Raw genomic sequence first — 144,179 nt, 5'->3', positions numbered from 1 at the left:
CAAGTGAGCCTTGGTGGGCAGGTGAGCACAGGTACTCACTCTGGCCTGCTCCTTTCCCAGCCTTTCTCTTACTGAGAGACACATGGAGAGCCGCTGGGTTGAGGACTCTCACAGGAGTCCTGAGAACCGTAACTGCCCTTTATCTGGCACATCAGAGTGGTTCTGGGTGCAATCACAGTTATAGCTTGTTTGTTTCTCACATGAGCCCTTTTATTCACATTTTACAGATGCTGACTTCTCTGTGCATGCTAAGTCACTTCAGTCACGTCCAGGTTCCTCTGTCCATGGGGAATCTCCAGGCACGAATATTGGAGTGGGTTGCCATGCCCTCCTCCTGGGGATCTTCCCATCCCAGGGGTCAAACCCAGGTCTCCCTCATTGCAGGCTGATTCTTTACCAGCTGAGCCACCAGGGAAGCCCCCAGCTGAGGGTAGTGATAGTATTTGCAGCCTCTTTGTTTTTTCCCTCACACTTATCTCACTGGCTCTGTTTGCAGTGTCAGCTCATGAGGGTCACTGGAAGGAGGAGCCCTGAGGGGCGGAGACCAGGTCTGGAATGAGGGGTGTAGAGCTCCTTTTTGTCTTAAAGTAAAGGTTTTTAACATGTGGGGCTCAGGAATGTACTTGGAAATGTTTCCAATTTATTTTTATTGCATAGCAGTGTCTAATGAAAGTGTGGCAAAAGACCCAGGAGCCTGCAACAAACAAACCACCTGCTTTCGTTTTCTGATGTTCCCTCATCCTCGTCCTTACACAAGCAGTCTTGTTGTCATCCAGTCGCTCCATCGTGTCCGACTCTTTGTGACCCCCATGGACTGCAGCATACCAGGCTTCTCTGTCCTTCACTCTCTCCTGGAGTTTGCTCAAGTTCATGTTCATTGAGTCAGTGATGCTGTCTAACCATCTCATCCTCTGTAATTGTAACTGAAGTGTAGATTTCAAAGTCTGTCTACAATGCTATATGTAGCCTGCTTTTTTTTTTTTTTTTTTTTAATGTATTTCTTTGGCTGCATTGAGTCTCATTTGTGGCACATGGGATCTTTAATTGCGGTATGTGGGATCTTAGTTTCCCAACCAGGGAGTGAACCTGGGCCTCCTGTGTTGGGAGTGTGGAGTCCTAGCCACTGTACCACTAGGGAAGTCCTGTAGCCTGCTTTTAAAATTTATCACTAGATCATACAAACTTCCATTCTTTGTAATTATCATTTTAAACAGCTTTATGATATTTCTTTGGGCTTCCTTGGGGTTTCACTGGTAAAGAATCCGCCTGCCAGTGCAGGAGATGAGGGTTTGTTTCCTGGATTGGGAAGATTCCCTGGAGAAGGAAACGGCAACCCACTCCAGTAGGCTTTCCTGGGAAATGTATTGGACAGAGGAGCCTGGGGGGCTGTGGTCCATGGAGTCACAGAAGAGTCGGATATGACTTAGCGACTAAACAGCAACAATGATACCTCTTTGGGTGAATGAATCATGTTTCCCTTACCAGTTCCTCCTTCTGGGGAGCATTGAGAGTGTTTCTAGCTTTTCACTATTATAGGCAATGTGATAATAATAGTTTTTCTTTTAAAAAGAGAAATTCTAGAAGTTTGCATTCCTGGATTAAAGAATTGAGAACTTTTTTTTTTTTCCATTGGCTTTCGGAAACTGTGAGCAAATGGTTTACAGGCTGCTTCCCTGGGTGTTGTTTTGTAACGGCCACGCTGACAGTGGGGGCTGGACAGGGTGTCTCAGGCCTGGAAGCCCGGCAGACCGGGCTGTGTCCGGTCTGATGGCCCAGGGCCAGGTCTCTCCCACTTCCGGTTTGCTGCTGCTGCAGTGGGGTGTGGCTTGCCCCCACCCACCTGTCCCCCTCCCAGACACCTGAGCAGAGCATTTAACACCCTGGAGCCTCACCCTTGCTCACGTGTTCCATAACAGAGATCCCAGAGTGGAGATTGCCACTGTTATTTATCTTCCAATTGAACTTCCTCGAGGTTGGCTTTGAAGGTTGATACCTTTTTTGTTTGTTTCTCTCATTTTCCCAGAATTTGTTCCAGTCGAAGAGTGACTCCTTGATTCCCAGGCCCTTTGAGGTCTGAGGAGTCCAGTAGGTGAAATTCTCTCTACCTCTAAGGAGAAACAGTACCTGCTCCCGCAGCGAGATCGAGCCCTCCATTGCTATGGATACCGAATCCACGTATTCTGGATATTCTTACTATTCAAGTCATTCGAAAAAATCTCACAGACAAGGGTATGTAAGCTCTTGCTTGTTCCACTTTTCCTCTGGGGGCGGAATTTGCAGGTTTCTCAGGCTTCCTGGACTCACTTTCCCAATCCCCCTGGGGGGCAGCCAGCACTGGAGTTTCAGTCCACTGGTGCATGAGAAGCTGAGCTTTCAGAACCTTTTAACATGTGTTGGGAGGAACTACACCGCCAATTTACATTTTATAGCCACCATTACCGTTGATGACCTTCACTTCTCACAATTGATTTTAAATTAAAGTTGCTCCCTTCAGTGGAAATGTTTTTCATTTCTAAGTACTTCTCCAAGATGACAGTTCTCCCAAAAGCTTTACCAAGAATCTAAGTGAAAGTTTTATTAAAAAAAAGAAAAAGTGTTAATTTGTCGCTTCTTACCCAGAGCTGCTGACTCATGGTCCATTAGGCCCTTGCTTGTGGGGTTTATCCACTGAAGTGGCAGGTTGGCAGGCTTGGCCTGGTGTCTCACGTACTTCTGTGTCTCTGACTCGTCTTCCCAGTGAACAGGCCTGGGTTTTGGACATCTGACCTGGGTAATGGGGGGGCCAGATTTCCCCTCCTCTGTACAGAATGAACAGGTCTGCACTGGTGTTCCTGGGGCCTGCCGTGTTACAGACCTGCAGAATGGTGAGGAAATGAGTGAATGAAGAGGTAGTGCCAGGCCAGTGAAGAGTGCGGTTGATGCAGTTGCAGTGCTGCCTGTTACTTAGAGCCCTCATCTGTCAAATGGGGAGAGCAGTACCCTCCTCACAGGCCTGTTGGGAGGATTAAATGGGATGATGCCTCTGGAGCATTTAACAGGGCACATCGTAGGCCACTCACCAGTGCCTGGATTTATGCTGTCAATGGCCCTGGCATTTCAGCACCACATTTGAAGGCCCCAGTTGACCCCAGTCCACAGACCCAGGGAAGAGCTGGGAATGGTGATTGTAGTGGTATTTCCCTGACTGAGCAGTTCCCCTTACAGGCAGCTAAGCGCAGAGCAGGATTTTGTTTTGTGAAACAGCAGTATGCCACATATATCTAATCGACTTATTTATTTGTGAGTCCGTATGGATCTACACACGCAGAAAGAGGTCTGGAAGGATAGTGTCCAAGCTGCCCCAAGTGGTCCTCCACAGGGAAGGATGGTGACCGATGGGCACTTAGATGCTTTATCTTTCTACACTTGTTCAATCTTTTAAAAGTAGATACATTTTGTGATTAAAAATACAAATAGAATAAAAATGTAAAAGACCTTTGAAGATTAATGACATGAGAAAATCTATATGAGGCCATGTTACTAAAAACCAAGATTCAAAACTTTGCACATTATAATAGGTATATATTCTTATGATATGGTGAATGGTAACAGTTTGTGTGTGTGTTTTAAACTTTCATTATTTTCTAAATTTCATGTATTGCTCTTACAATCATAACAATCTGGGGAAAAGAAGTAAATGAGCTTGTGCTGGAACCCAGGCAAGACTTTCTAGTCAGCACGGGAAACAGAAAGAAGTGCGGCTGAGTGAGGCCAGAGCCCAGATCCTGGGAAAGTCAGGAACCCTCTGGTGAGAAAAATTTAATCACCAATTTCAATCAGTGGGTAAACATATCAGATTCGTTCTAAAATACCAGAAACAGCTGTTTAAAAATATCCAATCTCTGAACTTAACCGGGAAAAGCAGTTCCCCTGTCAGTGTGCCAAGCTTCCCCGTCCTCCACTGTGAGGAGCGGAGTGGGAATCGGGGGTTCTCTGGGTGCTTGGAGATGGGTAAAGCAGGGACGTCTTGCAGGGTTCCGAGGACAAGCCATCTCTGGCCTCCTTCACCTGCACTCATGTCCCCTCCCAACACTCATTGCTGTGTGTTCCCTCACCCCTTGGGGCCCCCAGAAATTGATACTGTAGTGCTCTTGTGGTAACTTTAAGAGACTATAACTTTCCATGAAAACAGCATGCAGAACTCTGAGTACCTTCTTGGACCCCTGCAGAAAGCGCTAGGCGAGTGATAATACAAGCTGAGACCTTTAATACTTTAATCAGGGATGTTGCTGAATGCCTACTCAGGAGGGCTCTGGGTGAGAGATGACCACTGGAGATATATAGATGCGCTCCCTGGTGTCTTTAGAAAAACAGCAGCTGCTGAGATGACTCCCATGACAGGGCATAGTGACTGTGGGGTGGAGGTTGTAATCCGTAGATAGGTGTCAGGGGTCCTTTGTCTGGGTGTAAATGGTATTGAACAGTCATAGTAGCCCTCCAAAGGCGTGCCCTGGACCCAGCAGAGGGTAGTGTATCAGCGGGGAGTATCCCTGTGAAGGCTGCCTTGCTCAGCGATTTGAATGGCAGAGTAGGAAAGGAGAGGGACTGTGCTGTCTGGGAATCTTCGTAGAACTCTCAGAGAGGAATAATGAAGGGCAGCGAACTTGATATGCTTGATGACACTGAGATCATCTGTGGAGTACTGGCAGAGTTCCAAGCAGATGACAGATGACTTTTTCCAACAAAGAAGCTAGTGGTCTGGTTTTTTGATACCTGCCTTCTCCAGAGGGTATCCAGTTAACCTGCTGGGAAAATGACGCAGGCTCCAGCCGACCTCACCTAACCCTCGGGTTTAGAGCACCAGTTCCTTGAGCTCAGTGCAGCAGCTTCCAGTGCTGTTCACGACCACTCTGAGAGTGCCTGTTAAGATCCTGGGTCATGGTCGCCCATCCTCACAGCAGCCCTTAAACAGTGGGAGGGGGACCCCCGTTCAATAGGTGATAACACTGAGATGCAGAGAGAGAGCATTATTTGCCTGAAGTTATGAGGTTGGTTGGGACTCTCAGGTTTCAGGCCCCATTTCTTGCTCCTTTGCAAGCCATGCTTTTCTCCCTGGGCCATGCACAGTGGAGAGCAGCAGGAATAATTGGTAGGGAAAAAAGGCCTGGAGGGTCAGCCCTGGGCCTGATGTGTAAAATGCATTGTCCAAAAGAGGCTGCCAGAGCATAGGGGGAGTGGTCCTTTTGTTCCGAGGCCGCTTCAGAGTCAGTCTGTGCCGTGCCCAGCCCTCCCACCCGAGAGGAAGCAGACAGCCAGGCCCTGCAGTCGGTGGAGAGAAAGGACAGGTAGTGGGTGGTGGTAGAGAAGGAAAGGGAGGAGTAACCGGTGCGGCCGGCTTTCCCCCAAATAGAAATAGACAAACACCAGAAATAGAGCCCAATCATCTTCCCAGGAAATGCCGATCGTAAGTGGGAATGGTCTGGGGCTCAGTGGGGATTCTGACTGGAGTGAGAGAGACTTTACAGCACCCTCCCAGAGCTCAGCTCTAGGATCGCCTAAACACATGTGCACACGCACACACCTGCAGGTACAGACAGATGCCCGGCCTCCAACGTGTTATTGCTTGCCCCCCCAAACCTGACTTATCTTTACTCAGTACAGGCAGATGCTCCATGGAGACAGGCTCAGAGATAAAGATACAAGGATTCCTGTGGCTGACACACCTGCCCAGCAAAGGTGTGTAGATGATCAAGACAATTCAGGTGGAGCTGGAAAGACACCTGGTGCTCTTGTGTTTGAAAGACCCTTTCAGTGGTTTGGTAGCCTACCCCTTGTCTCCTGTTTCTTTTAGACATGGTGAACTGATGGTCTTCACCACTGTGTGGAGGGGGGGCTCTCCCATAGGTACTTGGCACGTCCTTGACATCACAGCAGTTAACACTCTGGGGATGAACGTTTGGGTACCAGTGCAGTGAGGCAGCCATACTGGGCTCATAGCTCTGCATTCTGGAAAGTGCTGTATGGCAGCATTTTTGCTGGACTTCTCTACGTAGTCCAGGCTCAGGCACCTTCCCAGAGCAGTCATTCAGGACCAGTGATTTTTACAAAAGCTGTGCAACAGGTCTTGCTCCCTCAACAAGGACCAGCATGATGCGCAGCCCACGTTGAGTTGATAGGGTCAGCTTTCCATTGGCCCCTTACTTGACAGCATATGGAAAGCTCTTGGTTCTGCACCCAGTGCAGAGTGTCCTGAGTCCCACTCCCAGCCTCATCCACTTAATGCTGTTTTATTGTAGAAGCCACACTGTACACTGTATAGCTAAGCATTGCACTCACACGGCTCCCATTATCAGGCCCTCGCCGTATACAGGGCATTTCACAAACAGGGCGATTTCCAAGTTATCCCACCTACCTCCTCCCTGAGCAGCATTTGGGTGGGAGAACCTTGAGCAGTTTCTTGCATCCTAATCAGCTGGGGGTGCTGATGAAAAGGGCAGATTCCTGTTGTCTCTCTGCTCCAGACTATTTCTCTGGGGGTGGGGCCAGCGAATCTGTACTTAATCTGCACCTCAGGTGGCTTGTCTGTACATTCAAATCTTGAAAAGCGCTGGTTTAGGGTTTCGGTTTTGGAGGATGAGAAACCTTCCGGGGGTTATCAGGTAGTAGTTGCTATCTGGTTTAGCTCTGCTGTTGCCAGGGGAATTGTAGAGATTGCCTCTCCTTTGGGAACTGTTGGGCCCTTTAAAAACCAGACTAGGCCCACTGGGGTCAGGTCGAGGGATGGCTGGCCCCCAGGAGGCTGTTTCCAACCCTGAGTGGTTCCCTGCCTGCTTCTGGCCCTAGTAGTGTTCAGGCTGCAGGAATTGGCACACAGTGAAAGAATTTTGATTGCCGGTGGAATTTGTGCTGTCACAGGATTTGACCTGTGGGCCCAGTGAATAGATCGATGGGTCAGGGGGGCACGTGACTTGGCAAATGGCAGGACAGTGATAGATGTGAGAGCAGTTGGGGAAAGTGGGGACAGAGGGAGGAGAGGAGGTGCCTCGGTCTGGCCTGGCTGAGGTGGGGCCCTGGGGAGCAGTGATTCCAGACTTAGTCTAAACAGCTCATTCTAAGACTGACCAGACACATGGGAAATCGCTCCCAAATCGCTTATTGTTTCTCACTGTGAGTCCTTTTGAAGTGGTTGTCTTTGGCAGGCCAGAGTGTTGGGCACACTGCTTTGTGTTCTCCAAGGTCAGGGTCCAGTCATGACTTCTAGAAGTAGCTTCAAAGGCAGATTCCGCAGTTCTGGTAGTTCAAGTTCAGGGTGTGAGAATGAGCATTAGGAATACTTAGGCTACAAAATCTTCCATTTGCTCTTCAAATGGTGCAGCATAGTGGGTCTGAATCAAGAGAGTGGGTCCACACCCTACTCTGCCCCTTATTCTAACTCTGGGGAGTCACTCAACCTCCATAAGCCTCAGTTTCCTCATATATAAGATGGGAACAATAATACCACATAGAGTTATTATTGGGATTGAACAAGTTTTATATAATAAAGCACTTGGTAAGGTACTCTTTGGGGTCTCTGGGTGGCGCAGTGGTAAAGAATCCACCTGCCGTTGCAGGAGACGCAGGAGACATGGGTCGATCCCTGGGTCGGGAAGATCCCCTGGAATAGGAAATGGCAACCCACTCCAGTATTCTTGCCTGGAGAATTCCATGGACAGAAGAGCCTGGTGGGTTACAGTCCATAGGGCCATAAGAGTTTGACATGACTGAGAAAGTGCTCTGCGCATTGGGGTGGGGAGCAGAGTGATTATCAGTGAGACACATCTCTGGATAAACAAACAAAATCTCTTAGCCATTTCCCTAGTTGCCCAGTTAAAATAAAACATCAGTGTTGATGAGAACACATCTCTTTCTGGACTCTTATTTAGCAGTAGATTGTAATGATAGATTTGGAGAAGGAAATGGCAACCCACTCCAGTGTTCTTGCCTGGAGAATCCCAGGGACGGGGGAGCCTGGTGGACTGCTGTCTATGGGGTCGCACAGAGTCGGACACGACTGAAGCAACTTAGCAGCAGCAGCAGCAGTAATGATAGATTATGCCTTAGGGATTAGAGATGCTGTCACTGAAAGCGTCTCTGGGACGGCTGGAGCCTCCCTCCCCTTCCAATGAATTAACCAGGGCTTATCCTAGGGAGGTATGGATAAGGCAGAAGTCTGACCACAGGAAGTCTGCATGTGATTCTGTTAGCTAAGTAGGTTAATAGGAGAAATACTGTGCAAGGTAAGAGGGGTTGATTGTATGTTAAAAGCTTCTTTTTCATCTTTCTCCAAGGAACGCGTACTCTGCTTCACCAAATCAAGTCACCATTCTTTGCCAAGTGCTGATGGTAACAGCAATAATTATAGCTTTTGTTAATATTATTGCTACTATGTATTATTTCACATCCCAATATCTATGTGGTGTGATTATTATCCCCATTTTATAGATGGTAAAACTGAGGTTTTCAGAGGTTTGTTGATTAAAACACACAGCATGGGGGCTATGAGTTCACTTTTATTTGGGGCTTCCTGAGAACTAACGCACAGAAGACAGCATCTCAGATAGCTCTGAGGAACTGCTCCAAAGAGGTGGTGGGGGCTGGGGGGTGAGCATGTATATGACTTGACGAAGGGGGTCCATGCAATTAAGCCCACATCTTGGTAGAAGGTTGCTGCTGGTCACGAGGAGCAAATGATCTCTTAATGATTTTAGTGCTTTTCTAAGTATGAAAAGATGTGAGAAATTGGGTTCATAAAACTTTCTCCTGAAAATATCTTGTCTGAAGTCCTGTTCTGCCAGTTTTCCCAGAGGATAGATGGTCTCATTCCTACTTTCTGCCCTGAACTCCCTTCAAGGTCTTCAAGGTCACCAACTGCCGGGGCTCGTGACTTGACGCTTTGAGCCACTCGTGAGACACTTTCCTTCGTTGGCAGGTTGAACTTGTGCAAGCTCGTGCATCACATAGGACAGAACCAAAATCTGACTGTGCGTCTCTGCAGTGTGTGTGCGATACTCCTGTTCTCCCCGGAAACCTTGGGGAGGACGACACCCGGGTAAAGAACGGGGGACTGACGTCAGGGCGACCTGTAGGACAGAAGTCGAGGGAGCTTGTTCTTGGTCACTGAGGGGCTCCTTTGGTGGGGCTCCTGGGTGGACCATTCACAGTTTGGCTTGGGGGTACCAGTCTTCATCGATGGTTAGTGCCCAGGTCATGACTTGCACAGTGGTTAATTCCTTTCGTAATTTCAGCATTGACCCACAGCAGAGTGCTTTCCTAGTCACCCTAGAAGACCACGCAGGAAGTTCATCTGGGGTAAAATGATGCAGCAGCCTGCTTTCCTTAGAGAAAAGGTGCATGCACACACACACACACACACACACACACACACACACACGCTTATGTGTGTACCTCTTGGTGTCATTTGTCCCGGCTTTTGTCTGTTTCTGTAGGTGCCTTGAGTCCATCTAGAACCTATGAGAATGACTTTTAGTTTTGAATTTGTAGGAAAGAGAAATAAGTGATTCTCTTGGTTTAGAATCTCCTTTCTTCTCTTGTCCAAAGGTGTAGGGTTGACAGTGTGTCCCAGATTTTTTGGGGCAGACCGAAGCTTAGGTATTTTGCTGTGTTGTCCCAATAAAATAATGTCCTAGAAAATAAGTTTAGGCAAATTATAATCAAATCAAATCAGTAATCTTACCGTGAAATGTGCCTTATCTACAGAAATTCTAAAATTCACAATATTAGACTTTGAAAAAATATGACCACTGTTGAGAGAGAAGGAGTGACAGTCTTTGTTTTGGGTCTTAGAGTGCCAGAAAGAAAATAGTTAAGTAGGGAATAAAGATCAACTTATTCCTCACAGTGGGGGTGGCAGTGGGTAGGGATTGGCACAGTGTGTGTGTGTGTGTGTGTGTGTGTGTGTGTGTGTGTGTGTGTGTATCTGCAGAATTTTCATAAATTCAAGATAAAATTCATAACATGTTTTGATGAGGGTTAATTAATGTGATATAAATGTGCTAGTTGATTATCTTTCGTGTTTTTTCAGGGAAAGAAATAGAGAGAGGCACAAGTCACCCCGGAATAAAGATGGCAGAGGGTCAGAAAAATCTGTCACCATTCAAGCTCCCACTGGAGAGCCCCTGTTGGCAAATGATTCTGCTCGGACAGAGGAAGCTCAGGTAAGGATCAAAGGCAGTCTGTAAGTACACTGCCGCTTGATCAGGCTTCTTTTCTGTAAATGTTTTCCTAAGTCTTGTTGCCACAGGTTCTCTTGGGTTTTTATCTTTATTTTTCTAGCATGTTAATTAGTTTATCTATGTCCCGTGGTTTCTTGTTGGTCTAAGAACAGCCTGTCCTGCTATTGGCCAGCTTGAGGATTATTCTGAAGTGTGATTGGTTGGCTTGCTTGGAATGGTGTTGAAAAGAAGCCAGCAAGGGCCGATGACAGGACGGAGATGGCAAAGTTGCAGGCTGTGGGCTCTGGAGACTCATTGCAAAGCAGAACAGTATAGAAGAGAAGGAAGCTCGCTCTCCAGAGCCCCTAAGTCATGTTGGGAAGAGGAGCAGAAAAGTTAGGACAGCCCAGATGGAGCCTCACCAACCCAGAGGCCACACACTTAGATGCCTGTTAGGGAAATAGAAGTGAGTGAAATAGGCCCTGGGTTACACAGAAGAGCAAGAATATATCAGGCTAGCTTGGGGATAAATAGCAATCTGTGTGGTACATCAACGTCAGGGCTGTAGCATGGAGTGATGGAGTCTGGCACCTGGAGAATGTTTCTTCTGTCAAACGAGTGGCAGCTTCTCAGCTGTGAATGCTTATTACTGTGCAAGAATGCAGGAATTCAGTGTTCCTGGGTCTTGCAATATTTAAGAAAAGCTGGAAATTAGGATTTAATGTGAAATCACCTAATTTTTAAGATTTTTTTTTCTGATGTGGACTATTTTTAAAGTTTTTTTTATTGAATTTGTCTTGATGCTGTTTCTGTTTTATGTTTTGGTTTTTCGGCCGCAAGGCATATGGGATCCTAGCTACCAAAACAGGGGTCAAAGCTGTACCTCTTGTGTTAGAACGCGAGGTCTTACCTACTGGACTGCCAGGGAAGTCCCCAAATCACCCACTTTTAAAGTATTGTCTATTTATTAATTTTTAAAAAGAAAACATTGTGTTCTTCTCTCTGGGTTCCAACTGTCTCACAGTCCTGCTGCTGCTGCTGCTGCTAAGTCGCTTCAGTCGTGTCCGATTCTGTGTGACCCCAGAGACGGCAGCCCACCAGGCTCCCCCATCCCTGGGATTCTCCAGGCAAGAACGCTGGAGTGGGTTGCCATTTCTTTCTCCAATGCATGAAAGTGAAAAGTCAAAGTGAAGTCGCTCAGTCGTGTCTGACTCTTAGCGACCCCATGGACTACAGCCTACCAGGCTCCTCTGTCCATGGGATTTTCCAGGCAAGAGTACTGGAGTGGGTTGCCATTGCCTTCTCTGGTCTCACAGTCCAGTTGATTTAAATAAACATCTGAGTTATACTCAGAAACATGTTTGCATACTCTCCTGAAGTATATGCATGACCAGCTTTGGCCCCAAATAAACGAATGGGTGCCTGCACAGCAAGATACAGATAAGCATATATCTGTACGTTCTTACAAGTACAGACAGATATGCATTGGTAAGCAGATATATGGACTGAAATTGGAATTCTTCAGAGCACACGAGATGCTGTTAGAAGCCAAAGCTGCAGTTGTGGTTGAATGTGACGTTTGTTCAGTGATAAGTAAATGACTTTAGTCCTGACTGTTGCACTTCCTGCCTTGGCTCTGGGACAGTCATAGGGATGGAGAGCCAGAGGGCCAGAGGAATGGTTGAATGGATTGGGCTAGTCTTAAGATTGGACCACCCTTAAGTGTTACAGGGGTCAGTTTCTTCTTGGATGAATTCACGGGTGCTGGTGGTCTACTGTGAAGGCAGTTCATTTGTCATGTCTACATCTTGTGGCTGACTCTAAAGTTACATTCAGGGAAAAGCACTGAAGTGGACATTTGGAGGCTGTACTTCTCAGCACCTATGTGACTTTGGGCATGTCCAACCGTTCTGGGCCTCATTTTCTTCACTGAAAATCTAGGGGATTGAGTTAGAGGGTCTGAGATCCTTTCTATTCTGAGAACCTCAAGCTTGGGAAGACCTTGGACATCTTCATTTTGGGGCACAAGTGTGCACACATTATTAAAATGGACAGGGGATTTAGTTAGCAACTCTTTGGCAGGAAAAAGGATGAGTAACCAAATCAGCAATATCAGCCAAATAACCACAACACTAGTGATAATTATTTCATTACTCATCATCAACTGAATATTAGGCCCAGTGCAAAACATGGGATCCAGTGTTTGCTGTCACTAAGAGTGTAACAAAATAACGTATTTGTACTAAACTGTTGGCTTCCCAGGTGGCTCAGTGGTAAAGAACTCACCTGCAATGCAGGAGATGCAGGTTTGATCCCTGGGTCAGGAATATCCCCTGGAGAAGGAAATGGCAACCCACTCTAGTATTCTTGCTGGAAAATCCCATGGACAGAGGAGCATGGTGGGCTACAGTCTATGGGGTCGCAACTAAACAACAACAGACTCACCTTAGCAAGTTGTCCGTCTTTGAATGTGTAGCCATTTCTGCCCATGCTTGTGATTTTTTTCTTTTTACAGAATTGAAGTAAATTTACCCAGAGATATGAACAGATCTTAAGTGTATAATTCAAGAAGTTGTAACAGCTGAATAAGTCCATATAACCCGCACTGCTATTAAAATGTATATTTCTATCACTCTAGAAAGTTCTCTTATGTTTTCCCAGTCAATCCCTGCCCCCAGCCCCCTCTAAGGCAAGCCTTGCTTTCATTCAATCACTATAGATTAGTTTTGCCTGTTTTAGAATTTAATGTAATTGGAATCATATTTTTTTGTTTTGGACCTTTTTTCACTCAGCATCATAACTTTGAGATTTATCCATGTTTTGCTATATTTCAGCAAGAGTGTTCTAGTGTATGCATATACCACAATTTGTTATCCATTCTTCTTCCTATGGATAGACATTTGAGTTGCATCATTTTGGGCTATTATGAAAATAAAACTATTAAGAACATTCTTGTGCAAACCTTTTTGTGGACATATGTTTTCATTTATTTGGGGTAAAAGCTTGGAAGTGGAATTACTGGGGCTATCCAGTTAAGTGTAAAGTCACGTTTGTATGAGACTACCAGACCAGTTTTCAAGAGTGATTGTACCATCTGTACTTCCACCAGCAATGAGAGAACAGTGGTTGCTTCTGGCTGTTATCTTAAATAACAACTTCTCTCTTAGTACATGATACTTGTAACTTTCTGAGGCAAAGAACTATCTGTTCATAGGTTCAGATCTTTATTGACACCACTGTTGCTTCTTTCTGTAGCCTATGCATCTCATGAATCATATTTATTTATTGTTGCTAGATTTGAGATTATCATTTAGCTGTGAGATCTCTAGCTTGCCGATTCAGCTATTAACTTAGACTAGATTTTTTGAAATTGGAATCTTAGGCATTAATTTCACCCAGCTTACCACCATATCTGACTGTTTTTTCCAATTTAAATCATATACACAAATTTCTGAGGCAAACCCCTTTGGACCCAGTGTGGCTTTTCATTGTCTTCTTGCTCTGTTGTTGCTTTGGAATGGAGTCATCGTTGCCAGAGAAATAGCAAAACTGTTTAAAACCCTGACAACTGGATCATGTTAAGTGAGGAGACAGTTGCTCCAAACAACCACAGACTCTAAAAAGCAAGCGAAAGCAAGATAGTAAAAGACACACATTCTAGTAATCTTGGTATTTTGTAAAGTTTATTTTTATTTATTTACTTATTTGGCTGCACTGGGTCTTAGTCGCAGCACACGGATCTTCCATCTTTGCCGCGGCCGGCATGATCTTTAGTTGTGGCGTGTGGGATCTAGTTTCCTGACCAGGGATCGAACCTGGGCCTCCTGCATTGGGAGCGTAGAGTCTTAGCCACTGGACCACCAGGGAAGTCTCAGTCTCAGTATTTTTATACCTTTGATGCTCAATTTGTCACAGGAACTCATGTTTAAGAAGGAATTTTTGAGCTGTCTGGGCCATCGATACTAGAATCTGTTTTGCTTGTTCAATGAGAAATATCAGAGAGTGCTTGATACCTACTAAATGGGTCTTAAAGACATTATGGAGGTTTAAAAAAATGTGTGTACCAACTATAGGCGGGCTTTGATTGGTACATAACCATGTAAGTTCCCTCCTGTGCAAGATCTCCACTCCTCAGAACTCCTAGAGGGCACAGACTACTATTACTCCCCACTTCTGAGAGATAGACTTTGTAAGCCTTTATAGCCCAGTCGTGAATCAAGAAGGAAATGCAGAAGGTCTTCTCCTTGGGCTGTAGGTGAACTTGCACACAATTTTCTAACAGCAGATTGTCTATCACCGAGCCTCTCAGGAATTCCAACACAGTGGGTGATAGTCACTGTTGTAATAATAAATCACCCAACAAACAGGTTAAGTTATGTTTTTTTCTGTTGGAAAAGGTAAATATACGGTATAGTTTGCAAAACTTCAAGAAAAATTGTCATAGTTAAAACATTCCTCTATTTAAAGAGTTAAGCCTTCATTTCCCGGAAAGCCTATGTGTGTATCAGCTTCATTTCCCAGGAAGCCCACACATGTGGATTGTGGTCGAAGAAGGTGGGCCCTCCTGTCCCCCATGCTTCTGTGGGCTTTGTGGCTTTAACCTGCAGTGTGCCATGTGGCTGTCGGTCCTCACTGTTCTCTCCCCATCAGGATGACAACTGGGGCGAGACCACCACAGCCATCACTGGCACCTCGGAGCACAGCATCTCACAGGAGGACATTGCCCGCATCAGCAAGGATATGGAGGACAGCGTGGGGCTGGACTGTAGGCGCTACCTGGGGCTCACCGTGGCTGCGGTGCTCGGACTCCTGGTCTTCCTCACCCCCATTGCCTTCATTCTGCTGCCCCCCATCTTGTGGCGGGACGAGCTGGAGCCTTGCGGCACCATCTGCGAGGGACTCTTCATCTCCGTGGCATTCAAGCTCCTCATTCTGCTCATCGGGACCTGGGCGCTGTTTTTCCGCAAGCAGAGAGCTGACATGCCGCGGATCTTCGTGTTCCGTGCCCTCCTGTTGGTCCTCATCTTTCTCTTCGTGGTCTCCTATTGGCTTTTTTACGGGGTCCGCATTTTGGACTCGCGGGACCGAAATTACCAGGGCATCGTGCAATATGCCGTCTCTCTCGTGGACGCGCTCCTCTTCATCCACTACCTGGCCGTCGTCCTGCTAGAGCTCAGACAGCTGCAGCCCATGTTCACACTGCAGGTGGTCCGCTCCACCGACGGCGAGTCCCGCTTCTACAGCTTGGGACACCTGAGGTGAGGGGGCTCTTCCTCCTTTCCGGGGGCGGAAAGGACCACTGCTGTTTTGCTAGAAGACAGTTAAGTCCACAGCAAGTGAGGGATGTTGCCAGGTGCCAAGAGCAAGACCAGGGTCTGACTCTTTTTTTTCAGATTTTGGGAGGAGCTGTGTGTGTATGTGTGTGTGTGGAGGGGGAAATTCACGTACGTTGACTTTGCTGAATTCTGGATGGCATGTCACAGGGACTGGCTGTCTTCCAGGTTGGAGTTTTGTTGGGCCTGTTTCCAAAATTGTTCACAGCTCTTAAGAATGATGGAGAAAGGAAGCCTTAGTGATGGCTGCTGACCCTGCCCCCAAAATCAGCCTGTGAATGATGGAGTGATCAACAGTTTTGTTCATAATGGTACATCTGGTTTACCGTGTTGTCCCAGTGGAATTATTAATCATTCCTTTCTCCCCCACTCTCAGAGGTTTTCTGATTTGGGCAATAAATTATATGGTCACCCTAGTGACCTTCCAGTAAAGAATCAGGTGTAGATTAGAGACTCTAAACTTGTAAGAGTTGAAAATGTATACATGAGAAAAAACTAGAAATACTTTAAGATGTCATATTTGAAATCTATACACAAAATCTAATTATTTTGTGATTAACAAAAAGAGTGATCATTATTTATTGTATTCAGTATTTTGTTCTGCTTTGTTTTTATTTACCTTGAGATAAGCACATCATATAGATTGTCTTCATAAAGCTCATCTGTATTTCAGATGAGGAAACAGGGCTTTAGGGGTTTTAAGTAATTAATACAAAAGAACATGGCTAGCTTTGTGCAGAATCTAGCAGACCCCATGAAGCCAGGCCTGAGTTAATGTCCTCATTGTAGCATTTCTCACTTTGTGTCACTGGCCTATTCTTCTGTTTTCTTGCACCAACTGTGGGCTCCAGAGGACAGGTGCTGCATTTTACTCCTCTTTGCATCCTCAGTGCCTGACCTAGAGCATGGCACACGGTTGGCACCCAGGTGGTTACAGGTGAGAGAACAATCTGAGATGTCTGACATTGTCTTCTCACGGGGCTCTCCTGCCTCCTCGGGCAATATATGTCAATGTGTGTATCTGCTTGGCATATGGTATGTGCTTTGTTGGTGGTAGCTGTCATTGCTGTGATACTGCAGAGCAGCCAAGATGGCAAGGGCACCTTAGTGGGGATCAGAACAATGGGCTTTGTCATGTTTTTGGCTGGGGCTGGGGGAGGTGGCCTAACTCTGGTTTGGAGTCAGTTATACTGCCAAACCATCTCGGTATTGGCATGGATCTGTCATTTCTGTGGCTCAGCTCATACCACCCGAGGACTGGGTGGTTTAGCAGTCGAGGACTGTGCCACCTTGACCAGTCCTTGAAGGGAATCAGTGTCTGATTCCCATGCTTGGTGCTGCAAAGCCAGGTGTATTGAGTCCTTTGTGGGTGCCCGTGGGGCTCTGAAGGCAAGTAAGTCACTGCTGCTTATTCATCTCAGACAGCTTTTTTCCCCAATATTTTACATTGGAGAATGACCAGCAGGCTTGTATTAAATGTCTGCTGTGTGCAGAGCTCCAGAGGCACAGGGTCGCTGCCTCCCAGCTTTGTCCCAAAACTCCTTGGAGACAGACCAGTGGACGGTTGCTGACACAGGCCTTGGAATGGGTGGGAACCCAAGAGGAGGAGGGCACTTCAGACAGTGACAGCAATAAAGCCCAACCCCACATCTGTCTCCGGAATGGACAGGTTTAGCCCGAATCAGGAGGGTGGAGAGAAATCCAGCTCTGGTTACAGAGAGAGAAGTGACATTTGGAACTCTGTCAATGTCAGTAGCTAGGACACTAGCCCATAGTGAGTCTGCCATGGTTTTGAGTTTTGGCTCAGCCCTAGCTGTGTGAATCCCACCTGCAGGGGTGGAAAAGGGAAGGGTGACTTCTCACTTTAAGTAGTCCATGCAGTGGGGCTGACCCCCTCCAGGGGCTTCCATGTTCCAACACTGCTTGCTCTGCATGCTGGGCCAGGGTGGGAGCGGGGAGGGGACACATAAAACAGCCCCAGGATGCGTGCCGTGGTATGTTCAGACAGTCGTGAGTGGTGCTGGTTCCTTACCACAGGGTGCACTGGCCAGAGATGCCCTCACCCGGGAGGCAGGCTGGGTGTTCTCTGCGGCCCAGGGCTTATCATAGACGCCTCAGAGTTGTCCTCACCATGACCGACAGCTGCCCCGTCCATACTGGCTAACCCTGAAGCCTCCTTCCCCAGCTCACCCAGGAGACAGAAGGTGGCCTGGGCTGGCCCTGTATCTTCCTTCTGACTCCTCCTCAGGACCATAGGTTTTCCTCCTCTCCTGCTTTCATAAGGACCCCCTTGTCCCTTGTGTGGAGACCCTGGTTGTGGGGTGGAAAGATGGCCAGGGAAGGAGAGGCATCTTCACTCACAGAGCCCTCAGGTGGGCCTGGCTGCCCATGAGACAGTCAGGCTGTGAGACCTGGGACAGATTTGGCATCCATCTCTCCCTGCTGGCCTGAGCGCGCCTGTCACCTGCCGAGCCCTGGGCTAAATCTGGTCTAAACCCAGCAGCGGCTGGAAGAGTCACTGGGCCAGAAATAGAACGTCTGAGCTCTTTTGTAAAGTGTAGAAAAAGACAGGAGGGAAAAGGGAATTGGCATAGACAAAGAGCAGGTCCTGGGGAGCAGAATAGCGGGTCGTCAAAATCAGGAATCAGGATGGTCCGCCCTCTGTTATGTAAGTTCCTCCCCCAGCAGTGACCTGTTGGGCTGAGGTGCAGAGTGATGGCAGGGTCTTTTGTTGCTTTGTTTTCAGGCACTTTTATAGAGTCAGCTGAGGTATTTTTGAAAACAGAAGAATGCCTCATCTTTAGTGTCTTAAAGAAAATCCCTGTTTCCTTAGCTCTCATAAAAGTTACTTTTAGGAGCCTTGCTTGTTGGCTGGAATGGCTTTTGGGGGCTTATTTGAAAACTTTCAGAAACGGAAAAGGTTCCTGTTGTGCAAAGTGAAATACCAAAGGAGATTAAGATACTTCTAACATTTGCCCAGTGCTGCAGGGGTTAACGGGGCTTTTCAGATGTCTCCCTTTCCCCTCCTTGCTGCCACTGGGGTGGGGGCAGGTGCTGTGGTGGTGTTACCCTTTATAGTTGAGGGCCCCAAGCCATAGGTTAGGGCCATACTTGAGGCCTCAAGGAACCAACGTGTTCCTGTGCCTCACACCCCGTCCCCACATTCTCCACGGCATCCTGTGGTTTCAGCACATTGTAATTCTACACACATGCTTCACATGTTTTCCTGGCCACATTCTCACAGTGAGTTGCTCACTTTTCCAGGATTTCACCAAACACTTTTTTTTTTTTTTTAAGAATCTATAAAATATTTATTTGGCTGTGCCAGGTCTTAATTGTGGCATGAGGAATCTTTTATCTTCATTGTGGCATGCAGGATTCTTAGTTGTGGCATGCAGAATCTTTCTTAGGGCATTCGAACTCTTGGTTTTGGCATGTGGGATCTGGTTCTCTGACCAGGGGTAGAACCTGGGCCCCCTGTATTGGGAGCGTGGAGTCCTAATCACTGGACCACCAGGGAAGTCCCCAGTCACTAGCTGACTATATATGGAGAGAAACCCAGGAGAAAAGAGACTTGAAATGATGTTTAGTGATCCTCATTAATGATTTCTCAGTTTTGAAATCTTTAAAGGTAAACACTGTGACTGTTCGAGCATAGCAGCTAGTACAATTGACTGACTGAATCCAAGTGGCAGAACAAAGCAACAGCAGTGGAAACCTTACCAGTTAGCAGTGATGTAGTCCTTGCCATATGCTAGGCACCTTCTAAACTCTTACCATGTAAATCACTTAATCATCACAGCAGTCCTGCAAGGTAGGCATGTTTTCTTCATTTTCAGATGAGGAAACTGGGGCTTGGAGGAGTTACATAGGTTGTCTGTGGCCATACAGCTTATAATTGTGGGAGGTAGGGTTTGAGCCCAGGCTGGTTCCAGGGTGATCTTAAGCATTTCACCATGGTGCCCAGGAACGTATGTGTTCATGTTCGCTGCTTTAAGAATGCATGAGTGAAATTTTTAAGCACTTTTTGAGTGCTTACTGTGAGCCGAGCTGAGTGCTAGCTATTTTTATACGCATTATTCTGTCTCATTTAAATCATAGCTTCAGGGCTGGACAGGAAGGGATGAAGAGCACTGTCAGAGATGCCTGGCCCCCACTCTGCAGTCATTCCTTAGCCCCATTGGTTCTTTCATTCAAGCAGTCAAAAGCAGACCTCTGCGTCATGACCACAGTAGCAAGTAGGTTTGAGCCTTTGTCTGGTCAAACCTTTTTAACTTTCTGTTTGTCACATGTCCCAAAGAACACCTCTTTTATTTGTTGCTGTTAAAACTACCCTAAAACTTACTAGTTTTGGCAACATTATTATTTCTCATAGTTCTGTGGGCAGGGCTCAGCTGGGCAGTTCTTTGGCTGGTCTGGCCAATGGTCCCTGTGTGATTGCAGTCCTGTGGTGAGTCAACTGGGATTGGGCTGCTCTCCTGTCCAGGTTATTCTGTGGTTCTCTTCTTCCCCAGAGGGCCTTCCCCCTGGGGAGTAGTTTCTTCATTCGTGTACTGCAACGTCTCAGGCTCCTAAGCAGAAGTTCTCAGGCCTGTTAAGGCTTAGGCCTGGAACTCAACCAGTACCTTGCGTTGCATTCTCTTCTTAGAGCAAGTCAAAGCCCCAGCCCAGATTTAAGGAGCAAGGACTGCACAAGTTAGGGACTTTTGGAAGGGTTGGTTCAGTAGGGTACATGGTGTGGCAGGCTCCCAAGACAACCTCAGGCTCTCATTTTCAGAGCCTGCACATACTTATAGTTCTAAAAAATTTAATTATTAACTTCAATTCCTCCCAGAGTCCAGAAGTAACATATTTTACATCAGAGAAAGAGCTGCTGTACAGAGGTCATGTGAACATCAGAGGAGGGTGATAGCTGATAGTCATAAACAAGGAGAAAGACACAGAAGCCACAAAAGCAGAGTTAACTCTCATCTTGGTCTTCTGCGAAACTTGTCTATTCACAGTGACCCGTTGTGTGAGATACTCAGATTGCTGAAGCTCCATTTTGCCTAATCCAGCCAGCCGGGTTTTTTTAACTCAATGTTTCATTCATTGAGACTAAGAGTACCTTATACATTGGCGTTGACCATGGACCTTTTAATCAAAGGTCTGGTTACTGCTCACAGAACCACTCATGCATTAGAAGAAATGATTCTTGGATTGATTTTCAAACAGTGGAAATTTATGATTGTGCATGGTTGCAGCATTGTGTTAGAACTATTGTAGACTATGTTCCCTCCAAAATTCATAGCTATAAATGAGAAAACAAGGAACATGTATTTGAACAATGAAGAAAAGGTGATCTCTGTAATAAAATGGCAAAGAACTTCATGGGATTATGTTTCTGTTCTAATGTTTTGTGGAAGGTAGAACTTGCAAGCAATGAAATTGGGTTTTTTAGCTGAAGAGATTTCTAAGCAAACTATGGAAGGTACAGCTTGAGTCCTCCTTACTCCTTATTTTAAAATGAAGAAAAGAGAGGAATTGAAGAAGGAATTGTTAAGCAAAAGGTAACCAGAACTTGAAGAATTGAATGATTCTCAGCTTATCCATATTGCAAAAAAATGAGGAAGCATGTACTAAAGAGAACACCAACAGGTGACTGACAGCCGTTTGATAAGGAGATTAGTATAGGTGTGAACCAGGGATGGAATCAGTCATCTCAGCAGAAGCCAGGAATAAAGATGGGATTATGCCAGTAGAAACACTGTCAACTGAGACTAAAGGAAACAGAGAAAGTGTTTTAAAATGAGGGAATGCCGTGAACATGCATTATCCTTCAGGAAAAGAGAATGACTCCAAAGGTGATTCAGGATCATCACTCCTCCACAGGCTCAGGGGCAAGGCTGCTTCTTCCTGGATTCAGACGATGGTCCCCTGCCTTGGTTTCAGTGGGCCTGGTTCCATTGGCAGGGCCAGGCCACAGAGCCTTAGGAGGGTGATGGGCCACCCCAGTGGGCCCCAGGGACAAAATGTTAAGCTAAAGAGGATCGTTCTCAAGTGTTAAGATCTGATGGAATTTACCTTGCTAGATTTTGGACTTGCTTAGGACCCATTGCCCCTTCGTTCTTTCCAGTTTCATCTTTCTGGAATGGAAATGTCTTTCTGGAATGGGAATGTCTCTCTTGTGCCTGATTCACCGTGAAATTTTGGAAACGCGTAACTTGTGTGGTTTCACAGTTTACAGCTGGGGAGGAATTTTGCCTCAAGTCCCATCCATATCTGATTAGATGAGATTTTGGACTTTACACTTAGAGTTGATGCTGGAATAATTTCAGAGTTTGGGAATTGTGGAATGAATGTGCTTATGTGCTTTGCATGCAAGAAGGACATGAATTTGGAGGAACCAGAGATGGAATGTTATCGGCTGAATTGCATACCCCCAAATCCATAGGTTGAGGGACTTTGTTGATGGCTCAGTGGTAAAGAATTCGCCTGCAATGCAGGAGATGCGGGTTCGATCCCTAGGTGGGGAAGATCCCCTGGAGGAGGAAATGGCAACCCACTCTAGTATTCGTGCCTGAAAAATCCCCTGGGCAGAGGAGCCTGGTGGGCTACAGTCCCAAGGGTCTTAAAGAATTGGACACAACTGAGTAACTGAACACACATACAAATACATAGGTTGAAGCTCTAAAGCCTGGTTTGGCTGTATTTGGAGTTAGGACCTCTAAAGGAGTGATTAAGGTTCAGGGAGGTCATCGGTCTTGTCTTTAGTGTCTTATAAGGACACTAAATTAGTGTCTTCCCTGTGTGCATTCTCCCCTGGTGCATGCGGACTGGGGAGAGACCATATGAGAGCGTAGCGAGAAGGCAGCCGTCTGCAAGCCAGGGAGAGTCTGCAGCAGAAACCGAACTGGCTAGACCTTGAACTTGACTTTGAGGCTCTAAATCTGTAGGAAAAGAAGTTTCTGTTGTTTAAGCCACCCAATCTGTGGTGGCTGAGCTAAGGATGGGAACATTCCCCCACACTGTTGACCTTTGACCCCAAAGCCCCAGGAAACCACAGATCAGTGAGCATAGCCTGACCCCGTGAAACAGAGCTCCTGTTGTCCTCTCTCCAGCTCATGCCTCCTTCCTCTCAGCTTGAGTAGGGGTCCTTGTTTCTCTCCATGGGCACTTTGGCTTTCCAGTTAGAGGTGAGAAAGGGAGAGTCTCCTAGGGAGGTTAAGGTTATTTCAGGGTTTATCTAGCTCCATTGGAAATCTTATGTCTGTGATTCTGGGTCAAATAATATCAAAACCGGTAGTTACACTGCTGATCGGGCTTGGTTGTCGGGCTGGGCTGTGGACCCCTCCCTTCCATATGCAAGACCAGCAGCAGCTGTCTCGAGAGCCTGGCTCCATCACCTTTGAAGTTGGGAGTGTTTTTAAATGACCACCAGAGGTCTTGGTTCATGATTTTTATGGTTATGGCTTCGCATGCAGTCTCATTTTTATAAATATACCTTCTTGTGTAACTGCTCTTCAGTAAAGATAGTTGTAGTCCCCATCCCCACTCCCTAAGGAAACAAAGGGTAAGAATGAGTAAGAGCTGAGGAGCAGAGTGTCAGGTTTTGCTCAGTCTCTGCTCTGCTGTGGGAGAATTTGGAAGGTGGGCTCAGAGCTGCCGTTTGTGGTTTGGCCCTGCGGTGCCTGTTAAAAGTGGCTTTAATGAGAGTGTAAGGTGCTGGACACTGTGAGCCTGTGTTTGCTCAGCTGCCTGCTGGCAGCAGCCACAGCTGGGAAGGCTGCCCTCTCACGGCATCTGCCCACAAGCTCTGCTCCCAGGCAGAGCGGACAGACCGGAGCTCGGGACGTGACCCTGGTTTCTACCGTCTGCCCAAGGGCCCTGGGCGGCTGGTGGTGGGTCCACACTGGAATGGTGTGTGGTCTGTTTTCCAGGGACTCGCCCCGCGGCCAGCCCAGCATTCTGCACGTCCCCTCCACAGACCAATGGGTGTGATTTAGTGCAGTGTGTGTGCTGTGCTAACACTCACGGGCAAGTGGACAGGACTCTCTTTCCCTGTCCTGCTCTGTATTGGCCTCGATTAGTCTCTGTAAGCAGAGATCCATTGGCTAGGCCTGTTGCCCTTGGCCTCCAGATCTTTCTGTGTGGGCACCTGCAGTTCTTCTTAGGGCCAGAGGTACCCAAGTCAAGGGATGTGAGGCTGGATAAGAGTAGGCCAGCCGAGCATCCTGGGTGGGTCTGGAGCTGCTCTCAGTCCCGATCTAAATCTGCTTTTCAAGGCACCCAGAACAGGTGGTTGTCTTTGATGTGTATCTGGTGTGATTCAGCTCAGTGATTTAAAGCTTGGAAGGCAGAATTCCCATCGCAGGCATGGCAGGTGCAGCCCAGGTTGGACCCTGCGGGAGGTGACAGTGCACTGGGGCTTGTGCCCTGGCCTGGAAGTGGGCTGCAAGCTCTCAGGGCAGATGTGGCCATAGCCAAGCCTGTCACTTGAGGGGAGCACAGCTCGTAGGTCCCCCACCTGCGGGGTCTGCCAGCATCTTTCTGTTGTGGGACAGTCAGCCGTGACTGGATCATCCCCTGGGTGGGGACTCTCATCAGCCGTGTCAGCTAGCTCAGAACCTCCCAGTGATCGCGGTGTTCCAGCCTAGACAGATGCCATGCGTCTGGTTGTCTAGTTCCTGCGACTAGGAGGACCAGGGTGTTGTATAAAGCTGTCAGCCACTTCTGTGCTCACGGTCCTCCCAGTGCTGACAGTGTGATCTCCTCTGAGCTGGTTCTTTGTGGCTTTGCTTGTTTTATTAGAGAGGATGTTTCCCAGGTTACACTTTCTTAGCAGGAACTTAAAGGAGGATGTTACAGGAACGGGTGACCCCTTCTAGGGCCCAAGAGTGGGCTCTTGTCTAACACTCAGAAGTGAACTGTCCAAGGAGACACACGAGCTGACAAAGCAAGAGACTTTATTGGGAACAGGCACCCAAGTAGAGAGTAGGGTGAGGGAACCCAGGAGAGCTGCTCTGCCACGTGGCTTGCAGTCTCGGTTTTATGGTGATGGGATTAGTTTCCAGGTTTTCTTGCATTCTGACTCAGGGTCCTTCCTGGTGGCTTATCCATTGCTCAGCCAAGATAGATTCCTGAGAGAAGGATTCTGGGAGGTGGTTGGACATGTGGTATCTCCTTTTGACCTTTCCTGAACTCTTCCGGTTGGTAGTGGCTGATTAGTTCTGTGTTCCTTACCAAGATCTCCTGTCGTAAAATAACTCACCCACGTGGTTACTGTGGTGCTTGGCCAGGGTGGGCAGTTTCAGTTAGTGTGCTTCCCTTAATAGGGACAGTAAAGGGCCTGAAGTACCCTGAGTGCCCTCCAAACCGCACGTTCATTTCACCTCCTTCCTTCTGGAAGTAGCTATCCTGGCGTCTGGTTGCAGTTTGCTGGTTTTCAGTGGGATCTCCTGCAGGGCTTGTCTGCAGCCAGTGCTCAAAGCCTTATCCAGGGACACCTGCCAGTTTGCGGATCTTGATTCAGAGAACGTGGTCACTGAAGCCAAGGTTCTAGCAGGCCTGGGTCACCGGGGAATCCATGTGGCCTAGGGAAGGGCCTCCTCGGACCTCAGCAGCAGGACAGGGATGCTGACCACTGTCCCCTCTCAGGATGGGCCTCACTTCGAGATCTCAAGCAGCCGTGTGTGTTCCCCTGTCATGACAAGGTCCCGGAAGATCCTGCCTTTCTCCCACATCTTCCTGCATCCTAACCCAGACCTGTGTGAACACAAGCAGATTCCAGTTTTTGCTGCTCCCTGTCCTCAGGTTCCAAGGTGATCATTGCCTGTTATCTACGTGGGACTTGCGTAGGCTACTGGCCCCAGTAGGACAGACATTCTAATTAAAGGGCAGGAGGGCCAGAGGGTATAAACACTTGTGTGTCCAGTTCTCAGCAGAGGAGGTGGCAGCAACGTTCAGGGGTAATCATATTTGCATCTCTGGGACTCACATGAATGAGTCCCAGCATTACTGCAAACACTCCTGACTGTTGGTCACATGGAAGTCAGTTTATCTCCCAAGTCCAGTGACACCCACACATCCAGGAAGCTGTCGCCTTGTTGACTGTCCTGGGAAGAAGTAGCAATCAGGTCAAATCAAGGTCATCCGTTTCTCTCCCAGGGTGGGATTTTCCCAAAGAGCTGAATCAATTTTCATTGTGGATCCTTCATTTTAGAGTTTTCTCAAAGACCCGTTTCCAGCCTAAAATGCATCTACTGGGTAGCACACCTTAAGGAGCAGGAGCTGGGGTGGCTGTGGTACCCAGGCTCCTTTTACTGGCTGCGTCCTCTGGGTCTTTACTGCTGGCTCACCCTCTCTACCACCCCTGTCCCTACCGACCTCTCCTTCCTCAGCCTCTCTGCTCACCCTCTCTCCTTTGCCATTGGTCCAGAGCCTCAGCCACCGTTAACCTTAGCCCAGCCTTGCCCTCTACCTGCCTCCATCCTTCTGTACTACACAGAAGTGTATTCACTTCCATGGTGGCTGGCGTGCCTGTGGGCTAAGTCATTTCAGTCGTATCCAATTCTTTGTGACCCTATGGACTATAGCCCACGAGGCTTCTGTGTCCCTGGGATTCTCCAGGCAAGGACACTGGAGTGGGTTGCTGTGCCCTCCTTCAGGGGCTCTTCCCCACCCAGGGATCGAACCTGCATCTCCTGCAGCTTCTGCATTGCAGGTGAATTCTTTATCACTGAGCCACTGAGGACCACAAACTGAGTGGCTGGCAGGGCATGTTTTCTCTGCACCCAGAAAGAGGCCTTCCTTGCTCCTCCTGGCTTCTGGCAGCTGCCTTCGGTCCTTGGTGCTCTTCCCCTGTGACCCCATTGCTCTTGTCGTAGCCACTTAGGAGGATTGTGGAACACCAGTCTGTTTCTGCCTGTGATGCTTTCTTCCATAAGGTTTGACCATCATTCATCTTTTAAGACTCAGCTCAGACTCGGTTCTGCCTTCTCTGTGGATCTTCACCTGAAACCCCTCCACTCAAATGCTCTGTCTCAGCCCCGGGTCACTCACTGTACTTACCTGTTCAGGTGGTTGTCATCATTGATGGGATTGTGAGCCCCATGAGGTGTCATTCACATCCATCCCAGAACTTGGGATTTAGTGGGTGTTCACAATTTCTATTAATACTTGCCTGTGGATGGAGTTGTGAAGGCTGGTCATTAAGATCTTTCTGAACGTCAGCGTCTATAGTTGGCTGGCAGGATAACGAAAATTGACCCTGAAAGGGGGCTTTGTGGATTTCACTCTGTGGTCAGAACACTGTCTGTCCAATGCCTTCCTGTTAGTGGAGTTTTTCTGTTGTTGCTGTTGTTCAGTCGCTAGGTCGTGTCTGCCTCTTGGCAACCCCATGGACTGCAGCACATCAGGCTCCCCCGTCCTTCACTATCTCCTGGAGTTTGCTTAAATTCACGTCCATTGAGTCATTGACTGGTTTGATCTACTTGCTGTCCAAGAGACTCTCAAGAGTCTTCTCCAGCACCACAGTCGGAAAGCATTATCAACAGCAAAGCTAGCGTTTGTATGGGGCAATAGCATGTAAGAAATGCTTTCTTGTTTTTCACACACTGGGAAAGCTGTTTTTGTTGACAAGCTAAAGGAAGCAATTAACATTTGAAAAGAGGTGGCTAAAACCGGTGCAAGGCTTCCCCACCTGACCCTGTCAGACCCTTTCTCTTTGCTCTGGGAGAAGATTAAAGCTGCAAAGTGTGCCTCTGATGAGTGAGCTCTAAAGCCTTAATATTTCTGATTTTAATAGCATGTGCTAGATTAAGGAGATCAAACCAGTCAATCCTAAAGGAAATCAATCTTGAATATTCATTGGAAGGACTGATGCTGAAGCTGAAGCCCCAGTACTTTGGCATATTCATTGAAGGACTGATGCTGAAGCTCCAGTACTTTGGCCACCTGATGCCAAGAGCCAACTTATCGGAAAAGACCCTGATGCTGGGAAAGATTGAAGGCAGAAGGAAAAGGGGACTACAGAGGATGAGATGGTTGGATGGCATCATTGACTCAATGGACGTGACTTTGAGCAAACTCCGGGAGATGGTGAAGGACAGGGAAGCCTGGCGTGCTGCAGTCCATGGGGTCACAAAGAGTCGGACACAACTGAGCGACTGAACAACAACAACAAGATTAATTGCGGAAGTCCCAGTCAAATCCAAGGAAAAGTGAACGAACAGGAAATAGACAACTCTGTACTGGGTGTGGGGGGGGCGCGGTGCAATGCTTTTTTTTTAACGTCTCAGACCCTTATCTGCAAAATAGGAAGGTTAAAAGGGAGATTTATGTCCACAATTGTTTTCTTCTAGTATTTGTTGGACATTCACAAGAAAAAGGGGCTTGGGTGTGGAAGGAAGTGGGTGGAGTGGGGGGGGCGGGTGGCCAGTGGACCAGTGGGTAGAACTTAAAATAAGGTCATTTTAGTACAAAGTGAGAGTACATTTTCTTATCAAGCATAGACTGAATGATTTCTGGGGTATTTTAAAGAGCCGGTGCTTGGATTGGAAGTTGGGACTAGATGGACTCTGATTTCTCTAATTCTTGAGTCTATGATTAGGTGGGTGAACACTGAAACTCTCTTCATTTCTAAAATGTTGTGGTTTGATGTAAGTAGAGATTGAGTCATGCTTTGATGTCCAGGAATGGGGTGAATATTTTAGCCAACAAACAACCCTACCCCTCGCTACAAAATACTCATATTCCTTAGTAATATGATAATGCTTTATGTTCATATAATCCTTTATAGTTTATAGACTCTTTCACTGGCAGGTTTTCATTTGCTCTTGTCAACAACCAAATGCAATAGTTGGTATTCTCGCTCCATCATCAGCCAGTAAACAGGCCAAAAAAGGGAAAATGACTTACGCAGTTCACAGAGCAACAGGATCAGAACTGGAATCCGGGCCCTCTGACTCCAAGTCAGTGCATTGTCTACATTGTATACCAGGATGACTCCCTGAAGCTGTAGTTTTGATTTTTCAGAAAGCTGAGAGTTGGTAGCAAATACTGCATAAAAACAGAGAGTAGCCTGACTTTATAGTCTGAGTCCCTAAGGAAGACAGTACAGAGGGGACCGGTGTTCGTGGTGCCCACGTGTCGGCCCTTGATGGGAAGGGTCATCCAGGTGCATACAGGGGACAGATTGGCCCCCACAATAAACCTGGACAGGTAAGCTCACAGTGCTACCATTAATGGCCATTTGCTTTAGGTCAGGACCTTAAAGTTTATTATCTCATTTAATCTTTAAAACAAACCTAAACCAGGCAGGCAACTTCCTCTTGGGAAATAGGAAAGTGGAGGGCAGACTCTGAGTCTCCAACATTTTTCCTGACCTTAGTGCCAACTGTTGAAGTCTTAGGAAGTCATTGACTTTGGAATTGTCCCCATTGACATTTATGCTTATGAGACAATTTACCATGGGTGACTCCAGTCCCAGGTCAGACCTGTATGTTTGGATCTGTCACTAGAATTTCTGACTAGCTGCCTGCACTGGGCTTGCACACGTCACTTCATTAACCTTTTAGTCATACATTTTATACAATTGAGCATGTTATAGGCTGTTCCCAGGTGGCACCAGTGGTAAAGAACCTGCCTGCCAGTTCAGGAGACGTAAGAGATGTGGGTTTGACCCCTGTGTTGGGAAGATCCCCTGGAGGAGGGCATAGCAACCCATTCCAGTATTCTTGCCTGGAGAATCCCATGGACAGAGGAGCCTGAAGGGCTACTGTCCATTAGGGTCTCAAAGAGTCAGACACAACTGAGCAACTTAGCATGCATGCATACCATGTTACAGCGAGATTGTCTTATGGTGTTATAGTCTCATCTTACAGATGAAGAATCTGGGGTGGGGAGAAATGAGTTAATTTGTTCAAGGCCAGAGAATAATGGAAGAGTCAGGGGTCATGCTCTCTGGGTCCCAAGCCCGCACCATTTGCAGTGTGCATTCTTCTCCCCCTATCAGAGAGCATGTGGAGGCTGCAGAGGTGTAGATACACAGGACATGAATTTGGTTTTTTCAGAATTTATTTTTTGAAGGCATGTCTTTCAGAGTTTTATGAACTAAAATTTGAACTGTGTTCAGAGGTGCTTCTCTTGGTGTTTTAGAGATGTAGCATGTAGGTGGAGCTCTCTTCTCCATTGCCATGGCACTTGTGTGATGGTTATCACTGACACTGGAAGATGTTTTATGGCTGATTAGATGCAGCATTTCACATTCCACCTTCTTTGTCCTGAAAAGAATATAGGCCAGTAAGGCAAGGGTGAGTTGCAGATTCCACTGTGGATGTTGAATTCCCTCGGACATCTGTGCTGATCCATCGCTGCCCTGTCTTGTCCATGGGCTCACGTTTGGACCAAGTAGTGTTGGGGGGTTAACTTTCCCATTGGGAACGATATCGGCTACTTCTGGTCCTGATCATGGGTATTCCGTCGTCTATGTTGTCCTTTCCTAGGCCCATTTGGGATTCCTGTACTTGCTTTTTTCTCTTTAAGTTATTTTTTTAACTTTTGGCTGGTTCTTCGTTGCTGCACGGGCTTTTCTCTAATTGCGGTGTGCGGGCTTTTCATTGCAGTGGCTTCTCGTGTTGCAGAGCACAGGCTCTAGGGCGCAAAGACTTTAGTAGTTGTGGCTCCTGGGCTCTAGGCTCGATAGTTGTGGTGTGAGATCTTCCTGAACCAGAGATCGAAACCCTGTCTTCCGCACTGGCAGGAGGAATCTTTACCCCTGAGCCACGAAGCCCAGTACTCGTGTCTTTATGTGCAGTGAATTTCTCTTACAAGCTGTGTGTATCTATGGGCTGTTTTCCCCATGTATATGCAGTCTGTGAAGACAGGTATTTCCCTGGGTAGTGACTTGGGAGGCTGTATTAAAATGCAGTAATTATTGAGCTCAGAGCTCCATATCTTGGGAAAGTGCTCCTTGCCATGAGGTTTTGGTGGAGCCCTGTCCACAATCAATCTGGACGTCAGGCTCCACCTGATGATTACAGGGTTTCCGCAGGAGGACTGTTTAGCCAGGTTACTGCCTTTTGTCTCTGACTGTGATGGTGATAAGAGAGGCGGCACGTTTCTCACCAACTTGGTTTTTCTTGCCTCCCTCCTTCCCCTGAAATGATCTCGTCTGGAGACTGGGACTAGTTGAAGGGTTTGCTTTTGTTCATCTCTGAAACCCCTTTGCTTCTAAAACTCCATGGTTTTAGGAAATACATGCTCAGAATTGATCCTATACTTCCGGCAGGTCTGGGGTTTTCTCAGTGAGCAGGCTGGGCCAACGAGTACTGTGCACTGTGGGGAAGCCACAGAAGGTGTCTCCCTGTGCAGCGGGATAGGGGGAGATTTCACAGGCTTGCTGGAGAGACAGCCTAGCACTTGAGACTCTCCTGAGAGATTAGTGGGGTCCGGAGGGTTGGAAAGGTTTCCTGAAAGAAGTCAGCTCTCCTTTGGCCCTGCGAGATGCTACATTTGAAAGATGCTAAGGATGGTGCTAGTGGTAAAGAACCTGACTGCCAGTGCAGGAGATGGAAGAGACTCATGTTCGATTGCTCGGTCAGGAAGATCCCCTGGAGGATGGCATGACCACCCACACCAGTATTCTTGCCTGGAGAATCCCATGAACAGAAGAGCCTGGCTGTCTACAGTTCACAGGCTTGGACAGAGTCATACACAACTAAAGCGATTTAGCACGCACACAAGGAGCAGAGGCAGGTGGCTTCTGAACCCCCACACTGGCTGAGGACAGGGGGTGCTCCTGCATCCTGGCCTTGTGGGGCCATGACCTAGACCAATGCCAGGGTGCAGGGTGTCCCCTCAGTAGGTGCCAAAAGATACATTAGTCATGGATTTCTTTTATCCTGGTTATCAAACAAACTCAACTAATTCAGAGCATGAATCAGGAGCCAGAATAGAAACGAAAAAACTTCGCATTTGGGGTTGAAATTGACATCAGACTGTTGTACTGGAGCGAGTGTCTCTTAGTCTGAGTAGAGCTCCTCACTCAGGTGCCTCAAAGCTCATTTTCTCTGTTTACCCTAATGTTGAAGGTGTACAGGGACAGAGGGTGATGGCCCGAGGCAGCGAGGTTAACAGCAACTAGGAATGACTTTGATAGCCAGTTGTGAGGGAGAACATGGAGAAGAACGTGGCGTGGACGTGGGCACAGAGCTCCGCCCCCTAATGGGGTCTGACACCTCTGCTCTGATAAGCAGGTAGCACAGCCCAGTGCTTAATGCAAGTGATGATCATGCTGACTCGCCAGCAAGACTCCGTTCATATATCACATAGTTTGCTGTCTTTGAAAGATGAGGAAAGACAGACTGGATTTTAATCCAAATCTCAGCTTTGTGGGTTTTTTTTTTTTTTTTTTTTTTCCATTTTAGCTTCCACTTTAGCTGTCACCTTGTGGGCAGGGGTTGGGGTGGGGATGGAGAGCAGGTCCACAGTTGCTTCTGGGGCTTTCTGGAGCCTCTGTTGAGACGGGGCTGGAGGAGGAGAATGCCACCTGTCCTGTGTTAGCTGTCTGGACCCTGAGCCCTCCCTAGGCCGCCAGGGCTCTGGCATGACTCTGGCATAATGCTGGCTGTGGACTTGCCCAGCTTGGAGAGCATCATTCTGGAAGCCCCCTTCCATAGCTGGGCATGGGCAGACACCCTTTCTCTGGGTGACATGGTGGTTTGGGGGGCAGAGAGGTTGGAAAATATGGCCACCGGGCTCCAGTCCAGCCGTTCCCTCTCCCCCTCCCAGGCCCCAGCTGAGTTAGTGTGATGATCTGGGCTCCTCCTTGTGGGCTGGCCGAACAAAAAAGCCAAACCCCTCAACCACAGAGGGTTTGCTTTGAAGACAGGCCTGAGAATAACCAAGTTTTAAATCTTGATCAGGGGAATACTTCTGTGCTGGAATCCAGGCCTCTTGAGATGTGTCTGTGTCAGCACAGGAGTATGGGGTGGAATGGTCTGCAGGCCGAGAATCTGTGTGTGTGAACAGACCTGTCTGTGTGGAGGGGCTCCTCATCTCTAAAAAGCCCAGAGACTTTGGAAAAGCAGCGCCTGGGCAGGGGGACGAGGTACACAGGAGCTCCGGAGCGTTTGTCTATGACGAGTGACCAGGTCAGTCTAGGATGGAGCAAGTGTGCCGAAGCAGCACGTGCCCTGCCTCGGGTGGAAGGAGCAACAGGGAGGAGGCTGGCCATGCTGAGCCAGGGATCTGCTGGGCAGGGGCGTCTGTGGAAGTCGGGAAGTCTTCTGCACAAAGATCTGTGACACACAAACCTCAAGGGCCACTTGACTTCCTCAGGAAGCCCACCCAGGTGCCCACCCAAGTCCTGGGTGGTTAGAAGCCCTCCTCTGTGCTTCCTCGGCTCCTGTGCATTCCAGTTGGTGGTCACAGAGCTTCTGTTCCACTTCCATCAGCAAGGAGAAGCTCCTCCCACCCTATCTTTGCATTCCCAGGACTTGACTGAGGCAGGTACTTAAATATGAACATGATGAGTGGGCGACTGAGAAACAAAATGACTAGGGCTTTTGAATGTGGGTTTGCTCTTAGGAATCTTATTCTTCTGTTACTGGAAGTTGATCTTGTCACTTCTCCCCAGCCCCGCATGAATGTGCATATCTAGGTTGATACTAAGCCTGGACTGAATGCAGATCACAGATCAAGGCCCTGTGTGGGGATATGAGTCAGAAAGTACTGCTGTGACTCAGCCCTCAAGGAGGTTAGCTGATTGACGTCTAGACTGTTTTTCAATTCCCATGTTAAACTCTGGGGACATGACCCCAAGGGAAGCAGAGGACTAGATTGACAGTGTCAAACTGATAGGTTAGGGGCTCTCTTGTCTTGGTGTGAAGATCCCTGAGCCAGTTGGAGAGGTGTAGTAGGCAATGGAATCCTCTAGGAATTAAAAGCAGTTGTGTCCTGGTGCCCAGGCTATTGTAAATAATCCTTATAAGCGCATCTACTTCAGCGGCGAAGAGTCTGCCTTCAATGCCAGAGCTGCAGGAGACTTGAGTTCGATCCCTGGGTTGGGAAGATCCCCTGGAGGAGGAAATGGCAACCCACTCCAGTATTCTGGCCTGGAGAATGGACAGAGGAGCCTGGTGGGCAAAAGTCCATAGGGTCTCAAAGAGTCGGACATGACTGAAGTGACTTAACACAAGCACTTAGGAAGTAACCAGAAAGACAAATATAAAGGGCAGAATACAAATAACTGTGGAGTTTAGCATACCAGTGGTTAGTGAACGTCTAAGAGACCTGGACAGGTTGGTACATACGTACACTGTCCTACAGCGGCCACACATCTGGGAGAAGGAGCACATGTTAGAGGCTGGAGATCCAGATTGAAGTTCCAATGCTGCTGTTCGGCAGTTGTTATCCTGCTTGCAGGTCATAGATTTTTGAGCCTTGGTTTTCTTCCCTTGAATGATTGTGAGTGTCAGGTGAGATGAAGTATGTAAAATCCCTGGCTGTGTTAGTATAGATCACTCTTTGGGGAGTGTCCCGCATCTGTGACTAAGAACCTGTTCTTTTGCGACTGATACCGAGGATGGGTGCCCCAGCGCCCCTACCTAACCCTGCCACCTCTTCTCTGCTCCTCCACTACTTGCAGAGGGGCCAAGCAAAGGACGGGTTAGAGATCTCAGGACACTGGCAGGGAGAGTCCCCTTCACATACCTTCTTGGAGGGACGGAGGCGGCAACTCATGGAGCTGGAGGACTTGCAGACCAAGAACAAGGGAGGTCTCAGCTGAGACCTCAGGGGAGGGAAAAGGGTCTTACTTCCTCTGAAAGAGAGCGTTCTCGCAGGCCTGGGATGGGTGGGACTAAGAGAAGGAGGTGTCTGCAGCTAGCATCTTTCCAGTGCATCTGCTCTGTGCAGGTGTTGTCTGAGCTATAGGAAACTGAAAACCCTACCTTCCTTCCCCTGGGGGCAATGAGGTGTATGTGGAGACACTGCTCTGGAACCTGAGAAACTTAGTCTATTCTCTGTAGCTCTTAATCTATACTCAGTAGCTCTGAGGCCATCTGTAAGTCTCTTGACCTTTTGGGGGGTCCTTAGTTTGCTCTTCTGTAAACTGGAAAAATGAGGCTAGTTCTGTGTAGTCTAAACAAATCTAAATGAGAAGTTGTAACATTCCCTTCTCACCTGCTGGCTACATTTGATGTGGCTAATGATGTGGCCTGGGAGAAGACATAGAATCCAGTGGACGATGGGGCTTAGTTTTGTCTTTAAATTTTCATCCTGGAGACAAAAGACGTGGTGAAACCCAGGAGCCTTCTGTATGAGGCTATCTTTGGTGTTTTATTATTTTACCTGACTCCAAAATATGATTTTTTTTTTTCACATAGGAGCTACTGGGGAAAAAACTGCATTAATTTTACCTTCTTTTCTCAGTATCCAGCGAGCAGCATTGGTGGTTCTGGAAAATTACTATAAAGATTTCACCATCTATAACCCCAACCTCCTAACAGCCTCCAAATTCCGAGCAGCCAAGCACATGGCCGGGCTGAAAGTCTACAACGTAGATGGTATGTGCCTTGAAGTGGTGTCTCTGGTGGATGTGGGAGCAGGCGGACAACTGCATAGATTAAATTCTGTTCCATTTGGTTCTGTTCCTCTCACAGTTTGCCTTTATGGTACATGCTCATGTCAGAACAATTTTTTCTTTTCCTCTTTTTTTCTTTTTTTTTGCTGGCAAACATATTTTTACAGAAATGTTGATTTACAGTCTACATGTGTGGGAGTTTCATTCATCTTGAGGTTTATGAAAACTACGTGATGTAGTTTTTCTGCCTCTTGCTGTGAACATCATACATTGAAAGGTCATAGGAAAGACTGCTTTTCAAAATTTGGATAAATTACCAGAAGATTCAGCTACCCCAGTCTGTTAAGACTCTAACTCCCAGTTCAAGCATCTGGTGAGGTTCTTACAGGCGTTTCTCAGTCCTGGCTGGGAGCTGGGGTTGAGTGGGTGGAGGGAGGCCAGAGGCGAGGGTGGGGACATCAGAGCTGTGTTTCAGGCCATCAGATGGGTAAGTGCAAGAAACACGACACCTTGGGTCAGGGCAAGAGCTTTGCAGCCTAGAAGAGGATCACGTTGTGAACAAGTCCAGTAATTTAGAGGTGGTGTCAGTTTGGGTGACAATATTCTGCCTGATTTTTTTTTTTTATCCTTTTGGCTACATGAGATGTTCACTCTCTTGTGAATCCTAAAGGATTGGTAAATTTCACCTGTGATCTGAAAACTTAGTGCAGAATCCCATTAGCCAGCCAAGCCATTAAGTAGATACTACATAAGAAAGCATGCTATCTGCCTTGTCCTTCTGAAAAGTTCAGGCGATCCATGGTCAGGGCTATGAGACCAGGAATTCTAGGTCTTTATTAATGAACATGACATTTTGCAAGCCCCAAGCATGGGTCTTTTCTGTAACAGTTGTGGTTACCATGACACTCTAGCGGGAGCATGGTCATTGTCTCTGTGGGCATTGACTCTTCAGCAGGAGCATGGTCAGTGTCTCTGGGCGTTGACTCTTTTCTCTGTCCTTTTCTCCCCATCCCTTTCATTCTCTCCCATTGTCTCATCGCTGAAATGCATGTTCCAGCTGCTCTGATGGCCAAACTGGAACTTCCTGTGACAGATGGTAAATAACATCTTCAGCACACTCTGTTATTATGGGTCAGCATTTTAATTGTCAAGTGTTTTTCATCTCCTATGGAGTTTTTTTTTTTTTTTTTTTTTTTTCCATTTCCATTCATCAGATTGGGGTTTCAGGAGACTGCCTTCTTCTTGTGAGCATTTTGAGCACAGAGCAGGGGTCATGTTCATCTTTCTGGGAGGTTACCTTTGGGATTTGTATATGGGCTTCACAGGGGTTGGGCAGACGGTACTGACAGCCTGTAGACTTGTTTTCTGCTGTATCTCACCCCAAGGCATTAAAACTGTCCTTCCTCCACCGTCCTTTCCCCCAAAGGCCCCAGTAACAACGCCACTGGTCAGTCCCGGGCGATGATCGCCGCAGCTGCTCGGCGCAGGGACTCGAGTCACAATGAGTTGTATTACGAGGAGGCGGAACATGAGCGGCGGGTGAAGAAGCGGAGAGCAAGGTACACTGCCCAGCCCCCACACCAGCACCCTGACCAGACTTTCTTTTTGAATGTACACCGACTCTTTTTATTAAATTTATTTTACTGAAATGTAGTTGATTTACAATGTCATGTTAATTTCTACTGTATAGCAAAGTGATTCTTATACATACATAGACATTCTTCTTCATATTTTTTCTGTTATGGTTTATCATGAGATTTTGAATATAGTTTCCTGTGCCATTCAATGGGACCTTGTTGTTTATCCATCCTGCATATAATGTGCATGCGTGTTAAGTCGCTCCAGTCATGTCTGACTCTGCGACCCTATGGACTGTAGCCTGCCAGGCTCCTCTGTCCATGGGGTTCTCCAGGCCAGAATACTGGAGTGGGTTGCCATCCCCTCTTCCAGGTTCAGTTCAGTCCAAGGGAATCTTCACAAACCAAGGGATCAAACTGGGTCTCCTGCCCTGAGGCGGATTCTTTATCTTCTGAGCCAACAGGGAAGTTTTCCTACATATAATCAGTTCAGTCGCTCAGTTGTGTCTGACTCTTTGTGATCCCATGAATCGCAGCACGCCAGGCCTCCCTATCCAACACCAACTCCCGGAGTTCACTCAGACTCACGTCCATCGAGTCAGTGATGCCATCCAGCCATCTCATCCTCTGTCATCCCCTTCTCCTCTTGCCCCCAATCCCTCCCAGCATCAGAGTCTTTTCCAATGAGTCAACTCTTTGCATGAGGTGGCCAAAGTACTGGAGTTTCAGCTTTAGCATCATTCCTTCCAAAGAAATCCCAGGGTTGATCTCCTTCAGAATGGACTGGTTGGATCTCCTTGCACTCCAAGGGACTCTCAAGAGTCTTCTCCAACACCACAGTTCAAAAGCATCAATTCTTCAGCGCTCAGCTTTCTTCACAGTCCAACTCTCACATCCATACATGACCACAGGAAAAACCATAGCCTTGACTAGACGGACCTTTGTTGGCAAAGTAATGTCTCTGCTTTTGTATATTCTATCTAGGTTGGTCATAACTTTCCTTCCAAGGAGTAAGCGTCTTTTAATTTCATGGCTGCAGTCACCATCTGCAGTGATTTTGCAGCCCAAAAAAATAAAGTCTGACACTTTATTATCCTACATATAATAGTTTGCATGTAATCTCAAACTCCCCATCTGTCCCTCATCTACCTCCCTCCCTCCCTCCCTCCCTTTTGGCAATCAAAAGTCTGTTCTCTTAAGACTTTGTTTTTTTTTAACCAGACTGAAATTTCAGTTTATAAACACAACCTGCTTGGGCCTTTGGAGGGAATCTCGCTCCAGTGTTTCTCAAATTTTAGTATGCAAAAGCATCACCAGGAGGACTTGTTAAAACATAGGTCTCAAGTTCCGGCCCCACCCTCAAAGGTTACTTACTTTCCAGTAGGTCTAGAGTGGGGCCCACCCAAGAATTTACATTTCTTAAAAATTCCCAACTGATGATGAAGCTGCTGGCCTTCTGCCCACACTTTAACTGGCCCGCCCTCTATCCCCAGGCCCTTGCTGGTTTTCAAGAGCTGATCACTTTAGCTGAAGTGGACAAAGATGGTTTTCGTCGTATGTGCTGCCTTCCTTCATTGTTCCCTGGGGCTGCTGGTGTGGGCGGCCAGATGGAGAGGATGCAGCTCTAGTTCTCCATAAAGCTGCTTCTGTACCATGAGCCACCCCTCAGTGCATGCAGAGTCTTTTGTAGCCACAGTTTGAGGGGCCGTAAAGCTCTTTTCATCTCACCCTTCGTTGTAGTGAGTCTCCCAAGCAAATTAGTGGCAGAATTGAGATTAGGAGTCATCTCTGCAGTCCACTCTTCTTCCTCCTCACCCAGGAGCCCCCATTCCGCATTACTTTTGCCTTTGTCTTCCTTTCCCCTTCCCTCACCTCACTATTGTCTGGGGTGACGCCTGAGGATGGGAGCCTTGGGCCAGCTGGCTGCCGACTAGGAGTCCTCCTCCCACATCCTGTGTGACTCTGTTCTCAAGCCCCGCACTGCTGTCTGAGTACCATGTTTCATCGCCTCCAGGCTGGTGGTCGCAGTGGAGGAGGCTTTCATCCACATCCAGCGTCTCCAGGCTGAGGAGCAGCAGAAAGCCCCAGGGGAGGTGATGGACCCCAGGGAGGCTGCCCAAGCCATCTTCCCGTCCATGGCCCGGGCTCTGCAGAAATACCTGCGTACCACTCGGCAGCAGAACTACCACAGCATGGAGAGCATTCTGCAGCACCTGGCCTTCTGCATCACCCACAGCATGACCCCAAAGGTGCGTCTGGGCGCCGAGCTTGCAAGTCCCATTTTAGGGTGTTGTCAGGAATGATAAAATCAAAGGTTTCTCTAAAGCACCCACTGATAAGAGTTAATGTTTCTTGCTTATTTTGTTACTTTGGTGCAGTTGGGTTTTTTTATTTCTTTTAAAAAAAATTTATTAATTTCTTAGTGAAGGATAATTGCTTTACAGAATTGTGTTGGTTTCTGCCAAACATCAACATGAACCAGCCATAGGTATACATATGTCCCCTCCCTATTAAACCTCCCTCCCCATCCCCCCCCCCAGGTAGTTAGAGAGTCCCAGTTTGAGTTCCCTGAGTCATAGAGCAAATTCCCATTGGCTGTCTGTTTTACATACGATAATGTGTGTTTTCATGTTACTCTCTCCATACATCCCACCCTCCTTCCCAGGTACAGTTGTTCTTTAAATGTGCCTTTGAATTGAAGGCTTCTGGATTCAAGCAGAGGAAAGACGTGCACTTAGAGACAGCCCTGGTAGTAATTCAGGGTACTCTGTGTATCTTGGGCCTGAGCTGATTTGTTCTAACCTGGCACCTCCCTCAACTAGTGGGAAACCTTGGGCCAAGAGCTTAATGGCTCTGTGCCTCAGTTTCCCAGTCTGTAAGTTGGAGATAATACTAATGTCTACCTCATGGGGTTGCTGTGAGAACTAAAAGAGTTCGTTCCTGTGAAGTGCTTAAAACAGCATCTGTCATAATGTAAGGACCAAATAGCCATTATCATCAGGGGTAGAAACCATACTCTCACTTTGGTGTTTTGGCTCTTGGGGGGTTAGTTTTACTAAGTGATCTTCTGGACCATTATGACATGAGCACGCTTTTGGGGACGATGCAAAAACAGCCATGTGTCTAATAGAGGGCCGTGGCCAAGGAGGCAGAATAAAGTGTTTGCCAATGACCTCTTCAAACAAGTGGATTCAGATTGTGACTCCACCACCTAATTGGTTTGTGACTTTGCCTAAATTACTCTACACTTGTTCCCTCTTTTATAAAATGGAGATAATAATAGTATCTACCTGATAGGATCATTGGATGAGAATTATATTAAATATGGCAGCACGACATGTAAGTCACGTGGTAAAGAGTAAATGAGCTTGGCATACGGTTTGCATGTAACACTGGTAGTGATATTATTGGTATAAAGACCTGTTTTCATACATTGCCCCATTACATATACAGCTGCTGGTTGCACTGTCACTAATGTTATCAAACCCTAGGAAAGCAATATGGAGATATTCAGTAAGAAGCCATAACATTTTCCATAGTCTTTGGTTCACTAATCCCCCTCCTAGGAAAAGGACTTAGCACAGTCAGCGATACACACTAATGTATATGTGGATTATTTTGCAAAATACTCTTTATTAGCTCCAAACTGGAAATAACTTAAAAACAGAACAGTGGCTTACAAATTATGGTATATCGCCTCTTAAAATGTGGAAGAATCTATTAGAATATTAAGTTACAAAAATTTTGTATTACATACAAAAATGTATGAACACTGTGGTTGCACGTGAGTCTGCCTATGCAGAGGGATAGCGCATACCACATAGAATGGAAGTGGTTATTTTCCTTTTTCCTCAAGGTTTTTAAGTTTACTGGTTGCTTTCTTTCTCACTAAAAAAAAAAGTATACTTTTCCAAATTAAAACTAATAATCTTTATGTAAAAATCCAAACATTAAAGAGAAGTGTAATATCCGAAGTTTTCATCCCTGCCGGCCAGACAGTTCTTACTAATATAAAGAATGGGTTTATATTCTTTCAGGTATGTGTGCACTTAAAGCAGAAATGAACAAAACAACAAAAAAAGGAAATGGGAATCTCATCCCATATAGGTATAGCTTGGAAACTTGGTTTTTTCACTTAAAGCTGTTCTTGGCTGGCTTTCCCTGTCAGTACTTCCCCATCTCTTCTTGTCATTACAGATTTCCCTCATTCCCTTTAATAGCTGTGTCCTGTTCCACTGAATACCATGGTTTGTTTAATGGATGGCCTACTAATGCACATTCGGATTAAGATCTTTCGTTAGTCTAAACTAGGGGTTGGTGGTTTTCGTTAATCGAGTTTTATTGGGACACAACCACACCCTTTTGTTTACAGATTGTGTACCACTGTTTTCTCTCCACTGCGGCTGAGTTGAGTAGTTACGACAGTGTGTGCCTTGTGAAGCCAAAAATATTTACATTTAAAGGAAAGTTTGCCAGCCCTGTGTCTAAACAATGTTGCAATGAATCTCTCTTTTTTTACATATGTTTTCATGCATATATGCAAGTATTTCTGAGAGATCACTATCTAGTAGAGGAATAGCTGGATCAAAGGTACAGATCTTGCCAAATTATCCTTCTAAGGGGTATTACTGTTTTATATTTCTGCCCATAGGATGTGAGACTGTTTATTTGTTTATCCCCCCACACACACTTGACAGCGTTGGGTGTTATAATTCTTTTTTACTCATGCTCATCTAAGAGCATGATGCTTCCCAGCTGGTGCTAGTGGTAAAGAACCTGCCTGTGTAAGAGATGTGGGTTTGATCCCTGGGTTGGGATGATGCTCTGGAGGAGTGCATGGCAACCCACTCCAGTATTCTAGCTTGGAGAATCCCATGGACAGTGGAGCCTGACAGGCTACAGTCCATAGTTTTGCAAAGAATCAGACACAACTAAAGTGACTTAGCATGCATGCATCTAAGAGGAGGGAAATACATTGTTTTACTATTTGAATTCATATTTCTTTAACTATGGGCTTCCCTGGTGGCTAGGATGGTAAAGAATCTGCCTGCAATGCAGAAGACCTGGGTTTGATCCCTGGATTGGAAAGATCCCCTGGAGAAGGACATGGCAATCCACTCCAGTGTTCTTGCCTGGAGAATCCCATGGACAGAGGAGCCTGGCAAGCTACAGTCCATGGGATCGCAAAGAGTCAGATACAACTGAGCAACTAACACTTTCACTTTTCTTTAACTATTAATGTGATAGAGTATCTTTGCATATCTTATTTCTATTTTATGAGTTATCTTCTTAGTTTCATTTCTCTGTTTCTTTTCCTTATGATTCATAAAAACTTTTTTTTTTTTTGGCCGTGCTGCACAGCCTGTGGGATCTTAGTTTTCCAACCAGGGATTGAACCAGGGGCGGGCAGTGAAAGCACCATGTCCTAACCACTGGACTGCTGGGGAATTTCCATATGAGAACTAATTTTATACGAGTGTGTGTTATAGTAGAGGCACAGCTGTCCTTTCTGCCTCAGAATATATACTTACAGGTAGGAATATTGTATCTGGCAGCAGTAAGGTATGGATGAAGAGGACACCACTTTGTTTAGGACCAGAGTGATGTATCCTAGTATTTTCTATCTATATCCCTGGTTTGCTCATTTTTCTTTCTCACAGATCAAACAATATATTTATTGGTGTAACACACATGCAGTCGAGCCTCCAGCATGTGCCAGACACATGGGAAATTCGTATTGAAAAAATAAAATAGTTCCTGCCCTCCAGGAGAGGATAGTTTAGTGAGGGGCTCAGACAAGCAGTCAGCGGTAATTGTTCAGAAAGTAGAATATCACAAGGGAGTCATGCCCATGATTATAGGCACTTACAGGAGGACATATTCACCTCTCTGAGAGGCTCAGCGAGCAGTTTGAGAAAATTTAAAGAGCCAGGAGGAATTTTCTGAAGGACGACATTCAGCAGGAGGAACGGCAGATGTCAAGGGGAGTATCCCACCCGTGGAGCTCAGCGCTCCTGGAGCCTCGGGCTTGGGCGGGGAGGTGGATGTGGGACCTGGCCAGCCCTTGGATTACCACATGCATACTTCATCCAAAATCAAATAACCATCCTGATCTTGCACCGTGAGATGGTTCAGGTTAACCACTTGGTCCTCACAGCCGTTCTGTGCATTACTGCTGCCATCTGCTCCACTCACACAGAGGTTAAACGGCGTGTCCAAAGGCACATAGCAGTGAATGCAGAGCATGCATTTTTGTGTGAGCAGGTACATCCCTGTATTTCTTCCACTCACATTGCCAGAATGCTTCTCTGTGCCTGGCACCTGCCCCGAGGAGCTCTCAGGATGGGAGGAGACCAACCTATGAACAGGTACAGGCCGAGGCATATGCCATGGGGCCCGGGCCCTTGGATGGGGCTGGTGCCTCAGCCATAGCTTACGTGGGTACCAGCCACCCCACCTTCCTCGCTCTTGTGCTTATCACTGTCTGCACCCCGTGGCTGGAGAGTGAGAAAGTCAGGAAGCCTTCTCCCCCCAGCAAAGGACTCTGTTGTGCAGGTCTGATGGAATTGCTATATAATCAGCCGGGCTGTCCCGGTCTGTTGGGAGGATGTTTTTCCCCCATGACTGGGAGCCTGGCAGTGCCACCTGGAGTGGGCATTCCCTCCCTAACAGCATCTCTGCTGTCCTTACAGGCCTTCCTCGAACGGTACCTCAGCGCCGGCCCCACACTGCAGTACGACCGGGAGCGCTGGCTCTCCACGCAGTGGCGGCTCGTCAGCGACGAGGCTGTGACCAACGGGCTGCGGGATGGACTCGTTTTTGTCCTTAAATGCTTGGACTTCAGCCTTGTCATCAATGTGAAGAAAATTCCGTTCATCATGCTCTCGGAAGAGTTCATAGACCCCAAATCTCACAAATTTGTCCTTCGCTTGCAGTCCGAGACGTCGGTTTAAAAGTTCTATATTTGTGGTTTTATTAAAAAAAGAAAGAATATATATAGAGAGATATATGTATACCAGAGGGGCATCTTTGTTTTTATTATTCTTCATGGCTGACTGAGCTGGCACATGAGAAACCAGGGTCCTTTGACCATCTGCACTTTATTTGGAAGGAAGCAGAAGATGGCCATCCTGGAAGAAAGTGACTGATGACATCTGACTTGGGGATGGGCCGTCTCCAGAAGCGGTTCCCTGGCGTTTTCTGTGACAGCTGCAAACCAAAGCAGAGCTGGAGGTTCTCAGGAACCCTGCCTTACGACTCGCCCCTGCCTCTCGTCCAGCACCCGGCCCTGCCCTGGCTTCCGGCCGTCCCACTCCTGGGCCTGTAGGGCACACATCTTCGTCCTGTTTCAGGGAACCCGACAGGACCTGTCCACACGTGTTTGTGTGTGTAAACGTCCAGCACCACGGGAGCCACGGGCTGTTGGTGAAATGCCTGCCTTCGTCTCCGTTCTCTGTTGCCTTAGGTTCTGCAGAGAAGGATCAAAATGACAAGCGTGCACTGTCAGTTTACAGCTCTTCATGATTTTTTGTTTCCCAAAGAGAGAATTTGCCTGCCCTAGTTCTGACCTGCTTGCCTACCAGCTTGAGCAGGTAGCCCTTTCTTAACCCTGTGATGGCCCACCTGCCCTCTCTCCATCCTGGCCGGCAGGCCTGGCCAGGAGCCCAGTCTCCAGAGCCACAGGGGACCTGGCTGTTCACGTGTGCCCTGGGGCTCCATGCACAGCCTCGGGTCCGCCCCATGGATTGTTTGTTTGTGTAGGAAAGGGTGGTGTGCCCACCAGGCAGGTCCCAGGGAGAGCATGCCAGCTAGGGTGTTCCCTTTAGGCTGTGGCGGGAGCCCCTCCCCTCCCAGTCCTCCTCCAGCTGCTCCACACCCACCAGGAAGAGACCCACACTGTGACTCTGGGGCTGGCACGTTTGGCTCGGAGCCTCTATTTCCCAGGAGATATGTCCTCACAAAGCTCCACAGCAAGCTGCCTTGCCAGGGGACAGCTGCAGCGTCCAGTCCCTGACTTCTGACCACCGTCACTGTGTGCTCATTGCCTCTGCCCCTTACTACCTGGGAAGGGGCTGATTTAGGCCCTGGTGCTAAATTACTTGTCGTTGGTAGTCGAGTGTGGAGAGGGAATAGGCAGGATCCAGCATTCGGGGAAAGGAAAGTAGGGAGATGATCTTAGGGTTCAAACGATGCCTGCCTGGTCTGTTCTTAGATACAGCTGGTTTCTGGGGGCTTTCCCAGGCCTGGGGGAGCAGCTGGGCCATATTCAAGGCTCGCCCTGAGGCAGAGCCCTGCAGCAGTCTTCAGTTCCTCCACCTACCTTCCAGTATCCACAACAAACTTTTGCCAAATACTCACTCTTGCTTTTCCCTGGTGGTCAGGCTAACCAGTCACCTTTCTTTAGCCAAGGACAACGCTGTCCAATGCTCTTCTCATAGGTGTTCCCACGTATTCTGACTGGTGTATTCATTCCAGGAGGGGTGCAGTGTTTGTTATTATTGTCTTAAACCAAACTTGGCTTTGGCTGTTTGTCACACACCTGTATCTGAAAAAGTAAACAGCCGTCTTGAATCCACAGCCTTCAGGTCAGAAGGAAGATGTGTCGGAAAAGGAGGAAAAACTGGTTGGTATGGAGTGGAGCCAAGATGTCCTATTTAATTGCATGGTTTTGGTTTATGAAAAACACTTACCATGTAACCATGGTGCTTTTCTTCTTCTTAGTTTTGCCTTTAGGTCCCCTTCAAACTGGACATTCCTTATGATGATGTCTTTCTCAGGAATCTATTTTGGGAGACTGGGCAAGGGATGGTGAATGTACAATGAGACTTTGGCGACATAAAGGTTATACTGTCTCAGACTAAACGTATCAGAGGCTGCTGCATCAGGAACCCAGCAATAGAAGTGCCATACATGTATATTCATATGGTTAATAATGACACTATCCATCAGCGTTCCATAAAACTGCTTCCAACCCTGTCTTCAATTACCAGTCCAGAAGGGGTTAAGTTGGAGTCATGGTTTGGGTGCCTGCCTTCCCAGCAGGGTGAAGAAAGGTTTAAATTAAGGAATTTTTTTTTCTCTTTCCACCCCTTTGTCTCTCTCCCAGTGTTTGCATAGGAGAATGTCAGACTTTCTGAAATTACTGTTTTTATTTTAAATTGAGTATTGATTTTTTTAATGCTGACTTTGTATTGAGTCCTTTTTGAAAGAATAACATAATAAAATGCAGGATCTTTGTATCAAGCCTTTGCACTTGCAAACTCTTAATAGCTTGAGTTACTGGTGCAGTGGGAACAATGTAGATGCCATTTAAAAAATTTTAAGGTTTCAGAAAAACTGTATCACACAGCTGAACACAATGCATTTCTATTTCAGTTCTTGGAGCCAGTCGGCTATACTTTTTAAAAGGGGTTAACTGTGCTAGTAGGATTAGATAAATCCGCACTGGGGAGACAGAATTTTTTTGCCTTAAATGTTTATAGATTTTCTATAGTGAACCTAAGTTATTAAAATGTGAACATTAAACAGTAAGTAGAAAAACTTAATGAGGAGTGTGTGTCTGAGGTCGCTCTCTTCCCTCCTGATGTTTTAACCAGTAGATATCTAATTTCTGTTTTTAAGTGGGTACTGTTGAAGATAATGCCAACTTTTAATTGTCCATGAACTGAACTGCATTCCTAGAGGTGGAAGGGATTTCTAGGTTTTGTGATTGATTCATCCTTTGCATCATCAGCTAAGTCAAAGTGTGTAATACTTTTGCTAAAGTTTATAAAGTAAGCCCTAGAGAAAATGCTTGTTCCGTTTTATTGTCCAACTATCACCATCTCCCTCTCTCTCCTTTTCAAATCTGTGGATAGGACAAATTCTGTCCGGCCAAAGGATAGAGGAGGTGGCCCTGGCACGTGTGTGTGTTGTGCTGCTGCTCACTGCCAGGGCTCGGACCTCCTTTGCAGTGGGGAGATCGTGGCTGTGTGGGTGTATGTCCAGCGTGGGAGATGTGCCCCGTTCCTCACCATAGGTGGTGGTAGCTGAGTGCTCTCATTCTCTTGTCTCCTGGTTGCTTTACAGCCGCCTGTATTTAGATGAGGCTGTAACCCTGGAAAGCCATGAGCCTATTAGGCTGACAGAAACGGACGACCCCCCCCCCCCCCCCCCCGGGAGAGTGCCTGTTGCAGTCACTCAGTGAAATCAGCAAAATCGGGTCCTTGGTTTACCCTCATCTACGGGAACCCTGCTGTGTAAGGATGCATAGTTGTTTGTGGCTGTGTGTTGCAATATATGTGAGCATTTCTCTTTGAGTGTAACTACCAACAGATGGACGGCATGTTTATGTTAGCCATCTGATCATCTGTGCTATCTGTAGCAAGACTGGTGTGTATCTCAGCAGATAACTTGTGGATGGGTTTATATGGATGAGTGTGTGAAAGTCCGTGTTTCTACATAGGCCCTGTGTTTGAGAGGTTTCCTAACAACACCCATCTTCTGGGAGGTTACTCTAAAGCCAGTTACTTCTCCCTCCCTTCCTTCGCTCCTTTGCCTCGGTTACACTGGCTTCTCCCCAGGAGTAAATGACTTTAGCACAGTGAGGTCTTCTAGAGCACCGCTGCCCTCCAGGCAAGTCCATTAGACTCTTCCTTGCCTCTGGACGCTATGACCTGAAAACAGAAAGAAAGAAAAGTCTAGCTCCATGATAAGCAACTGCTCCAACTTCACTACCCTGGAAGCCTTACCGTAGATTTCTTGATCTAACTTAAAAATTGAACTTCATTTAAAAAAAGTTTATGACTAAAAGCACAGAAATGGTGCCATAATATTTAAATAGTCCAGCAGAGACCCTGCAGTTGTTAAGTGATTTATTTCTGGGTAGGGTTTGTACTTTATAGATCTTGTTTTACCAAAAAAAAAAAAAAAAAAAATCACTACCATGAATTTACTCCTGTGTAACCTTATGGTCATAATCCATTGTAAATGAAATATGAGTTGTTTTCCTAAGCCCAGAGCACAGTTTTTGAATGGTATTAGGAGCCATAGACACTACTTTATTGAGCTTTAATCAAGTGGATGCCCGGAATGTTAGATTTTGGATCACATTTTTGAGAAAACATATTTGGGTCAAAGAAGGAAGAAAAGGGTAATAGGGTGTGTTTATCAGCTATTGTTATGTTAGATGCTGTCCTCGAAGGTGAATTCCTTTAAATCAGGGGTTATCTCTGATTTTTACAGGTGAGAACCAGGATGATCAGAGAGAGAAGAATGTGCCTAAAATCTCACAGCTAATAAATGAAATTTCCCATCTAATGTTTGACTCCAATCCCATGGTCACTGTACCTTGAGATATTACCTATATAATTTGGCATTTTCTGGATGTGGAGGAGAGAGAACCAGAGGGCACTTAACCTTGAATCAGAACCTGGGGAGGGGGTGTTCACTGGAGATGGAATCGCTTCTCTTTGACTTTGGGTTTGTACCCAGACTATGGCTCCAAGGAAAGCTGCCCTGTGGCACTGGCAGATTTCCTTGGGACTTTTGATGGAAAGAAGTTGAAAATTCCCCTTCCTCTAGGAAAACCAGCCCTGCCAGTGCGACACTTGCTGTAGAACTTGGGTGCTATTGTTCCTGGCAGTCACTTTGGGTTTTGCCCCTCCCACCCTTCCAGTCCCACCTGCTGGCTTGGGGAGGTGTGCTGGGGCTGACCTGGCCTCCTCCTGACCTGAGGAGGCCTCTTCCTGGTGCTTTGTCAACCTTGTACCCCAACAGCGCCCCCCCAGCCCGCCCCCGTTGAGGTGGGAAGGGACTGCCTACAGCCCCAGCCGAGGGAGGTTTGGGACTGGAGCCCCTGGCCTCCATGCCTGACTTCCTTATTCTCAGCAAGCGCTTCCATCACACCACTTTCCCCCACATTTGTCCTCGAGAGTTTTAATCAAGAGACCTAGACCAGGGCTCTGAACACACCGTTTGTGTCTCTTCCACCGTCTTGAGGTTTCTGTTGCGCATAAACTACCTTCTTCTTGCCTGCTGTTTGCTCTCGGTGGAGGATAGGAAGGGAAAGATGACGGGCCTCTCAGCTTTGCTATTAGGTTGACTAAAAAGTTTGCTCAGACTTTGCCATAAGAGGGTATAGAAAAGCCCGAAGGAACTTTCTGACCAACCCAATACTTACTAGGAAAGAGCACGACATTTTCAAAGGGTAGGTAGAAAATGTAAAACTACTGACTAAAAGTAGATTTTAGTACTCTGTGTCCCTTTTACCAGGCCTGTCCCATTTCTCCTTAGATAACCCAATTTGTTTTGTATCACCTGAAACATAAACCTCTTCAATGAGCTGTTTTAGAGCACTCCAGCACAACTGCAGATTTCTGATACCTGAAGCAGTGCAATCAAATGTTACTCCCAGTATGGCACCGGGAATCTACAATTGATATGTCTCTCAGCTTGAAAACATCAGTGTTTTGTCCTTGCTTTGGTGGGATAAAAACGCCTCTTATCTTAAGCCCTGGGGACAAATGTGACCAACCCCCAGGATTTTATCTTGAGTGTCTTTGGCACTTCTTTTGGCACTGAAATAATGTTTGGATAAAAATAGTTGAATATACAGTGTCTGGTTTTATATTTGCTTGTTCTTATCTGAGTTTTCCCTTGTAGACATGAACTTTCACTCTGAAGGAGGTCATCCTTTAGGAGTATTTAAACCCCCAAAAGCCCTCACCTTGGGAAAGGTTCATATCTAGGGACCAGAGACTGTTGCTCAGGGAATTAGTAATAGGACCTGGACATCTGATCTGCGGGTGTCAAGTCTAGTTCAGTTCATGTTATAGGGAACTTAGTTACACATCATCACCAGTCCAGGGGTCAGGTGGAAAGAAGTGGCTGACACTTTTCATTTGCCAGTGCCCCACAGGTATAGAAATAATAGAGTATTCATTTAGCATTGATTATTGTTCTAAAAAAAAAATCCAAAGTGTGCTAATAATTCCTTATTGTTATAATGGATTCACAGTAGGCTTTAGCTAAATAGCAAACTCCTCTGGGACTCCTAAATTATGACATAATTAACAAACTTTGATTTTCAAGAAGTTGTTTATGACAGCTGTTGCCTGGAGTACAGGACACCAGCCAAGATGAGGGCAGGGGTAGATACAGGCTCACTGGAGTGGTGAATTAACTTGTGTTGTCATGACCACTTCTTCAACAAAGATGCTAGGGAGAAGACCAGAGAGACTGGGACCGGGTCTTACTCAAGGAAAATTTATTTAACAATCACTTTTGTGTTGAAAGAACTTTGCATTTCTGGATTTAGAATCCAGTATCAGTCCAGCGAGTTCAGTAAGGAAACCATCTGTCTCTATCTGATGGAGCCATAACTGTGCAGAGATGTGGCCAGGGGTCTTTTGTGTTCTCTCTTATTAGTTAATACCGCACTTTGTAAGCAGGAGGGGCAGTTTGGCTGGTTAGCAAAGTCCACAGTCACTAGATAGGTATGACAAAGTCTGAGTGTGACTTCTTGCATAAACGGGGTGGTGGGCTTTATTGAGATGTTTCAAATATGTGAATGAATGAATTACACTACCAGCAACCATCTGCCCAAGTACATTTGTATACATTCATAAGGTGTACCCTGTGAAGCCTCTTCTCATTGTAACATCAGTAACAAAGTTAGAGTCTTTATAAGGGGCATGGTGTACCTGGTATCCAAGTTATTTTGTTCTCTTTTGGGTCTCCAGTTCCAATGAACTGTAAAACATTTTACATGTTACATTTTTTATACTGTAAAACTTGGAAAATAAACTGAAATCCCAAATTACATTTTGTCACTTTTTTTTTAATGTGATTACTTCAATCTAAAAAGTTTATTTATTTATTGAGATATAGTTGATTTATAATGTGTTTGTTTCAGGTGTACAGCAAAATGATTCAGTTATACATACCTACATATATATTTTTCAGGTTCTTTTCCCTTATAGGTTATTACAAAATATTGAGTATAGTTTCCCGTGCTGCACAGCAGGTCCTTGTTTTATATATAGTACTGTATATATGTTAATCTCAAACTCCTGATTTATCCCTCACCCTACTTGCTCTTTGGTAATCTTGATTTTGTTTTCTACTTTTTTAGGGAACATTTTTACTCTTGAAATACTTTTGATACCCTTTTAAATATAACCTGTCAAGTGTCTCTGAAAACCAAGACAATGTAATGATAGATTGAATGGGAAAGTGGAATTGTCATTGTAAGGAGAACTATAGGTTGCAATCATTTTATGGTCAAGAGAATGTTTTAAATGAATAGAGTACTGAAAATTAAATTCTTAGGTTCTAAAACTTGGAGGTGAGACAGGCTTTTGAGTAAATCAGCAAGTGAAAAAAATCTTCAAGTCAGGTAAGGAGGGAGGAAAATGTCAGACCCTGGATTTGTAGAAAGGTGAATGTTAGATTGTTTTTGTGAGTGGCTTGCTAATTCAGTTTAAATTATTGACTTATTTTCAGTAGGTCTACTTAAAGGAAACTTGATTATTTGACAAAGAAGTATTGGAGCTTGCCTTCTGCTACACTCAGCTATCCTTAGTACTGAGTACCTATAGCACACAATCAAATTCTTACCTGTTGCATGGACAAAGATCAGACTAAGCAATTGATGTGAAGATACTCATTGTATAGATTATTGATAAACTCTGTTTCTCTGTGCCATCAGCCAAGATGGACACAATTTACACCTACACAAGCAAAACCTACTCAAGAAAAGATTAAAAGTGTGTAACAAACATAAACCAAAGACTCTTTTTCGTTCATTGCCCATGATAAAGATAACAGAATTTTGGAAGAGTTTTGAGGATGTTAGGTGACAAACCATAAGATTATGGAAGTGGAGAAAGGATTATCAGGATGGGACCAGCTGCAGCCACTGCAAGCTTTCCCAATACCAAAGACAAGGTCCAGGAGTAGTGTGTGGGTCTGGGGAGCACCCCTGCACCAGAGAGACTTGGTAATGCCCTATCTGTGTCGTGTAGCGTCTTCTAGTTACACAGGCTAATGTTGACATGGAAAATCAAAACCGTGTTTATGTTCTCTGTATTTACACCTGAATGTGTTTCTGCAGTTCTGAGAATTCATGTAGTTTTAGACAAAATGATGATGCATTTGTAGAACTGACATGGGGCTTTAAACATTTTTCCTTTTCTGGCTCCTTGCTCAGCTCTCCCATCTTACCCACTCAGTTTTGCCTCCTGTGATCTGCATGTGGTAATCAGTTTTAAGGGTCCATTGACTGAATATTGCAATGAGTGAATGAATGAATGGGAACATGGCACACACTCGATACTAAGACTACAAGGTGTAACCTAATCATTTATGACTATTGTAAGGGGAATTATTGGCATTTTTATGTCAGCCTTAATGTCAGGCTCTAGGGCTGACATTAAGAATTCTAGTCATCACTGCTCTAAAGAGTCCAGATTGATACAATACCAGGTTAACTTGAAAGAGGTCTTTAATTCGTCTCTCTACCATTTGGGTCTGTGAATGTATTAAATGCATTTGATATTTAGGTGGCTGTGGTTATCCCATTTTCAGAGAATGGAGCCTGGGATTTCTGCTGTCATCCCCACACTGCTTTGCTTCCCACCATGATGAGTATATTCCTGGGAGACTTTGCTAACCCAAGGGAAGAGAATATCCCCCATTGGAAATCTTACTGAGCCAAGGAGATAGTGTTCCTATTTCTTCAGCAGTCGTCTACCCTAAGCAAATCTGAGCAGATGACACTGTTGCCAAAAACTTGGAATGAGACTGACTTTCAGGAATCAGTAGCACATTCTTAATGGTACTAATAGCTGTTAAATTAGCTTTGTATAGGGTTTAGCAGAGTATTTAGTCAAACACGATTTATTAAGTACCACACAGAACTTAGACCCTGAGGTTAGAACAGAATCAGCCTAAATCTTCTCCCTAAGATCACTCTCAGACTAATGCGGGGAGAGTTGCAGGTTCTGCAGAAGACTGCCACAGGGCGCTGTGAGGACTAAGCAGAGGATGCGGCCAGTTTGCCTGGGACATGACTGGAGAAGAGTCATAGAGTGTATCTCTATGGGAGTTTGCTAGGCAGGCACAGATGGGGAAGGACAGGCATTCTGGTAGATGGAACATGAGCCAAGGCTTGGAGGTGTTAAATAGCCAAGCAGCTTTGGCCAGTTTCTGAGAGTAGCTGTTTAGTTACTAAGTCCTGTCCAACTCTTTGAGACCCCCATGGATTGCAGCATGCCAGGCTTCCCTGTCCTTCACTATCTCCTGGAGTTTGCTCAAACTCATGTCCAGAGTAGAGGGGTAGACAGTTGGGAGGTGCCATGAGAAGTGAGGCTGGGTAAGGTTGACAAGAGACAGTTTGCATAGACCTCCATGTCCTACAAAGGAAACTGGTTTTAACCCCAAGACAAGGCTAGTCCTGACTCCCCAGTTCTCTGGCAGTGGTACTGACCTGACTTCTGCTGAAGTAACAACTGGATGTTATAATCTAAATGGGGCATTTGGATGCCATCATTCCAAGATAAGTACTCGATGTTTGCAGCAGCAGTCACCCCAGTGAGACCAGTGCGCTTCCCATCCCTGAGCCCAGATATCACCAGCATCAGCTCTACTCAGACTTTGCTTTTCTCTTGTGGAGGAGAGACTCTTCAAGGAGTTTTAACTTTACAGGTGCTACCTCATTTTTTCCTCCCCAACTTCATGCCCCACAGCCTAGACTGCACAACTGGCCATCAGACAACTTTCTGATCAATATTTGCTCTTTGTCCTTTTAATCTTTAAAAACACAAAATTTTTAAACACTTGTTGGGAATAGAATACCACTTCCCTGATGACTGAGAGGGTAAAGAATCCACCTGCAATGCAGGACACACAAGAGACACGGGTTTGATCCCTGGGTTGGAAGGATTCCCTGGAGAAGGAAATGGCAATTCATTCCAGTATTCTTGCCTGGGAAATCCCATGGACAGAGGAGACTGGCAGGCCACAGTCCACAGGGTCACAAAGAGTCAGACATGACTGAGCAATTAAAGCACAATGAAGAATTTTAAGCATGTATGTGACACGATCATGTTTTCATTTTCAAAAAGCCTTTGATTGCAGTGTGCAGGACTGGAGATGGGAGGGCAGTCAGAACCTTGCTGTCACCCAGCTGAGACTGTAAAGCCTTAATTATACAGTAAGAGCAAGTGAAGAGAAGAGGACAGGGCTTGCTTCCTGTTGGATGTGGGAATAGGAGACAGTGTAATGGCTCAAAGATTTCTGGCTGGGAGATTGTCGGAGGGCGATACCTCTTCCCCATTCCTGTGCTTCTGTGAAGGACTTTCCCCAAACACTGCTGGCCCTTTGCCCAGCCCTTATTCCTGTACTGAGATGGAGTGAGTTATCTGGTTAGCGGGTGGCAGCCATTTGTCCATGTTTCTTAGGATGAAGTTAATGTGTGTGTTGGGGGAAGGATCCAGTTCATTTCTCCTGCCTCTCCATCCACGACCCCTGAGGGCAGTGGTCCTCTCTGCACACCTGATTCCCTTGGATGACTTGAACTTGGAGGCAGGAAACTGGGAAGCCCATTTCCCTAATCTCTAGTGTCCAAATTACTGCTTCTCTGTAATCAGGGTGGTAATCTGCTGACTTTTGGACCTAATTTCTCAGTTGGTTCAGACCTCAGGAAAAGAAAGCTACTTTTTTTTTTTTTTTTTAACTGTGCTGGGGTTTAGTTGAGGCATACAGGATCTGGTTCTCTGACCAGGAATAGAACCCAGGCCCCCTGCATTGGGAGCTCAGAGTCTTAGCCACTGGACCACCAGGGAAGCCTCAAGAGAGCTACTTTTAAGGGCGTCCCCTTAAAGCCCCAAAACTGTGTTGGTCTGAGGTGATGCTGTCCAGGGAAGATGGCTGGAGCGAGGGGCTTGGGACTCAGAAGAAGCCTGGCTAGAGACAATTGGTGTTGGATGCTGTGGGCCGGATGAGATGACTGGGGGAGTGGGAAGAGCAGCGGTCAGTGTTGACCTGCATCTGTCCCCAGCAGAGGGCCAGCCCTGGTTCTGGAGATGGTATATCAGTAGGTCTGGGCTGGTGACAGTCATCTGTGTTTTCTAAAACTCAGACGTGATTCTGACACTGAACAGACTTGAGGAGACCGGGTGAGAGCAGGAAGTTCGAGGACAGGCCACGAGACACGCCAGCACTTGAGAGGACATAAACCAGGAGTGTTGGTCAAAAGTCATTTGATTATGACCTCTGGTCACATCATTGATAGAATGGGCTTCCTGAGGGATACAAGCTAGGGCCTGGACTGTACACAACCTTGTTACAGAAAAGACAAACTCATTTCAATTAGACATGATATTCTAAAGAAATACATGTAAATGTTCATTCTTGATAACACGATGTTTGTTTGTTTGTTTGTTTTTTGCTTTCCTAGCAGAATGGTCGGATCACACAGTTCTAATTAGGCAACATTACTAGCACTGTAAATTGATTACTTGCTTCCAGAATGAAAGGGAGAAAGACATCTTGGCTTAAACAACAAAAAGGATTAAAAGAAATTCCCTTGAGTCCATCTTGGGACACCATCTGAGTAACAGAAATGGAATCTTTTGATTGCTTAATTTAAAGAATTAAATTTAGTTTAAATCTTTAAGTATAAAAATGGGGTTATGTTTACATTCCTTTTAAGTATTTGTGTGACTCTGGGAAAATTACTTGAAGCCTCTGTGCCTCATTCAGTTTTCCCATCTAAAATGGGAAAAATAACAAAACTCATATAAGATCTTTTTAAGGATTAAATGGGGTAATACATTAAAAGCAGATAGCATAGTGCTCTGCTGCTGCTGCTGCTAAGTCACTTCAGTCATGTCCGACTCTGTGTGACCCCTTAGATGGCAGCCCACCAGGCTCCCCCTTCCCTGGGATTCTCCAGGCAAGAACACTGGAGTGGGTTGCCATTTCCTTCTCCAATGCATGGAAGTGAAAAGTGAAAGTGAAGTCTCTCAGTCGTGTCTGACTCTTAGCGACCCCATGGACTGCAGCCTACCAGGCTCCTCCACCCATGGGATTTTCCAGGCAAGAGTACTGGAGTGGGGTGCCATTGCCTTCTCCAATAGTGCTCTGAGCACATACCAAATATTCAATAAATAGCTGAAAAAGTTTTAGACAAATAACAAAACAGTGCTATTACTTACAGATAGTACTAGCTTAACACCCAGTGCTTCTAAAACAGGAGCAGCATGTCATGATTTAAACTTAATGCATATTATTAGTCAGGCTTCTGAGAACCAGGGAATTTTCCTGGGGTGGGAAATAAACCACTCTGATGACAGAACACATTTCTTGGCTATTTGAAAGATTAGCTTCAAAGATCACTGTATAAATTCACCTCTCCCAGAGCTTATTTGAGTCTCTGTGGATAGCTACATAGCCCAGCTTGAGAAGGGTCTGCCTTGCTTTGTGAGGCAGAGAGAAAAATAAGGAGGCCTTGGAAGCACTGTGATCCAACAGTGCTGATAATCATTCACCCATCAGTTCAATAAATGAGTGTCTGCGTTGTGCTGAGCAAAGTGCTAAGCGTTGGGGATACAATGGTGAATAAATCTCTTGTCTTCAAGGAGCCTACGTAGGATTTAATGAAAGAACAGACATGCAAATACATGTTACACTTTAAATGATAAGTGCCAGGATGTGGGATAGGCACAACATGCCATGGGTGCAGAGGGGAAGGGCTCCCCTTCAGACCACCCAGGCAACTGGACAGATGCTGATATTAATCATTTGAACTGGGATTCATGAAGGGGAGGACAGGTTTAAGGGAGAGGGTAATGAGTTTGGCCTTGTGATGTTGTCTGAAGCACTTGTTCCAAACCAAGATGTCCAGCAGCAGCTGAATGAGTGAGTCTGAAACCAAGGAGAGAGGTCAAGGTTAGAGACCCAGACTTGGAAGTTATTAGCTGATGGGCATGGATGATAAGCTGCCTTGGAAGAATGTTAGAGCCGAGAGATACCGTGGAAGACTGACATTCAAAGGGTAGGCAAAGGAAGAGAGAGGAGAAAGGAAAACTAAGAAGGAATAGAGAGGAAGAACAGGAGCCCAGAAAGGAAAGAATGAGCAGAAAAACAAAAAAATCAAGAGAGGATTTTCAAGATAGTCTCAGTACTTTCAAAATAAAACTTTAATGAAGTTAGTTAGCTGCTATTCCATAAAAGGATCATCCTATTTTCAAAGAATTTGCAGTGTCTTACCCATGTGTTAAAAGACTGAGAAAATAAATTAGAACATTAGAATGCACACCCAATGCTAAAACTACAGAACACAATATAACTTCTAGATAGTTTGAAAGGCACGTGGGGATTTTTTCAGTGCCCCAGAGCATCGTTATGAATCCTAATGACTGTTGTCCTGTTCACCTGTGGGAGCACTGATCAATGGAGAGGGAATCGCCCTCTGGAAAAATCAACTTGGACTCTGAATGGGAAGGCTGAATAGCAGCGACAAGACGGAAGGATATCAGGATCCCAGCTCAAGCTAGGACACCAGCTGACCCAATCAGAGACCTAAAGACATCAGAAAGAATTAAAAACATTTAATCCTTCTAGCTCCCCCAACCCCTGTGTGTATATGTAAGAAGGTCATCTACAGGGAAGTTCAGAGAACAAATCAACCTCCCATCCCAATAGCCTAATATACTAGAAATGATGGTGACAATCAGTAAGCATGTTTTTCAGAACCTCTCAATAGCCATCCAAAGCCTTGGATCTGAGTTCATAATGGTTGGACCTACACCTAAAATAATAAGTTTAATAGAACCAAGAGAAGCTGATTTACAAAATTTATTTCCAAGACTGAGCCTTCCCTAAAAGGGATCTTCTCGGCTTGAGGAGGGATCCTAACTAATATTCTAAGCACAGGGGCTAAATGGATTGTGTGTCTTCCCTGGGCTCTGTTGTAAGGTCACGCTGTGCTTGTGACTTAGCAAGCTGTCCATTCTGCTACTATCATATCAAACGAGTAAACTTGAATCGAGGTGTTAGGGGATTGCTCTCTCTAGACAACCAGATTCGGGCACTGCCATGGCCACTGATGATCTGACAACGAACGAAAGCTTTTTCATAACAATCAAGACAGCCAACATGGGAATAATTCCCCACTGTCCTTGCTAAGCGAGCAGGACTGCTGGATTTAGAAAGGCATTTGCCAAGTTGCACATCTGATGAGAAAGAAGCGGGGAAAGAGATGTCAGTAAAGGGAAAGGAACTGGCTGGACGCGGGCCGGGGCTGCGTGCTCCGCCTTGTGCTGTCTGCATGGTAGTGGGTGGCTATGGTTCCGTCTTTGTGAAACTCATCTGGAGTTGGAGGCTATTCATCGTCATCATCACTGTCATCATTGTCCTCTTCATCAGAGTTATCATCGTCGTCATCGTCGTCTTCATCCTCCTCATCATCGTTGTCATCATCCTCAGTGTTTATCTTCCCAGAAAGCACATCCTCAATCCAGTCTTCCAGCTCCTCAGCTGTGGGCAGGTCATCATCATCGGGAATATCCATCCACACACTGTCAGCCTGCATCCAGAGACAGAAGGAGTGTGCGAGTGAGCGCACTAAGGGTCAGCCATGCCAGGGGGTTCCAAGTGACTGTGCTCAGTGAACCCCAGGTCACTTACACTTATCAGGAATGTGTGCACATGGGATCTTCCCAACCCGGGGATCGAACCCATGTCCTGCACAGGCAAGCGATTCTTTACCACTACGCCACCTGGAAAGCCCGTTAAACAGAAATGCTTAGTAGCAAACGGTACGTGTAGTGTTTGCTGTTTGTAGTCCTGTTTGTGCAATATAAAAGGAAATCTATATTCCATTGCATTATATATTATATATATATATTCCACTGTTTTTTTAAATTTTTTAAATATTGTTTTATTTTATTTATTGGACACACAGCATGTGGGATCTTAGTTCCCCAACCAGGGATCGAACCCATGCTCCCCCCATTGGGAGCTAAGAGTCTTAACTACTGGACCACCAGGGAATCCCTCCACTGTTTGTTTATATAGCCAGTTAGCAATGTTCTTCTTTTTTTATTTTTTAGCAATGTCCTATCACTCTCTTGGTAGATGTTCAGTTACCTGGGAAATTCTACATTTATTATTTTGTAAACTAATTTTTAAATTACTGGGCTTCCCTGATAACTCAGTTGGTAAAGAATCTGCCTGCAATGCAGGAGACCCCAGTTCGATTGCTGGGTCAGGAAGATCCCCTGGAGAAGGGAAAGGCTACCCACTCCAGTATTCTTGGGCTTCCCTTGTGGCTCAGCTGGTAAAGAATCTGCCCACAATGTAGGAGACCTGGATTCAATCCCTGGGTTGGAAAGATCCCCTGGGGAAGGGAAAGGCTACACACTCCAGTATTCTGGCCTAGAGAATTCCATGGACTATATATGGTCCATGGGGTCACAAAGAGTCAAACATGACTGAGTGACTTTCACTTTTTCACTTTTTAAAATCACTAATAATGATTAAAATTCTGCTTACATTAAAACAGTTTAAAAAGAGAATGGTACGATATAAGGTGAAAAGCAAAAGTATTTTTGGTTGCCCTGACCCCACCCGTGACTCAGACTAGGATCGGTCCATGTTGGCAAGTCTCCTGAGCTTTAGCAAGGCCAAGGGTCCTGCTTATTTCATGAGGGGCTGGACTCCTATACAGGATCTCAGAGTCTGGGCAGTGTGGCAGAAACAGGGCAGGTGGAAGTTATCTGAGCAAGCTTTCATGAGGTATACTCACATCTGTCACATTCACCACCCCAATCTGTGGCTTGAAGAGGTCAATCTTGAAAGTCTTTTCCCAATAGGCAACCAGCTGTAGCAACAAAAAAGAAAATTAGACAGCAGGCATCATCCCCTGTTCAAGCCACTTTTTGTGGCTGGACCCATCTGCCATCCCATCACAGTAATGAGGCCATCATTGGTTAAAGGTCTCCAAAACAGCTGTGGGCATGGAGGAAATTGAAGACTTGGCATTCAGCACTTTAAATAAGCATGGAAAAAAGATGTCATAACACAAACTATGAAAGCATATAATATAAAAGCTTCTAAAGCTGGAGGGAAGAATATTACAGAGCTTGTCCAGAGTTGTTCCCCAAATTCCCTGTGGCTCTTTTATAATTTATGTATTGTGAAGGAGCCATTCCCCTCCATAATATCTCACTTAAAAACCCCTTACCTTGAGCCCCTTTGCTCCTGAGATGTCTGGGAAAGCAGTGGTGTGCTGTAAGTGGGCATGCAAGAAATAAGAAGCCTTCTACATTCAGACAGACTTGGGTTCATGTGGACTAATATCTGACTGGGGCAGGACTCAACGAGTAAGGGGCCATGAAGTAAGAAAATGGAGAGATTCAGTGGTAGAAAGTCTCCCAAACAAATGTATGGTCTGATGGGGACTAGAGGATAGTCAAGAACTTGGAAATCAGAAGTCTGAAGATTTCTCATTTGCAAGAGCAAGGCAAACACAGAGCAGGTCAGGAGAAAAGCAACCATCTGTGAGCTTGCAAAACAAAACAGTTCAGGTAAATGAGAACTACAGCCAGGTAACAGCTAAACAAACAAAACTATAATATATAGCATCTTATAAGGCCATGACTTTGTTAGGGTTGCCCAGAATTATGACACTGACCTTAGGTGACATGGAATTCTCTGCCTTTGATTCACTCATCCTCTATGTAGGATTGGGTTCCAGGACCCCTGAGATCACTGACACCCCTCATTTTTGTATATTTAATCATAGTTTGATCAATTGTGACCCATGCAACAAATGATAATTCCTGGAAGAAGACAGAGATCATTTATATTCTTTTTTTTTTTCCTATCTTTTGTCTCACCAAAAAGCATGTGGGATCTTTGGTCCCCTGCCAGGGATAGAACTGTGTCCCCTGCAGTGGAAGTGTGGCATCTTAACCACTGGACCACCAGGGGAGTCCCTATCATTTATATCCTAATGATAGCTAGTACTGAGTATCGGCATTTAGCTCAACCTAAAGTCTATTGACTAATAGACCAAACTTTGGCATCACATAGACCTAGATTAGAAGATCATATATACCACTTACAGCTTAAACCTCTCCAGTTGTCATCCTGTAAGATAGGTATTACAATGGTCTGTACTTCGTAGGGTTGTTGAGAGGGTTAGATGAGATGATGCTTATAAAGCATTTACCATAGTTCTGGGCATATAATAGAGTATATTAGCTACATTCTTTACCACTGGGCTCACATATTGCTACAAATTCTGTTTATTCTGTTTAAAATGAAGCATAATCAAGGCTTTGATCATTGACCCAGCAAGAGTTTAAGGGCCTTAAACATTCAACAGGTGCTAGATATTATGCTAGGAGGGCATGATGAACAAGACAGACAGGGTCCCTGCCTTCCCAGAAGTTGTTCTTAACTCCATGCAGAATGTTCATCTCTGAAGGTTTAGAAACTCGGGTTGCCTCAGAGTGATGGTCCCCCTCAGAACATGAAAGAGGTTATAGCAAGGGGTGTTAGGCAGCTCTGGAACTGTTGGCAGAATTTCACCCACACTTGAGTGGGCCCCAGAGGAACTGTGGCCTCCAGGGAGTGAGAACAGTAAGTCTTACCAGGTCAGTGTAGGCACCGGGCCTTAAGTGCAGTGCTGTCCAGGGGCTAAGACCTTCACACTGCGTAGAGGCAGCCACTGGGCTTCTGCAAGGGCCCCTCCTATTTCACCTCCTCCTCTGTGCATCCAGTTCTCATGCTAAACACAAATGTGAGACTGTGATGGTGACCAAGGACGAGGCCCCAGTCTGAGCCACTCACCAGAGGAAAGTCATCGGGGTCAATCCATACGATGCTCAGGTCCGGGTTGTCTGTGTTGTCCCGGGCAACCTGCTTCAGGATCTCCAGGAACTCATAGCCATCTGAAGCAGGATACAAGAAGGTTGAGTAAGCTCTGCGCATACATGGTTTCTAAGAGGGAAAGCAAAGTGCCGCTTTTCCATAGGGTTTCTTAGGTTATTTGGTGCATACCCTCGATTACAGGATTATTCTATAAAATGAGCCAGATGAGAACTCCAGACACACAGCAGCTTATTCAAAGGAAATGATAAACATTTTGAATAAAGAAATTAAAAGTTTCACAGGGAAGTGTCTGGTTGTAACTCAAAGCTAAATTCCATTTGCTAAACCGCCTGTAAAAATTGACCAGCCTAGGAGTCAGAAAGTGCAACCCCAGAACAGAGAAACTCCAGACTGGTTCTCAGTGCTCTGCGCCATCTCTTAAAACGGATAATTTTTTATCCCTCAGAGTTCCAGTTCCCCAGGACATTCACTCTGTTGACCAAGAACTTTTCGCCTGGATCCTTAGTCTTCTACAATCTGGAGTTTCTAAAACTTTCAAACCAAGTGGGCTTCTGATTGATGTGTGCGTGCTAAGTCGCTTCAGAGTGTCCGACTCTGTGTGACCCATTACTGCAGCCTGCCAGGCTCCTCAGTCCATGGGATTCTCCAGGCAAGAATACTGAAGTGAGTTGCTGTGCCCTCTTCCAGGGGATCTTTTCGACCCAGGATCAAACCCGCATCGCTTACGTCTACCTGCATTGGCAGGTAGGTTCTTTTTTTTTTTTTTTTTATTCTTCCAATTTTATTTTATTTTTAAACTTTACATAATTGTATTAGTTTTGCCAAATATCAAAATGAATCCGCCACAGGTATACATGTGTTCCCCATCCCGAACCCTCCTCCCTCCTCCCTCCCCATACCATCCCTCTGGGCCGTCCCAGTGCACCAGCCCCAAGCATCCAGCATCATGCATCGAACCTGGACTGGCAACTCATTTCCTACATGATATTTTACATGTTTCACTGCCATTCTCCCACATCTTCCCACCCTCTCCCTCTCCCACAGAGTCCATAAGACTGTTCTATACATCAGTGTCTCTTTTGCTGTCTCGTACACCGGGTTATTGTTACCATCTTTCTAAATTCCATATATATGCGTTAGTATACTGTATTTATGTTTTTCCTTCTGGCTTACTTCACTTCAGAATATTGGAAATAAAAGCAAAAATAAACAAATGGGACCTAATTAACCTTAAAAGCTTCGGCAGGTAGGTTCTTTATGACAGTTGATTTCAAAGCTCTGAGTTAGTGAATGGGGTTCCCTTCCTCCCTATCACTATTTCCCTGAGAGCTCTGCCCTCTTCTCATTCAATTCACAGCACTCATTGCCCACCAGGGGAAGGATGATTCATATGAAAAGCAAATACAAGCCTCATTAAGACAAGCTGATGGCTTCAAGAGCACAGAAAGCCTAAACCTTGAAGAACTAAAAAACAGAAACTTTATGTCATAAACAAAAATTTTGTTTAGTAAGAAAAAAAAGGAATGTTTATTAAGAGAAAGCATAGCCTAAATCTTCAGCATCCCTCTCCCCAGCTCCCAATCAGTAACAAAGAGTTTAGGTTGTAACAAGTCCCTGAGAATAAGCTCTGTGCCAGTGTGTATGTGTTTGTGTGTACAAGTCCAGGTGCTGGAAAAAGCACGCCCATGTGTCCACATATAAAAGCTCCATGATTTCAGGGAATCCCAGAATATAGGGGACTCATGGTTTGTTTTAGAATAAAACTCAGGAAAATGGAAAGACCTCAGAGTCTCTTGGTGAACCCTCTGGTGCAAGAGCCCTAGGACAGAGAAGACTGTAAGGAGGCCTCGCTGAGTTCTCTGGGGGGATACAGATGAGGTTGAGGGGAGATGGATCTGAAGAGGCCCAGCAATTGGGATGAAGGAGACCAGTGATGACTTAGTAGCTCAGACGGTAAAGCATCTGCCTGCAATTCATGAGACCTGGGTTCAATCCTGGGTGGGGAAGATACCCTGGAGATGGCAATCCACTCCAGTATTATTGCCTGGAAAATTCCATGGACAGAGGAGTCTGACAGGCTGTACAGTCCATGGGGTTGCAAAGAGTTGGATATGATTGAGTGACTAACACACACAGATACAAGGAAGACCTGTCCCCATGCTGGGTGGACCACATACTGGAAAAGAAATCTATGGCATTCAATCAATTTGGCTTCCCTGTGGCTCAGACAGTAAAAAATCTGCCTGCAATGCACGAGACAGGGATTCCATCCCTGGGTCAGAAAGACCCCCTGGAGAAGAAAAATGGCTATCCTCTCCAGTATTCTTCCCTGGAGAATTTCAAGGACAGAGGAGCCTGGTGGGCTATAGTCCATGGGGTCGCAAAGAGTTGGACATGACTGAGCGACTAACACCACCAGTCAGTTTGAACCCCTCTCTGCAGCCTCTGTTGAACACACCTCTCCTCTCTCCAGGCACCCTAGCCTTTGTTTGGCTACCTGGGACCTCTTGGGAAAGTGTTTTCCCTGCACTTCCTCTTCCCTAATACACTCTAGGTAAAATGCACACTATTTTTAGCAGCTCTGTTTTGAGTGAGTGTAGTCTTTTAAAGTGTGGTTGCTGCTGCGGCTGCTGCTAAGCTGCTTCAGTCGTGTCCGACTCTGTGGGACCCCATAGACGGCAGCCCACCAGGCTCCGCCGTCCCTGGGATTCTCCAGGCAAGAACACTGGAGTGGGTTGCCATTTCCTTCTCCAATGCATGAAAGTGAAAAGTGAAAGTGAAGTCGCTCAGTCGTGTTGGACTCTTGGCGACCCCATGGACTGCGGCCCACCAGGCTCCTCTGTCCATGGGATTTTCCAGGCAAGAGTACTGGAGTGGGGTGCCATCACCTTCTCCTTAAGTGTGGCTAAATCATACTAAAGATTCAGAGTGGACCCCTCAGCCCTTGTTACCTGGAAGGCAGAGCTACCTCTAGCAGAGAAGAGGGTCTTTATGGCCTGCAGCCCTATCCTGCAGAGATCTGGGTGGTCTGGGTGATTTTTCCATCTATCCTCTGAATTGTATGACAAATTAGACTGTATGACAGAGATGGATGGGGTTTTGTGCTTTAGAGTTTAACATCTATCACTGTAGGGGTGGGAGTGGAGGTGGGACTATTCCTCCTGCTGCCTGCAGGTGTGGCTGAGAAGGTCCCTCCAGAGTGCCATTGGCTGCTGCTACCTGGACACTATGAATCTGCCTTCTCTGGGCGTGTCGATGTGTCACAGGACAGGGACTATGGTGCCACCTGGGTTATCTCTGAGTTTATGTATCATCAAATACACAGACTGCACTGGGGGGTTTTTCCTCAAGAGCTTCAGTCACCACTTTCAGCAGCCGAAAAGAGATGGATGGCTACAAATAAGGTGTGGCTGCCAGTACTCTGGAAAGCAAGAATCACATGTGACAAATCAGAAATTCACAAAGAAGATGAAATTCAACAACACAGTCCGGAATTCATGTAGAAGGTAAAGCTGAAGTGCAAAAGACTGACTGACATAAGGGAAGGCAGAAACAGGTCTAGGTACAAGTGTAGAGGAAGAAGATCTGAACGGAAGCCGAACACACAAGATGGCACTGCTCGTTTCTGATGGAAAACCCACATATCACGATTTATAAATAGGAATGTACATACAGGGACATTTCTGTTTCAGAGCAGGTTTGGAGATAAAAAGAGAAAGATTGAAGGAACAAAAATTGGGTCCTGCAAGAAAAATCAAATGATCTGGAGTTTTTACGTAAACAAGATAAGTCAAAATTGCGGTTTAATGCTTGTTTTTAAAAATACAGAAAGGTTTTTTTGTGAGGAGAATATTCTTTGTGCCTATGGAGGAGCGAGGACAGCTCAAAAAACATGCCTCAAATAAATTAACAAATGAGTTGCCATTAACGTTGGGAAGTTTCATCCAGAGTCAAGGGCAGTTTTTGACATTCTGGATGATGTATTCTGTAATGGGCTACTCCCTCTGCATCCCTGAATATTTCCAAGAACAGAACCTGTTCTTCAGGGAGGCAGCCCAGCTTGATTCTTAAACATGTGGACCCTTGGGCCAAATGGTCCAAATCCTGGGTCTGCTGTTTGGAGTGTGACTTAGGGCAAGTCATTTAATGTCTTGGTTTCTTGTCAGTAAAAGGGGGATGATAACAATAGTACCGATTTTGTAGACTGATTATTAGTTACATGAGTTAGTGTCTATAGCACTTAGATGATGCCTGACACAAAGTAAGGCTTAGTTATGATTCTTCTGAAATTCTCTGACATTCTTCTGCCTGAATACGAGGAACCTGGCCGTTCATCTGTTTATCCAGTGCTTATGTCTTAAGTGCAATGATCTGGGCACAAGGGTGGGCTAGATACAGTTTTGGACCCATGTGGCAGAGAAGACATTTTCCTGTGCAGTTACCCCAGGAGGTGGTATATCATAGAGTGATTCCTTCTGGTCCCTGTTGCTGATTGAAGGCTGCAGGGGTGGCTACAGCAGCTGCTATGACTATGAGAACCTTGCCTCAGTGCAGGATTAAAGCAAGGTGTACTTACTTTGTTTTAAAGTCATTAGGTTAATTTTTATATTCCTGATCCAAGGCTCGGAAGCCCTATTTACCTCCATTAATCCCCAGCCTGAAATCCTTGTTGGAATGAATTCTCATTCATCTGTGAAAGCAGAATTAAGACAGCCCCACTGCCCTCATATGTATTTAGTCACTAAAATTTTAACTTACAAGTTCAGTTTCTTCTTAGGGACCACTTCTGTTTTGTTTTAAAACAGGTGTCCTGGAAAAGGGACACATCCACTGTGGATCCCTCTTTTTGACCAAGAAGGCAGGTGTTGGGAGCCATATTTCACTTTCATAATTCAATGTTAAGCACAAGACTAGTTCACAGTTGCAACTGTATGAATGAATGAATGAATGAGTTTGAAATTAATGAACATTTTCTTATCAATGATATACCCAGCTTAGAGGGCTTTTAAGACTGTGACCATGTATTTCTCAAAAAGAATAGCCTGTAATTCTTTTTTAAAAGGTAGATTAAGAAAAAAGAGGAAATATTATTGAGATTTATAGACTAGCAGTTATTTCACCATTGAAAGTAGAGAGCTATTCTCTGTGGTCATTAGTTAGAGAAGCCACTATTCTCAAAGCCAGAAGGGATTCCCAAATATCCCACATATCCAGGCAGGTGTATAGATAGCCCCACCCAGAACATTGGTCTGTCTTCTCTCTTGAATGTTTCCAGCACTGAGACCCTCTGGCCTCCCTAAAGGTCTAGTACAGAATCAGTAACCCAGACAGCCAAGAGTTGTTTTCTTTCATCAAACTGAAATTTCCTTTTTTCTCAAGAAGTCTTCTTCCTTTAAGCACACAGGGTATTGTTCTTTATATGCAGGAAGCCTGCGATCATGTTGCCCAACCTTGATTTTACCAGTATTTCTCAAGCATTTACTGGCTACTGGCTGTTAAGTACTTTTGCATTTAATCTTTGTATCTAGTCCTGATGAAGGGTAGGAAGATGTTATTATCTCCATTTTAAAGAGGATGAAATTCAGATGCAGGGAGAGTGCCTGATTTGCCCAGCATCTCACACCAGCAAGTGGCAGAGCCAGGATTCTAACTCAGGTCTTTGGTCTACACCTCAGGTTCTGTTTCCATAGTCCATAGTGTGTGGTCTCCACACACTGACCCAAACTGCTGCATCTTCTTGCTCAAGTCTGTGCTTGAGATTCGAGCACCAGGAGTGAAAGCATCCACATGAGGGAAGCGAGGGCATGGGCAGTGGGAGACACGTGGGTGGACCTGGGGGCTGGTGGGCTGGCCTTTGCCTCCCCCTTCCCCAGTAGTCACGGGCCCCTTCCCCTCTTTCTAGTCTGCAGCTGAGCCACAGCCTGTTCAGTTGGCTGTCAGTGATTTCCCTGAGTGTGCCTGGAATCTCAGAGCTGGATCCAAATAAAGAAGAGGGGCCAATGGTAAAGAATGCAAGTAATGGAGATGCAGACACAGAGATCAGACTATGGACACAGGCGAGGGGGAGGACGGAGAGGGTGAGATGAATGGAGAGAGTAGTATGGAAGCATAAACACTACCATATTTAATATATATATGTGGGTATGTTAATTGCTCAGTCAGGTCCGACTCTTTGCAACCCCATGGACTGTGGCCCACCACGTACCTCTGTCCATGGGATTCTCCAGGCAAGAATACTGGAGTGGGTTGCCATTCCCTTCTCCAGGGGATCTTTCCGACCCAGGGAATGAACCCAGTCTCCTGAATTGCAGGCAGATTCTTTACCATCTGAGCTACCAAAGAAGCCCACGTAAAATAGGTAGCCAATGGACATTTGCTGTTTGATTCAGGGAACTCAAACTGGGCTCTGTAACAGATAACATATGTACATACGTGTGGGCTAAGTCGCTTCAGTTGTGTGCAACTCTTTGCAACCCCATGGACTGTAGCCTGCCAGGCTCCTCTGTCCATGGGATTTTCCAGGCAAGAATACTGGAGTGGATTGCCATTTCCTTCTCCAGGGGATCTTCCCAACCCAGGATCAAACCCTCATCTCTCACGCCTTCTGCATTGGCAGGTGGGTTCTTTACCACTAGCGCCATCTGGGAAACCCCGGACATATGTACAACTATGGCTAATTCATGTTGATGTATGGCAGAAACCAAACCAATATTGTAAAGCAATTATCCTTCAATTAAAAATAAATGAATTAAAAAAAAAAAACAATAAACCAGATGCAGGTTTGATCCCTGGATCAGGAAGATCCCCTGGAGGAGGAAATGGCAACCCGCTCCAATATTCTTGCCTGGGAAACTCCATGGACAGAGGAGCCTGCTGGGCTACAGTCCATGGTGTCACAAAGAGTAGGACATGACTGAGCACACATACATGCACGCCCGATGCAGTGAGAGCTCTGATTCCTTCCCTGCCAGACGAGACTGGACCCTGAGATCCCACGACCCAGAGCCTAGGGCTCAGGCTGAGCCAGGTTTCCCACGGTGAGCAGGAGGCCTCTGGGAATCACATCTTTATGGGAGGAGACGATGATCATTATGCTTTCCTCCTTCCCAGGCAGGGAGGGCCTGGTGGGAATGAGGCTGCACAAGCCCTGGGGGACCAGTTCCAGGCCAGTTCCAGCCGTGCCAGAAGCCAGGGCCTGTCTGGCAGACACATGTGTGTCTCAGACCCAGCAAGGGCCCCACAGTAACAGGTCCAGGCCCTCTGCACGCTGCCCACCAGGCCCTCACACTGTCCTCCTGACCCATCCTCAGGGGCTGGCGGCGCTCATCCCATAAATACGCTGGAGACACCCCCGCCCCCACACTGCTACCCCAGGTGCAGTTATGGGACTCGGAGTCTCGCTCCTGGAGACAGGCCTAGGCTTGGGGAACCGGGCTGGATGGCGAAGTCCTGTGACTATTGCTTCTGAGGGAGGTGACACAAATAAGCAGGCATCACGTGGCTTGCAGGTTGTGTCTGGACTTAGAAGACCCTGCACAGGTCACTTAACCTCTCTGGGGCTTCTATCTCAACTGACAATGGAGAAAAGAGCTTCCCTGTGACCTTGGGGGCTTGTTGATAAAAATGATACTATTGTTATCATGCCAGGCACTTGCAGAAGAGACTGCAAAGGTTTTCCCTGTCTTCTTTCTTTCCCACTCCATCAGCATTTAATTCATGTCAAGTGTTCTTCACTATGTTCATCCTTCGTTAGTAGGAGGGCTCCTGGTGTCACTGGGCGGGTATATCCTGTGTGCCCACGTGTATCAGATCCAGGGCCAGATGCCGGGACACAGAGGTGTGGAGGGCAGTCACCTGAGAGGTCTCCTCTCAGAGGACCACTCAGTGCGTAAGCAGCAGCGTGGCGTCTGAACCTGGGCCCTTTGGGAGCCATGGGAGACAAAGTTGAGAGCATGTCCCTGACAAGGTGAGTCACTCAGTCACCTGTTAGATGGGGACCATGGTATGGGCCCCACGGTCCTGAGCTGGCCCCTGAGACATTAGCACACCCTATCAGTCCTTACCATGGCGCTCCTCCTCTCTGTCTCCTAGCTCTTGTGTGTGTGCATATGTGCTAAGTCGCTTCAGTCGTGTCCGCCTCTTTGCAACTGTGGTCTGTCAGGCTCCTCTATCCATGGGATTTCCCAGTCGAGAATACTAGAGTGGGTTGCCATGCCCTTCTCCAGAGGATCTTCCTGACCCAGGGATCGAACCCTCGTCTCTTATGTCTCCTGCATTGGCAGGTGGGTTCTTTACTACCAGCGCCATCTGGGAAACCCGAGCTCTTGGGGTCCGGAACTGGTGGGCAAGGCAAAGGGTACAGGAGCAGAGGTGGCGGTTACAGTCCAGGGCTTGGGGCTGGACTGCCTGGGTTGGAATCCCAGTTCTAGCACTGATTAGTCATATGACCGAGGGATGCTGCTTAATGTCTCCATACCTTTGTTCCCTAACTGCATATCAGGGAAGATGATAATGACAGTACCTATTGCTTACAAGGGCTTCCCTGGTGGCTCAGTGGTAAAGAATCTGCTTGCAATGCAGGAGACACGAGTTCAATCCCTGGGTTGGGAAGATCCCCTGGAGAAGGAAATGGCAACCCACTCCAGTAGTCTTGCCAGGGAAATTCCTTGGACAGAGGAGCCTGATGAGCTACAGTCCATGGAGTCGCAAAGAGCCAGATACACGATTTAGCGACTGAACGATGATGACTACCTATAAGCACAGGGCTGCTGTGAAGATGAAATATGCAGATATTTCAGTGCTTGGAACTATATTTAGCAAGAACTGCATTTTAAATTTGATCAAATTTAAATTTGGAAGCTCAATTAAGCAGTCAGTCTTCCTATTTGAGGCAACTAGTGTCAAAAACATTTTACAAGAACCTGAGGCTGTTGAAACTCAGTTGGAACAAGGGCTTGGACCCTTGCACTAGGGGCCCCTCACTGGTTGTATTCCATAGGCTCAGACAGCAGCCTCAGTGCATCTCAGTGCATCTCCAGCTTGTTAGTGCTGATGTCCCCGGTGCCCATATCCATCCAGCATGAGCTCACGTAGAAATGCCACTTTGTGACCCTTTCATCCAGTGCTCTAAAGATGTCAGCCTGATGCAGACACCTCTGGGGGCGGCAGGGGGGATGGATCATTTTCACACCTGTCAAACAGTAGATCTGGCTGCATTCTGAGCGCAAGAGCTGAGAGGAGGCTGTGGAAGAGGAAGCCGGGCAGCACCACAGGGCACTGGGCAAGACCAGAGAGCTGTAAAGGTCATTTCCAGCCAGGCCTGCCTGCAGTCACAACCGGGGGGAGAGCTCACCGCAGAAGAGATCCAGCAGTTGTGCTCAGGGCCAGAGAGCAGGCAGGGTCTGCAATCCCTGAACACAAGTCCTCAACTGGGACTGTCAGAACCGCTGGGAGGGTCCTTGAGAGACAGGTCACTCGGAGAGACCTTTATTACTGCTGCTGCTGAATAATCGTAGATTCCAAATCTGGGAGCATCAGTGGGGAGGTAGTTTTCTTCATTGATTGGGCTGTCAAGCTTCCAGGTGGCTCCTTTCTCCTCACTCCCTCTTCTTTTTCTTGCTCTCTTGGCTCCCACCTCCCCCATCCCTTGCTCAGAGCCCGCAGCTGGCTGGGGCGACCCCAGGGAGGTAGTGTGGTTGGGTGGACAGTGCCCAAAGGAGCCATCCAGAAATCTAAACTCCTGTGCCTGCTATGCCTCTGACGTGCCATCTTGAGTGCTTCACTGAACTTCTTTGGGTCTTTTCAAATGTTGGAGGTGCAGAGGGTGGTAAAGGACAGCGGAGAGGAAGGAGGGCAGGCTAAACAGTCACTCAGACTCTGCAGGGTAGTAATTCTGAAAGATGGGTAGACATGAAGTAGGGCTTTGTGTTTCAGGGTGGGGGCTATGCACCCAGTCAGCGCTCAGTTTAATTCCAGATCCACTGCTCCCCAGCAAGTCAGCTGCTCTGGGCCTCCTCGACTTCATCAGTTGTAAAAATAAAAGTAGTACCTCCCACATGGGGTTACTTCATCTAAGAATACAATAAGTCACCATCATTCTCATCTTTATCAGAATCACGATGTAGTCAGAGGTCAAGACAGCTTGCCAGAATTTGAATCTTGGCTTGAATACAGCAAGTGATTTGGGCAAGTCATTTAACCCTTAAGAATCACTTTTCTCATCTGATGTTGGGGGGATCATCATCTTGCATATATCACATGGTGGCTTTAAGGACCAAATAGGACCACCTCCATAAAGCCCAGAGCACACTTCCTCCAGACTCTTAGCTCTTTAAGAGACCTGTACTATTTTCTTTGGTGACTGGGTAGGGGTTTGGTTGGTGCAATGGGCCCCGCGGAGTTTGTTAGCAAGAGCAGCTATATCAGGAAGTACTGTCTGGGTAGGAATGAAATTCCTAGTCCTGCAGCCAGGCCCCTCTGCCCTGGTTACACATCAGTGACCTGCAGTAATGACTGACTAGTTGCAGAGTCAGGAACTTTCACGGAAAAGTCTTTCTCTTTCCCAGCCCTGAGCGGGCCAGTCCCCCACCCCCTCCCTGAGGAAAGATGCTGTGAGCCCATCCTCCCTCCCCAACCTCCACCCCCAGTGCATTTCTTCCAGCTTCCCAGTAACAAGCCCCAGCATGGGCTCCTGTGGGGCAAGACAAGGCTTCAGGCCCAGGGATATTTGCGCAGGGAGGAGGTGGAAGTAGTTTCAGGAGCTTGATTCATTACAGCAGCAATCTCGGTCAAACAGGTTCCTGCAGCTTCTCCGAGGCCTCTTTGTTCCATTGTTCCAGAGAGCCAGACAGGCCTCCCCACAATCCTGGGAGGGGGCAGGGGGTGGGGAAGGAAGCCCCCTGGAGTCTCGCCAGCAGGCTGCTGCTGATGGCCATTTCGTCTCTGTTCACACAACACCAGGGATCCCATTCGGTTTGATTATAGCTTGTAAACCTTGGGCAACTGGCTTCTTTGCTATTTTCTTCTCCAGGGGCTGGGGGTAGCCAGAATTGTGGAAAAAAGCTGGAAACGTACTGATATTTTTTTTGGACACAGATTAGGTTTTCTTGAAGAGTTTTCCCAAATCTGCAAGTCAATGATGGGAAAACTGGGACACGAGTGAACATTCCAAAAAATTAATGAAAAAAATGGGAAGGAAGCTTTCAGATAATTTGGAGCATAAATTTGTTTTTCATACAGAGGAATATTATTTGACCCTAAAAAGGAATGAATTATTGATGCATACCACATACAGATGAATATGGAAAACATTATGGTAAGTGAAAGATGCTAGGTACAAAAGGCTACATATTACATGACTTCATTTACATGAACTATCCAGAACAGTCAAATCCCTAGAGACAGAAAGTACATTGAGTTGTTGCCAGCGGGTGGAGGAAAAGGGAATAGGAGTGGCTGCTAATTGAGATGAGGTTTTTTTGAGATGATGAAAGTGTTCTGGAATTAGATAGTGGTGATGTTTGCACAACTTTGTGAATATAGTAAAACTGCTGAATTGCACACTTAGGAAAGGTGAACCTTAGGGACTTCCATGGTGGCCCAGTGGCTAAGGCTCAGTGCTCCCAGTGCACAGGCGGGTTCGATCCCTGGTCAGGGAACTAGATCCCACATGCTGCCACTAAGAGTTCGCAGGTCACAACTAAGACCCAGGGTAGCCAAATACATAAATATTTAAAGAACAGTGTATCTTATGGTATGTGAGTTATACCTCAATTTTAAAAATTGCATGATAAAACCATCTGGGTTTCAGTTTGTAAGAAACTGTGGAGGCTGACAGTGTTTTACCAAAGAAACAAAATGCTGTTCAGATAGTGACGAGCTGGGCTCGGTCTCAGCCAGTCATCAGCATATCTAATCATCTGCTCACAGGTATTTATTAAGCACCTACTCTGTGTCAAGGCACAGACAAGAACCAGGTATATATTGATGAATGGGACAACCGTCCCCTCTTTGTGGCCTCCTACTAGCTCATTGTGCCCTCTTCAGCAGTTTGTTGAACTTCTCTGACCCGCTACTTCCTTATCTGTCTTTATGAATGAATATATGAGAGGCTGAGGCAAATGCCATACAAATGTATCTTACCCGGAACAGTGGTTCCCAAACCCCACAGGGCATCAGCACTTGGCTCAGAGCTTGTTTCAGTCAGTCCCAGGTGGCTCGGTGGCACTGTTGGGTTGGGAAACCCTGCCCAGGCACCTCATTGCCTGGCTGCTTAGCCATCCTAAAGGAAGTTCCCTGCCTTCTCTGGTTGCGTTTTGGATTGCCCCAAGTCTTCCAAAACACACTTCACAATCACCGCTTACCCTTCCCTTTGGGAAACTTTATTTACAGAGCACTGCTGTAGGAATCCAGAATTTTACCACCTGCAAAATTAATTTTTCCTGCCCTTCACTCTCCACTGGTGTTAAAAAGAGTGAAACCAGGAAAAACTTGACCAGCTTAACACCCATTTATAGGGTCATTTTGTACTTTAGAAATAAGCTGCTTGTTTTGCCCAGTTCTCATTATTTGGTGGAATATTTTCTATGAAATTTCCCAAGCATAGACAATATTTTGCAGACCAAAGGATACACAGTTGTTATTTTAAGGTAGGATTGTAATTCATATAGGCTAGATCACAACATTGGTAAATGAAGTTTAAATGTGAACAGAAATTTACCTCCCTCCTCCTATACACAGGGGCTTCCCTGGTAGCTCAGCTTCAATGCACGAGACCCTGGTTCCATTCCTGGGCTGGGAAGATCCCCTAGAGAAGGGATAGACTACCCACTCCAGTATTCTTGGGCTTCCCTGGTGGCTCAGACAGTAAAGAATCTGCCCACAATGTGGGAGACCAGGGTTAGATCTCTGGGTTGGGAAGATCCCCTGAAGGAGGGCATGGCAAACCACTCCAGTATTCTTGCCTGGAGAATCCCCATGGACAGAGAAGCCTGGTGGGCTACAGTCTTTGGGGTCGCAGAGTTGGACACGACTGAGCGACTAAGCATAGCACCCACATACACATCCTTAAAGCCAGGATGTTTTAACACCCTCCTCCTTAGTCCTCAGTGCTTCTTAATAGGCAGCTAGGCAGAATGAGGTTCATACTCACTTGTGCTGTGCTTAGTCACTCAGTAGTGTCCACTTCTTTGCGACCCCACGGACTGTAGCCTGCCAAGGCTCCTCTGTACATGAGATTGTCCAGGCAAGAATACTGGAGTAGGTTGTCATTTCCTTCTCCAGGGTCATACTCTCTTGCTGCTGCTGCTGCTAAGTCGCTTCAATCATGTCCAACTCTGTACGACCCCATAGATGGCAGCCCACCAGGCTCCCCCGTGCCTGGGATTCTCCAGGCAAGAACACTGGAGTGGGTTGACATTTCCTTCTCCAATGCATAAAAGTGAAAAGTGAAAGTGAAGTCGCTCAGTTGTGTCCGACTCTTGGCGACCGCATGGACTGCAGCCCACCAGGCTCCTCCGTCCATGGGATTTTCCAGGCAAGAGTACTGGAGTGGAGTGCCATTGCCTTCTCCGGCATACTCTCTTGCTGCTGCTGCTAAGTTGCTTCAGTCGTGTCCGACTCTGTGCGACCCCAGAGACGGCAGCCCACCAGGTTCCCCCGTCCCCAGGATTCTCCAGGCAAGAACACTGGAGTGGGTTGCCATTTCCTTCTCCAATGCATGAAAGTGAAAAGTGAAAGTGAAGTTGCTCAGTCGTGTCCGACTCTTAGCGACCCCATGGACTGTAGCCCACCAGGCTCCTCCATCCATGGGATTTTCCAGGCAAGAGTACTGGAGTGAGGTGCCATTGCCTTCTCCCGCATACTCTCTTAGCTGTGTGCATATTTGAATGTGGAATCATCCCTAACAGGCTACCACCAGGGGGCGTTCGTTACCTTGCGGTTTGCGGAAGACCGGAAATGACGGAAGAAAGGGTGAGGGCTGACAAAGGAGAGAGGTCAGTTTTGGCTTAAGGTGTGTAAGAGTGGGGATGGGGTGTAGGGTTCCTACCTGGGTCACTCCTCTCCGCAAAGGCCACAATATGGATTCCGTTCAAGTCATCTTCCTGTGGGAGAGAAGAATCAAAGTTACTCTCTTGGGTGGAAAGATACCAGGGAGTGAGTCCTGGACAGACTCAGAGGCTGGAATGAATATGGGAGGCGGTGGAGCGGGGTGGACGCAGGGGCATACATTCAGGAAGGGAATACTGATGAGCCGCGGGGAAGACTGTGGAGTTTAATCAATGGGTTTGCAAGACAGGAAAACACCAACCACACACAGACATTAGCATGAAAAGGGCCTCACTCCCGTGGGCTGGAGGATCCAGGAGAGCAGCAGTAAAAGGCAAAATGAGGAAGAATGTGAGTTTGGTTCATCAGGAGCTCCGAGAGCCACAAAGCATTCTGGACACACCTCCGCGAGTGCATGTGTCAGTCTGTGTTTCAGGAATTCACCGCCAGCAAATATAATCAGCGATATAGCAGATTATAGAAACTTCCGAATGCTGCTAACAGATCCTGAAAATGTCCTCAAACAGGTAGCAGACAAGACTCTATGAGATAAGTAAGGATGTGGGTCTGTTTTGTTCACACAAGAATCTACACCTGTGTAGTGCTTTTGTTAAAGACATCTCTTATTGAAGAAGCAGAACCTGTGTGGTCAGTAAGGGGCGCTTTGCTGTGAGTGATCTCCCAAGTTGTTTCCTTGGGGTCCTTTCTGCTTGCCAAAGCAGGATAGATCCTGAGAGTGGGCAGCTGCAGGAAAACTCTGGAATTTAGGCTTAGGGAAAGTTGAGGGTGTGACAGTAAAAGTGTGTGTGGAGGTTGGAATGGGGTAGAGAATCTAGACAGAGTATTTCAAATCCATGGGCAACCAAGTGCATCTCGTGTTTCTCTGTCTGAGCAGAAAGGACCATATATGCACCCTGTGTCTCTGCACTGATTATTCCTGCAGAAGGAGCAGCAGGAGCTTGGAGGGGCCCCTCTTATGAGAAATGTGAGCCTCAGGAGACCTGGCGAGGAAGCCGTGTGAGAATGGGGCACCAGGGACAAATCTAAGTGAATATGATTATCACTGACACCGGCCGAGGGATTCACTGTGCCCTGAATGTCATATTGGAATCATCCTAGGGAAAAAAAAAAAAAAAACTCTAGGCATCTCAAACCTCTCATGATCTCTGTTTCCATTTCAGTTGATTTTAATGCTGGTGCAATCCTATCTAAATGCTAATTTTTTTTCCTTTGAGTTTGGAATGGACAAAAACCTCCAAATGGTCTAAGAGAGATTACATGGAAAATATTATTATTAAAAACAAGAGAGTGGGCACTGCCATGGTCAGACTCTGGGGAATTGAATTTTACAGATATGTGTGTGCACGCATACGTGAGTACAGGTTTATTACACAAATCTGACGGCAACCAGAAGGGGAGTCTGAGCTTTCCCTGTTTTACATTTGCTATTATCGCCAGACAGAATATCCTGATCAGTTCTCATTAGGCTACCCTGTGACTCTGTCTCCTGTCATCAGTTGGAAGTAAGCAGTGTTAACTCTAGGAAGAAGGCTGCATTTCTGTGTACCCTTCTACAGTGCATTTAGAAATTAGTTTTAGAATTAAGAATCCATGTTAATTTGCTAATATGGCTGTCACTCCCAGGCCTGCAATGGCCCCTGGATGAAGAACCATAACCCAGAGAAAGAGCCTTTTTCTTTATGGATCTCAAAGATTCAGCACACAAACCTGTATTGAATACCTGCAAAGAGGCAGTTGCTTTTCAGTGCCAGGTATTTTCCGTAATCTCACAGAGCAAGAATCCATGGTCAGGCCGGTAAATCAGGGCTACTCAGTGTAAATCCAATGTGCAAGGTGAGGGAAGAGCCAAGCTGACCATGCACTGGCCTGAGAACACCCCAGGGGCTTTCTCTGAACCCCACAGGCTTTGCTGTGCAGATCACGCAGTTAGTCATCACATTGCCTTGAAAATAACCTTTTTAATTGCACAAATCTCTCTCAACTGGATGGCAGGCTCTCTGAAGGAAGGGATTATGGCTTAAAATAATAATGATGGTGAAAATGGCAACAATGATATTTGCCACTTGCCACACAATGTATTGGTACTTTGTAAATACATTATTTCTGAATCTCAAAGTCTGATTCCTATTTAATGCTTCAAGAATTGAGTGACTTACCTAAAGCCATGGAGATGGTACATGACAACTGGGATTCAAGCCAGCTCTGTCTGACCCCAAAGTCCATTCCTTTTCTTTCTCAATGACGGGGTCGCAAATAGGCCACTGTGACATAAAACTGTTTTGGCTGAAGGCATCTGAATTCCTGAAATCCTTTATCTGCCTAAAAGCAGAGCCTCCCCAAGAACTCAGTTGTCATCACTCAGACAGACATTATCACAAAATTATCGTATCTGCCATCTATTCTCCTAAGGGCCCATTTATCATTCAAAAAAAGTCATTTTGTTCTCCCAGAAGTGCTCCTCTGCCCCCCACCCCACCCCCATTCCCCATTAAGATGGTGTATAAGCCCCTCCTTGCGTCACGTTTCTCCCATGCATGAATAGCTAATTAAATTTGTGGTTTTTACCTCTTGCCAATCTTTTATCAGTTTCATTTGCAGGGCCTAAGAAATAGACCTAAGAGGGTAGAGGAAAATTTTTCCTGACATGACCGACAAGAGAGAGAATGGGCTCTGCTAATCTATCGTCTCTCCACAGGCTTTGCAGAAGATGTTGCAAATGCTGGTCTTTCTTAAGTTGAAAGAGGCCAAGGAGGGGCTTTTAGGCCAAGTGTCTGAGCACCAGATCCCCCAAAGCAGTGGAAATTTGGGAGTTACTGTGATGACTACCTTAGTGTAGAGTTGCTAGCACTTTGTATGTCCCTCTGTCATAGCAGCAAACGTACGGGACTGGTGTTCTCTTATTACTGGGGCTGTTTCGTCTACTCAACCCTGAATTCCTAAGGACAGGACAGCAATGCTTATTTTTATAACGTGATTAGCACAATGTAATAGGTTCTTCTTAATGTCTGTTGAATTTTTTTTTATAAAAAGAGTATAGTGATAAAAATCTTACATACCTCTTGAAGAAAATTAGCAAATATTAGAGATACCAAGGAGAAATGGAACATCAGTTACCCATCAATCAGATATTACCATTGTTCATATTTAACTCTGTTTCCTTCTAGTCTCTGTTGAACGTTTGCTCTCATGTTGAATGAAGAGATGCAGAGAGAAGAAAAATAGTTAAAACTGTGATTCCCTAACTAAGGGGCAATCAGTGATGTACGGGTTCCCTGGAGGAGATCCCTGACCCCCTCTGGGAACGACTTTCCTGTTGCAACCAAGGGAAGATTCTTTCAGAAAGAACTGCTGAGTCCCAATTTCTGTAGGCTTTTGCCGAGGACTGTGGCTGACAACTGGCTAGGATGGAGGGCCGGTGGGGAGGCAGAGTCTCAAAGCAGAGGGACAAGTCAGCACTGAGTCTGGACACTCGCTGAATATTCTAAGTAAATAAATAGCTATCTGATTTACACACAGCAAATATTCCCAGTATTTTGGGAATAATAAGTTATATTTTCTGTGATTTACTGCTGTAAAAACCTGTACAGTTGGGGAGAGAAGCCAGTCAATGGTTGCTTTAGCCCTACCTGGTTTTTCTATTTTATTTAAATATCTTGCAATGTCTAAGCAAGTGGGTGTTGAAGATTAAGATTTTGAAGTTCACGAATTGGTCACTTTCCCCAGCCTGTGCAGTGTAAGTTGCTGTGGCCAAAGAGCCCCTGAAAGTGGGTACATGTGGATGGGATAGGGACCGAGTGGCTTCCCCAAGATCCTTCTGACAGTTTGATTTCTGTTCCTCTTTCAGGATGCGAAGATAACCCTGGGTGGCCTGTCCTGCCCTGTCTCCCTAGTTGGAGACTTGGATGAGGGGTTGGCTAGGGCTTCTGGGGATGTCATATGGATATTCCACGATGGGCTGTTGGAAAGGACTAAATAAACCCTTCTGGTTGCCCTTTTCTCTGCCTGGTTGAATTCAATACACAGCCCCTTTCCAATTAGAAAGCAATTGAATATATACTAATGTGGAAAGTGTGAGCCATCACTTTTATTTTATAGTATAGCAAAAGCTATAACTTATTCATTAAGTGAAAAGAAAGCAGACTGGGTTCCAGTGAAGCCAGATGGCAAACTTCCTTTCTGAATATCTGCCTCTGATACGGGAGAGGGAGTATTTCTTCAGAGCAGTGTGCAGGGGGGTGATTTGAGAGATGTCCATGATCAGAAGGAGGGGGCAGGACTGTCCTACAATGGTGGTGTGGTTTTGGGTGGGATACTGCTCTCTCAGTGAGGACAGGCCTGAGAGAAGGATTCTACAATTTTGCAGCGTTTCCCTTCCAGGAGCCTAGAGACTTATCTCTTAAGAATGAACAAAACAAGAATTAAAGATAAAGGCATAGCTGAACAGAACAGTAGTAATCACTCTCAATTTGAAATGGTACCTTGTCTCATGAAAGACAAAGACAGACCAACAACCTATTCCAGATTAAAGGCAACTAAAAAACATAACAATCAAACACAAGCCTTGGATCAAAGTTTGGATCATTCGCCAGGAAAAAACAAATGTTTTCTCTTGCTATAGGATATTAGTGACGACTGGTCAATTTAAACATGGAATGGTATTAGTATTAACTTCCTGCTTTGGATAAGCATACTGTGATTCTGTGGGCATCGCACATGGCACTCGTAGTAAAGAACCTGCCTGCCTAAACGGGAGACGCAAGAGACTCTGGTTTGATTCCTGGGTCGGGAAGATTCCCTGGAGAAGGGCACGGCAACCCACTCCAGTATTCGTGCCTGGAGAATCCCATGGACAGAGGAACCCGACGGGCTAAGGTCCATAGGGTTACAAAGAATTGGATACGACTGAAGCAATTTTGCATGCATGCACACACTGATTATGTAAGAAAAAGTTCTTGTTTTTATACAACTTCTGAAGTGTTTAGGAGCAAAAGGGAATTGGGTCTGCTATTTACTCTCAAACAGTTCAGAAAAATTCTATATCAAGAGAATGTAATAAAGCCAAATGTTAACATTTGGGGAATCTGGCTAAAGAGGTCATGAAATTTGTTACACTGTTTTTTATAGGTCTGAAATTGTTTTAAGTGAAAGGTGAGAATATTTTTAAAAAGGAATATTATTTTTAAATCATTGTTATACCATTTTTGTTATTTTAAAATCCAATAACAAGACCTCCTAAATTTTGAAAGGTTTAAATATTAGGAAAAGATGTTTCTATTGTGCTGTGTTGCTCTTAAATAGTCCACTCCTCCAGACTGAATTATTTGCCTTTGGTGTGAAATGTTTGTTTTACCTTCAGATATCCAAAGAAGTTACATGCCAGTAAAACAGAGAGTGTCAAGTTACTCCATGATTCTGTTCAGCTGTCACTTTAGACTCTAAATTAGAGAATTAGTAAACACAGGCTTCCATGTTAATCTCTTTCTCCCTACCACCAACCCTTCTCTCCCTCTCCACCAAAATGTTGCCTTATGGGGACATGGTCCCCTCTAGGATATGTGCTGGAGAAAACAAGAGATTTGGTTCCAGGTGGTCTAAATTTAAGTCCCCAGATCTAATGCTTATTAGTTATATATCTTTGAGTAATTGATTTAATCTGTGTGATTGTCAGTTTTTCTAGGAAGCTAAAATACTACTTGTTTTATATCACTTTCCAGAACTGTTGAGAGATCCAAGGGGCACGTGAAATGCTTTGAAAACAGCTTCACAGACTTTGGTTGTGACTGTTTACTGAATTCTGGCCCTCTTTATAGTGCCAACCCACCTGACATATTGTCTGACACAGACCTCGGGGACAATCTGACTTGGCACTTTTCAGTGCCTTGAGTTGCTATTTACAAAAACAGCTACCACGCACTGATGGAGGACCTACTGTGTCTGGGTTCTTCACACCTTTCATCCCCACAATAAGCCTGATTTTAGACGCAGGAGCTAAAGCTCAGAAAGGCCACGTGATTTAAGGTAGGACACAAAGCGGCTCAGAGGTTAAAGCGTCTGCCCACAATGCGGGAGACCTGGGTTCGATCCCTGGGTTGGGAAGATTCTCTGGAGAAGGAAATGGCAACCCACTCCAGTACTCTTGCCTGGAGAATCCAATGGATGGAGGAGCCTGGTGGGCTACAGTCCACGGGGTCGCAAAGAGTCAGACACGACTGAGTGACTTAACTTTCACTGTCTTTCACTTTCACAAAGCTAATAGGTGGCAGATTCTGAACTTGAGCCCAAGTCTGAAATGCGTGGTCTGAGCTGCTTCTACCTGTGACCTTGGGTTTCTGGTGGCCAGTGAATGAAAGCCAGTAGTCACTCTAGGAAATGAGCTCAGAGATAGAGTAATTTTGCCTAGTGGCCAGCCCAGGGGAACGGAGTTGTAACTCAGTGTGATGCTGTCCACATGTCAAATTCCCCACCACCCCAGACACCCACTCCAGGCAAGTAAGACTTGGTTTGAGGTTTGGAACTCAAAGGGGTATTCCTCTTGGGGAATGTACTCATCTCTGCAAGGCAGAAAGAGTTTGCCACTTTCTTACCCATGTTTCAAACATATCTTCTGGGCGCAGGCGACGTAGAGTGGGTCTGGGGGGAAAAAAAAAAAGATAAACTTCCTTGAATAGAGATGACCTCAGCTGACACCAAAGCCCCAGCATAGTGAAATGTAGGATAAGATGTTGGTTCACTTTCCCAAGTCCGACATAATTGTTTTCTCTCTTAAGGAAACAGCAGATCGACCCTGTTGTGTGTGACACAGAGCTGGGCCTAGAGGTTTATTCATAGGCCCATTTGAGCCCAGGATTATAAAGTCTATCACAGATAATGGGTCACAGGGAATGGGGTCACTTATGCCCGGGCCAAGAAGCCCTTTCCCTTTTCACTGATAGGGGACACTCCTGAGAACCCTGAGCAGGCCCAGAATCAGGAGACCCAGGAGAGGAAACAGCCCAGAGCTACAGAAGTTTTATCACCAGGGTGATCCATCAAAAGCCCTTGAGGGAATGTTTGGAGGAGCAGGTCGGATCTATCTTTTGCTCAGTTTCAACTTCTTTTTGAATGTTGGCAAATACTGTTAGCCTTGTTGGTATTTATTCATCCGAGTGCTGCTTCCCTGTGGGGACCAAGGCCAACCCAGTGATGGAGTCATTATGCTCCACGTTCAGTGAGCCCGTGTGACCGTGAGGAGGGGAGGGTGGGTGGATGAGGCGGTAAGCCCACCACCATGTTCCATGTTCTGGTATTGTCTCTCCCTTAAGAGCTGAGGTCAGCAGACTAAATACAGATGGAAGGTCCAATCCAGCCAAGGCTGCTGTTTTTATAAATAAACTTCTGTTGGGACACAGCCACACACATTTGTTTACATATGGCCCATGACTGTTTGCTCACTACAACGGTGGAATTGAGTGCTTGCAGCAGAGACCATCTGGCCCACAAAGCCTGCAATATTTATTTTCTGGCCCTTTACAAAAAAAGTATGCTGATCCATACTAGTGCTAATGGTATCAAATATTCCTCTCCCAGAAGTTCTATGCACAAAATGTTCATCCTTGGCTTCATTACTCAACTACCCTGAGCCCAATTCCTTGATCTGTAAAATTCAGATATAATTTGTTATATCCCCCATAATGTTGAAGATTAGGTAAAATAGCTTCCCAAAGCCCCTGGCATCATACTTTAGGATGCTAACATTAAATCACTATCATTATCATTGTGGAATTTTACTTGTGACATCTTACTGTATGAGGTGATTTCTTCACTGCGAGGAGGTGGTCTAACTTTGCTTGGAAATGTAAACCCATATTCAGAAAATGGAGCCACTGATCAGTGACCAACAAAGCCACACTGCCAAGTTCAGTTCTGCTGGGGTACTAACTCCAGGTTGTTGCTCTTCGGGGTCTGAAACGGTGGGACTGAGAGGCTTGTCTCCATCCCCCAGGCCCTGGATCCCCCCTGCTGCCACTCCCTGCGTGCCATCTGGGGCACACCTTTGGTGCTCTTTCACAAACTCCACGAGCTCCTCTTCTGTGTAGGGTTTGTCAGGGATGGCAATGGGCTCGTCCATAAATGGCTCGTAGAAGTCAACCTCATTCATCTTCAAGGACAATTTCTTTGCAACCTGGAACAATTAGAAGCAAGACAATAGTTTCCTTGAACAGCAGTCTAGAGTAGCAGTGGGTTGTCCAGCTACAAGTCTGTGTGTTCTCTGCAAAAGACATGGGAGTGTATGTGTGGTTTTAACTTAAATGTTGAAATGATAGGAACTCAACACCTAGGCCTGGCCAGACCCACCTCCTTTTGTGATCAAAGGACAGATAGAGAGGAAAAATCCTCTCTGGCAGATGAGATCCAGTCAGGGCCAGAGAGCAGTCAGAATGGAAGGTGGGAAATTTAATTCCATAATCACCATCACTGAACTGTGTTTGCCAGGGCCTGGAGGAGGAAGCAAATGTCAGCAGATCATGTTCAGTGTCCTGGGATGCATGGATTTAATTGAACCGATTTTGATAGACCAGGCAGTTGATGGAAACCATGTAAAGTACACAGGTACTCAGAATCAGAGGCCAACCCATTAGTCTGTCCCCGATCAGCTCATAAACTGTAATTACTATTTCAGCTGAAGCATTGGCCTGAGGGCTGTCTCTCAGTCCTGGGTGTGTCTGATGGTTTCTGAGCCTCTGGAAACTGCCTGGTTGGTTACCTGTCAGAAGGTGACTTGCCATCCTGGTTTGTCCAGGGTGGAGGGGTTTCCCAGGATTCAGACTTGCAGGGCTCATGCTGGGAGAGTACCCAGCAAGTGAGGATGAGTGGCTTACCCTGTGTCAAATAGAAAGCACAGGGAGCCCGCCTATAGACTGGGAGCTGTGTGCTCTCTTGATTAACATGGCTGTGCAGTCTGGTCAGGACAGAATGGTTGCTGTGTTCACCGGCAGAGCTGCTGAACTCACGTCTCCTTTTGTGAAATGATTCGAGAGGCTTGGAATGTGCAACGCTCTGTAGAAAACCAAATGCCATTCTTTTCGAGTTCAGAGCTGTGGTCCCAGAAAGCACAGGGATGAACAGTGGTTCCCTTGAAGCTAAAGAGGAATTGCCTAAGAGCTGACGCCCTGTGGTGGTAACCAACGGTGCAGAGGCCCAGGGCAGCCATGACTAACTGGGGAGGCGGGGGACTGGGTGTTACATAAGCGGTTACACAAGGAGGTCCATTCTGAGCCAACACTGGTATCCCTATGGCTTTTGTCATCACTTGCTATTAATTCCGGGTCACTGTATTCCGTAAAGATGTTTTTTAAGGACTTAAGGGAAAGCAACACTCACATGCTACTCAAGAGCTAACAAAAACAGCTGTGTTAAGAGCCAAAGTCTGTCAAAGGGATTTAATGGTGATGTTGATTTTGCTTTAAGGGACAAAAAGGTGTGGGGTTTTCTCTTTTTTCCCTCTTCTATGGTATGGGGGTGGTGTGGATGATGGGGTGGGGAATGTGGTTAGGGAAAGGGGAGGAAAGAGCAACCGTACAACCATGGGTTGGGCTTACACACAGTTCTTCACAAAGGCCCTCGCAGAATGAGCTTGAAAATGACATTGGATTCTGGTGTTCTGAGTTCACCTACCACATATCTTAGGAACAAGGGAACTGTGTTTGTAGGAGGTGACCAGATGAACAAAAACAAATCATAGCAAACACATGGAGTGCTTGCTGTGTGCCAGTTACTGTTGCAAAGTGTTTAAAGTTGATTATTTTTGAATCTCCACTTTGTACGAGGTCAGAGCTATTATTTTACTTATTTTACAAATGATGAGCTTGAGGCACAATTTGAGGGTGAATTGTTCAAGTGGAGTGTTCTGAACTGCCAATTTGCCTCCATTCCAACTTTCCATTTCATTTCCTTCCAAATTACCTTTTCCTTGACATTGTACAGAAAGGAATTTATGTTCCTTTAAATATCAGATTGGCACTGTGCATGGTGTAGGGAGATGTTTCCTTATTGCTCTTGTAACAGGTTCTCATCAACTCACCCGCAGATCAGTCTGCCAGAATGAAGGCTTCCTGAAGGTGAGAAGCAGCTCATCACACCCTCCATTAAGGGAAACAGTGGAGATACACCTGTGTGTGTGTGTGTGTGTGTGTGTGTGTGTGTGTGTGTAAGGATGTAAGTGTTAAGACCATGAATGTGAAGTTGGAATATGATGTTTGTAAGTTTAAATCTTGGGCACTCTGAGCAGAATTTTCTAGAGGCCAATATCCCCTATATAGGCCCGTTCCCTATATACCCGACACTACCATAGAATTTTCTCATCTTGAATCTCAGATAATTCCTTCCTTTTCCTTTTAATTGTATCTTGGATGGTAAAGGCTGAAGGAAGCTTGACTGATTGAGGCACTGATTGATTCTTCAATAAATATTTAGTAGGGCTGACTATATCCAAGGGACCCAGACCTGTTTCATGGATGGTACAATTAAGTAAGAATGGATTTTACTATTAAAATCTGAGGAGATTCAATCATGAATTCTTTTGTCCTTTTTTTTTTTAAATTAGTTGGAATGGAGTTTGTCAAGGCAAGAAGATTATAAAGTACAATGGCCATTCTTCTGACATTTGCACGTGTATAAATCTTGATAACATGTTTTTCCACAAGTTAGCAAGCCATTTCAATTGTTGCAGATGAAACCAACTCAATGAATTTAGGTCTTCTCAACATCTGTCTTCTCTGTCAACTTTGTTTAGAGAATCACAGCTTCTTTTGGCCCAAGATGGTTCAAACAAATGATTTTGCTTCTCAGTGTTTACTCCAAGAAAATAACAGGTCAGTGGGAGATGGCATGAGATAATTAGAACTGCCATTTTTCAGACTGTGAGGTGCCATAGATGGACACCATCCTCAGTCCTCTGACTCTTGCTCCATTTGCTTCAGGCAGGTTGGGCCCTTGTGTGGCTTGATACAGAATCAAGATCCATTGATCAGTGCTGGTCCTAAACCTGTGTGCCAGCTGAAATCTCCCAGGGAGCTCTTAGAAAATGCATATTTCTGGGCCTGGCCATAATGCTAAAAAAAACCCCCAAATTTCCAGATGTGAGTTCCAAGAACCAATGCTTTTAAAAGCTCCTTGGGGCTTACCTACACGGACAGTGGTTGGAAACTGGTAAACTCCCAACTCTACATCAGCAGCCCTGATATCTCATCCTCATTACAGTTCTCCAACTCTTATAATGTATTTAACATAATATATTTATTGGTTTGTTTACTTACTTTGTGTCTTCCCATCTTCTCCTTCCCCCAACACATACCAAACTCTAAATTCTACAAGGACAGAAATCTGGTTTGCTCAGTGTTGTGCCCCTGGCATCTGGAAGAGTGTCTGGCACATAAAAGGCCCTCAATAAATGCTTGCTAGGTGGGTGGATAAATAAATAAATGAAAGATCCTTGCAGTTGAATGTCTTCCCAACTTGTAGAAATTAGACCTCAGACCCCATCTTATGTTCCTCAATAGATTCTTCTTCCTAGATTTCCTAGTGTTTTCAGGAGCTTTACAGTCTTTACTGTCCCGAAGCAGAGACTTGCAATCTTAAGCTGTTTGTGTGTCTTCTCTTGTCTTTCTCTCCATCTCAACAGTGGCCAGGTCCCCTTGTCATCTCAACCTCTGCCAGTTGGTTCTTCATCTTTGGGACTGTATTAGGGTTTCCTGGACCCTTGCCTCTCCTGACTTCAAACCTCTATAAAGCCCCTCCCTTTCCAGGTCCCTCTGGCATTCCCTGCAGTGGAGTGTCTCACTAACAGGTCCTTCTGCCCACTTCTTCTGCTCTAGCACCCCCTGCTGGGCACCAGTGAGGCTTAGCCTGGGGACAGCCATGCCTCCTAGACCTTACCGTTCCCCCGACTCTGCAACTGATGACTATAAATTCTTAAATACCTTATAGCATGATCAAGACTGCCCAGTGCCACAGCTCTTCTTCTGTGTTCTATATAGAGGTAGAGAGTCTGTCTTTTTGTAAATGTCATAAAATCCCACAAGGCTACATGACAGGGGCACTTGTGACTCAGTGTCTTTCAGAGTTTTTAGTGAAGAGCCCTGCGAGTTTTTAATTATAGCCTGACCTCACCTTCATGGGCCACATATGGTTGGGCTGGAAGGCACAGCTAAAACCAGACACTACCCTGAGTTCAGCATTGGACTAGCCTTCTAGGAACTGAGGCCTTCCTGCTTGGCCAAGCTTATCTGTCTGACTCTGTCTTCCTTCAGATGAGTTCTTACCCAGGAGCTGCCGTGTTCCCTCCCAGCCCATTATAACCAAACGAGAGTGATGAATTTCCTTTATGTTTCTCTGGGCCTCCCCTTCTCTACTAATACTCCCCCCCACCCCCAGTCTCCCTTCGCCTGGACTTAGATGACTGCCTCTTCTTAACAACAGTACTGGCTCACACTTACTAAATGTTTACTATGCACCAGATGGCAGCTAAGCATTGACATGTATTGTTTCTTTCTCTTGAGAGCAGTAGGACAGAGCAGTTGACTTTGAAGTTAGGCTGACCTACTAACCATGTGACCATGAGCAGATCTATTTAGTCTCTCCCTGCCTTGGTTTCATCTTCCATGGATTGAGAATCCTAATCCCTCTTATACAGGAGTGTTGAGAGGATTAAATGAGAAAACCTATGCAAAGCTCTTAGCACAAAGCCTGACACATAAAAAGTACTTAATAAATGACAGTTATTATTCATTTTGATATTCGTGTTCCAGCTCTCTCCCAACTCTAATCCACACAATTAGGGTAAGCATTCTTCAAGTTTGGATTGTATTACTTAGATTATAGAGCTCTCTTCTGGATTATAGGCTTGCAGACGGGGGTCATACCCATAGAAGTGGTTATGTATATATATTCAATGCAATCTCTTTTCATTATGCTCCTTCCCTGCTCCAGCACTTATAGGCTTCCTCTTGTTTTTTAAAGAAAACTTGAACTCCATGTGGTAGCAATGCCCATGAACGCTGTTCATGGAAGCCTCACTCCTCACTAGGAGTAACTTTTACCTTTTTTGCTTTCAACTTTGGCCACTTGAATTTGATCAAGACTCCAAAACTTTGTCCTAGGTTTATTTGTTCTGGTAAATATTGCGATTTAGAGCTTTTAGTTTGGGGCATACGTGTATGTGTGGTGTATGGATGTGAGTTTATTAGTGTTATAAACGTGTGGGTATAAGTGTGACTATGTGAGAAGGTATGTGTTATGTTTGTGTGTTGAATGAGTGTATGTATTGGTGTGTTGTGTGGGATTATATGCATGTTGTGGGTGTTGTGTATGTGTGTTATGTGTATATTGTGCAGATGTGTGAATGTGAGTATGTGGGTGTACACCCTGAATCTCAAGAGAAGATAGAGTCTCCTACTTAATGGTGTGGCACAGAGGAAAGGTCATGGATTTTAGGTACACAGAGTCCGAAACTGTGACCTCAGCACTACTACTAATTCGCTGGAGACCTTGGATACTACTTAACCTTTCTAAATCTTTTTTCTCATCTGGAAAATGGTGTTTTTACTTTTCAGAGTTGTTTTGGAGTTGTTTAAAGGATTAGAAACAGTATAGATGCAATATATCAAATTGTGCCCAACACAGAGAAAACCATAAATAGCCCTTTTGCTAATAACTGGAGCAAGAGTAGAGACTCCAACCTTGGTAGGCCCCAAAGAAATTACCCGCTGATTTAAGGCCCCTATATCTCTGCAGTTCTTTGGCTTAAAAAAGACTTGCCATATGCAGAAAATATAGATCCACTGAGTTATAGCCGAGTACACCAATGACATCTCCTGAGGAGCAGGAATGGGTAACTTTCTGAAGCACCAGGGCTTTAGATGGTCTGTGCTCCTCCTGATCCATCGCCTATCCTTGCCCAGTAGAGGGGTGGTATACAACCCCAGGAAGGGAGAGGATGGCCCTAAACAAAAAGGAAGCAATGACCAGTGACCCAGCACATCTGGGCTCATACACTTCCCATTCTTAGTGTTGAAGGTGATAAAGAATGGTTCATCTCTTTTTATTGTATGTTTTCAGAAATATCCTTACATCCTCTGAATTAATAATTGTTGTATTCGATTGTTATTCAATGGTAATTTAATGCCATATTTCTAACACTTCTGGCAAATGTATTAATGGATGGAGGAGTGTTAATGTTGCTAAAAGAGAAGGATAAGTGGTGGGAAGTTCAAGCTTTAAAGTGTTTAAACAGGTTTCTTAGGTACTTACGCCTTTGTCGAAAGTAGCAAAAAATTTGATATAAGGCTGGAAGTGTTCAGCTGCTTCTTCAAACGCCTTGTAATCTAAGAGGAAAAAGAAAAAAGGGAGAAACATTTTCAAGATTCATGTTGCATCAGAAATTTCTCTTTTTAAATAATGTAGAGAAAGTGGGAAGCCAATTAATTCTGATTGGATAGTTATTTGATAGATATTATTTAGATAAGCATTTGACTTTAGATCCCGAGGAATTTGGGTGGACTGTCGTTCAACTATCCCAAAAAGGATCTTTTATTTATTTGTTTATGTTTGCGCTGGGTCTTTGCGGCTGCTCCCTGGCTCTCTCCATTTGCAGCAAATGGGGGCTAGTCTCTGTTGCAGTGTGAAGCTTCTCCTTGCGGGTTCTCTTGTCCCAGAGCTCAGGCTCTAGGGCTCACAGGCTTCAGTACTTGTGGCACACGGGCTTAGCTGCTCCATGGCATGTAGCTGTGTCTCCTGCATTGGCAGGTGGATTCTTAATCACTGGACCACTGGGGAAGTCCCCTAGAAAGGAGCTTTTCATCGCAGTTTTATGTGTTTTAGGAAACTGGGTGAATCCAAGAGAGGACAAGAGACAGAAAAACCAAAAGAAGTTTTTCTCTCAAACTCACTGCTAGTTATAAGTGTACCCTCTACAGAGAATGCATCCTGCTGTGTAAGTGAGCACTATATAAGACCAAAACCCACTTAGTATGCAAAGCAACTCAATCAAAAACGACATCACAGAAGAATTTTAAACTTCCTAGCAGGAGTACTTCTTTGGGTAAACCCTAGTTTTTCTTTTTCTCTTTTTCAGTTTTGTTTTTTCATTCTGATCCCTTGATTGAGAGGAAGACTTAAAATTAACCAAGCCCAGGCTTGATTCTCTGTCCATAGAATTCTCCAGGCAAGGCTGCTGGAGTGGGTAGCCATTCCCTTCTCCAAGGCATCTTCCTGACCCAAGGATTAAAGCCGGGTCTCCTGCATTGCAGGCGGATTGCTTACCGTCTTGTATGGTAAAGAATCTGCCTGTAATGTAGGAGACCCGGGTTAAACTCCTGGGTTGGGAAGATCCCCTGGAAAAGCGAATGGCAACCCACCCCCGTATCCTTTCCTGGAGAATCCCATGGACAGAGAAGCCTGACGGGCTACAGTCCATGGGGTCTCAAAGAGTCGGACTGAGCGACTGTACTACTATTAGACTTGACTCTGGCCCCAGACTTGAATCTAAATGGGTCAGGATAAGCATGAGACCCTGTGAGTGTGGCCATGCTGGGCCTCACTACACCTAGGCAGTTGCTGCTTGGTAAAGACATTCATACTCCTGCCTGATATGTGAGGGTGATGGAAATGGTGCTCGTGTGGATGATTCTGCCTAAAGTCTACGATCCTGAGAGTCAGTGATCCTACCATTCATTTTTAATAAGATTTCCTTTTTTTTCCATTTCATGAAATTTCATATCCCTTCATCGTCAGAGGCATAAGCTTTATCTAGAATCCCAGAAGCAGGCAGAATTTTCTAATATTTAATCAAAAACATTTCAAGAATAATGCTGACTTAAGGGACAGCAAGTTGAATAAGACAAGTACACTGATCTCAAAGGCTCACAGCCAAGGAGGGTTATGGGTCCTCATAGGACCACAATGCAGTGTGATGGTTGTTAGAATAGAGGAAAGCACATAAGCCCAGGCAAGATAGGGGTTGGAAAATCTACAAGAACAGCTGTACAAGCTGATGCAAATTTACACAAACTCATTCCTCATAAAAGTAGTTGGGTTGTTGGAAAATATATCATAAAACCTGAGAGATGAGCTAGAGGATTATGTGGAGGGGAGGAAGGTGGGTGAGAGATTTGGATAATGAATAGAGAGAAGGTGAGAGAATGAAGAAAGTGGAATGGTTATAGCCGTACCTGAGTTATTTATGTCTTTCTAAGGCAGCAGTTGGCTCCATCAGAATCCTCTGTCCCCCCTTCCCTGACCTCTTGTTCCTGATGAACCTCTCCTTGCCTCCAGGAACCTCTGTCCTGATAGAAAGAATGGCCTTTACCTGTGTCCCAAGATCTCCCTTCTTCACTTGAGGAGCCAGTCTATATCCCTATTAAGATGCAGAAGGGTAGAGCAAGGTAATTTGCCAGCTTCAAACTGTGGTTTCAAGGCTTCTAACTGCGGTTGAGCCTTTAGCCTCACCCAAAGAGCAGCTGGCTTCTAGGAAACCCAGTCTAGTCTTCTGCTCTGATCTCATGTGGTCCCAAGGTTTTTCCTGCCCTCGTGTGCTGTTTTGATGCTGACCAGGTCCTTCCTGGCTGCACCCAGTCTGACTCTGCAGTTACCTTGATCTTTCCCCTTCTGAACAGGCTCCTGAACATCAGCTTTTAAACTCAGGCTTACTGTAGTCGTGTCTTAGCATTTCCTCACCTTTCTTCCTTATCACTCTGAGTTTTCCATACTGGGTGTTGACCCTTTAGCTTCACATTTCCCTTAGTTTGGTATTCTTAACCATTACCTGATCTCCCTCAGTAAGTTTTTGTCATTCTCTCTTAGCACTAGCATCCACAGTTACATGTTCAAACTGGAAATGGACCTTCATGTCCCTGGGAGATGTAGCCTCCCAGTTCTTCCAGATCCCTTCTAATTTGGTACCAAACGTCTTAGGCAGCCTTCTGTCCTAAGACCATTCCACTCTACCTATGTTTTAAATTCTTCCAGTTTCCCCACTGTCTATCCATTTTTCTTGCTCAATAGAAAAGCTTGAGATCATTTGCAAAGCCCTTGTCTTCTGTGCCATTACACTTCCTTGACCAGTCACCCTCAAAATACAGCAGAACACACAGGGTTCTCAGCAATTGCTTCCCTGGGTGCCTTACCACCTCCTAGCTTCCCCACTCACTGACCTTGGCCTCTTCTGAAAGGCAAGAAGGAAAGAGAGACGGGGATGCCTGGTAAAACAACACGATGCTTTCTGCCACTGTGTAATGGCCACAGGTGTGTTACAAGAGGCATGACAGATAAAAATTTTTTACAGTGAGAAATCTTTCCAGATATTTTCTACAACCATTCAGGTTTTTGAGTAGCTAATATTATATTTGAAAGCAGTGGCTCCCTCAGTGAATGTTCTGTCTCAGTAACAGTTATTTTGTGCCTAAGACTAGTGAGCATCACAGCTAGAGAGAGGCTGCTCCCCTGACTTCCCCACTGGATCATCTCAGTGTGATTGTTACTTTAGTCCAAGTTGGCTTTGGTTTGTGAGGCTCTGTAAAATATTTAGTTTTTTCTTTTGATTTAGTTTATTTTTTTCTGCTAACACCAATGGAATGTATGATAGCCATTTATTATGCTAATAATCATCACGATCAACATTATCAACAAAATTTGGTATTAGGTATTTCTAAAGAGGACAAAACTGATTTTCTTAATTTTCTGAATTATTCAATTTATGCCTTCCTTCTTCCCTTTCTACTGTTCTATCTTCCTACCTTCTTTCTTTTTTCTAATGCCTGTATATATTAACAATTAGCCAATCTGATTCTAGCTGGGCTTTCATAATGTATTATTGTTTTTGTAAATTAAAAAAATCATTTCTTTCAAAAATAATAATTGGGAATAATTTAATTAGTTGATTCATTAAAGAGGACTGTAGGCCTTTGTGGCTTCAGAACTGATGATGACGCTGTAATGACAAGAAGGTGTAAAGACTGTGTTGTCAAGTTCTTTCTGAAAAATTTGATATTCAAGCAGTATTTATTCACAGAAATTCTTTGTTAAAAAACTTTTATCTGTTGGTATGAATTCCACATAAAAGATTGTTATTTTAAAAAGTGACCCCAGGGACTTCCCTGGTGACCCAGTGGTTAAGAATCCACCTTGCAGTACAGGGTACGTGAGTTTGACCCCTAGTCAGGGAACCCAGATCCCACATGCTGCGGAGCAACTGTCCATGAAGCGTAATTACTGAGCGCACATGCTGCAACTGGAGAATCTGTATACCACAAGGGAAGATCTCGCATGATGCAGTGAAGATCCTGCATGCTACAGCTAAGACCTGATGCAGCCACATAAATTAATTAATTGAAAAAGTGACCTAAATAATATCCAAACCTCCATAGCCCCTTTTCTTCTTGTGTGTGTGGGTGTGTGTGTGTGCTCAGTTGTGGCTGACTCTTTGCAGCCCCATGAACTGTAGCCCTCTAGGCTCCTCTGCCTATGGAATTTTCCAGGCAAGAATACTGGAGTGTTTTTGGAATGAATTCCTACTCTAGGGGATCTTCCCAACTCAGGGATTGAACACACATCTCTTGCATTGGCAGACAGATTCTTTACCATTAGCAACACCAAGCTTCTCTCCTTCGTTCCAGGTAAAGAAATAGGTTCAGAAGACTTGTCTCTGCTGTATCATACTCAAGCAGGCTCAGTGTGCAAGGGGAGTTTTACTAAAAGTTTATGAGCTAAGAGATGAATTGAAAAAAATTGTGAATTATGTTTGATTTGAAAGCTCTTCAAAGGATAAATTATTGGCTTCAAAACATGCTGGACCTTGTTGAGCTCCTGAATAAAGTTAACTGAATATTGCAATGACACTGAAATATACAGTGTACAAAGTTTATCAATTTAAAAGCAAAAATTTAACCTTAGAAAGGAGGTTAAAATGGCTCACTAGTAACTTTATTATTTAAATCTTAAGAAAAAGTTGTAAGACCAGTAGAGTGATAATTGCATATTCCAAACCAAATGCTTCATTATTATTTTTAAATATGTAGTATGGAAAAGCTTGGCTGGGTTTGAAATTTTTTCAGATGATCATAAGAAATATTAACATTACATTTGTCATTGAAAAGAAGCGCAATATCTGTTAGATGGAAAGAATGTTCACATCCTTGAAGGACAATTTAGAGATTAGATTATCTAAATTCTGTTCAACGGCAAGAAAAGATGCTTCATCAATCAAAGGAAAAAAAATGAATGTTGTCCTGTCATTTGCCACCATCTACATGTGCCAGCAAAGTCTCTGGTCAAGGGTGACTATGCAGAATTTGAAAAGATCATTTAAAACCTTGATCAGGAACTGTATATTGCTATTTCAAACATAAAACCTGATATCAAAAGGTGTATTCTTAGAAGCAAGCACAAGATTTTCATTCAAAATCTATAAATATTTTACTTGGAAGTTTTATACAATGTAATATTTTATATCTTTCCTATTATTTTGTAATTATTATATTAAGGAAGTGAAAAAACATATTTTTTTGTAAGCCCAAATAAATCTCTTCCAGTTTACCCCTACGTGCCATACAAGCATGGTCACATTTCGTGTGTGCCTTGACCTGACACAGCTGTGCAGTCTTGAAAGTACAGCCCAGTGGGTCAGTGTATGATCCTTGAAGTCAGCTGTCTGGGGCTGTCTGGGATGTAAATCTTGGCTCTACCATTATTGCTAGCTGTTTGATACTGGGTGAGTTCACTCAGCCTTTCTGTCCCTTTATATCCTCATCATTGAAATGCTGATAATAATGGTAGCTACCTTACAGGCTAGTTGCGAGAATGAAACTAAGGCATCTGCAGAAAACTCCTGGCACAGGCCCTGGGGTATGATACACATCAGTTGAATGGAGCTATTATTGTTATTCATTCAGGGTTGAGGAAGGTAGACAGTGGAAGATGTGCTTCTCTCTCTCTCTCTCTTTTTGGCCACATTATGCAGCCTGTGGGATCTTAGTTCCCTGGCCAGGGATCAAACCCAGGCCCTTGGCTGTGAAAGCATGGATTTGTAACCAGTTGTAATCAGGGAAACTCTGGAAGATGTCCTTTTCATCCCAATCCTCCCTCCATCTATGCTGTCCTGAGCTTAATGGAGGAAGAAAGAGAAACAGGATGGGAATGGATAGAAACAATTGAGGGGCTCAGGGAAGGCAGAAAAGGATTAAGGGAAACGAAAGGAAGAGGAGAAAGTAGAAGGAGGTGGGAGGAGAACCCAGAGTAGCCAGCCTCTATATAGGAATGTGAAAATTGAAATAAGTCACCTAAAGAACTGGGTTGAAAGTCCTTAGCTAGCCTCCTTTCCAGAAAAGCACCCTTAAGGAGGGTGAATCTCTAGTCACCTTTTATGTAGCAAATTAGAAAAGTGTTGAGTCATAAGAGAGAGAAAATAGGTGGGTTGTTGATGCGATGACTAAGGGAGCCAGTTGGCAGATGGAATACAGAGATGGCTTCACAAAGCATTTCAAAACATTTTGGAGATTACAGGACTAGTCATAAGCAGCCCTTATTTGCACCCTCCCATGTACTAATGCTGCCCAATTCTCTTTCATACTTATGCCCACTCCTACTAGCACTGTCCCTCTCTCCACAGCTCAGACACAAGAAAAAGCCTTAACTCATAGGACCCTGGGGGAAGGCAATGGCACCCCCACTCCACTACTCTTGCCTGGAAAATCCCATGGACGGAGGAGCCTGGTAGGTTGCAGTCCATGGGGTCACAAAGAGTCAGACACAACTGAGCGACTTCACTTCCACTTTTCACTTTTCACTTTCATGCACTGCAGAAGGAAATGGCAACCCACTCCAGTGCTCTTGCCTGCAGAATCACAAGGATGGAGGAGCCTGGTGGGCTGCCGTCTATGGGGTCGCAGAGTTGGACACAACTGAAGTGACTTAGCAGCAGCAGCATAGGACCCTTGCTGCCAAAGCACTTTAAAAAATGTCCTCAAGTAGTTGGCCTTCCTGGTTCCTTCTCTTCCTGTCCCTTCCTGGTTCCCACTCGCTACCCCAGTCACCTCTCTGTAGGTTGTAGTGATGCTCCAGTATGTTCCTCTGCCCACCCAAAACCTGGCCACAAAGCTTTCAAAGGGAATATACCCAAGGGTGTGGCCATGCCGTTGCAGGCAGCCTTGGTGGTCAGTGGGGGTTGACCAGCAATTTCCCACATTGTGCTGCAGCTGCCAAGCTGATCTCTACCCAGACTTTCCTCAAATGCTTTCCAAATGACTGAGATGCTCTCCAGCTGCTGACCACAGGAGCTGCCAATGTCAGGGAGACAGCCCTTTCTACCCCATGTTGGGAGAGAATCCTGCAGGTTGATGGGCAGGTGGAGAAAGTGGAGGAAGCGCTTTTCTCTCATCTATCTAACACTCACGACCCCCCTTCAAGGTCAGAGAACATGGCCCAACTTCAATAATCCTTCAGCTCCCCCACCTGTTTTGCATAATTTCTGCTCATTTGTCCCATTGCACAGGGTGTAAGAAGATTCTCCCTCTATGTGCTGATGGCTCATCTTCTTTCTGGATAATCTAACACACCTTGTTGGGAAAGGAGCCTTTAGACTGACAGGCTGGGGTGGACAGACAACTTACGTTCTGATTCCTCACTCTTGAAAAAGCCAATGAGTTTGATGTGGTCCTCAATGCGCTCAAAGGCTTGGACTTCCAGTTTGCTATTGATGATCTCCACTGGGTCTTCAATGAGCTGGAATACCACACACACAACACAAAAGATGTTCAAATAAAAGAACTGTTCCTGCCCAGTAGGAGAGTCAGGCGCATGTGTAGAGTGCTTTGGAGGGAAGTTGTGAACTTAGTCTGAGTTCTTCAGGATCCATTTCGCTTTCTCCAGTGAGGTGAAATTTCTTCCTTTCTTAGAGGAACTGACCTTAACGCATGGAAGTAGGCCGCCTGGTCTAGGAGTAACCTCATTTCTCTTGCCAGCTATTGATTCAGGAATGGCACGTGACTCAGTTCTGGCCAATGAATCTCCAGAGTACATCAGCTTGAAGGCCGGGGGAAAGTTCTACTTTCCTTTTAAGAGAGCAGTGGAGGCCAGATTCTTTTCCCTGTCTCATTGGATGTGAATGAGGAAATGTGGTGTATCAGCTCCTGCTGCTGGACCTTTTTAAAAATTTATTTTTAATTGGAGGATAATTGTGTTACCACGTTGTGTTGCTTTCTGCCGTACAACAACACGAATCAGCCATAAGTATGCATATGTCCCCTCTGTCTTGAACCTCCCTCTCACCTCCCATCCCATTCCATCCCTCTAAGTTGTCAGAGAACTTGAGAACAGTCAGCTTGAGGACAAAGCCAACACAATTACCTGATTTACAGAAAGAAACGGAGCTAGAGCCCTGATTTGGTCAAGTCTAAAATCTGCCTCCCCTGGTCTTCCGTTTGTTAGTGATGCTGCTCATTATTTAAGGTACTTGCACCTAAAAGCCCCCTTCTAGCTGACGGAGCCGGGGCAGGGCCACGTGGGCAGTTGCTCTGTTGCCTCCCTCAGCCTTCTTTAGGGCTTGCCAGCGTGGGTCAGGGAGATGAGAGTCTATGAGCACTGGTTTATAGGAGGTAACCTTCGACTTTACTTCTGCCCCTCTCATAGAATTTTGGAGGCAGTTGGGAAAAAGCAGTAGGCCACGGTGTTCTAGCTGGTAGATAAGGAATCACCAGTATGGATGGTCTTTATCGGCACAGGCACCTGAGTGCCAAAGAACTTGACTTCACAGCTGTTCATGAAAGTGTGAGTTTAGCTATGGAAAAAATATCTGTACAGTGTCTATTCCTCTATTGGCCTGAGCACGTGGATCCCAGGGTGTTGTCTGTCCATGGCTGAGAGGGAATGTGGTATTGGAGGGCTCCTCAGCCCTGCCTCTCTTTATCCTGAGAGTCACTCAGCAGGTTATTACTCCTCTCCCTCCTCCATCTTCCACTGAACATCCTCCTCTCTTCCTTACACCTCCCTTCAGAAGCCCTAGAACAAAGCCAAGGGGATTCTGGGGATGTTTGTGTATACTTGCTCAGAGAGTTAACATCCTACTACTACAAAGTCCTAATTTGTGACCCTCTGGTCACTAATAAAACAGTTTCTGGAGTGATTTATGGGCCAGCTGCTGAGTAGACATAAATATTGTCGTGATGTAGGCATGCTTTAGTTTTTTTGTGAGGCTTGAGAAATCTTTCTTAGACCAGGTCAGGTTATCTACCTTTCCTGTTGTTACTTTCGGGTCTTACGTCCCCCTGTATTTGAACCCAAACAGCGCCACGCAGGGCCACTGGGCGCAGAAGCTTACGTCCAAGAGAAATTCCACCAAGACGTCAGCTGCAAACTCGCCATCAAACTCAATTGTGCGATCACCCTTAAGAATATACAGGCTTCCTTCTTCATCAAAACCTAAAAGAAACAAAGAGTTCCCAAAATAAAATCATCCTGATGAAAGAAGAGCCATCCTGTCGGCCAGGGTCTGGCTCAGGTTTCCTGGGTGACATGGGGTCAGGCTCAGTGGAACTAGCATTAACCCTAAGATTGGTTCCCTTGCAACCACACCTCAGAAGGGTTCCCAAAGTGGGAGCTCAAAATGAAATAGTCAGGACCCCACAATTCCACCTGGACTTTAGCTTCAAAGAAAAACCTCATCACCACTCTGCCACTGCTTTCATTTTCCAAAACCCACTGCTGACTCCATCCTTCTTATCAGAAAGTGTTCACACCCACTGCCCATCTGGCTCAGTAGCCTGGCATGAAGCCCTTCCACAGCCTAGTGCCAGCCCTGTCCTCTACATTCTCCCTTGAGTGGACCTGTGCTCCCTTGAGAACTTCGCTTTTCATCCCTGTACAACTCCCTTGGCTTTTTGCCCAAAAGCTGAGGTGAAAGGGGGCAGAAAGGAAAGGCCATAGTGCATGATTCTCTGTGCAGTTGTTCTCCTTGAGCCTGGAGTGACCTCCCACTACACCGACACCACTACCACTCATCTTGGTCACCTCCTGTGGGTCTTAGCTTATGACCCATTTTTCAAGAGAGAGCTTCTCCAGTCTCCCTTGCCATTATGGATCTGCTCTCAGCTCCGTGTACAGGTACTCACTCTAACAGCGATCCATCTAGAAGGGAAGGGCTGTGGTCCTCTTGGGACTCCAGCACCTTGCTTGGAGTCTGGACCCCTTGGTATCCCATAAAAGTTTGCAGTCAGAGCGAACACCTTGCTTTTCTATTGTAGCTGAATTCTGCACATCTGTCCCCAGTCTGCTGATAACGCTGCAAGAGCAGGTTCTGCATCTTCTTTCCTGCCTGCCTCGCTCTCTGTTGTGTACTTTCACAAATGCTCGCCGAAGAACTGCATTTCCCCCCAGGAATGCTAAATAGCTGAAGCTGGCACTTGCTCCAACTGCATGGCATCCTTAATTCCTTAGATTAATTGTTTTCAAACTCTCAATTAGCTGGAGGATGCTCTCTCCAGATGAACTCTTCTGCAGAATCTCTAGGGGAAGGGAGGCTGGCCCACTGCCCACCATGTCCCAGGGCACTTCTGAAGAAGCCCTAGCCTGCTGTGGAGCCCCGCTTGTAAATCTAAAGGAGCCGTGTGCCAGGTATCCCGAGGCAGGCAGGGACTGATCACAGAGGGTGCGTGATGAACCTCAGCAGTGTCCTGCTGTTGGACTTCTCTCTGAGCCTGAAACCAGTGAGAGATTGTTGCATTAGTTCAGAGACCAAAGTCTGGCAAATGGAAATGGGGATGGAGTTCAAGGAGCAGGTTTACAAGATACAACTGTCCTGTAAACTTCGGGGATTGAATAACCAGAAAGAACCTGCCCCATGTCGTTTAAAAGTTCATTTAGACACTTAAAGCCCCATCACATCACTGGGAGAACGTCCATCAGTCCATTCTTATGAATGCTTGCTGAGCTTGTGCTCCCTAAATTTCTAGCTTGCTGGAACACTAGTGTTTTCCTCTAGCTATATTTACTAGAAATTCTCCCAAATTCTCATTAAAAGAGTGGGAAGAGAGAAGACTAGGAAATCAAGAGGTATTGGACTGAATTCATCAACTCGCTTTTGACAAGGGAAAGAGATGAATATGCTTTGCACAAGGGGAAAAAGTTCTTAACTTGTCTCCAGGGAAGGAGATACTCCAGGCATTCTTAATAATGCATTATCACTTATAGTCATGAGTCTGCCTTGTATCTAACCTAAATGTTGTCTCCTACAATTTAAATCTTTTTGAAAAAAAAAACTGGTCTTGAAAATAAAATAGGAAGCAGTTGTTTGCAATTCTCTAAGATAATGAACTTTCATATATATCTGAAGGTGTTTACTGAACCACCGCTAATCTTTTTCTGTATTTTGTGATTACTACTCCCAATCCAATTAACCTTTCTTTAAAGGTCCTGTTTTATAACCTCCTGCTCTCTTTTACTTGCCATCCTTCACTGGTGATGCAGAAAAAGTGAAATGGTCAGTACAGGTCCAGGGGTTTTTGCAAACCAAGGAGTAACCTATATCCTCTCTCCTTGGGATTAGCGGTGTAAGAATCTTGAAGCGCACTCGCACTTGACCGTGATGTATTGACACAGGAGATTACAACTTGCACTGTACAGTCATGTAACCATACCTCCTCTAAATCCTCCCTCTCATCCTTGGTGACAGTGCCCAGCTGGGGTTTGGCCTTCGATATAGAAACAACTGGGGCCCTAGAGTCACTACTATTAATGATATCCTTTGTAGGCTGCTTCAGCTAAGAGGTCAGGAAAGAATAGGTGATGGAAGAGGGGATTTGATCTCCCTCAAAGAGATCACAGTGTCAGTGAGGTTAGCCCCCCTCCCCTTAATTAATGTATAGTTGGTATACAGGGTTGTGTTAGTTTCAGATGTGCAGCAAAGTGATTCAGTTATACATACATGTATTTTTCAGATTCTCTTCCCATATAGGTTATTACAAAACATTGAGTATAGTTTCCTATGCTATAAGTAGGTCCTTGTTGTTTATTTTATGTAGTGTATACATGTTACTCACAAATTCCTAATTTATGTTCCCCCATCCCCTGCCAAGAAGCTAACCTTTTAACCTTTTCTAAGAGCTGGAAATAAAGGTTTGAACCATTAGTGTCCATTTTCCCATGAAGAGACCCTCTTTCTTGTACTGATCCAAAGATATATTAAATGTCTAATGTGAAATCATTGAATTCAGTAAATTGTATTTACTTTTTGTGAAACTCTTCCCTAAGCTAAGACTAAGCTGTACAAGGTCATTTTATATTTATTTAAAAACAAGTCTAGTTATCATGCAAGAAAAAAAATGACTGTACCTTTTTTTTTTTTTTGCAAGACACATTTGTTTCTTCGTGATATATATATATATAAAAAATCACATTTACCCAATTTCTTGGCAAGCTTGGCTTCTTTCTTGGCATCCACCATCACAAAGCCTATATCTTTGTGTTCCAGGACCTGGGCCACAAGCTGAAGGGAAAGACAAGTAGGAGAGTAAGTGAGTCAAGGGTAGCAAGACTAGAAAATACCATGGGACACTATTTTGATATGTTGACAAGATTTCTTTCCATACTTCCTGTTACTCTGTGACCAATTCAAGAAGCAATGTAGAGATTCTGTGTTTATACCCTTAGGAGAAGGATGATTCAGCAGAATTCCCAGAAACAAGGAGAGACGAATGCGAGAGCCAGAGCTCAGCTTTGGAAGACCACACCCATTGTTGCACACCCTTCTCTGCCCTCGGGGTAGATAAAATTTGAGTTGGGAGAATGCAGAATCAGAAAGGAGACAAAGAGAACTGGGTACCAACAGATTCCTACTAAGGGGCCTGAAGCCCATCCCCAGCCACTGGGGTTTGGCAGGGTCATGAGAGATGCCAGATAGGCTGAGGGACCTTAGAATAAAGGAGACCAGTGTCCCCAGTACCCAAGACAGTCTTCAAATCCCTTTACCCCATGGACTTGAGGAGTAGGAATGTCCATTGAGGGTATCTGGTAAAATGACCTGAGATGACCTCTGAAGTTCTCCTGCTTCCAGCTGAGAGGAAGCACGAGCAGAGTACCTGGGTGGACTCAGAGCCTCAAAGGTGAAGAGGGTGCAACAGTGTCACGTGGACCCATGGCTGGACTGGGTGGACACCAGCCTACCTGCTGACACCAAGCACAAGACTGGCATCATGTTAAGCTCCCTGAAACTTAGATATGAGAAAGTAGTGTTCAGTCGCTCAGTCGTATCTGACCCTTTGCTACTCTGTGGACTAACTATAGCCTACCAGGCTCCTCTGTCCACAGGATTCTCCAGGCAAGAATACTGGGGTGGGTTGCCATTTCCTCGTCCAGAGATAAGGAATTAGAGAGACCCTCAATTGACTGAGATCTAATTCCTGCCATATGGCTGAATGGAGGCTTAGAATAGAGTGGGGAAGCTCCCAGAAAGATCATGAAATATTAATATTACATTTCTTTATTTAAAATTTTAAAAAAGATAATTGCAGATTAACATGCAGTTGTAAGAAATAGTACGGAGAGATCACTCATACATTTTACCCAGGTTGCCGCCAAAGTAACATCTTGCAAAACTAGAATACGGTATCAAAACTGGATATTGGTATTTATATAGTAAAGATACAGAAGATTTCCAGAACAATGAGGATCCTTCATGTTGTCTTCTTATAGTCACATCCACTTGCTTCCACCATCATCCCCTCCCTAACCTCGGCAACCGCTGATGGCATCACCAAGTCAATGGACATGAATTTGAGCAAACTCTGGGAGATAGTGAAGGATGGGGAAGCCTGGTGTGCTACAGTCCATAGGGTCACAAAGAGTCGGACATGACTTAGTGACTGAACAACAACATGTTCCCATTTTCTGTAATCTTTTCATTTCAAGAATGTTATATAAGTTGAATCATATCATATGCAACCTTTGAGGTTGTTTTTATTTACTCATATTTCTCTGGAGATTCATCCAGATTCTTGGGTGTATTAATAGATCATTCTTTTGTATAACTGAGCAGTATTTCCATATTATGGAGGTACCACAGTTTCTTCAATTATTCATCCACTGGAGAACATCTGGGCTGTTTCAAGTTTTGGGCTATTATGAGTAAAGCTGCTGGAAACATTCATATACAGGTTTTTGTGTGAAGGTTAGTCTTAATGTCTTTAGGAAAAAATACTCAGGAATGCAATTGCTGGGTTGCATCATAATTGCATGTTTAATTTTTAAAGAAACTGCTGTTTGAGTGGCTATACCACTTTATATTCGGGCTGCTGCTAAGTCGCTTCAGTTGTGCCCGACTCTGTATGACCCCATAGACAGCAGCCCACCAGGCTCCCCTGTCCCTGGGATTCTCCAGGCAAGAACACTGGAGTGGCTTGCCATTTCCTTCTCCAATGCATGAAAGTGAAAGTGAAAGTAAAAGTAAAGTCGTGTCTGACTCTTAGTGATCCCATGGACTGCAGCCTACCATGCTCCTCCATCCATGGGATTTTCCAGGCAAGAGTACTGGAGTGGGTTGCCATTGCCTTCTCCCAATAGCAATGTAGGGATGAGGAATCCAGTTCTTCTGCATCTTTGCCAACACTTGGTGTTGTCACTTTTTAATTTTATATGTGTAGTGAAGTCTCATTATGGTTTTAATGCATTTCCCTAATGGCTAATGATGATGAATACGTTTTCATGTACTTGCCATCAGTATGCTCTCTTCTATGAAATACCTGTTCATGTCTTTTGTCTATTTTCCAAATAGATTATTTTTGATAGCTGAGTTTTGAGAGCTCTTTAAATATTAGTCCTCTGGAGAAGGAAATGACAACCCACTTCAGTGTCCTTTCCTGGAAAATTCCATGGATGAAGGAGCCTGGCAGGCTATAGTCCATGAGGTCACAAAGAGTCGGACACAACTGAGTGACTTCACTCACTTTTGTTGGATGTGTGGTGTGCAAATATTTTCTTCCACCCTGAAGCTTATCTTTTCATCCTTCTAATAGGGTCTTTCTCACAATAAAAGTTCTTGATTTTAATGAAGTCATATTTATCAGTTTTCCCATTTATGGATTGCACTTTTGGTGTTAAGTCTAAGGACTGTTTGCCTAATCCTGTATCCTGAAATTTTTTTCCATTTTTTCCCTAACAGTTTTATTATTTTCTTTTGTTGTTGTTTCCTGTGGCTTGCGGGATCTTAGTTCCTTAGCCAGGGATTGAACCTGGACCATGGCAGTAAAAGCACTGAGTCCTAACCACTAGACTGCCAGGGATCTCCCTAGTTTTGGAATTTTAATTTTACATGTAAGTCCATGATCTGTTTTGAGGGTTGTGTGTGTGTGTGTGTGTGTGTGTGTGTGTGTGTGTATTTTTAACCAATGGTGTCCAGCTGTTCCAGCACCATTTGTTCAAAGGGCTATCTCCTGCTGTAACTTCTCTATTTGCCTGTTCATTCTTCCCTTCTTGACCTCCTATGCTCTCTGTTCTCTTTCTTTCTCTCTAGCTCCTAATCACTCCTTTCATCTAAGGCCAAGGATATTGGGCAGAAGCACAGAAAGCTGCTCTGCAGAGTCCCTCTGGTGACTGGAGGTGGAGGGGCAGGTAACAAATGCCTCCTCCACCCCACAGACAGTTTTCTCTTCTTTCTTGAATTTTGGCTGAGACTAGGGAAGGCTTAGGAAGAAAGATATCATCAGTGTTTATATTATGACTCATCTTGAGCGTCCCTGTAAAGCTTAAAGAGGCCTGTCTTTCTGCAGAGTCACTTGGCTTTAATCTATTGCATTCAGTTTATTAGACAAGATCATTTTTTAGTTTTCTGGTGTTCAGTGCAAGCTACTTTGTCCTGTTTAGTGCTATCAATACGTTAACTGAAATGCTCCCTTTCTATAATTAAAAATGAATGATGATGAGACCTGATGGCTTTGTGATATTAGACGGTTTCCCTATTTCTAAAGTGTGAGCCTCTAACAGTGGTTCTTAAACCTGGAACACTGGGTAAAATGGGGCTTCCTGGCCTTCACTCCACAAGTAGAGAATAGAGCTGGGGTGGAGCTCAGGAGAAAATATTTTCATAAACCACACCACCACACCCCATGATTCTGACGCAGCAGATCCTGTACCACATTCTCAAAAACACTGCTATAAATGGTTGTCAGTTCATCCAAAAGTGATGTGGCGTGGTGTTTTCCAACTGTGACCCACGGGCCATGCTCAGCCCTGTTGGTTGCTTCATCTTAAGTGTAGGAGAGAAATAGTATTAATAGTAAGAGTTTTCAAGATTAACTCTGAGAATTACAGAGAATTTAATTCCGACCTCTCCTAGGCATATACCACCACATTTTATTGGTTTTTAAGTAGATGCCAAGGTGCCTTGCCTAGGCTTGTAAAGCATGACATTCTCATTACTTATTGATATTGATATATGACAATTGAAGATACGTGAGTGGAAGGTGCTATCGCAGACAAAGTCAGTTCTGTTTTTTTATGGTTTTCTGTTTAAGCCACAGCCAGTTACTGTTCTAGGCACAGATGAGGAGACAGACGCTGGCAGCCACAGATGGGTCAGGAACCGTGCTAGCTAAGACCTGTCCACCTTCTCCTTGGCACCCTCTGCACAATCCGTGAGGGGTCCTGTCACTCTCGCCTCCTACCCTGATTAGGCCCAAAGCCTGCACACTTGAGCTCTGTCATCACCTCCATCAGCCCTAGCAAGCACCCTTCTTGGGCCTGAGCCAGGGGTGGCCAAGGCTGGCAGCCACCCAAGAGAGAGCCATGAGACTGGGCTGGGGGAGAAAGGGCGCAGTGAAAGACTGGGGCCTTCTGGGCTGACTCTTGACATGGCCATTCTCCCCAGGATCAAGAGCCCCTGCTGAGCTGATGGGGCGGGCCAGACATTGTCTGCCTCTCCTACTCAGCTTAATCTCCACCATTGCTCTGCTCTTATATCTCCAGCTCATGTTTTCCATTCTCCATTCTTCCGTAGCCCAGTCTCACTGAGCTCTCTCAGGTTGCTGCCAGCCTGGCCTTGGCTGCAAAGGCCAGCTCCAGACTCATCTTTGACTCCAGTCTCTTTTCTGTGAATTCCAATAGCCCGTTATAGGGACACAGCACTCTGGCACTTATTTTGCAGTCATTAGAGTTCTATATTGTGCATCTTTCCTCCCTAAGGGAAAAAATGCTGATTCTGTGCTTCTTTTGTATCTCATAGAATTCCCTAGAGACACTCAGCATACTTTGGATGAATGGACTGGCCCAAGCACTTCATAAGTTTAAGAGACTTTTGAGCCAAAAGAAGAAGAGTAAATTACACCCTGTTACCAATTACAGGGATGCTTCCCTCATAGCTCAGCTGGTAAAGAATCTGCCTGTGATGAGGGAGACCTGGGTTTGATCCCTGGGTTAGGAAGATCCCCTGGAGAAGGGAAACGCTACCCACTCCAGTATTCTGGCCTGGAGAATTCCATGGACTGTATAGTCCATGGGGTCACAAAGAGTTGGACAGGACTGAGCGACTTTCACTTTCACGTCACTTCACTTCACAGTGATTAAAAGTTACAACCACCAGGAGGAGAAAAGATAGAGTCAGTGTGTCTCCCAAATTTCCAGAAGACCAGAACGCTGTTTTCAGATTAGACTCTAGTTTTCTCATGTTGACTTCTGGCTCTGTCTGTTTTGTTGATTGGTTGGTTGGTTACTTCTCAGATGGTCTTGCCACCTGTCCATCCTAGAGAATGAAGTTGTCTCTTATCAGTTGGTATGTGTAGCTGCTGGGCATGAGTGCAGTTCCAGAAACATTGATTTGTTTGACCATTGCTGATTCTTTTGAGTACAGAAACAACTTTATATAAAAAAAATCATATTAAATAATATGCATGTCAACAGCAAAATTGTAGATATTTATAGTATGTGTTTTTAAAATTTTGCATCATATAGGTATTTATTATACTATTGTTACCTCTGTAATGATGTGGTTGAAGTAGATCTCATCTTTAAATGAATAAATGACCCAGAGATAATATATCCAAGTGGTTAAGAGTATACAGCTTGGCATCAGAGACCTGGATTCCTGACTTGGTCCTTGCTATGACTCAGCTGTAAAGTATGGGGAGTACCAATATCTGTTTCATAAGGCTGTTCTGAAGAAGAGTAAATGAGATGATGCCTGTGAACGCCTTGACACAGTTTTTGGCATCAGTAAGTGCTTAATAAATGTTATATTTTCTTCTTACTATGATGACAGCTTGAAAGGGTCAACTGTGCCAATTAAGAAATACCAACGCCTAATGTATGGTGATGGCAAGAAGACAATAATTATTAATTGAGGACCTACTATGATCAAGGTGCCCTGTGAAACAAAAGTGCAAGACACATTCCATAGTCAAGGAGTTTGTGATGTCACTAGAGAGGAAGCTAATGAAAAATTAGCTGATAGGAATAACTGTAATATATAGCGGAGCTATATGTAACCTTGTTCTGTATTTTCCAAGTCTCCCGTAAATATGTTATTGTACTTTCATAAGTTTAAAAAATAAAAATTAAAACAAAAAAAAATTAGCTGATAGATGTTGAAGAACTAAGACAGAAAATAAGGGCTCTGGAGCCAGAGCAAGAGAGTTCATGGGCAGGGAGTCAATCATACAGAGCTTTGAAAGTGATGCGAAGGAGTGTGGATTTAGTTTCCACATACTCAGGATGAAATCTCAAATCCCTGACATGACCACAAAGGCCCTCACAGTTTGGCCCAGCTGCCTCTCCAGCCTCATTTGGGGCCACTCTGCCTCTTACTGACCCATCATTTTCAGTTCCTCAAAACAGCGAGTTCTCTCCTGGATCAGGAAGTCTTTGCCCAGGATCACCTCATTTAGCTGTGCTCCCAAGTCCTAGGGCAAGGCACGGACTGCAGCTGCCTGTGGGGACACCTTGATCTATTCACACAAAGACACTCAACATGCTCCTCTACTGTGCATGCTCTCTCCTCTTTCTAGAAGATCCTTCCCTCCACTCCTATTTCTCCTCGAAGTCTACACATTAATGTCAGTAGCTCAAAGGGCACTTCCTGACTCCCTGGTGCTCTTTCTGAACTGGGTCTGAACTGGGTGCTCTTTCTGCCTTTGTCCGTAGTGCTTTGCCTTCACAGTCCTTTCCCAGTTTGTATCAATAAGTACACATTCACTGTATGATCGTTTGTCTGTCAACTATCTGCATGTGAGCCTGTGAGCTCCATGTCCCTGCCTGTTTTTCTCTATGTACTATCTCCAGCACCGAGTATAGAACCTGAGAAGAGGAGAGTTAAAAACAAAACAGAATGAAACATTAGTTTATTAAATAAATAAATGGAAGAAAGAAGGGAGGCCAGCTAGACCTTGAGAGGGGAGGTGTGTCTGAATAGGCAGAGGAGAGCTGCACCGACATCTGAGGAAGAAAAAACTGGCACAAATGTTTTTGAAGGCTTGGAGGGGCAAATGCACAGGGTGAGTGAAAGGGAAGAGGCTTCTGTTCTCAGGTAGAGGGCTTCTCAGGGGAGCTGGAAGGAGTAGTGTGCTTAAGGCATGCTAGAGAAAGAGTGCGAAGGACTTTGAACATTAGGACTGGCAGTTCTGATGTGGAAGATGCTTGAGTAGAAGAACAGTATGGTTAATTTGAGTTTGGGGAGGGTTGATCTGAGGGCATAGACCAGATAGATAGGAAAGTGGAAGGGAAGGCGACCAGTCGGGAGGCCGCTGCTAGAGTCTCAGTGGGAGATGTCAGGTCTCCAGCGAAGGCAGCAGATGAAGCAGCCTGTGAATCAGTCAGACTGGTAACCATTGTATGGTTTTGGAGAATTGGGGAAGGTAGGGGAAACCAAGGAGTGGAGGAGGCAAGACGATTCCAAGGTCTCCAGCCAGGGAACAGAGTGGAAGACAAACAGAGACGTCAGGAGGGCACACCAGAACCACGAACGAGCTTCTCAGCTTGGATTTAGATGCAATGAGTTCATGGCCGTGGAAATCCAGGCAGCAGTCGGAGGCGCCAACCTGGAGTGTGGGGGAGAGGTTTCGAAGGACCTCTGCAAGTGAGTGGTGACGGTATAAGGAGAGTGTACGAGAAAACCACAGGGTCGAGGACTGGCCGCCTTGTAGCAGGTGAGAAAAGGAGGCTGCCTGGAGGCAGAGAGGTGTGTGGGAGAAGCAGGAGGACAAGGGACGCAGTGCCAGGATTCCATAGTCACAGAAGCTCGAGAACAAGCAGGTGGTCAGATCAAGTGTTGCAGAGAGTCCCCAGAGATGGGACCACTATTGAGGTCTCTCCTTTCAGGATGACCTTTAGAAAGGAGCTGGGCTGGAAGCCAAAGCACTGAGAGCGAGGCCAATGAGTGGGTGGCAGGGTCTCAGTAGAGCAGGTGTAGATCACTTGCTCAAGAAGTTTGCTATGAAAGGAAGGGAAACTAACACAGCAGCCCCCAGGGTCACGCTCCCTTTGGCCTCAGAGGACTGGCACGTGAGGTGCCCTGTCTATGTGTGTCCCTCCAAGTCCAGTCCCTTTGTAGGACATCTCAGCCCTGATCCAGGGACCAACGGGGAGAAAGTTCTGTTTCTCAAGAATTGTCCTCCTGGAGGAGAAAGACGAATTTGCTTCATTGTCAGAAGAAGGTGGGGTAGCAGGGACAAGGGGCTGCTTACCTACTGAAGGGAGCTGAAGGGGCTCACTTTCTGCATGGTCAAGAATCTGAAAAAGAATCAAGGTCTGAGAAGTATGGGGGGATATGTCACAGATCTTCGCTCCAAGTGAGTGTCCCTCAGGCCAGCCATTAAAAATACCCTGGCGGCAACCCTGCTCTCTCCATGGAAGCCAAGAGCCAAGTGGCTCTTCTCAACCACCATCCCTGATACCATCTGGCCACATGTCAAGCAACTCCACTACTGTGCGCGTCCTCCCCTGAAACCGGAGAGCTGACGTTTATCTCCAGTAAGCTCCTGTCACCTTCCACCACCCTCGGATGAGGCCTGGGCTATGTATAGCTGGGAGCTTGGCACGTAATATGTCCAAGCAGGAGGCAGGTGAGAGAGGGGGACCACTATTTTATGAGCTGAACACTGGGGCCTTTTGGGGCTGGACCTGGTGGCTTCTAAAAGAGCCTTGAGGGAAAGTGGCGGGGGGCGGGGGGGGGGCGGCAATGTTGATTATTTTTATTGGCACTTTTGAACTATCACCTTGGTCAGAGCCAAGGAAAAAACCCAAAGGTCACTGCTGTGTGTTCATTCCACTCCGCCACATTGAGAAGCAGTATTTAACAATAAAAATAACATCTATCGAGTGTTCACTGTACACCAGATACTGCTCCAACACCTCACATGAGTGATCTCATTGAATCTTCACAAAACTCACATGAAGTATAAGTTCAAGATGATGAAACAGAGGCACAGAGAAGCTAACCAACTTGCCCAGAGCCACACAGCGCTCAAGTGATCTGGGATTCCAGCCATGACTCTCTGGCTCCAGGGCCCAAACTTGCATCGATTACATTCTGCTCCCTTCACATGGGCCTCAGAGGGACCTGGGCCCCAATCCTGGCGCCACTGCTTATCAGCTGTGAGACTCTGGGCAGGTCACACTTCTCTGATCTCAATTTTCTACCCTGAAAAGATGAGATCTAATTCTTGCAGGAGTACTATGTATTCAAGCGCTTATGGTTTGTTCCCTAGAAATTCACTGCAGGGCAACCCCATTACACTAAGCTAGTGGTTCTTGAACCTGAGCCTGCATCAGTATTACCTGGAGGGAAGCCTTGTAAGAACACAGATTGCTGGGTCCACCCCGGAATTCCCAACTCAGGAGGCCTGGGAGGGGCCCCATGAATTTACATGTCTGACAGGGTCCAGGAGACACCCATGCTGCTGGTCCCAAGTTCACACACTGAGAACCACTGCTCTACAACGGTCTCTAACATACAAGCACAATCTCCCTGTGTAGCATTTGTGATGTCCAAAATGGCTGATTAAGGGAGGCTATTCCTGAGCCAGGTTTCTGTTTTTTTCATACTAAAAATATTATTGCAGTGGGATTTTTTTTTGAAATGGATTTGACTGACCTAAGGACCAGGCCATGCACTTTTCCAATTTTTCTCAGCAGAGTTCTCAAGAGCCTGTGAAAAAGCAGTCTGGCAGCTCAAATGCCCACACTCTCTGGTAGCCCTCTCCTTTGGACAAGTCCTACTGAGTATCCATCATGTTCCTGCAGCTGGGGAGACACTGTCCCTTTTCTAACTATACCTTCCATAGGTTGGTGCACCTAATGAAAAAGGGAGAAATAAAGGCGGAGGGAAGGCGGGGGGCTGCAGTCAATGGAGAGACCTTCTAAATGTAAAATGAGGGCAGACAAGCCTCTACGCCTCATCTCCCCAGTGCTGCTGCTGCTGCTGCTGTCACTTCAGTCGTGTCCGACTCTGTTCGACCCCATAGACGGCAGCCCACCAGGCTCCCCCATCCCTGGGATTCTCCAGGCAAGAATACTGGAGTGGGTTGCCATTTCCTTCTCCAATGCATGAAAGTGAAAAGTGAAAGTGAAGTCACTCAGTCGTGCCCGACTCTTAGCGACCCCATGGACTGCAGCCTACCAGGCTCCTCCATCCATGGGATTTTCCAGGCAAGAGTACTGGAGTGGGGTGCCATTGCCTTTTCCCCATCTCCCCAGTAGCGAACATTAAAAAGCAGAAGAGAAGTCTGCTGCTGCTTGGCTAAACTTTGCGAAATGTCTGACTAGTGTTTATTTTGATGAACTCTACTAATGACAACAAATAACACAGACAGCTAACCTGAGAGTTCGTTTTCAAGGTGCTTTCACATAATAAATTCTAGAACAGTCCTTTCCTGAGCACCAGACGTGGGCTGTTTACTTTACACACACCCCTCCTTTCTCTTCAGAGGAACCCTGGGATGAGGGGACAGTGGTCTTTATTCTACAAAGGGAGAGGCTCGGCCTTCAAGAACTCAGTCCACCATACCGTTGCAAAGACTCAGACCCACAGAGTTTCTGTCCTAAGTCTGTGCTTCTTATGTTGCCAGGACATGGTGTGGGCTGCAGTTTATGGGTTGCATCTACTTTTTATTTTGGGTTTGGGAAATGCTCTCAGTGTGTGTGGCCAGACTAAGGAAGTCTTGGGGTGCTGAGCCCAGGGCTGTGTATGGTCGAGGAGGGTGAAGGAGTGTCTGCTGGCCCGTCTTCTTGCCCAGCGCACGGCAGATGGTGAGGAGAGGCCTGCTGGCATGGGGCACCGGGCAGCAGGCGGACACTCCTGGAACAGGCTCTCTGGGCACTGAGGAGCGGCTGTGGGCTGCCCAGCCCATTACTCGGCAAGACGGTGCACTGGCCATGTTCCTGCATGTCTGTCCAAAGAGAAATGGCTTATCTGAATCGAACCACATCCAGCCCACAGAAGAGGGAACCTCAGAAGCTTCGTTGTACAGGTGCAGACTTCATGGGGACTGGCTTTTTTGATAAAACCTTTTATTTTTTGGCAGTAAATCCTATTTTTATTTTTTAAAATTGAAGTAGAGTTGATTTACAGGGTTGTGTTAGTTTCAGGTATGCAGCAAAGTGATTCAGTTATACAGGTATATGACGTGTAATATATAACACACACGCACGCATATTCTTTTTCAGATTCTTTGGAACAAATCATCTCAGATTCTAAGGCTGAGCTGATAATTATGCAAAAATACTCCACACCAAGCAGTGAAGTTACAACTGCAAGAAAATAGGGCAGCTGCTTTTAAAGAAAAATGTTGTGATTCTGAAACAGATTTTGTTTGTTTGTGTTTTACTGCTTTACGCTAGAGTAGTCCTTATAGTCGGAGAAGGCAATGGCACCCCACTCCAGTACTCTTGCCTGGAAAATCCCATGGATGGAGGAGCCTGGTGGGCTGTAGTCCATGGGGTCGATGAGAGTCGGACACGACTGATCGACTTCCCTTTCACTTTTCACTTTCATGCATTGAAGAAGGAAATGGTAACCCACTCCAGTGTTCTTGCCTGGAGAATCCCAGGGACGGGGGAGCCTGGTGGGCTGCCGTCTATGGGGTCGCACAGAGTCGGACACGACTAAAGCGACTTAGCAGCAGCAGCAGCAGTCCTGGTCTCGCATGTCTCCATTTAGAAATGTATAACTTTGTGAGGAGGTCTACCTCAAGAATCCAATGACTAGCTATCTTGTTTGGCCTTGAATATTATTGAGGGCTGTTGGGGGGTGTGAAGAGTGAGAGAAGAAGGTTCCAATGGTCTAAAACCTTCTAAATCAACAGTGTATTTGCCATTTTGTGAAATCTCTATCTCCCTGTTAATTCTGTATGGAAGAAAGAATTGAACTGTAATCAACTCAGTCCACACTTTGAGCATTTCTTGTCTTTTCACATCTCACCCCAGGCTCTAGTTTTATCGCTGAGAAGTGCTCAGCAAACACACATCTCTTAGGAGAAGCGCAGTTCAAGAGTGAGCCTGGGCATCCATCTTCTGAGAGCTCTGGCTCTACATGAGGACTTACTCTCAAAGCCAAACCAAAATAAGCCTGACCTCATCTGAGTTTTCAGAGTGCAGCAGGTGCAAGTGTGGAGAACGCCGTCTTTGGGCAGTGAACAGTTGGAAGAAATACCTGAATCCTGTGCATGTTGCTATTCTCTGCCCAGTGTTCCCACATCAACCCATCTGTGGATTCACTTGCCTCCAGAAATTTCATTTTGCCTTCCTCTCTTGAGGTTTAGAAACGCAACCACTGGGACATTTGCCAGTGCTAAATAGGTTTGAAGGCAATGACAGCCTTAGAGAGCCCTGAGGTTTATGCCCGTGCCATGTATGTGTTTTGGACTGAGAGTCCCATGGTTTAAAAAAAAAATCTGTTTTACTCACATTTCAGCAGGATTAAGTGAGGATGACAAGCAGTTCCCTGAATCTGACAGATTCGGTTTAATTTTTCATCTTCCTACTGAATCTCTTTTTAAAAATTGATTTAATTTTTAAAAGATATCAAAGAGAAATATATTTCCAATATGCGCAATGTATCCATAATTCCTTGCCTTTTTCTTTTCTCTCCATCCACCCCTCCACCCACCTACCCAACATTTATTAAATACCAAGTAGGTGTTAAGCATTAGTCCCTTTACACACACTTCAGTTCAACACATAGTCCAGCTATGAAATTAAACACTGCTCAACTGTGAGTGAAAATCCCAAATTAAAATTAGAGATGCTTGTCTTTTTGCAAGTTGGCACTGCTTACAAACAAGAAGCAACCCCTTTATGCTATTTCTCGGTGTAGTTAAAGGAACATGATGTTTGGAGACAAATAGATGTGAATTCAAATTCTGCTTCATGCTGTGCCATTTTCTAGCTTTGTGACTTTGGGCAATTTCTACTCAACTCTAGGGAATCATTTCTTTGTACATAGTGTGAGAATATGTTGTAAGAATTTAACAGAATGACATATGTAAAGCACCCATACTGGACATGTTTTACAGTAAGTTCGTACCAGTAGTAAGTGTGATTTCCCTAGTCCTTCCTCTTCTGTTCATTTAACATTCCTTCAACTAGCACTGCTGAGAGACCACGCTGAGTCAGACACTGGCCTAGGTGCTGGGGTGCAGCAATGAAGAGAGCAAAGTATCTGCCTCTGTGGGTGCTGCACGCTATAACCATCTCGAACACTATGCACTATGTCTGCCAAGTGCTATGGAGAAGAATAAAGTAAGGTTGAAGGGATAAGGGGGTGCTTGGAGTGTGTGATTTATAGAGGTGGTCATGGACGTGAGTTCTTTCATAAGATGACACTTAAGCATAGACCTAAAGGAAGTGAGTTCTTATCATCAACAAAAGACCAACCCCTGAGTTATCAGAACCATGTCATCTGCACTTCCTAAGTAAGCAGTGCATGAACATTTGACAAATAAATTAAAGAATGAATATTTCTATTGGGGTGTTCACAACGCTTGAGTACGTGCATGTGTACTCAGTTGTGTCTGACTCTTTGTGACCCCATGGACTGTAGCCTGGGATTTTTCAGACAAGAATACTGGAGTGGGCTGCCATTTCCTCGTCCAGGGATCTTCCCAACCCAGGGATCAAACCCAACTCTCCTGCGTTGTGAGGCGAATTCTTTACCTCTGATCCACCAAGGAAGCCCAGAACTTAGTTCCACATTACAGAACACTCATCAGTTTGCTCTGAGCAGCTTTCTTATACTTTCCTGTTAAATACGCTAACATCTTAGTGTCCCATATTCATATACCTCCAGGGTGCTCAAATTTGTCATCTCTTTTGGAGAAAAGGGCAGTATGACATGGCAACCAAATAGATGCTTTTCCTCCCTTTCTGAGGGTAAATCCTGGACCTTGACCTGAGATTCCTTAGAAAGGCACCTTCTGATCTGGCCTTAGAAACCCTTGTAACTCTCCTGGAAACCTCTCAAGGAGGGGGAAGCATCACATGAGCCCAGATTCTCTCCTTCTAAGGAGGTCCAAGTATTAATCACTGATGGTGTGACTGAGGAGACCATGGGAGAAGACTGGGAGACCTAGCTGAGTCCCAGAGCAGACCTGAATCCCTGCAGCCCCAGACCAAGTTAATATCCCATCAATTCTCCAAATCAGAGGAATGCTGACAGGTCCATTGTCATTCAGGAGAGTCAGCAGGCCAAAGGTCAAGCAGATACAACATGATTCTGGGCATCTGGAAAATTTCTCCAATCCAACAGACCAGTACGGTGCTTTGAAAACTTTCACATACCTATGAATCACCAAAGGATCCTGTTGAAATGTAACAAGTATTCAGGTGATACCATTGCTGCTGCTGTGGTCTGCCGACCAAATTTTGAGCATCAGGCCTCAAGTGGTCCACAAACTTGGCTGCACATTAGAATCACCCAGGGAGCTTTTAGAAGCTAGCACCTGGGTATCATCCCTTCCCCCATGACCAATTAAATCAGTGTCTAGGGGAATAAGACCCAGAAGCATTATTATGAAAAAGCTAGTGAAGATGACAGATTTCAGCTGAGCTATATAAATCCTAAAAGATGATGCTGTTAACAAGTTGCACTCAATATGCCAGCAACTTTTGAAAACTCAGCAGTGGCCATAGGACTGAAAAAGGTCAGTTTTCATTCCAATCCCAAAGAAGGGCAATGCCAAAGAATGTTCAGACTACTGCATAATTTCACTCATTTCACATGCTATAATGCTCAATATCCTTCAAGCTAGGCTTCAACAGTATGTGAATGGAGAACTTCCAGATGTACAAGCTGGATTTAGAAAAGGCAGAGAACCAGAGATCAAATTGCCAACATCTGTTGGATCATAGGAAAAGCAAGGGAATTCCAGAAAAACATGTACTTCTGTTTCATAGACTACACTGAAGCCTTTGACTGTGCAGATCACAACAAACTGTGGAAAATTCCTAAAGAGATTGGAATACCAGACCACCTGATCTTCCTCCTGAGAAACCTGTATGCTGTTCAAAAAGCAACAGTTAGAACTGGGCATGGAACAACGGACTGGTTCAAAATTGGGGAAGGAAAATATCAAGGCTGTATATTGTCACCCTGCTTATTTAAATTATATGCAGAGTACATCATGCAAAATGCAAGGCTGGATGAAGCACAAGCTGGAATCAAGATTGCCGGGAGAAATATCAATAACCTCAGATACAAAGATGACACCACCCTAATGGCCAAAAGCAAAGAGGAACTAAAGAGACTAGTGATGAAGTTGAAAGAGGAAAGTGAAAAAGCTGGCTTAAAACTCAACATTCAAAAAACTAAGATCATGGCATCTGATCCCATCACTTCACTTCAAAGCAAATACATGGGGGGTGAAAATGAAAACAGTGAAAGACTTTATTTTCTTGGGCTCCAAATCACTGCAGACAGTGACTGCAGCCATGAAATTAAAAGATGCTTGCTCCTTGGAAGAAAAGCTATGACAACCTAGACAGTGTATAACAAAGCAGAGATATTATTTGCAGGGAAAAGTTTGTTTAGTCAAAGCTATGGTTTTTCCAGTAGTCATATACGGATGCGAGAGTTGGACCATAAAGAAGGCTGAGAGTTGAAGAATTGATGCTTTTGAACTGTGGTGCTGGAGAAAACTCTTGAGAATCCCTTGGACTGCAAGGAGATCAAACCAGTCAGTCCTAAAGAAAATCAACCCTGAATTTTCATTGGAAGGACTGATGCTGAATCTGAAGCTCCAGTACTTTGGCCACCTGATGGGAAGAGCTGACTCATTGGAAAAGATCCTGATGCTGAGAAAGATGGAGGGCAGAAGGAGAAGGGGGTAACAGAAGATGAGATGGTTGGATGGCATCATCGACTCAATGGACATGATTTTGAGCAAGCTCTGGGAGATGGTGAAGGACAGGGAAGCCTGGCGTGCTGCAGTCCATGGGGTAGCAAAGAGTCAGACATGACTGACCGACTGAACAGTAACAAAATAGGTATTTTTTAAAACTCCTTAGGTTGAGTCCTTCGTGAAGCCAAGGTTGAGAACTACTACAACTGGCCAAGAACATGGGCTGCCTTTCAAGTGACAGGTGAAGGGAATTAACATTTGATAAGCATCAGCTGTATTTCAGGCACTCAGCATTCTACATAGATTAATTTTCTAGTAGTAACCAACATAACAAAGTAATGACACCTGACACTTGTACAGCTTCTTATAATTTATGGGGACTTCTTATTCATTTAATTCTCTTAATTCACGAAGGTAGAAAGGACATAGTCGATTTTTTTAGATGAGTAAAATGCAAAGCATATTCGTGACTTGCCCAGCTCAAATAGTAAATGGAAGAGAAGTTCAGTTACCCTGACCCATAGCTGTCTGCTTTGCCTAAATACTTCAACCTCATCTGAAGTTGGATACACGAGGATGGTTGTGCACAAGAGTCATGTCAGCAACACTGGACACACGACAGAGTCTAAAGAGGCTTCAGTCATCTCACCAAAGATATTCTCACTGATACACAGATTGATGAGGAGACTGAGACCTGAATAGAAAAGGAAGCTCAGTCTTGACAATCTGAAAGCAATGGCATTAAGGTACTTAACAGAACCCAGAGGCCTGCATTGCACAGGCCTCGCTTCTTAGTTCTGCCACAGATTATGGAACCAGCCTTCTCCTTCCCATAGGGCCTGATGGATGATCTGTGCTGGAATCACCTCTAAAAATTATTTGCGGAGCTTCCCTGGTGGCTCAGTGGGAAAGAATCCACCTGCCAATGCAGGAGATGGGAGTTCAACCCCTGGTCTGGGAAGATCCCACATGCCACGGAACAGCGAAGCCTCTGTGCCGCAGCTACTGATCTTGTGCTCTAGAGCTTGCCAGCCACAACGACTGAGCCCACACACTGCAACTACCAAAGCCTGCTTGCCTTGAGCATGTACAATGCAACAAGAGAAGCGGCCACAATGAGAAGCCCTCACACCTCGACGAAGAATAGCCCTGGGAGCAATGAAGACCCAGCACAGCCAAAAATAAATAAACAAAACTATTAAAAAAATACAAAATACAAATTATCTGCAACTGGAAAGAGATTAATCTCCAGAATATACAAACAGGTCATGGAGCTCAATTTCAAAAACAAAGGATAACCTAATCAAAAAATGGGCAGAAGACCTAAATAGACATTTCTCTAAAGAAGACAGAAAACTGACCAAGAGGCACATGGAAAGATCCTCAACATTACTAATTATTAGAGAAATGCAAATCAAAGCTACAATGAGGTTATCACCTCCCCCTGGTCAGAATGGCCATCATCAAAAAAATCTACAAACAATAAATGCTAGAGAGGGTGTGGAGAAAAGGAGAAAAGGGAACCCTCTCACACTGTTGCTGGGAATGTAAATTGATACAGCCACTCTGGGGAACAATATGAAGCTTCCTTCAAAAACTAAAAATAGAACTACCATATGACCCAGCAATCCCCGTCCTGGGCATATGCTTGGAGAAAACCATAATTCCAAGAGACACATGCACCCCAGTGTTTATTACAGCACTGTTTACAATAGCCAAGACATGGAAGCAACCTAATGTCCATCAACAGAGGGATGGATACAGAAAATAATGGTGTATATATACAATAGAACATTACTCAGCCATACAAAGGAACAAAGTGTGCCATTTGTAGAGACTTGGATGGACCTAGAGCCTGTCTTACACAGTGGAGAACATCCGAAAGAGAAAAACAAATATTGTTTATTAACACTTGTGTGTAGAATCTAGAAAAATGGTACAGATAAACCTATTTGCAAAGCAGAAATAAAGACAGAGGTAGAGAACAAATGTATGGAGACCAAGCAGGGAAAACAGTGGTGGGATGAATTGGGAGATTGGGATTGATGTAATATATATATATGTATACCCGCTATGTATAAAATATAGAGCTAATGAGAACCTACTGTATGGCACAGGGAACTCCACTCAGTGCTCTATAGTGACCTAAACGGGAAGAAAATCCTTAAGAAAGAGGAGTATATGAGTATGTATAGCTGATTCACTTTGCCGTACAGCAGAAAATAACACAACCTTGTAAAACAACTGTACTCCAATAAAAATTTTGTTTGAAAAGATAAAAAGAAAATTATTGGGAAATAGCCTGTTCACCAGGGTTTCCTGGGTGACTTAATGGTAAAGAATCTGTCTGCAGTGTAGCAGATGCAGGAGACATGGTTTTGATCCCTGGGTCAGGCAAATCCCCTGGAGGAGGGCGTGGCAACCCACTCTAGTATTCTTGCCTGGAGAATTCCATGGACAGAGGAGCCTGGTGGGCTACAGTCCATGGGGTCACACAGAGTCGGACAGGACTGAAGCGACTGAACACACACACACACACACACACACACACACACACACAGCCTGTTTACCAGCAGTAGAAAATCAGTCAGAGCAGTAACCCTTACTACTGGCAGACAGGCCATTTGCAACAATTTTTAGGTAGTGATCCTGCCATTTGCTATCCAGGAGGGCCTGGGAGAGAGCCCTAGGCAGGTCATGTATGGGGATGGTAGCCCCTTTATGGTGGACACGTCCTCATGCAGGACGAGCAGAAAACCCTGCAGGGAAAATTCTATAGAGCAGCCCTGGGCCTCCAAACTACTGGGGCATCTGGTCAACCCAGCGGACAGCTACCAGGATGATGTAACCATTTCTGCTTCAGGACCCTAGGTTGCCTGCCAGTACCTGCCAGTTCATCACCCTCAACAAATGAATGAAGTTTTACTTTTCACCGTGTGGAAAGCATCGCTCGTTCACCATCCATTCAGTGACTGATTCATTCACTCACTCATGCTACCGTTACTGAGAGAGAGCCTGCCTTAGCAACAGGTATGAATGAATACTGATGAACGAATATTTCTATTCATGGATTCACAGTAAGAATTTTCATGTTCTGAAACACTCACTCACTTGCCTGAGGAAAATTCCAGTAAATGTATATATTGGTTGCAGGTTGGTGTGTTTAGTTGCTCCCACAGGACTCACACAGACACATCACAAGCGAGGAACCTGAATACAGACAGACTTCTTCCTCGGGAATTGGACCCAGGCCTCTCTGATTTGGAAGCCCATTTTAGAGCACACCACCTCTCAAGCATTTCAACCCGAGAGAGGTCAGTGATGTCGGATGTCCGAGTACTTGCTCTGCAGTATTTATAGAACATGATAGGCGCAGCACTTGTTTCAAGGTGAAAGTAGAAGCTGGCAGCAAAGAAGCAAGGAGGAATCAAATTCATTGCCCGTGTCCTCGTCTTGAGTCTCTGAGTCCTGCAGTACTAATAGGGTTTGGCCAGTGAGGTATGACTACATTTGCTGACTTTGCTGAAGCTGAAGGAAATAGCATATAAAATTGCAACTCCCTTTATAATCTGAGTTGATATCTCAATAGAAAAAAATGGGGGGAAGGCATAGAAAAATAAGAAAAAATGTAAGTGTCAAATAATTTCATGAAAAAGTCAATCCAGCTAGACATCAAAGAATGTCTATTAAAACAATAAAAATAGGCAAAGATTTTTAAAACCCAAAAAATTGTGCCAGTATCCAAAAATAGAGAAATTCTGTAATGGCCTATATGGGAAAAGAATCTGAAAAAGAGTGGATATACGTTTATGTTTAACTGATTCACTTTGCACAGGACACCTGAAACTAACACACTGCAAATCAACTATACTTCAATAATTGTTTTTAATTAAAAGGATAAAATAGAAAAATTATTTTAAAAATATGTATGATCATCTAGTGGAGTCCTATGCCAACATTAACATCATGTTTGCCAAGAATTTAAAACTACTTAGTGACATAGGGGCACTCACAATATACTGAAATGAAAAAAGCAGGAAGTAAAACTATAAAAATGGTATACATCTAATTTAAAAGTGTGTTTTTATGCATAGAAAAAAAAATACTGGAAAGAACTCTGTCAGAACACTAGCCATGTTTACTTCGGGGTGATTTTTCTTCGTCCACATCATCTCACACTCCTTGAGAGCGTGTTATTTTGTGGATGAAGTGCTCCACCAAGAGTCAGGATTGCCAGCTGTGTAAATCACATCACTGCAAGGCCACATCTATGACATGAGGGGTTCAGAACAATCTAGATGGTTCTCAAAGTTCTTTTGAGCTCTAACATATCAGACACTCATTCAAGAAACATAACATTTACAGAGCATCTGTATGGAGCTACGTATACTGCACCAACCCTGAGGTCTTCCAGAGGCAGTTTCCAGTCAAATGCAAAGCAGAGTTTGAGTGTGGCCTCCTGGTGCCATATTGCTTGCCCTTTTTATGACTAAGCTTTTTTAAAAATTCATTTTTTTTAATTTAAATTTATTTATTTTAATTAGAGGCTAATTACTTTATAATATTGTATTGGTTTTGCCATACATCAACATGATCTGCCACGGGTGTACACGTGTTCCCAATCCTGAACCATTATTTTTTAAGTTTAGCTGTGATGGATCTTAGTTGCAGCATGCAAACTCTCAGTTGAGACATGGAGGATATATTTCCCCAACCAGGGATCGAAATTGGGCCACCTCCATTGGGAGCGTAGAGTCTTAGCTACTGGACTACCAGGGACGTCCCTCTCTCTAAGCTTTTAATGGCCTCATATTCTTCCCTTTCTTCTCTTCCGCTTATCAAACCCTGCTTTCACGTAGAACTCAACCTTGATCAGATGGAGGTGTAAGTGAATGGCAATATCTTACAAGACTATCTCTTGCAGAACGGCTTGACTAAATAGGAATAAAAATTTTACCTAAAGGAACGAGGCCCTTGTGGCCAAATTTTAGGGAAAAGGTATCAAGTTGGAAAAGATTTTAGAGCTGTCAGAATCTTATCTCCTGGATTTCCCTTCCCCACCCTTGCTTTTTTGCCTAATAAATTCTATTTATTTTCACAAACCAATTCTTCTTTGTCATGCCTTCTACATGTCTCCCAGATAGCAGGGCATTTCCTCTTTCCTCTGCACTCCCAGAGGAGCTTATGTTGCCCTGCTATTATAGTGACTCCCTTGCACTGTGGATTTCATTAGTATTTCTTTGTAATTTCCACATTAGGCTGTGACCCGCCTGAGTGTTTCATGTTCCCTGTATCCACAGCGAGCATCCTCAGGCCCAACCTAGAGTAAGTGGCAGATGTAAGACTAATTGACGGGCATTTTAGGTCCCGAGTCAGGCAGTGACCTCCTCACCCTGTGGATGGGGCTATTTCTAGGTATTTCAATATCAATCCTTAAACAAACAGACCAAACACTGACCATAGTATCTTTGGGTTTTTATTAGAATGCATGGCCCTTTTTTAAAGTTAATTTTTATTAGAGTATAGTTGAACAGAAGAGACTGGTGGGCTACAGTTCATGGGGTCACAAAAGAGTCAGACCCTGAATTAGCGACTTAACAACAACAGCAGCAAGAATAGTTGCTTTACAACTTTGTGTTAGTCTCTTCCATAGAGCAAAGTGGATCAGCTCTGCTGCTGCTAAGTCGCTTCTGTCGTGTCCGACTCTATGTGACCCTATGGACAGCAGCCCACCAGGCTCCTCTGTCCCAGGGATTCTCCAGGCAAAAATACTGGAATGGGTTGCCATTTCCTTCTCCAATGCATGCATGCATGCTAAGTCGCTTCAGTCGTGTCTGACTCTGTGCGACCCCATAGATGGCAGCACACCAGGCTCCTCTGTCCACGGAATCCTCTAGGCAAGAATACTGGAGTGGGTTGCCATTTCCTTCTCCAGAACCAGCTATATGTTTACATATATCCCCTCTTTTTTGGATGTTTTCCCCATTTAGGTCAGGGATGGCCCTAATGCGAGGAGTTATGAACTTCTAATTCCTCACCTTCTAACCTTTAGAAATTCTCCAGGTTTATCAACTTGGGGGTGGCAACATCATTGGAGAGGGAGATCAATTTAATAGATTGAGATCAATATGTTTTTTAAATGAAACAGAAGTATAGAAAAGAATAATAAGAAAGAAGACAAAATAATTTTTGATCCAACTGCTCCCCAAATAGTAATGCGTTGTCCTGTGAAACTGTTGTTTCATTTATGCATGTACGTTCTGTGCACACGGGTCACAGTGAGCTATGATAGAAAACATGGGAAACCGCCTTCCGAAACCACTCGGAGGAAAGGACCCCCACCCTTCCTGTGCTGTCTGCCCGGGGCTGAGATTTCACTGCCTCCTGGCTGCAGCCTGGGAACTGCCCCCTCCCCCCTAGTTTGCACATACACAGCCCTGGAACTGGCAGGATATTGTCCTTAGCGTTTGTTTAGAGTCCAGGGAATTAAGAAGACAAAAATGGGCTTTTTTTGACCAGGAAGAAAATTTAGAGGTTCACACGCCCCCTCTCTGACCATTCCTGGGGTTCCTGGAACCAGTCTGGTCCTAGATTCTGAGGCACGGCCTGCACCTGACAGGTGTCTCAGCAAAGGCCCCCCTTCCCTCCCCAACCCTCACGGAGGCAGCCCAGCCTCCTCCAGGGTTTGCATATTTGTATGAGCAGTGCCTCCTCTGCGACTCTGTGCTTCTCAAACCTTTGCTGATATGGCCGGCATCATCAGGCCCAGGCCCACAGGCTGAGCACTCTATTTAAGGAAGACTCTTGAAACAATCCTGAAGAGGGTATCCACCAGCAAGTTGTACATCGCCTCATTTGATTCAAGCAGTAAGGCAGTATAGGGACTAAAACTGCCTTCACCTACGCTAGTTGAATGGCCTTGGGCAACTTACCGCTCTGTGCCTCAGTTTCCCCATCTGGAGATGGGGATGGCAACTGTACCTACATCAGAGAAATACTATAAAGCTCAAACCAGCTACACATACAAAGTGCTTAGAACAATCCCTGCGCACAGTAAGCATTCAATAAATGGTGATTATTAATAATCATCCCATAAGCTTGTTGGACAATTATTATTTTTCCAGATTTATAGATGAGAAAATGGGGTGCAGAGAACTTAAGTAACCTGCCCTATGTCGTGTGTCCAGGAGAGGCAAAGCCAGGATATAAATCTAGATCTCCAGACTCCAAGTTCTGTGATCTTTTCCCTAAGGATTTAGGAGTCTGTGGGGCATCAAACCACCTCCTGTGCTGAACTTACACCTTGTCAATCTCTGCTGGGCATTCCTGGATCAAAGGTGGCTGGAAGGATGGTGAGTCCAGGGCAAAGTCCCTTCTCAGGATTTTGCTTGGGAACACAGAATTTGTCTTTGAGGGAGAATGTGTGTGTGTGACAGGAAATCAGAAATTGGGGTCACGGCTTGCACTGGCACTCTTTTTGAGTTCTAGGCTAAGTTGACAGTGGTGAGCATATATGGTAGAGTCCTTGTGGCTTCAGCTAACTTTTCATAAAATTGTCACTATAATTGAGTAGGGCAGTTTGAGATGGAGATGGTAATGTGAGTGAGGATTTCTTGGGCTGAGCAGCCCCTGTGCTGTATGTCCTGGTTTTTTCCCAGCCTGAGATTTTCCTGTATATATAGTACAAAGACCTAATAACTGTCTCTGCTTTTTCCTTACTTATAACTCACAGAGGGAACTGAACTTCCATGTTCAGGCCCCGGAATAGAGCCTGAGGAAAAAGATAATGGGCATGATGATATTTTTAAGATGTTTAGTTTTTCATCCACCAGAGCTCTCTGTAATGACCATGCTGCCATATATAAATCCTCTGAAAATAGATATGTGTATGATGATCGAGGGACACAGGATTCTGCAATGCTTTTAAAATTATCAAAGATATTTTGATGTATTTGGGATGGTTTTCCTGGATTTTATTATGTACTCAGTCGTGTCCTGTTCTTTGTAACCCCATGGACTGTAGCCCACCAGATTCCTCTGTCCATGGGGTTTCCCAGGCAGGAATACTGGAGTGGGTTGCTATTTCCTTCTCCAAGGGATCTTCCTGACCCAGGGATCAAACCCGAGTCTCCTGCATTGGCAGGCAGATTCTTTACCACTGCGCTGCCTGGGAAGCCTGGATTTTCTTATAGTCAATTTTTTTTTTTTTGAGAACTAAAATCCACATGGGTTTTCTCTGATAATTCTGTTCATCAAAGTATTTTATTATAATGTATGTCAGTTATGTCTCAATAAAACTGAAAGAAAAAGAACGAAAAGGCATCTGATTGAGCTGAGCTTTCTGGTAGGGCTGGTCTCCACTTTTTGCAAATAGGTGCATAGGCTGAGCCGAGCCTGGGGACTGATGAGGGATCTCGGTGCTTACTAGAATTCTTGGCACTCCCAGGTGCTCCTGAGTGTAACCGATCCGAAACTGTCCAGGAGGAGCTACGGGAGGGGTTCCTGGGTCACTCACGTGGGATTAAAGAGCCAGCCCCTGCGCCAGCTTCACAGAGAGGCCAGTAACGCAGACAGAATAAGAACTGACTTCGGCATCTTCCCTGACCTCACACCAAGAGCTTTCTGAGAAAAAGAAGTACTCCCGTTACTGAACACGCAGCCAAGATCTTCCCACATCTTGTGTGTGATGTTGACTGATACCGAGTCCCAAGAGGGGAGCATTGCTTAGTGGTGCTCCCCATCTGACCCACAAGCAGAGGCAAGGTCAAATGACTTCTGCCGCCCCAAGATCGAGGGCAGACTTACAGGAACAAAGAGTAGGAAATTAGTATACCAAATGAAGCCTGCACAGAACCCTGAATTTCATGTCATTCAGGCCTTTTAACAATAGCTTTAACATTCTCTGAGGAAAAGAGTGGCTGGAACCACTGCCCTTGAGAAATCAAGAGGGCTGCCAGCTGATAGACTTTACAACTTTACAGACTATAATACATTGGGCAGACTTCCCTGCTGGCTCAGTGTAAAGAATCCTCCTGCCAATACAGAAGACGTGGGTTTGATCCCTAGGTCAGGAAGATCCCCTGAAGAAGGGAATGGCAACCCACTCCAGTATTCTTGCCTGGAGAATCCCATGGACAGAGGAGGCTGGCATGCTACGGTCCGTGGGTCGCAAAGGAGTCAGATACGACTTAGCAACTAAACAACAACAACAAGCAGTGCAGTGCGCAGCGCGTTCACTCGTCCTGTCTGAAGAGTCTGAACACACCTCTGTTTTTCACACATCCCAGCTTTGCAAGATTTCCAGTTTTGTATAAGATTGAAATGGGGCAAGACTTCAGGATATATTCTCAGCACCCTGGGGTCCCCGCATCGCCATCACGGGCCAGTTCCCACCTCCTTGGACGACGTGGTCCGAGGGCCCCCTCCCACTCACCTCCAGCACGATTTCTTTCAGTTGGAACTGTTTCTGCACGACTTTATCTGAAGATAGGGGCTCATGGTAGTAGAGGCAGAGCAAGTCATATTTCTTCAAAACCTGCTTGAAGTTCTTCTCGGTTAGACTGACCACGCGGTCCTTGCCATCATAGGTGGGGAAGTTCAGTCCCTCCTCTGCCCTGCAGGAGGACAGCAGGTAGACCCCCACCACAAACAGGTGGGCTCTCTTCATCTGGGCAAAATGTTTCTTTCCCAGAAACGCTGATGGTAGGAAAGTGAATGGAGCCTTAGAGGACTTGCTGGGAGTCATGGGGAGCAGAGAGGCTGATCTGGTCTCTCTCCCTGGCCCTCCCTGGGCCCAAGAACCCTGTCTTCACCTCTGCAGGCTGCTGACTGTAGCCGTGGGCTCAGACAAAGCGAGCAGAGGCTCACACCCATGCATGTGTGGAACTGGAGCCAGGCTGGGCCACCCAGCCCCAGATAGCTTGCATAGCTCTGCCCAGCCCATGTCTCATCTGGAACTCCATTTTTAGGATGCAGTTGTTTCAGGCTAAAAATAAATCATGCGATGAATAAAAAAGTTAGATATGGCCCTGTTGAGGGATTCGCTGATACAGTTTGTCAGGCTGGTGGAGAGGGAGGAGGCAGGAGGGAGACAGGGGAACATGCGCACATGAAATGAGGCCAGAAAGGTCAGAGGAGAGACATTCACTTGGAGGGAGGAGGACAAAAGGAGAGGAGGAGACATGGGATTGTGACGTGTGAGTGTGCAGGGGTCACTCAGATGCTATTGAATCAGTCCATTATCCCAGGGAATGATGTCAGCCTGTCCCTTCCTGGCAGGCTGCTCATCTGCACCCCCCTCCCTCCCCCCCCCTCCGCCTACTCACCACTGACCTAGGGCCCAGCCCGACCCCCAGGTGGACTTGACGTTCTGCACCTGCCCTCCCCTGGCTGGCCGCTGCTCCGTGTCCCCCGTGGCTCTGCCAGTCACTGAGCAAGGGATCTAGGGTCACCCTTTCTCTGTGGAAAGAGCTCCAGAGACCCCAGCCCACCAGGGTCACAATTGTTCTCCTTCTGCCCCTGCTCATGGCTTAACGTTGCTGACACCAGGAGCTCCTGCCCCATTATAAAATTAAATATAGTAAAAGTTCAACTATCTTCTTCAGAAACCTTCTTAGGCTTTTCGTTATCATCCCTGTCATCTTCTTTTTTAACATTAACCCCCAATGTATCATTTTTGCCCCTTTCCTCTTCATTAGAGACAGACTGCTGTAGAGAGTCCAGAAGCCAGATAGAGCTGAGTTCAAGTCCACGCTCTGCTTCTTAATGGCTGAATGGACTTTGGAGGGTCACTTACCCTCTCTGATTTTCCATCCATCACCTCCACCCCCGCTCCTTGTAAAGTGGGGATAATTATAACTGTATTGTAAGGCTTGGAACATAGAGATGGAAAAACATGGTGCAAAGCAGTTACTCAAACATAGCAGCTGTTATATTACTCCATTCTTCTTGGAGATGGTGGAACATAGGTTATTATCATAATTACTTGTCAGTTTCCAATAGTAATTGTTTGTGAACCCTTTTCTGTCTGCCTTCTTCTTGAATCCATCAGGTATTTGGGGCAGATGTGATTAAAAGGTCATTGCACAGAGAGCTAACTGAGCTTCAGGGAGCTCAGCACCTAGTCAGAGATCGTGTTACTGACTGCCTGTTGGTAGAGGGTAGGCAGAGAGTTCAGTTCTAGCCCGGAGCCCAGTACTCTTGGGTGCTTTCACTCTGATGGGGTAATTCCCCATCAGAGGGGTAATTCCCCTCTTTTCTTAAAAGACTCCATCTTTTCCTGTCAAACAACAGTCCACTCTTGTCCTTCCACTCTTCAAAGTGGTCTATGGCTCTCACGATTTAGGCCGAGTTTTTGTCTTCTTTTGGTTGGAGAATCAGCTTTGGAAATAGCAAGGACTCTGTCCCATACAAACTTTGCAGGGGACAGAAGGTAAAAAGAGAGTCAATGGCCTACATGACTGGAAGCAGTCCTCTCTACTGCAGCCAGAGGGCCTGATGCTGAGGGGCAGGCCAGTGGGAGTTTCTTCAGAATACTTTCACATCCAGGAAGCCAGGACCTTGGGGAACCCAGGGCCTTGGGGAACCCATCACTGAAACCCATGACAGCATTTGGTTCTTTTTGATGGTCACTTTGCCAGGCTTTTAAAGATAGAGTCAAGAATAGCCATTCTAAGATGTGGTTAGCTTTTCAGATCATTGGCAAGCATGCAAGATCTCTGCTTTCTTTAGAAAATTTAGGGGGAAAAAGATTGTCGCATGAAACAGTGTATGTCTTGTCTTTTCGAGGTCAGCTTCCCAAAACTGTTCCCAGTTGTCTCAGTCTCATCGACTTATCTTTATTTAGAATTTGCTCCACTTTTCTTAATATATGTTTTTTTTTTAATGTTACCAAAAGACTGGGAGAAGTTTAAAGTCAGAGTCTTTGAATTTTGCACTGACTTACAACTGATGAGAAGTACCAAGGCAAAGGGATAAGTTTTAAAAATTCAGCTTAGCCCTCAAGTCTGTCTTAAGACCAACTGGGTATCAATAGAAAAAAAGCCCCAGTGTGGCAAGTTCCTGTCCCTAAATGCCGGCTCTGTTTGGGGCCTCAAGCCCAGCCTGAGGATGGCTCGGCCACTGACACCTGTTGTGATCGTTTCCCACTGTCCCCCACACCTAGACGTGGAGGCCAAAATGTGTGTCTCACTCTTGATGGCTTAGGTTTGCCTGGTTGAACCCTGTCTATGTCCCAGCCATCTTTTCTCCGTGTCTTTTATTGTTTTCATTTTTCTTTTGCCTTCTTGCTTCCCAACTCTAATGTATTTATTTTGTAAACAAGGGGTGCTTCTGACACGTCTGAGTCAACTTGGCATCTGGCAGGTTAACTTTTCATTCCAGTTTTCACGGCTTCCCAAGTCAGGGTCACCTACACTGCCCAGTTTATGTGGCTGTGCTGAAGTGTGCGAGTGTCTCTCTGTGCTGTTAGCAGGCATTTTTGGTCTTTGTCTTTAAACAAGAAAGGATAAAACAAAGTAAACAAATCAACATAAATGTATTGTCACAGTATATGATGTAGGCCCCTTGTTTTTGCTGGCAGTTTCCAGTCCCTCACTCTGAGTGTCCTCTCCTGAGTCCCTTACTCTAACCTCACCCCTTTCATTTGTTCACTTTTGACAGGTGGCAGGACAGCTTTGCATCTGTTATTTAACTGGATCTTCACCATAGCTCACTTTACAGATGAATCAGGATTTGAAGCCACGATCTTTCATATATTAAGTAAACGTTAATAAAATTTTATGGGGCATCTCTTATGTACCAGACACTCTACTGGGTAGTGGAGTGGGACACGGTGTTCATCTGAACTCACTGAGTTTATATCCGAGAGAGGAAACAAACAGTACATAATCAGCGTATGTATTGGGGTGTGTGTGTGTGTGCACCCGTGTAAAATTGGACTTCAAACAGAGGCATGTGCTCTAAAGATCAGCTGAGGACAAGGGAGAAACTGTAACAGTGTGTAGGAGGTGGCCCGTTTGGACTGAGGGTGAAGGAAGGCATCTTCAAGGAGGGAACCTAGGAGCAGCAGGGAGGGGAGAAGCAGAGGGCAAGCTTCTTCCAGGGAGAAGCGGCCAGCACCTCCGCGCTGAGACCTACGGGCATTCCACCACTAGGGGGCGCTGCATCCACAGCCTCCGTCCTATGAAAGCATCAGATTTCACTCCGGACTTCTTTGTCAGTATATGGGCTGACACCTACATGGCAGGGTCCACAGGACAGGGAACCTATCTGAATGACTGGGAAGCAGCTCAGAGAGAGCTGAGGCTCGGAAGTCAGGAGACCTTGGTCTGGAAAGGCCCAGCCCGGCTGTGCGACCTTGGTGAATCTCCTCACCTCTCGATCCTCGCATTTCTAATTTGTGGAAAAAAGGGTCAGACCCACTGGTCTCCCATTGCCCCTTTCTGGCTCTAAAAATCTAGAATTTGTTCCGGCCGTAGAGTATTTTCTTTTCCCAGAAGAGACTTTGGCACAGGCCATAGGTTTGAGGAAGCTTGTTGACTATTAAGCTGCAAAGGGTTTGATGGGCTTATCTCTTACAAGTCCGAGCTTGCCTCTCCCCTAAGGCGGAGAGGTCTAGGACGTTACTGCCTCCAAAGGCCCCTTCTTTGGCTAAAATGCTCCACCTAGTGGGCAAAGCGGAGTATGGCATCTTTCTTTTTTTGAGCCCCTTCCTCCCTCACCTTTGGCTGAGCCACGGGCGGGGATAGTTAGCCTGCTGGCCTGGAAGGCAAAATTCCAGAAATGTTTGAGTCTACAGCCCTGTGCTCCACGGCCTCAGGCTTCCTCTGGTCAAATCTGAGCAGTCCTGTCAGCAGCCCCCAAGACCCTCCTTTTCCTCTTGAGTCTGAATATCAGGCTCCCTGGCACCAGAAAACTAAATAGAACTGAACAGAAAAGATCAATGCTTGGTTGAAAAAGAGCTAGGCTGTATAACAGTCCACGTTTTAACAAATGTCACTTCCTCAGGGAGACCCCTGAGTGTAGACCAGAGGCTAACTTTCACCCCCCTTGTAACATACTTCTCCTTAGAAACACCCCTTCCACTGGGGATTCTTTCTCTGCAGACTGAGCCTCCTAGGAGCCAGGACAGCATCTGTTCAAAGTATTCCTTGAAACCTGCCTTGCCAATAGTAGTTCTCATTAAATATTTGTTCAATAAATGTGAAGCACTTGCTTTGTACCAGGTCTTATTTTAAGTACTTTACAAAATTTAACTTTTTTTGGTTTTTTTCATAGTTTGGCTGTGCCGGATCTTTGTCGCAGTGCGTGGATTCTTTGTTCCCGCGTGCAGGCTTTCTCTAGTCGAGGCATGTGAACTTGGTTGCCCCTCGGCAGGTAGAATCTTAGTTCCCAAGACCAGGGATGGAACCCGAGTCCCTTGCTTTTGAAGGCAGATTCTCAAGCACTGGACTGCCAGGAAAGTCCTTAGCTATTCTTAAAAACCCTAGAGTATAACACAGGGAGCTCAGCCCGGGGCTCTGTGACAACCTAGAGGAGTGGGATGGAGTCAGGGGTGAGAGAGAGGGAGGTTCAAGAGCAAAGGACATATGTATACGTACGGCTGATTCATATTGTGTATAGCAGAAAACAACACAACCTTGTAGAAGCAATTACCCTCCAATTTAAAATAAATTTGGAGAAGGAAATGGCAACCCACTCCAGTATTCCTGCCTGGGAAATCCCATGGATGGAGGAGCCTGGTGGGCTACAGTCTGTGGGGTCACAAAGAGTTGGACATGACTGAGTGACTGAGCAATTAAAATATATTTTTTTTAAAAAAGCAGAAACAAACCCTATGAGGCTGATAGTTTCAGTATTCCTAGATAAATAAGCCAAGGCACAGAAGGTCACTAGTGACGGCAGAGCTGGGATTTGAACCCAGAAGGTGGATTTTGTGCTTTGTTTCTGTCTTCCCTGCCACTTGGAACCACAGCTAGATGCCTCTTACAGGGGGCTCAGGAAGTCACTTGGACTAGCCAGGAATCACTTTAGAAACAATAGATGGGTCTCCACAACGTGACCTGGGGGTAGGTTCTGAGTTTTGGCCCTGCCCTGAGGCACCTCCTGTGCTGTGTGCGTTTCAGTGCTTGCGATGAGCCAGTCACTGGGCTCATTACATTTTATACATCATCTCATTTACAATTCTATCAAGCTGAGTGCTCTTCCTTCCATTTAACAGTTGATGAAACAGATTCAAGATCAAGTAGTCTCCCAAATTAGTATAGCTCATAAGTAGCAGAGACCAGATCTGGACCCTGTTCTTTCTGACTTGTCACGACCCCAGGCTGTTCTGCATAAGGAGGGGAACCTTCTCTGTCTCCATGGGGGAAAAACAAAAATAGAAAAACTTAGGTTACAGAAAATTTAGAGGACATGAAAATAAAAACAAACCAGCATTTTTTTTAACAATAGAGAAAAGAGGAACAATTGGAAAAAAAGAGAAGAAAGAAAAAGAGAAGTTTAGTTCAGAAAGAAATGTACACAAGAGCAAATAAAGGGAAAACTGAAGATTTATTTGTCCCGGAACTGGTGGGAAATATAGACTTCTCAGGGAAAGCAATAAAACAACAGGAAAACAAAACCAAAAATCACCTGGATATAGAGATTATGTCAGGATGTCCAAGAGGAGAATGTGATAGGTAGAATACTGGCCAGCATCTACTCCCCAAGATCTCCAGGCCCTAATCATTTCCTTGTGAACTTCAGAATTTGATCATAAAGTTAAAAAAAAAAAAAGTCTGTTGAGATTTTGATCGTATTTACTATATAAACCTGTTTGGGGAGGATTTACAACTTTATAATATTGAGCTTTCTCAAACATGAACGATGTGTATATCTTTCCATAGATTTAGGTCTTTGATTTCTTTTGGCAGCTTTTTGTGGTTTTCAGTATACAGGCCTCATAGTGTCTTTTGTGAGGTTTATCTGGTACTATTTCATATTTTTATGGTATTAAAATGACGCCTACAAAATTTTTTTTTCACTTTTTAAAAAATGTTTATTTATTTATTTGGGCTTCCCAGGTGGCCCTAGTGGTAAAGAACCTGCCTGCCAGTGCAGGAGACATAAAAGATGCAAGTTCGATTCCTGGGTTGGGAAGATCTCCTGGAGGGGGGCATGGCAACCCATTCCAGTATTCTGGCCTGGAGAATCCCATGGACAGCTGAGCCTGGCCGGCTACAGTCTGTAGGGTCGCAAAGAGTCAGACCTGACTGAAGCAACTTAGCATGCACAGGTATACCCCTTTATTTATTTCTTTTTGACTGTGGTGGGCCTTGGTTGCTGAGAGGGCGTGTCTCTAGCTGCAGCGATCAGGGGCTGCTCTCTGGTGGTGGTGCTCGGGCTTCTCGGTTTCAAAGCACAGGCTCCAGGCGCACAGGCTCCAGTAGTTGTGGGTGGGCTTAGCTGCTCTGCAACATGTGGGCTCTTTCTGGACCAGGGATCGAATCCGGGTCTCCTGGATTGGCAGGCGGATTCCTATCCACCATACCACCGGGGAAGTCCCTGTTCTGCTGTTTTCTTGCTTGCATTGTTCCCTACAAGCAATTGTTGTCATCTTTATCTTTTTTGCTTTGTAAATAAATTTTTTCCCCATGGTTGTTTTTAAGATTTTCTTTTTGTTCATAGATTTTTAGCAATTGGATTCTGGTATGTCTTCAGTGGTTTGGTTTTCTTCATGTTTCTGTGCTTGGGGTTTACTGTACTCCTTGGAACTACAGGTTCATAGTTTTCGCTGCATTTGTTAAATGTTTGACCATTATGTTTTCAAGCATTTTTTCTGTTTCAAGTATTTTTTTAGTTAAGACTCCAACTACACGTATGAGTCACTTGGAATTAGCTCACAGCTCAAGGACGCTCTTTTCATCTTCTGAGATTCTCTTTTCCTCCCTGTGTTTCATTTTAGGTAGTTTCTATTGCTAAGTCTTCAGGTTCACTCGTCTTTTCTTCTTCAACATGCAATCTTTTGTTAATTCCAGCCAGTGTATTTTTTCATCTCGAGCATTATAGTTTCTATTTCTAATAGTCTGACTTAGATCTTCTTCTATCTTCCTTGAATTAAATTTATGAAGCTATGGGGTATAATTATATTAACTATCCTAATGTCCTTGTCTGCTAATTCTCACAACTGCTTTGGTTCTGGGTCAGTTTCAATTCTTCTCATCAGTATGGGGTCATATTTTCTTGCTTCTTTGAATGTCTGATAATATTTGATTGGATGCCAGACTTTGTGAATTAATACCTCACTGAGTGCTTCATTTAAAACTTTTTGTAAATCTTCTTAAACTCTGTTCTGTGATGAAGTTAATTGTTTTAGAAAGTTTCATCCATTCTGGTTTTAGTTGTAACATTTTCCCCCCCTACAGGAACAGAACAGCAATTAGCATAAGACTCATCTCCACTGCTGAGACAAGACTCTTTTGAGCAGTCTACCCAGTGTCTCGTGAATTATGAGGTTTTTTCAGTCTGGCTGGTGGAAACAGGCCCTCTCGGTGACTCTACAGGAGCACAGGATACTGTTCCATCTATTCTAATACTTTTGGACCATTCTTTTCCCAGTCTCATGTAGTTTCCTTATACACATGCACTCATCATTATTCTGTTCAATACTGAATGGGGACCTCTGTCATCTTCATGGTTGTCTGTACAGCTCTCTACTCAGGTTCTATGACCTGTGGACTTTAGCTTTTTGGTCTCGTTAAACCCTCAGCTCCTTCTCCTCAACACAGGGACTCTGTCTTGTTTCCCCCTTTCTGTTCTACCCTTAGAGGCTCTCTCCAGGCAGTGAAATTGAAAGTGAGAATCGCTCTGTCTTGTCCAACTCTTGGCAACCCCATGGACTATACAGTGCATGGAATTCTCCAGGCCAGAATACTAGAGTGGGTAGCCTTTCCCTTCTCCAGAGGATCTTCCCAACCCAAGTATCAAACCCAGGTCTCCTGAATTGCAGGCGGATTCTTTACCAGCTGAGACACAAGGAAAGCCCAAGAGTACTGGAGTGAGTAGCATATCCCTTCTCCAGGGGATCTTCCCAACCCAGGAATCAGAGGTCTCCTCCCACATTGCAGGCAGATTCTTTACCAATTGAGCTATCAGGGAAGCTCTTCCCCAGCAGTATGCTGGGGCAATTGTAGGGCTTGATTCTTTTGTTTCTTCTCTCTCGGGGGTCACACTCTTTTGCTGCCTGAAGTACAGTGTCTTAAAAAACTGTTATTTCAAACGTTTTTCTAGGGTTGTTTTCTTTTTTTTTTTTTTTTGGTTGTTTCAGTTGGAAGAATAAATTGGTCCCTGTTACTCCATTTTGGCCGGAAGCAGAAGCCTTGGGAAATTGAAATTTAGTTATAGATTATATAAGCAAAAATAGACAAGAACTTCTTTTATGATATAATGTGGGTCATTCTTATAGATTGCATTTATCTTAACAAATTTAGTTTTTATAATTTTTTAGTTTATTTCTAAATAATTATGAAAGCTAAACTTATAGCAGTGAGATTATGTTAGGATCCAAGTAACAAAAGCCCCATGCAAGCTGGCTTAGCTCATATTACTGGAGGCAGGGAAGGCTGTCAGGTTGGTATGATTCATTTGCGTAACAATGTCATCAAGATCTTTTCTGTTTTCAACTCTCTGCTCTATCTTCTCTTGTCTTAAATCCTCATCATATTATTGATTATACCTGGTTGTTGATTGATGACTGAAAACAACTCTTGGGGTCATGCTTTCTCTTCCACTTCCAGGAAGAGAATGTGGGTATTTTTGCCCCCCAGAACCACCAGAAACCATCTTTTCTAATCTCCTAAGTTAAAATTAGGTAGGGAATTCCTTGGTGGCTCAGACAGTAAAGAATCTGCCTGAAATGCAAAGCAGAAGATGTTAAGAAGAGGTGGCAAGAATATACAGAAAAACTGTTTAAAAAAAAAATCTTAATGATCCAGATAACCATGATGGTGTGATCACTCAGCTAGAGCCAAACATCTTAGAATGAGAAGAGAAAATGAGCCTTAGGAAGCATCACTACAAACAGAGCTAGTGGAAGTGATGGAATTCCAGCTGAGCTATTTCGGATCTTGAAAGATGATGATGCTGTTAAAGTGCCGCACTCAATATGCCAGGAAATTTGGAAAACTCAGCAGTGGCCACAGGACTGGAAAAGGTCAGTTTTCATTCCAATCCCAAAGAAAGGCAATGCCAAAGAATGTTCAAATTACCGCACAATTGCCCTCATCTCACACGCTAGCAAAATAATGCTCAAAATTCTCCAAGGTAGGCTTCAACAGTATGTAAACTGAGAACTTCCTGATGTTCAAGCTGGATTTAGAAAAGGCAGAGGAACCAGAGATCAAATTGCCAACATCTGTTGGATCATCTAAAAAAACAAGAGAATTCCAGAAAAACATCTCCTTCTGCTTCATTGATTACGCTAAAGCCTTTTACTATGTGGCTCACAACAAACTGTGGAAAATTTCTTAAAGAGATAGGAATACCAGACCACCTAACCTGCCACCTGAGAAACCTGTATGCTGGTCAAGAAGCAGCAGTCAGAGCCAGACATGAAACAACAGACTGGTTCCAAATTGGGAAAGGAGTACATCAAGGCTTTTACCCTGCTTATTTAACTTATATGCAGAGCACATCATGTGAAATGCCAGGCTGGATGAAGCACAAGCTGGAATCAAGATTGCAGGAGAAATATCCATAACCTCAGATATACAGATGATACCACCCTTATGACAGAAAGTGAAGAGAAACTAAAGAGCCTGTTGATGAGTGTAAAAGAGGAGAGTGAAAAAGCTTGCTTAAAACTCAAGATTCAAAAAACTAAGATCATGAAATCCGATCCTGTAACTTCATGGCAAATAGATGGAGAAACAATGGAAACAGCAAGAGACTTTATTTTGAGGGGCTCCAAAATCACTGCAGATGGTGACTGCAGCCATGAAATTAAGACACTTGCTCCTTGGAAGAAAAGCTATGACAAACCTAGACAGCATATTAAAAAGCAGAGACGTTACTTTGCCTGCAAGGTCCATCTAGTCAAAGCTATGGTTTTTCCAGTAGTCGTGTATGGATGTGATGGTTGGACCAAAAAGAAGGCTGAGCACCAAAATATAAATGCTTTTGAACTGTGGTGTTGGAGAAGACTCTTGAGTGTCCCTTGGATTGCAAGGAGATCAAACCAGTCAATCCTAAAGGAAATCAACTCTGAATATTCACTGGAAGGACTGATGCTGGCGCTGAAATTCCAATACTTTGGCCACCTGATGGGAAGATTCAACTCATTGGGAAAGACCCTGATGCTGGGGAAAGATTGAAGGCAGGAGGAGAAGAGGGCAACAAAGGATGAGATAGTTGGACGGCATCACTGACTCAATGGCATGAGTTTAAGCTAGCTCTGAGAGATGGTGAAGGACAGGGAAGCCTGGTATACTGCAGTTCTTGGGGTCTCTCAAAGAGTTGGATGTAGCTGAGCGACTGAAGAACAACAACGAAATTAGGTCATATGCCCACCTCTGAAAACTGGAGTCCAGAGGATTCACTTAGAGTGAGTCATTGCGACTCTGGTGGGGTCAGCTTCCCCAAAAGCCATAGGCTGTCAGGAAGGGGTGGGATACCCAAACAATACTCAGGTTCATTGTCAAAAGTCAGAGGCATGCGGGAAACAATCACAGTGTCCATCTGGGAAGTAGGCTTTTTAGAAGTTCATTTCAGTCACTCAGTTGTATCCGATTCTTTCCGACCCCACGGACTGCAGCATGCCAGGCCTCCCTGTCCATCACCAACTCCTGGAGTCTACTCAAATTCATGCCCGTTGAGTTGGTAACGCCATCCAACCATCTCATCCTCTGTCATGCCCTTCTCCTCCTGCCCTCAATCTTTCCCAGCATCAGGGTCTTTTCCAATGAGTTAGCTCTTTGCATGAGGTGGCCAAAGTATTAGAGTTTCAGCTTCAACATCAGTCCTTCCAATGAATATTCAGGACTGATTTTCTTTAGCATGGACTGGTTGGATTTTCTTGCAGTCCAAGGGATTCTCAAGAGTCTCTCCAACACCACAGTTCAAAATCATCAATTATTGGGCACTCAGCTTTCTTTATAGTCCAACCCTCACATCCATACATGACTACTGGAAAAACCATAGCCTGGACTAGATGGACCTTTGTTGGCAAAGTAATGTCTCTGGTTTTTAATATGCTGTCTAGGTTGGTCATAACTTTCCTTCCAAGGAGTAAGTGTATTTTAATTTCATGGCTGCAGTCACCATCTGTGGTGATTTTGGAGACCCCAAAAATAAATTCTGCCATTGTTTCCACTGTTTCCCCATCTATTTGCCATGAAGTGATGGGACCGGATGCCATGATTTTAGTTTTCTGAATGTTGAGCTTTAAGCCAACTTTTTCACTCTCCTCTTTCACTTTCATCAAGAGGCCCTTTAGTTCTTCTTAACTTTCTGCCATAAGGGTGGTCTTTATAAGTACTTTGGGACAAATAATACAGCATAGGTGTAGTAGTCTCTTTATTCCTAATAAATAAAAACCCAAATTCACTGGAATTACAACAGTATTTTTTGGATTCCAAGTTTAGAAATTTTGGATATGTCTGGATATGTAAATTAGAATTTTGGATCAGATTAATTATACTTGGGAAGTTAGAGAGATCACCTCCAGATGCATCTGTAGAATTAGTTAATATGTACATGCTTCCTCTTAATGTGTATTTCAGCACCAGTATCCCTTGTATTTGTCTGTGTACAGTAGTGTGTTATGGGCACAAATTAGAAGACATGATGACTAAGAATAAAAATTCTGGAAAGCCGTGCAGTCACCAACACCATGCTGGCAGCTGAGGGATACTCTGAGGGTCTGAGTCAGGAGCTGACCATCTGACCCCACTATGGGGTGCATATTTAATTGGAAGCTCCCAAGCAGTTTTATTTCAAGTGCCAAGATTTTAAGTTAGTATTTATTTTAGGTACTTATAAAAAAAAAAATGAAAAGGAAGTCTTAATGCCATCATGCCTTGAACACTTGGCACAGTATCACAGCCCCTCAGCAGAGAATGCTAGCGTAGATCATCTCTGGGCACACCACATGCCAAAGGCTTTGTGAACACTTTACGGGCAATGGCAAATGTATATCTTCAGATACCCTGTGAAGTGGTCCCTGTGGTTAGCCACAGTTTACAGGTAAAGATACCGAGGCACAAAGTGATGGAAGTCCCTTGCCCGTTGTCACCCAACCATAAGTGATAAAGCTGGGATTGGAGCACTGGGATTCTCACTGCAAGTATGTATAATTAACCACTACACTGGAAGCCTCTGTGAAGTGCTTGGGGCAATTTTTTATATAAATAAAGGCTTTTGGCTTCACAGCTGTGAGTAAACCAACTTACGATGTCCCTGCACTTCACATCAAGCTTTACTCTCAAGAAATGTTATGCAAGTGCTAGCTGTTCTTCCAGGGCTTCCCTTGTGGCTCAGTGGTAAAGAACCTACCTGCAATGAAGGAGACACAGGTTCAATCCCTGGATTGGGAAGATTCCCTCAAGAAGGAAATGGTAACCCACTCCACTATTCTTGCCTGGAGAATTCCATGAACAGAAGAGCCTGGTGGGCTACAGTCCATGGGGTCTCAAAGAGTTGCACACTGAAGAGACCAAACAACAACAACAGCAGTGATTCTAAGGCTTATGTCCAGATGTCCAGATCAGTGATTCTCAGCAGAAGATGACTTGAAAACCCAGGAGATGTTTGACAATGTCAAAAAGCATTTTCAGTTGTCACTCCTCCGAGGGAGAGATTTGGGGTGTTACTGGTCCCAGTGGATAGAAGCCAGTGATGCACTAAACTTTCAAAGCACAAGGCAGCTCTCAGCAGCAAGGAATTGTCTGATCCCAAAATGCCTCTAGGCTTGAGTGGAAACTGACACAGAGCTTGTGATGGACTGGTTGAGGGTCCCCTCTGTGGACCTTCCCTAGAAGTTTGGTCTTTGTGATTTGAGTAGCAGTGATCTTAACCCTGAGCCCAGGACCCACTTGTTCCTTGTATGTGCAAGAGCACTGGCTTTGCCTGGCTCTCTAGCCCTGGTAGCTCAGTTGGTAAAGAATCTGCCTGCAATGCAGGAGACCTCGGTTCAATCCCTGGGTTGGGAAGATCCCCCGGAGAAGGGAAAAGCTACTCACTCCAGTATTCTGGCCTGGAGAATTCCATGGACTATATAGTCCATGGGATCACAAAGAGTCAGACACGACTGAGCAACTTTCACTAGCCCTGGTTGTGGAGCTGGTTGCTCTTCACAATTCTGTCTCTTTGCCTTGTGGGCCACAGGATAGGTTTCGATTGGGAAGGACACTCTGTCCGTAGTTGTTCCAGGATGAGTTATCACAGCCTGCGTGGTTCTTCTGCTCTTCTCAGAGTTATGCTTTAAGGTGGCCCTCTGATTACTCTTTCTGCCTGCCGTGTTTTCTGAGTCCTGTGGTGGGAGCTGCCCACTGCCTGAGATGCCCTGGTCATCCATCTTCCATGTGACCAGCCCAGTGGAGTGGAGATGCTCAGGCTTCTGTGGGATTGTGTCCTGCAACAGAATTCTCAGCCCTAAGGAGGCATGGACACACGACCAAAGTGGAGCAGGGGCAGGACCAGTCCTTCTGGAGCTGTTCAGTGACACCCCGAGGCATGGGAGCTTTGCAGCAGGGACGATCCCCTCTAAGCCATCATCTCAGCAATGTTCCAGGAATAGCCACTGTGTCTAGCAGTGGGTGGTCTGGGTTTGTGACATCCAGAGACATTCCTTTGCCCCTCCTTCTGAGGGCAAAGGGACGGCTAATCCTTCCTCTGACTCATAACTAAAACCAGCTTCCAAACTGGTGAGATTATACGGCTTGAGGGAGGGGCCTCACGGCCAAAATATCTCCTCCACCTGTTTGCCGCTCCAACAAATTCCTACACATTCAGTTAATATCACTATCATTCACTCCAGTTTTATAGAGAAGAATCTTTAAGCTCAGAGAAACTAAGTGACTTTCCCGAGGTGACATAATAAGCTAGATGATCCATATCTGTATATTTCAGCCTCCCTACTTTTCACTAGGTTATTTCAAGGTACAGTCTGGCTGGAGTGAAGATTGTGTGCAGCCATCATGGGCAGTAATGCTGTGAATATACACGGGGCTCAGACTGAGCAAAGCTGTGAACGTCAGGTGCAGTGGACGTCTGCTGTTTTTCCTGCCCCTTCCTCTTTCTCGCTTCTTCCCATAACAGCCTTCCACTGGACACAGCCATATGGCTACTGCGGATTCTGCCCACCACAGTGAGTGCTCCTCTCTTCTGTCCACAGTGAGCGGTCCCAGGAGCACTGGTAAACTTCACTTGCCTGCCTGGGCATGAAGACATGCCTGAAAGCTAGTTTGTCAAGCCCTGTCGGCGTGATCGGTGATACTCAAAGAGGCTAGACTTGCTGATGGAAGTCAGCTGGAAGCATCTTGGTCCACGATGACACACTGCATCCAGCATGCTGGAGTCTGACACATCAAGTGTGCTGCCAGGATCTGTTTCCTTATAAAATCAAACAGAACCCTCCAAGGAGTGAGCAGAGAAGAAGGCTGAGAGAGGGGCTATGAACAAGAATTCTCAGAAACCCCTCCCCCAAGCTTCATCTCTCGCTTGGGATTTTCACCACAGGGGACATCGGTTTCCATTTAAAGTCAGGCTCGAGGGGGAACAAAATTGTTTCCCTTGGTTCTTCACAGCACAGCTGAGACAATCTGACATTTTCAAAAAGAATTTAACTAAATACTAAGGGAGAACAAAAAGGAAATAATAGCAGACAATACAAATAGTGAGCTTTCAGAGCATGAGTTTCTAATCCTAAGATAACCAAACGCTGGTCTTAAGGATAGGGTAATAATTTGGATTATTGTTCAGCAAATATTCATTCCCTACCCCCTCACTGTGGATGGACTATACACCCTGTCCCATTGGTATTGACCTTGGCTGTGTGGCTTTTTTTTTGACCACTGGAATGTTAATGGGTGCAACATGAACAGGGTCCTTACATGTGCTTGCATGGGTGACTTCTGCATCCAGTGATCAGCCATGAGAAGAACCTGCCTTGGGCAGCACTGCCTCTGCAGTGCTAGGGTCCAGGGTCCAGGGTCCTAGGGTCCAGGATGACACATTGTTCAGACCTGAACCCCACCTGAAGCCAGGAGCGCCCTCTAGCTGACACGGCAGAGCCTCCCAGGCAGCCCATTCTAGATCAGATGAAATGCTGAAAAACTGCAGATTAAAGCACAAGCTTTAATCCAGATGTGGCAACAAGTCACTGGGCTGACTTGTTTCTCAGGATTATCGTGAGAATAGCTGACTGATACAGATAGTGCAGTGTCATACGCTGTGTTGTTGAAATCCCTCCCCTGGAGCAAGTCCTGCCCATCTTACTGTCTGCTACCCGTGAGCTGAATCAAGACATGTTAATGTTGTTCCTGATAGACAGACAGCTGAGTGACACACGGGACCTGACTTCTACCCCCAGCAGAGGGGGAAGTTTATCACCCGACTCAGAAAGAACACCTGCCTCATCACCTCACGTGTTAGTGGAAAGTGGCCTTGCTTTGATGGTATAGTAGACCTAGAGCATAAAATGTGTGAACCCGGCAATGACTGAGGCAGTGAATGCTTGGGATTGCAGAAGACTTTTTTCGCCCTGTGGTGCTCTAGCAGGAATTTTCATCCTTCCCTCCCTCAGGGAGTTAATGCCCCTTGCCAGCTCAGTTGCCACTTCCTCAGTGACCTTCACTGACAAGTCCGCCACTGCTGCTGCTGCTGCTAAGTCGCTTCAGTCGTGTCCGACTCTGTGCGACCCCAGAGACGGCAGCCCACCAGGCTCCCCAGTCCCTGGGATTCTCCAGGCAAGAACACTGGAGTGGGTTGCCATTTCCTTCTCCAATGCAGGAAAGGGAAAAGTGAAAGTGAAGTCGCTCAGTCGTGTCCTACTCTGAGCGACCCCATAGACTGCAGCCTACCAGGCTCCTCCATCCATGGGATTTTCCAGGCAAGAGTACTGGAGTGGGGTGCCATTGCCTTCTCCACTAGCCACTCCCATAGCTCTGCTTCTTCAGGGCTCCTAGAGATATAATTTCACATTTGATTTATTTAATGTCTATTTGCCCCTCAGACGGTAAACGTCATGAAGC

The 144,179-nt window shown here is 45.4% G+C and overlaps 2 protein-coding genes across 5 annotated transcripts in view; one reads left to right on the top strand and one right to left on the bottom strand.

Moving 5' to 3' along the window:
- Positions 1–50,465, top strand: part of VANGL1 (VANGL planar cell polarity protein 1) — a 59,687-nt gene extending 9,222 nt beyond the window's left edge. For 3 of the 4 annotated variants that reach the window (XM_070785864.1, XM_070785862.1, XM_070785865.1), the window contains 8 exons: positions 2,024–2,229; positions 10,061–10,193; positions 14,841–15,448; positions 34,937–35,070; positions 36,145–36,183; positions 36,514–36,646; positions 38,679–38,913; positions 43,357–50,465. In XM_070785864.1, the coding sequence (XP_070641965.1) occupies positions 2,159–2,229; positions 10,061–10,193; positions 14,841–15,448; positions 34,937–35,070; positions 36,145–36,183; positions 36,514–36,646; positions 38,679–38,913; positions 43,357–43,617 (1,614 nt within the window). In that variant the 5' untranslated portion in view covers positions 2,024–2,158 and the 3' untranslated portion in view covers positions 43,618–50,465. The remainder of the gene's footprint in view (positions 1–2,023; positions 2,230–10,060; positions 10,194–14,840; positions 15,449–34,936; positions 35,071–36,144; positions 36,184–36,513; positions 36,647–38,678; positions 38,914–43,356) is intronic. The other variant, XM_070785866.1, reaches the window with a different exon arrangement.
- A 6,358-nt stretch (positions 50,466–56,823) lies between these two features.
- On the bottom strand, positions 56,824–127,889 carry CASQ2 (calsequestrin 2). The gene is made up of 11 exons (XM_019956744.2): positions 127,385–127,889; positions 102,038–102,122; positions 98,961–99,061; positions 97,255–97,366; positions 89,903–89,976; positions 83,647–83,777; positions 82,201–82,246; positions 75,597–75,651; positions 61,508–61,608; positions 59,457–59,531; positions 56,824–58,235 (listed from the first exon to the last, which is right to left on the bottom strand). The coding sequence occupies exons 1-11, from the start codon at positions 127,694–127,696 to the stop codon at positions 58,032–58,034; spliced, it is 1,296 nt and encodes a 431-aa protein (XP_019812303.2). The 5' UTR covers positions 127,697–127,889; the 3' UTR covers positions 56,824–58,031.
- Positions 127,890–144,179: the final 16,290 nt, after the last annotated feature.

Source organism: Bos indicus, chromosome 3 (genome assembly GCF_029378745.1).
Source record: "Bos indicus isolate NIAB-ARS_2022 breed Sahiwal x Tharparkar chromosome 3, NIAB-ARS_B.indTharparkar_mat_pri_1.0, whole genome shotgun sequence".
In the NCBI taxonomy this organism is placed as follows: Eukaryota; Metazoa; Chordata; class Mammalia; order Artiodactyla; family Bovidae; genus Bos; species Bos indicus.
The sequence above is the reverse complement of the archived record's forward strand: the minus strand, read 5'-3'. Positions and strand labels throughout refer to the sequence as shown.

Coding starts and splice junctions, on each gene's coding strand:
- CASQ2 (XM_019956744.2), bottom strand. CDS start 127,696: ATGACTCCCAGCAAGTCCTCTAAGGCTCCATTCACTTTCCTACCATCA. Junction 99,062..102,037: donor CAAGCTTGCCAAGAAATTGG/GTAAATGTGATT, acceptor TGTTTCTTTTAG/GTTTTGATGAAGAAGGAAGC. Junction 58,236..59,456: donor GGGTGGTGAATGTGACAGAT/GTGAGTATACCT, acceptor CTCTGGATGCAG/GCTGACAGTGTGTGGATGGA.